Below are 144,179 nucleotides of genomic sequence, written 5' to 3' on the forward strand. Positions count from 1 at the left end.
ATAAGAATGCAGCTACTTGAGAGCTGGCTTCTAGGCATGCTTCCCTGTGAGAGCTGAGGACAGGGCAGAACCCTCCCGCTCCTGCCTGACTGTAGACGTACCTGCTAACCTCCTTATGTTAGTGGCTGGGATAGGTTGTGAGAAAACCATGTGTAAGCATTGGGCCTGAACTCCCGTGTATCTGAATTGAATACAGCGATTTCCAACATCCTTCTTCAATAGGAGTGTAGCTAGGTTCCAACTCCCATGTCCGAGTGGGTAGCAGACATCTGCCTCCCATGCATACACACTTCTGAGAGTTGAGTTTAGGGCCTGTAACCCTACATCCTACCTGCCGCTACCTTTTGCTTCCAAAAGGCCTAGGCTCGCTGCTTGACCCAAGTGTTGGGAGAGGTAACTGGAATCTCCCTGCACACAAGACGAGTGCCTCCAAGCTCAAGCAAGCGATTTCCTAGTAATTCCTGGGGTAGACTGGTGCTACATACTAAGTTCCATACGTGAGTAGGTAGCTGAACGCCTTGTCCAAAAACATCTTACTTCTGAGAGTTGAGCTCACCCTCAGTCCCTCACAGTTCCACACTGCCTGCAGAGTGAGTTTCGCACGTCTTCACCAGAGACGTTTGCCACAGGCTTCTGAGACGCAAGTTAACAATGCAGACCTGGAGGGTATCTCCAGGTGCAGTAGAGTGGTAATCTGGGAACCTCCTGTCTCAGAATACTGCTACCTTCACCCTGCCATAAGAATGCAGCTAGTTGACAGCTGGCTTCAAGGCATGCTTCCCTGTGAGAGCTAAGGACAGGGCACAACCCTCCCGCATCCTGCTTGACTGTAGAAGGAGCTGCTAACGTCCTCATGTTAGTGGCAGGGAAAGGTTGTGAGAAAAGCATGTGGAATCGTTGTGCCTGAACCCACGTGTATCTGAGTTGAATACAGCGATTTCCAAGGTCCTTCTTCATCAGAGTGTAGCTAGGTTCCTACTCGCATGTCCGAGTGGGTAGCAGACATCTGCCTCCCATGCATACCCACTTCTGAGAGTTGAGCTTATGGCCTGTAACCCTACCTCCTGCCTGCAGCTACCTTTCGCTTCCAAAAGGCCTAGGCTCGCTGCTTCACCGAAGTGTTGGGAGAGGTAACTGGAATCTCCCGGCACACAAGACTAGTGCCTCCAAGCTCAATCCAGCGATTTCCCAGTAATTCCTGGGGTAGACTCGTGCTACATACTAAGTTCCATATGTAAGAAGGTAGCTGTACGCCTTGTCCAAAATCATCTTACTGCTGAGAGTTGAGCTCACCCTCAGTCCCTCACAGTTCCACACTGCCTGCAGAGTGAGTTTCACACTTCTTCACCAGAGACGTTTGCCAGAGGCTTCTGAGACGCAAGTTAACAATGCAGACCTGCAGTGTATCTCCAGGTGCAGTAGAGTGGTAATGTGGGAACCTCCTTACTCAGAATACTGCTACCTTCACACTGTCATAAGAATGCAGCTAGTTGAGAGCTGGCTTCTAGGCATGCTTCCCTGTGAGAGCTGAGGACAGGGCAGAACCCTCCCGCATCCTGCCTGAATGTATACTTACCTGCTAACCTCCTTATGTTAGTGGCTGAGATAGGTTGTGGGAAAAGCATGTGTAAGCATTGGGCCTGAACTCCTGTGTATCTGAGTTGAATACAGCGATTTCCAACATCCTTCTTCAATAGGAGTGTAGCTAGGTTCCAACTCCCATGTCCGAGTGGGTAGCAGACATCTGCCTCCCATGCATACCCACTTCTGAGAGTTGCGCTTATGGCGTGTAACCCTACCTCCTGCCTGCAGCTACCTTTCGCTTCCAAAAGGCCTAGGCTCGCTGCTTCACCGAAGTGTTGGGAGAGGTAACTGGAATCTCCCGGCACACAAGACTAGTGCCTCCAAGCTCAATCCAGCGATTTCCCAGTAATTCCTGGGGTAGACTGGTGCTACATACTAAGTTCCATATGTGATAAGGTAGCTGAACGCCTTGTCCAAAATCATCTTACTGCTGAGAGTTGAGCTCACCTTCAGTCCCTCACAGTTCCACACTGCCTGCAGAGTAGGTTTCCCACGTCTTCACCAGAGACTTTTGCCAGAGGCCTCTGAGACGCAAGTTAACAATGCACACCTGGAGGGTATCTGCAGGTGCAGTAGAGTGGTAATCTGGGAACCTCCTGACTCAGAATACTGCTACCTTCACACTGTCATAAGAATGCAGCTAGTTGAGAGCTGGCTTCTAGGCATGCTTCCCTGTGAGAGCTGAGGACAGGGCAGAACCCTTCCGCACCCTGCCTGACTGTAGACGTACCTGCTAACCTCCTTATGTTAGTGGCTGGGATAGGTTGTGGGAAAAGCATGTGTAAGCATTGGGCCTGAACTCCCGTGTATCTGAGTTGAATACAGCGATTTCCAACATCCTTCTTCAATAGGAGTGTAGCTAGGTTCCAACTCCCATGTCCGAGTGGGTAGCAGACATCTGCCTCCCATGCATACACACTTCTGAGAGTTGAGCTTATGGCCTGTACCCTACATCCTGCCTGCCGCTACCTTTCGCTTCCAAAAGGCCTAGGCTCGCTGCTTGACCCAAGTGTTGGGAGAGGTAACTGGAATCTCCCGGCACACAAGACGAGTGCCTCCAAGCTCAATCAAGCGATTTCCTAGTAATTCCTGGGGTAGACTGGTGCTACGTACTAAGTTCCATACGTGAGTAGGTAGTTGAACGCCTTGTCCAAAAACATCTTACTTCTGAGAGTTGAGCTCACCCTCAGTCCCTCACAGTTCCACACTGCCTGCAGAGTGAGTTTCGCACGTCTTCACCAGAGACGTTTGCCAGAGGCTTCTGAGACGCAAGTTAACAATGCAGACCTGGAGGGTATCTCCAGGTGCAGTAGAGTGGTAATCTGGGAACCTCCTGTCTCAGAATACTGCTACCTTCACCCTGCCATAAGAATGCAGCTAGTTGACAGCTGGCTTCAAGGCATGCTTCCCTGTGAGAGCTAAGGACAGGGCACAACCCTCCCGCATCCTGCTTGACTGTAGAAGGAGCTGCTAACGTCCTCATGTTAGTGGCAGGGAAAGGTTGTGAGAAAAGCATGTGGAATCTTTGTGCCTGAACCCACGTGTATCTGAGTTGAATACAGCGATTTCCAAAGTCCTTCTTCATCAGAGTGTAGCTAGGGTCCCACTCGCATGTCCGAGTGGGTAGCAGACATCTGCCCCCCCTGCATACCCACTTCTGAGAGTTGAGCTTATGGCCTGTAACCCTACCTCCTGCCTGCAGCTACCTTTCGCTTCCAAAAGGCCTAGGCTCGCTGCTTCACCGAAGTGTTGGGAGAGGTAACTGGAGTTTCCCGACACACAAGACTAGTGCCTCCAAGCTCAATCCAGCGATTTCCCAGTAATTCCTGGGGTAGACTGGTGCTACATACTAAGTTCCATATGTGAGAAGGTAGCTGAACGCCTTGTCCAAAATCATCTTACTGCTGAGAGTGGAGCTCACCCTCAGTCCCTCACAGTTCCACACTGCCTGCAGAGTAGGTTTCCCACGTCTTCACCAGAGACTTTTGCCAGAGGCTTCTGAGACGCAAGTTAACAATGCACACCTGGAGGGTATCTCCAGGTGCAGTAGAGTGGTCATCTGGGAACCTCCTTACTCAGAATACTGCTACCTTCACACTGTCATAAGAATGCAGCTAGTTGAGAGCTGGCTTCTAGGCATGCTTCCCTGTGAGAGCTGAGGACAGGGCAGAACCCTCCCGCACCCTGCCTGACTGTAGACGTACCTGCTAACCTCCTTATGTTAGTGGCTGGGATAGGTTGTGGGAAAAGCATGTGTAAGCATTGGGCCTGAACTCCCGTGTATCTGAGTTGAATACAGCGATTTCCAACATCCTTCTTCAATAGGAGTGTAGCTAGGTTCCAACTCCCATGTCCGAGTGGGTAGTAGACATCTGCCTCCCATGCATACACACTTCTGAGAGTTGAGCTTATGGCCTGTAACCCTACATCGTGCCTGCCGCTACCTTTCGCTTCCAAAAGGCCTAGGCTCACTGCTTGACGCAAGTGTTGGGAGAGGTAACTGGAATCTCCCGGCACACAAGACGAGTGCCTCCAAGCTCAATCAAGCGATTTCCTAGTAATTCCTGGGGTAGACTGGTGCTACATACTAAGTTCCATACGTGAGTAGGTAGCTGAACGCCTTGTCCAAAAACATCTTACTTCTGAGAGTTGAGCTCACCCTCAGTCCCTTACAGTTCCACACTGCCTGCAGAGTGAGTTTCGCACGTCTTCACCAGAGACGTTTGCCAGAGGCTTCTGAGACGCAAGTTAACAATGCAGACCTGGAGGGTATCTCCAGGTGCAGTAGAGTGGTAATCTGGGAACCTCCTGTCTCAGAATACTGCTACCTTCACCCTTGCATAAGAATGCAGCTAGTTGACAGCTGGCTTCAAGGCATGCTTCCCTGTGAGAGCTAAGGACAGGGCACAACCCTCTCGCATCCTGCTTGACTGTAGAAGGAGCTGCTAACGTCCTCATGTTAGTGGCAGGGAAAGGTTGAGAGAAAAGCATGTGGAATCGTTGTGCCTGAACCCACATATATCTGAGTTGAATACAGCGATTTCCAAAGTCCTTCTTCATCAGAGTGTAGCTAGGTTCCCACTCGCATGTCCGAGTGGGTAGCAGACATCTGCCTCCCATGCATACCCACTTCTGAGAGTTGAGCTTATGGCCTGTTACCCTACCTCCTGCCTGCAGCTACCTTTCGCTTCCAAAAGGCCTAGGCTCGCTGCTTCACCGAAGTGTTGGGAGAGGTAACTGGAATCTCCCGGCACACAAGACTAGTGCCTCCAAGCTCAATCCAGCGATTTCCCAGTAATTCCTGGGGTAGACTGGTGCTACATACTAAGTTCCATATGTGAGAAGGTAGCTGAACGCCTTGTCCAAAATCATCTTACTGCTGAGAGTTTAGCTCACCCTCAGTCCCTCACAGTTCCACACTGCCTGCAGAGTGAGTTTCACACTTCTTCACCAGAGACGTTTGCCAGAGGCTTCTGAGACGCAAGTTAACAATGCAGACCTGCAGTGTATCTCCAGGTGCAGTAGAGTGGTAATGTGGGAACCTCCTTACTCAGAATACTGCTACCTTCACACTGTCATAAGAATGCAGCTAGTTGAGAGCTGGCTTCTAGGCATGCTTCCCTGTGAGAGCTGAGGACAGAGCTGAACCCTCCCGCATCCTGCCTGAATGTATACTTACCTGCTAACCTCCTTATGTTAGTGGCTGAGATAGGTTGTGGGAAAAGCATGTGTAAGCATTGGGCCTGAACTCCTGTGTATCTGAGTTGAATACAGCGATTTCCAACATCCTTCTTCAATAGGAGTGTAGCTAGGTTCCAACTCCCATGTCCGAGTGGGTAGCAGACATCTGCCTCCCATGCATACCCACTTCTGAGAGTTGCGCTTATGGCCTGTAACCCTACCTCCTGCCTGCAGCTACCTTTCGCTTCCAAAAGGCCTAGGCTCGCTGCTTCACCGAAGTGTTGGGAGAGGTAACTGGAATCTCCCGGCACACAAGACTAGTGCCTCCAAGCTCAATCCAGCGATTTCCCAGTAATTCCTGGGGTAGACTGGTGCTACATACTAAGTTCCATATGTGATAAGGTAGCTGAACGCCTTGTCCAAAATCATCTTACTGCTGAGAGTTGAGCTCACCTTCAGTCCCTCACAGTTCCACACTGCCTGCAGAGTAGGTTTCCCACGTCTTCACCAGAGACTTTTGCCAGAGGCCTCTGAGACGCAAGTTAACAATGCACACCTGGAGGGTATCTGCAGGTGCAGTAGAGGGTAATCTGGGAACCTCCTTACTCAGAATACTGCTACCTTCACACTGTCATAAGAATGCAGCTAGTTGAGAGCTGGCTTCTAGGCATGCTTCCCTGTGAGAGCTGAGGACAGGGCAGAACCCTTCCGCACCCTGCCTGACTGTAGACGTACCTGCTAACCTCCTTATGTTAGTGGCTGGGATAGGTTGTGGGAAAAGCATGTGTAAGCATTGGGCCTGAACTCCCGTGTATCTGAGTTGAATACAGCGATTTCCAACATCCTTCTTCAATAGGAGTGTAGCTAGGTTCCAACTCCCATGTCCGAGTGGGTAGCAGACATCTGCCTCCCATGCATACACACTTCTGAGAGTTGAGCTTATGGCCTGTACCCTACATCCTGCCTGCCGCTACCTTTCGCTTCCAAAAGGCCTAGGCTCGCTGCTTGACCCAAGTGTTGGGAGAGGTAACTGGAATCTCCCGGCACACAAGACGAGTGCCTCCAAGCTCAATCAAGCGATTTCCTAGTAATTCCTGGGGTAGACTGGTGCTACGTACTAAGTTCCATACGTGAGTAGGTAGTTGAACGCCTTGTCCAAAAACATCTTACTTCTGAGAGTTGAGCTCACCCGCAGTCCCTCACAGTTCCACACTGCCTGCAGAGTGAGTTTCGCACGTCTTCACCAGAGACGTTTGCCACAGGCTTCTGAGACGCAAGTTAACAATGCAGACCTGGAGGGTATCTCCAGGTGCAGTAGAGTGGTAATCTGGGAACCTCCTGTCTCAGAATACTGCTACCTTCACCCTGCCATAAGAATGCAGCTAGTTGACAGCTGGCTTCAAGGCATGCTTCCCTGTGAGAGCTAAGGACAGGGCACAACCCTCCCGCATCCTGCTTGACTGTAGAAGGAGCTGCTAACGTCCTCATGTTAGTGGCAGGGAAAGGTTGTGAGAAAAGCATGTGGAATCGTTGTGCCTGAACCCACGTGTATCTGAGTTGAATACAGCGATTTCCAAAGTCCTTCTTCATCAGAGTGTAGCTAGGTTCCCACTCGCATGTCCGAGTGGGTAGCAGACATCTGCCCCCCTGCATACCCACTTCTGAGAGTTGAGCTTATGGCCTGTAACCCTACCTCCTGACTGCAGCTACCTTTCGCTTCCAAAAGGCCTAGGCTCGCTGCTTCACCGAAGTGTTGGGAGAGGTAACTGGAATCTCCCGGCACACAAGACTAGTGCCTCCAAGCTCAATCCAGCGATTTCCTAGTAATTCCTGGGGTAGACTGGTGCTACATACTAAGTTCCATATGTGATAAGGTAGCTGAACGCCTTGTCCAAAATCATCTTACTGCTGAGAGTTGAGCTCACCTTCAGGCCCTCACAGTTCCACACTGCCTGCAGAGTAGGTTTCCCACGTCTTCACCAGAGACGTTTGCCAGAGGCTTCTGAGACGCAAGTTAACAATGCAGACCTGGAGGGTATCTCCAGGTGCAGTAGAGTGGTAATCTTGGAACCTCCTTACTCAGAAAACTGCTACCTTCACACTGTCATAAGAATGCAGCTAGTTGAGAGCTGGCTTCTAGGCATGCTTCCCTGTGAGAGCTGAGGACAGGGCAGAACCCTTCCGCACCCTGCCTGACTGTAGACGTACCTGCTAACCTCCTTATGTTAGTGGCTGGGATAGGTTGTGGGAAAAGCATGTGTAAGCATTGGGCCTGAACTCCCGTGTATCTGAGTTGAATACAGCGATTTCCAACATCCTTCTTCAATAGGAGTGTAGCTAGGTTCCAACTCCCATGTCGGAGTGGGTAGCAGACATCTGCCTCCCATGCATACACACTTCTGAGAGTTGAGCTTATGGCCTGTACCCTACATCCTGCCTGCCGCTACCTTTCGCTTCCAAAAGGCCTAGGCTCGCTGCTTGACCCAAGTGTTGGGAGAGGTAACTGGAATCTCCCGGCACACAAGACGAGTGCCTCCAAGCTCAATCAAGCGATTTCCTAGTAATTCCTGGGGTAGACTGGTGCTACGTACTAAGTTCCATACGTGAGTAGGTAGTTGAACGCCTTGTCCAAAAACATCTTACTTCTGAGAGTTGAGCTCACCCTCAGTCCCTCACAGTTCCACACTGCCTGCAGAGTGAGTTTCGCACGTCTTCACCAGAGACGTTTGCCAGAGGCTTCTGAGACGCAAGTTAACAATGCAGACCTGGAGGGTATCTCCAGGTGCAGTAGAGTGGTAATCTGGGAACCTCCTGTCTCAGAATACTGCTACCTTCACCCTGCCATAAGAATGCAGCTAGTTGACAGCTGGCTTCAAGGCATGCTTCCCTGTGAGAGCTAAGGACAGGGCACAACCCTCCCGCATCCTGCTTGACTGTAGAAGGAGCTGCTAACGTCCTCATGTTAGTGGCAGGGAAAGGTTGTGAGAAAAGCATGTGGAATCGTTGTGCCTGAACCCACGTGTATCTGAGTTGAATACAGCGATTTCCAAAGTCCTTCTTCATCAGAGTGTAGCTAGGTTCCCACTCGCATGTCCGAGTGGGTAGCAGACATCTGCCCCCCCTGCATACCCACTTCTGAGAGTTGAGCTTATGGCCTGTAACCCTACCTCCTGCCTGCAGCTACCTTTCGCTTCCAAAAGGCCTAGGCTCGCTGCTTCACCGAAGTGTTGGGAGAGGTAACTGGAGTTTCCCGACACACAAGACTAGTGCCTCCAAGCTCAATCCAGCGATTTCCCAGTAATTCCTGGGGTAGACTGGTGCTACATACTAAGTTCCATATGTGAGAAGGTAGCTGAACGCCTTGTCCAAAATCATCTTACTGCTGAGAGTGGAGCTCACCCTCAGTCCCTCACAGTTCCACACTGCCTGCAGAGTAGGTTTCCCACGTCTTCACCAGAGACTTTTGCCAGAGGCTTCTGAGACGCAAGTTAACAATGCACACCTGGAGGGTATCTCCAGGTGCAGTAGAGTGGTCATCTGGGAACCTCCTTACTCAGAATACTGCTACCTTCACACTGTCATAAGAATGCAGCTAGTTGAGAGCTGGCTTCTAGGCATGCTTCCCTGTGAGAGCTGAGGACAGGGCAGAACCCTCCCGCACCCTGCCTGACTGTAGACGTACCTGCTAACCTCCTTATGTTAGTGGCTGGGATAGGTTGTGGGAAAAGCATGTGTAAGCATTGGGCCTGAACTCCCGTGTATCTGAGTTGAATACAGCGATTTCCAACATCCTTCTTCAATAGGAGTGTAGCTAGGTTCCAACTCCCATGTCCGAGTGGGTAGCAGACATCTGCCTCCCATGCATACACACTTCTGAGAGTTGAGCTTATGGCCTGTACCCTACATCCTGCCTGCCGCTACCTTTCGCTTCCAAAAGGCCTAGGCTCGCTGCTTGACGCAAGTGTTGGGAGAGGTAACTGGAATCTCCCGGCACACAAGACGAGTGCCTCCAAGCTCAATCCAGCGATTTCCTAGTAATTCCTGCTGTAGACTGGTGCTACGTACTAAGTTCCATACGTGAGTGGGTAGTTGAACGCTTGTCCAAAAACATCTTACTTCTGAGAGTTGAGCTCACCCTCAGTCCCTCACAGTTCCACACTGCCTGCAGAGTGAGTTTCGCACGTCTTCACCAGAGACGTTTGCCAGAGGCTTCTGAGACGCAAGTTAACAATGCAGACCTGGAGGGTATCTCCAGGTGCAGTAGAGTGGTAATCTGGGAACCTCCTGTCTCCGAATACTGCTACCTTCACCCTGCCATAAGAATGCAGCTAGTTGACAGCTGGCTTCAAGGCATGCTTCCCTGTGAGAGCTAAGGACAGGGCACAACCCTCCCGCATGCTGCTTGACTGTAGAAGGAGCTGCTAACGTCCTCATGTTAGTGGCTGGGAAAGGTTGTGAGAAAAGCATGTGGAATCGTTGTGCCTGAACCCACGTGTATCTGAGTTGAATACAGCGATTTCCAAAGTCCTTCTTCATCAGAGTGTAGCTAGGTTCCCACTCGCATGTCCGAGTGGGTAGCAGACATCTGCCCCCCCTGCATACCCACTTCTGAGAGTTGAGCTTATGGCCTGTAACCCTACCTCCTGACTGCAGCTACCTTTCGCTTCCAAAAGGCCTAGGCTCGCTGCTTCACCGAAGTGTTGGGAGAGGTAACTGGAATCTCCCGGCACACAAGACTAGTGCCTCCAAGCTCAATCCAGCGATTTCCCAGTAATTCCTGGGGTAGACTGGTGCTACATAAAAGTTCCATATGTGAGAAGGTAGCTGAACGCCTTGTCCAAAATCATCTTACTGCTGAGAGTTGAGCTCACCTTCAGTCCCTCACAGTTCCACACTGCCTGCAGAGTAGGTTTCCCACGTCTTCACCAGAGACGTTTGCCAGAGGCTTCTGAGACGCAAGTTAACAATGCAGACCTGGAGGGTATCTCCAGGTGCAGAAGAGTGGTAATCTTGGAACCTCCTTACTCAGAATACTGCTACCTTCACACTGTCATAAGAATGCAGCTAGTTGAGGGCTGGCTTCTAGGCATGCTTCCCTGTGAGAGCTGAGGACAGGACAGAACCCTCCCGCACCCTGCCTGACTGTAGACGTACCTGCTAACCTCCTTATATTAGTGGCTGGGATAGGTTGTGGGAAAAGCATGTGTAAGCATTGGGCCTGAACTCCCGTGTATCTGAGTTGAATACAGCGATTTCCAACATCCTTCTTCAATAGGAGTGTAGCTAGGTTCCAACTCCCATGTCCGAGTGGGTAGCAGACATCTGCCTCCCATGCATACACACTTCTGAGAGTTGAGCTTATGGCCTGTACCCTACATCCTGCCTGCGCCTACCTTTCGCTTCCAAAAGGCCTAGGCTCGCTGCTTGACGCAAGTGTTGGGAGAGGTAACTGGAAACTCCCGGCACACAAGACGAGTGCCTCCAAGCTCAATCAAGCGATTTCCTAGTAATTCCTGGGGTAGACTGGTGCTACGTACTAAGTTCCATACGTGAGTGGGTAGTTGAACGCCTTGTCCAAAAACATCTTACTTCTGAGAGTTGAGCTCACCCTCAGTCGCTCACAGTTCCACACTGCCTGCAGAGTGAGTTTCGCACGTCTTCACCAGAGACGTTTGCCACAGGCTTCTGAGACGCAAGTTAACAATGCAGACCTGGAGGGTATCTCCAGGTGCAGTAGAGTGGTAATCTGGGAACCTCCTGTCTCAGAATACTGCTACCTTCACCCTGCCATAAGAATGCAGCTAGTTGACAGCTGGCTTCAAGGCATGCCTCCCTGTGAGAGCTAAGGACAGGGCACAACCTCCCGCATCCTGCTTGACTGTAGAAGGAGCTGCTAACGTCCTCATGTTAGTGGCAGGGAAAGGTTGTGAGAAAAGCATGTGGAATCGTTGTGCCTGAACCCACGTGTATCTGAGTTGAATACAGCGATTTCCAAGGTCCTTCTTCATCAGAGTGTAGCTAGGTTCCCACTCGCATGTCCGAGTGGGTAGCAGACATCTGCCTCCCATGCATACCCACTTCTGAGAGTTGAGCTTATAGCCTGTAACCCTACCTCCTGCCTGCAGCTACCTTTCGCTTCCAAAAGGCCTAGGCTCGCTGCTTCACCGAAGTGTTGGGAGAGGTAACTGGAATCTCCCGGCACACAAGACTAGTGCCTCCAAGCTCAATCCAGCGATTTCCCAGTAATTCCTGGGGTAGACTGGTGCTACATACTAAGTTCCATATGTGAGAAGGTAGCTGAACGCCTTGTCCAAAATCATCTTACTGCTTAGAGTTGAGCTCACCCTCAGTCCCTCACAGTTCCACACTGCCTGCAGAGTGAGTTTCCCACGTCTTCACCAGAGACTTTTGCCAGAGGCCTCTGAGACGCAAGTTAACAATGCAGACCTGGACGGTATCTCCAGGTGCAGTAGAGTGGTAATCTGGGAACCTCCTGACTCAGAATACTGCTACCTTCACACTGTCATAAGAACGCAGCTAGTTGAGAGCTGGCTTCTAGGCATGCTTCCCTGTGAGAGCTGAGGACAGGGCAGAACCCTCCCGCATCCTGCCTGACTGTAGACGTACCTGCTAACCTCCTTATGTTAGTGGCTGGGATAGGTTGTGGGAAAAGCATGTGTAAGCATTGGGCCTGAACTCCCGTGTATCTGAGTTGAATACAGCGATTTCCAACATCCTTCTTCAATAGGAGTGTAGCTAGGTTCCAACTCCCATGTCCGAGTGGGTAGCAGACATCTGCCTCCCATGCATACACACTTCTGAGAGTTGAGCTTATGGCCTGTAAGCCTACATCGTGCCTGCCGCTACCTTTCGCTTCCAAAAGGCCCAGGCTCGCTGCTTGACGCAAGTGTTTGGAGAGGTAACTGGAATCTCCCGGCACACAAGACTAGTGCCTCCAAGCTCAATCCAGCGATTTCCCAGTAATTCCTGGGGTAGACTGGTGCTACATACTAAGTTCCATATGTGAGAATTTAGCTGAACGCCTTGTCCAAAATCATCTTACTGCTGAGAGTTGAGCTCACCCTCAGTCCCTCACAGTTCCACACTGCCTGCAGAGTGAGTTTCCCACGTCTTCACCAGAGACTTTTGCCAGAGGCCTCTGAGACGCAAGTTAACAATGCACACCTGGACGGTATCTCCGGGTGCAGTAGAGTGGTAATCTGGGAACCTCCTGTTTCAGAATACTGCTACCTTCACACCGTCATAAGAACGCAGCTAGTTGAGAGCTGGCTTCTAGGCATGCCTCACTGTGAGAGCTGAGGACAGGGCAGAACCCTCCCGCATCCTGCCTGACTGTAGACGTACCTGCTAACCTCCTTATGTTAGTGGCTGGGATATGTTGTGGGAAAAGCATGTGTAAGCATTGGGCCTGAACTGCCATGTATCTGAGTTGAATACAGCGATTTCCAACATCCTTCTTCAATAGGAGTGTAGCTAGGTTCCAACTCCCATGTCCGAGTGGGTAGCAGACATCTGCCTCCCATGCATACACACTTCTGAGAGTTGAGCTTATGGCCTGTAACCCTACATCGTGCCTGCAGCTACCTTTCGCTTCCAAAAGGCCTAGGCTCGCTGCTTGACGCAAGTGTTGCGAGAGGTAACTGGAATCTCCCGGCACACAAGACGAATGCCTCCGAGCTCAATCAAGCGATTTCCTAGTAATTCCTGGGGTAGACTGGTGCTACATACTAAGTTCCATACGTGAGTAGGTAGTTGAACGCCTTGTCCAAAAACATCTTACTTCTGAGAGTTGAGCTCACCCTCAGTCCCTCACAGTTCCACACTGCCTGCAGAGTGAGTTTCGCACGTCTTCACCAGAGACGTTTGCCAGAGGCTTCTGAGACGCAAGTTAACAATGCAGACCTCGAGGGTATCTCCAGGTGCAGGAGAGTGGTAATCTGGGAACCTCCTGTCTCAGAATACTGCTACCTTCACCCTGCCATAAGAATGCAGCTAGTTGACAGCTGGCTTCAAGGCATGCTTCCCTGTGAGAGCTAAGGACAGGGCACAACCCTCCCGCATCCTGCTTGACTGTAGAAGGAGCTGCTAACGTCCTCATGTTAGTGGCAGGGAAAGGTTGTGAGAAAAGCATGTGGAATCGTTGTGCCTGAACTCACGTGTATCTGAGTTGAATACAGCGATTTCCAAGGTCCTTCTTCATCAGAGTGTAGCTAGGTTCCCACTCGCATGTCCGAGTGGGTAGCAGACATCCGCCTCCCATGCATACCCACTTCTGAGAGTTGAGCTTATGGCCTGTCACCCTACCTCCTGCCTGCAGCTACCTTTCGCTTCCAAAAGGCCTAGGCTCGCTGCTTCACCGAAGTGTTGGGAGAGGTAACTGGAATCTCCCGGCACACAAGACTAGTGCCTCCAAGCTCAATCCAGCGATTTCCCAGTAATTCCTGGGGTAGACTGGTGCTACATACTAAGTTCCATATGTGTGAAGGTAGCTGAACGCCTTGTCCAAAATCATCTGACTGCTGAGAGTTGAGCTCACCCTCAGTCCCTCACAGTTCCACACTGCCTGCAGAGTGAGTTTCCCACGTCTTCACCAGAGACTTTTGCCAGAGGCCTCTGAGACGCAAGTTAACAATGCAGACCTGGACGGTATCTCCTGGTGCAGTAGAGTGGTAATCTGGGAACCTCCTTACTCAGAATACTGCTACCTTCACACTGTCATAAGAACGCAGCTAGTTGAGAGCTGGCTTCTAGGCATGCCTCCCTGTGAGAGCTGAGGACAGGGCAGAACCCTCCCGCATCTTGCCTGACTGTAGACTTACCTGCTAACCTCCTTATGTTAGTGGCTGGGATAGGTTGTGGGAAAAGCATGTGTAAGCATTGGGCCTGAACTCCCGTGTATCTGAGTCGAATACAGCGATTTTCAACATCCTTCTTCAATAGGACTGTAGCTAGGTTCCAACTCCCATGTCCGAGTGGGTAGCAGACATCTGCCTCCCATGCATACACACTTCTGAGAGTTGAGCTTATGGCCTGTAAGCCTACATCGTGCCTGCCGCTACCTTTCGCTTCCAAAAGGCCTAGGCTCGCTGCTTGACGCAAGTGTTGGGAGAGGTAACTGGAATCTCCCGGCACACAAGACGAGTGCCTCCGAGCTCAATCAAGCGATTTCCTAGTAATTCCTGGGGTAGACTGGTGCTACATACTAAGTTCCATACGTGAGTAGGTAGTTGAACGCCTTGTCCAAAAACATCTTACTTCTGAGAGTTGAGCTCACCCTCAGTCCCTCACAGTTCCACACTGCCTGCAGAGTGAGTTTCGCACGTCTTCACCAGAGACGTTTGCCACAGGCTTCTGAGACGCAAGTTAACAATGCAGACCTGGAGGGTATCTCCAGGTGCAGTAGAGTGGTAATCTGGGAACCTCCTGTCTCAGAATACTGCTACCTTCACACTGCCATAAGAATGCAGCTAGTTGACAGCTGGCTTCAAGGCATGCTTCCCTGTGAGAGCTAAGGACAGGGCACAACCCTCCCGCATCCTGCTTGACTGTAGGAGGAGCTGCTAACGTCCTCATGTTAGTGGCAGGGAAAGGTTGTGAGAAAAGCATGTGGAATCGTTGTGCCTGAACCCACGTGTATCTGAGTTGAATACAGCGATTTCCAAGGTCCTTCTTCATCAGAGTGTAGCTAGGTTCCCACTCGCATGTCCGAGTGGGTAGCAGACATCTGCCTCCCATGCATACACACTTCTGAGAGTTGAGCTTATGGCCTGTAACCCTACATCGTGCCTGCAGCTACCTTTCGCTTCCAAAAGGCCTAGGCTCGCTGCTTGACGCAAGTGTTGGGAGAGGTAACTGGAATCTCCCGGCACACTAGACGAATGCCTCCGAGCTCAATCAAGCGATTTCCTAGTAATTCCTGGGGTAGACTGGTGCTACATACTAAGTTCCATACGTGAGTAGGTAGTTGAACGCCTTGTCCAAAAACATCTTACTTCTGAGAGTTGAGCTCACCCTCAGTCCCTCACAGTTCCACACTGCCTGCAGAGTGAGTTTCGCACGTCTTCACCAGAGACGTTTGCCACAGGCTTCTGAGACGCAAGTTAACAATGGAGACCTGGAGGGTATCTCCAGGTGCAGGAGAGTGGTAATCTGGGAACCTCCTGTCTCAGAATACTGCTACCTTCACCCTGCCATAAGAATGCAGCTAGTTGACAGCTGGCTTCAAGGCATGCTTCCCTGTGAGAGCTAAGGACAGGGCACAACCCTCCCGCATCCTGCTTGACTATAGAAGGAGCTGCTAACGTCCTCATGTTAGTGGCAGGGAAAGGTTGTGAGAAAAGCATGTGGAATCGTTGTGCCTGAACCCACGTGTATCTGAGTTGAATACAGCGATTTCCAAGGTCCTTCTTCATCAGAGTGTAGCTAGGTTCCCACTCGCATGTCCGAGTGGGTAGCAGACATCTGCCTCCCATGCATACCCACTTCTGAGAGTTGAGCTTATGGCCTGTAACCCTACCTCCTGCCTGCAGCTACCTTTCGCTTCCAAAAGGCCTAGGCTCGCTGCTTCACCGAAGTGTTGGGAGAGGTAACTGGAATCTCCCGGCACACAAGACTAGTGCCTCCAAGCTCAATCCAGCGATTTCCCAGTAATTCCTGGGATAGACTGGTGCTACATACTAAGTTCCATATGTGAGAAGGTAGCTGAACGCCTTGTCCAAAATCATCTTACTGCTGAGAGTTGAGCTCACCCTCAGTCCCTCACAGTTCCACACTGCCTGCAGAGTGAGTTTCCCACGTTTTCACCAGAGACTTTTGCCAGAGGCCTCTGAGACGCAAGTTAACAATGCAGACCTGGACGGTATCTCCAGGTGCAGTAGAGTGGTAATCTGGGAACCTCCTGACTCAGAATACTGCTACCTTCACACTGTCATAAGAATGCAGCTAGTTGAGAGCTGGCTTCTAGGCATGCTTCCCTGTGAGAGCTGAGGACAGGGCAGAACCCTCCCGCATCCTGCCTGACTGTAGACGTACCTGCTAACCTCCTTATGTTAGTGGCTGGGATAGGTTGTGGGAAAAGCATGTGTAAACATTGGGCCTGAGAGCCATGTATCTGAGCTGAATACAGCGATTTCCAACATCCTTCTTCAATAGGAGTGTAGCTAGGTTCCAACTCCCATGTCCGAGTGGGTAGCAGACATCTGCCTCCCATGCATACCCACTTCTGAGAGTTGAGCTTATGGCCTGTAAGCCTACATCGTGACTGCCGCTACCTTTCGCTTCCAAAAGGCCTAGGCTCGCTGCTTGACGCTAGTGTTGGGAGAGGTAACTGGAATCTCCCGGCACACAAGACGAGTGCCTCCGAGCTCAATCAAGCGATTTCCTAGTAATTCCTGGGGTAGACTGGTGCTACATACTAAGTTCCATACGTGAGTAGGTAGTTGAACGCCTTGTCCAAAAACATCTTACTTCTGAGAGTTGAGCTCACCCTCAGTCCCTCACAGTTCCACACTGCCTGCAGAGTGAGTTTCGCACGTCTTCACCAGAGACGTTTGCCACAGGCTTCTGAGACGCAAGTTAACAATGCAGACCTGGAGGGTATCTCCAGGTGCAGTAGAGTGGTAATCTGGGAACCTCCTGTCTCAGAATACTGCTACCTTCACCCTGCCATAAGAATGCAGCTAGTTGACAGCTGGCTTCAAGGCATGCTTCCCTGTGAGAGCTAAGGACAGGGCACAACCCTCCCGCATCCTGCTTGACTGTAGAAGGAGCTGCTAACGTCCTCATGTTAGTGGCAGGGAAAGGTTGTGAGAAAAGCATGTGGAATCGTTGTGCCTGAACCCACGTGTATCTGAGTTGAATACAGCGATTTCCAAGGTCCTTCTTCATCAGAGTGTAGCTAGGTTCCCACTCGCATGTCCGAGTGGGTAGCAGACATCTGCCTCCCATGCATACCCACTTCTGAGAGTTGAGCTTATGGCCTGTAACCCTACCTCCTGCCTGCAGCTACCATTCGCTTCCAAAAGGCCTAGGCTCGCTGCTTCCCCGTAGTGTTGGGAGAGGTAACTGGAATCTCCCGGCACACAAGACTAGTGCCTCCAAGCTCAATCCAGCGATTTCCCAGTAATTCCTGGGGTAGACTGGTGCTACATACTAAGTTCCATATGTGAGAAGGTAGCTGAACGCCTTGTCCAAAATCATCTTACTGCTGAGAGTTGAGCTTACCTTCAGTCCCTCACAGTTCCACACTGCCTGCAGAGAGAGTTTCCCACGTCTTCACCAGAGACTTTTGCCAGAGGCCTCTGAGACGCAAGTTAACAATGCAGACCTGGACGGTATCTCCAGGTGCAGTAGAGTGGTAATCTGGGAACCTCCTGTCTCAGAATACTGCTACCTTCACACTGTCATAAGAACGCAGCTAGTTGAGAGCTGGCTTCTAGGCATGCTTCCCTGTGAGAGCTGAGGACAGGGCAGAACCCTCCCGCATCCTGCCTGACTGTAGACGTACCTGCTAACCTCCTTATGTTAGTGGCTGGGATAGGTTGTGGGAAAAGCATGTGTAAGCATTGGGCCTGAACTCCCGTGTATCTGAGTTGAATACCGCGATTTCCAACATCCTTCTTCAATAGGAGTGTAGCTAGGTTGCAACTCCCATGTCCGAGTGGGTAGCAGACATCTGCCTCCCATGCATACACACTTCTGAGAGTTGAGCTTATGGCCTGTAAGCCTACATCGTGCCTGCCGCTACCTTTCGCTTCCAAAAGGCCTAGGCTCGCTGCTTGACGCAAGTGTTGGGAGAGGTAACTGGAATCTCCCGGCACACAAGACGAGTGCCTCCGAGCTCAATCAAGCGATTTCCTAGTAATTCCTGGGGTAGACTGGTGCTACATACTAAGTTCCATACGTGAGTAGGTAGTTGAACGCCTTGTCCAAAAACATCTTACTTCTGAGAGTTGAGCTCACCCTCAGTCCCTCACAGTTCCACACTGCCTGCAGAGTGAGTTTCGCACGTCTTCACCAGAGACGTTTACCACAGGCTTCTGAGACGCAAGTTAAGAATGCAGACCTGGAGGGTATCTCCAGGTGCAGTAGAGTGGTAATCTGGGAACCTCCTGTCTCAGAATACTGCTACCTTCACCCTGCCATAAGAATGCAGCTAGTTGACAGCTGGCTTCAAGGCATGCTTCCCTGTGAGAGCTAAGGACAGGGCACAACCCTCCCGCATCCTGCTTGACTGTAGAAGGAGCTGCTAACGTCCTCATGTTAGTGGCAGGGAAAGGTTGTGAGAAAAGCATGTGGAATCGTTGTGCCTGAACCCACGTGTATCTGAGTTGAATACAGCGATTTCCAAGGTCCTTCTTCATCAGAGTGTAGCTAGGTTCCCACTCGCATGTCCGAGTGGGTAGCAGACATCTGCCTCCCATGCATACCCACTTCAGAGAGTTGAGCTTATGGCCTGTAACCCTACCTCCTGCCTGCAGCTACCTTTCGCTTCCAAAAGGCATAGGCTCGTTGCTTCACCGAAGTGTTGGGAGAGGTAACTGGAATCTCCCGGCACACAAGACTAGTGCCTCCAAGCTCAATCCAGCGATTTCCCAGTAATTCCTGGGGTAGACTGGTGCTACATACTAAGTTCCATATGTGAGAAGGTAGCTGAACGCCTTGTCCAAAATCATCTGACTGATGAGAGTTGAGCTCACCCTCAGTCCCTCACAGTTCCACACTGCCTGCAGAGTGAGTTTCCCACGTCTTCACCAGAGACTTTTGCCAGAGGCCTCTGAGACGCAAGTTAACAATGCAGACCTGGACGGTATCTCCAGGTGCAGTAGAGTGGTAATCTGGGAACCTCCTTACTCAGAATACTGCTACCTTCAGACTGTCATAAGAACGCAGCTATTTGAGAGCTGGCTTCTAGGCATGCCTCCCTGTGAGTGCTGAGGACAGGGCAGAACCCTCCCGCATCCTGCCTAACTGTAGACGTACCTGCTAACCTCCTTATGTTAGTGGCTGGGATAGGTTGTGGGAAAAGCATGTGTAAGCATTGGGCCTGAACTCCCGTGTATCTGAGTTGAATACAGCGATTTCCAACATCCTTCTTCAATAGGAGTGTAGCCAGGTTCCAACTCCCATGTCCGAGTGGGTAGCAGACATCTGCCTCCCATGCATACACACTTCTGAGAGTTGAGCTTATGGCCTGTAACCCTACATCGTGCCTGCCGCTACCTTTCGCTTCCAAAAGGCCTAGGCTCGCTGCTTGACGCAAGTGTTGGGAGAGGTAACTGGAATCTCCCGGCACACAAGACGAGTGCCTCCGAGCTCAATCAAGCGATTTCCTAGTAATTCCTGGGGTAGACTGGTGCTACATACTAAGTTCCATACGTGAGTAGGTAGTTGAACGCCTTGTCCAAAAACATCTTACTTCTGAGAGTTGAGCTCACCCTCAGTCCCTCACAGTTCCACACTGCCTGCAGAGTGAGTTTCGCACGTCTTCACCAGAGACGTTTGCCACAGGCTTCTGAGACGCAAGTTAACAATGCAGACCTGGAGGGTATCTCCAGGTGCAGTAGAGTGGTAATCTGGGAACCTCCTGTCTCAGAATACTGCTACCTTCACCCTGCCATAAGAATGCAGCTAGTTGACAGCTGGCTTCAAGGCATGCTTCCCTGTGAGAGCTAAGGACAGGGCACAACCCTCCCGCATCCTGCTTGACTGTAGAAGGAGCTGCTAACGTCCTCATGTTAGTGGCAGGGAAAGGTTGTGAGAAAAGCATGTGGAATCGTTGTGCCTGAACCCACGTGTATCTGAGTTGAATACAGCGATTTCCAAGGTCCTTCTTCATCAGAGTGTAGCTAGGTTCCCACTCGCATGTCCGAGTGGGTAGCAGACATCTGCCTCCCATGCATACCCACTTCTGAGAGTTGAGCTTATGGCCTGTAACCCTACCTCCTGCCTGCAGCTACCATTCGCTTCCAAAAGGCCTAGGCTCGCTGCTTCCCCGTAGTGTTGGGAGAGGTAACTGGAATCTCCCGGCACACAAGACTAGTGCCTCCAAGCTCAATCCAGCGATTTCCCAGTAATTCCTGGGGTAGACTGGTGCTACATACTAAGTTCCATATGTGAGAAGGTAGCTGAACGCCTTGTCCAAAATCATCTTACTGCTGAGAGTTGAGCTTACCTTCAGTCCCTCACAGTTCCACACTGCCTGCAGAGAGAGTTTCCCACGTCTTCACCAGAGACTTTTGCCAGAGGCCTCTGAGACGCAAGTTAACAATGCAGACCTGGACGGTATCTCCAGGTGCAGTAGAGTGGTAATCTGGGAACCTCCTGTCTCAGAATACTGCTACCTTCACACTGTCATAAGAACGCAGCTAGTTGAGAGCTGGCTTCTAGGCATGCTTCCCTGTGAGAGCTGAGGACAGGGCAGAACCCTCCCGCATCCTGCCTGACTGTAGACGTACCTGCTAACCTCCTTATGTTAGTGGCTGGGATAGGTTGTGGGAAAAGCATGTGTAAGCATTGGGCCTGAACTCCCGTGTATCTGAGTTGAATACCGCGATTTCCAACATCCTTCTTCAATAGGAGTGTAGCTAGGTTGCAACTCCCATGTCCGAGTGGGTAGCAGACATCTGCCTCCCATGCATACACACTTCTGAGAGTTGAGCTTATGGCCTGTAAGCCTACATCGTGCCTGCCGCTACCTTTCGCTTCCAAAAGGCCTAGGCTCGCTGCTTGACGCAAGTGTTGGGAGAGGTAACTGGAATCTCCCGGCACACAAGACGAGTGCCTCCGAGCTCAATCAAGCGATTTCCTAGTAATTCCTGGGGTAGACTGGTGCTACATACTAAGTTCCATACGTGAGTAGGTAGTTGAACGCCTTGTCCAAAAACATCTTACTTCTGAGAGTTGAGCTCACCCTCAGTCCCTCACAGTTCCACACTGCCTGCAGAGTGAGTTTCGCACGTCTTCACCAGAGACGTTTACCACAGGCTTCTGAGACGCAAGTTAAGAATGCAGACCTGGAGGGTATCTCCAGGTGCAGTAGAGTGGTAATCTGGGAACCTCCTGTCTCAGAATACTGCTACCTTCACCCTGCCATAAGAATGCAGCTAGTTGACAGCTGGCTTCAAGGCATGCTTCCCTGTGAGAGCTAAGGACAGGGCACAACCCTCCCGCATCCTGCTTGACTGTAGAAGGAGCTGCTAACGTCCTCATGTTAGTGGCAGGGAAAGGTTGTGAGAAAAGCATGTGGAATCGTTGTGCCTGAACCCACGTGTATCTGAGTTGAATACAGCGATTTCCAAGGTCCTTCTTCATCAGAGTGTAGCTAGGTTCCCACTCGCATGTCCGAGTGGGTAGCAGACATCTGCCTCCCATGCATACCCACTTCAGAGAGTTGAGCTTATGGCCTGTAACCCTACCTCCTGCCTGCAGCTACCTTTCGCTTCCAAAAGGCCTAGGCTCGTTGCTTTACCGAAGTGTTGGGAGAGGTAACTGGAATCTCCCGGCACACAAGACTAGTGCCTCCAAGCTCAATCCAGCGATTTCCCAGTAATTCCTGGGGTAGACTGGTGCTACATACTAAGTTCCATATGTGAGAAGGTAGCTGAACGCCTTGTCCAAAATCATCTGACTGATGAGAGTTGAGCTCACCCTCAGTCCCTCACAGTTCCACACTGCCTGCAGAGTGAGTTTCCCACGTCTTCACCAGAGACTTTTGCCAGAGGCCTCTGAGACGCAAGTTAACAATGCAGACCTGGACGGTATCTCCAGGTGCAGTAGAGTGGTAATCTGGGAACCTCCTTACTCAGAATACTGCTACCTTCAGACTGTCATAAGAACGCAGCTATTTGAGAGCTGGCTTCTAGGCATGCCTCCCTGTGAGTGCTGAGGACAGGGCAGAACCCTCCCGCATCCTGCCTAACTGTAGACGTACCTGCTAACCTCCTTATGTTAGTGGCTGGGATAGGTTGTGGGAAAAGCATGTGTAAGCATTGGGCCTGAACTCCCGTGTATCTGAGTTGAATACAGCGATTTCCAACATCCTTCTTCAATAGGAGTGTAGCCAGGTTCCAACTCCCATGTCCGAGTGGGTAGCAGACATCTGCCTCCCATGCATACACACTTCTGAGAGTTGAGCTTATGGCCTGTAAGCCTACATCGTGCCTGCCGCTACCTTTCGCTTCCAAAAGGCCTAGGCTCGCTGCTTGACGCAAGTGTTGGGAGAGGTAACTGGAATCTCCCGGCACACAAGACGAGTGCCTCCAAGCTCAATCAAGCGATTTCCTAGTAATTCCTGGGGTAGACTGGTGCTACATACTAAGTTCCATACGTGAGTAGGTAGTTGAACGCCTTGTCCAAAAACATCTTACTTCTGAGAGTTGAGCTCACCCTCAGTCCCTCACAGTTCCACACTGCCTGCAGAGTGAGTTTCGCACGTCTTCACCAGAGACGTTTGCCACAGGCTTCTGAGACGCAAGTTAACAATGCAGACCTGGAGGGTATCTCCAGGTGCAGTAGAGTGGTAATCTGGGAACCTCCTGTCTCAGAATACTGCTACCTTCACCCTGCCATAAGAATGCAGCTAGTTGACAGCTGGCTTCAAGGCATGCTTCCCTGTGAGAGCTAAGGACAGGGCACAACCCTCCCGCATCCTGCTTGACTGTAGAAGGAGCTGCTAACGTCCTCATGTTAGTGGCAGGGAAAGGTTGTGAGAAAAGCATGTGGAATCGTTGTGCCTGAACCCACGTGTATCTGAGTTGAATACAGCGATTTCCAAGGTCCTTCTTCATCAGAGTGTAGCTAGGTTCCCACTCGCATGTCCGAGTGGGTAGCAGACATCTGCCTCCCATGCATACCCACTTCTGAGAGTTGAGCTTATGGCCTGTAACCCTACCTCCTGCCTGCAGCTACCTTGCGCTTCCAAAAGGCCTAGGCTCGCTGCTTCACCGAAGTGTTGGGAGAGGTAACTGGAATCTCCCGGCACACAAGACTAGTGCCTCCAAGCTCAATCCAGCGATTTCCCAGTAATTCCTGGGGTAGACTGGTGCTACATACTAAGTTCCATATGTGAGAAGGTAGCTGAACGCCTTGTCCAAAATCATCTTACTGCTGAGAGTTGAGCTCACCCTCAGTCCCTCACAGTTCCACACTGCCTGCAGAGTGAGTTTCCCACGTCTTCACCAGAGACTTTTGCCAGAGGCCTCTGAGACGCAAGTTAACAATGCAGACCTGGACGGTATCTCCAGGTGCAGTAGAGTGGTAATCTGGGAACCTCCTTACTCAGAATACTGCTACCTTCAGACTGTCATAAGAACGCAGCTAGTTGAGAGCTGGCTTCTAGGCATGCCTCCCTGTGAGAGCTGAAGACAGGGCAGAACCCTCCCGCATCCTGCCTGACTGTAGACGTACCTGCTAACCTCCTTATGTTAGTGGCTGGGATAGGTTGTGGGAAAAGCATGTGTAAGCATTGGGCCTGAACTGCCGTGTATCTGAGTTGATACAGCGATTTCCAACATCCTTCTTCAATAGGAGTGTAGCTAGGTTCCAACTCCCATGTCCGAGTGGGTAGCAGACATCTGCCTCCCATGCATACACAGTTCTGAGAGTTGAGCTTATGGCCTGTAAGCCTACATCGTGCCTGCCGCTACCTTTCGCTTCCAAAAGGCCTAGGCTCGCTGCTTGACGCAAGTGTTGGGAGAGGTAACTGGAATCTCCCGGCACACAAGACGAGTGCCTCCGAGCTCAATCAAGCGATTTCCTAGTAATTCCTGGGGTAGACTGGTGCTACATACTAAGTTCCATACGTGAGTAGGTAGTTGAACGCCTTGTCCAAAAACATCTTACTTCTGAGAGTTGAGCTCACCCTCAGTCCCTCACAGTTCCACACTGCCTGCAGAGTGAGTTTCGCACGTCTTCACCAGAGACGTTTGCCACAGGCTTCTGAGACGCAAGTTAACAATGCAGACCTGGAGGGTATCTCCAGGTGCAGTAGAGTGGTAATCCTGGAACCTCCTGTCTCAGAATACTGCTACCTTCACCCTGCCATAAGAATGCAGCTAGTTGACAGCTGGCTTCAAGGCATGCTTCCCTGTGAGAGCTAAGGACAGGGCACAACCCTCCCGCATCCTGCTTGACTGTAGAAGGAGCTGCTAACGTCCTCATGTTAGTGGCAGGGAAAGGTTGTGAGAAAAGCATGTGGAATCGTTGTGCCTGAACCCACGTGTATCTGAGTTGAATACAGCGATTTCCAAGGTCCTTCTTCATCAGAGTGTAGCTAGGTTCCCACTCGCATGTCCGAGTGGGTAGCAGACATCTGCCTCCCATGCACACCCACTTCTGAGAGTTGAGCTTATGGTCTGTAACCCTACCTCCTGCCTGCAGCTACCTTTCGCTTCCAAAAGGCCTAGGCTCGCTGCTTCACCGAAGTGTTGGGAGAGGTAACTGGAATCTCCCGGCACACAAGACTAGTGCCTCCAAGCTCAATCCAGCGATTTCCCAGTAATTCCTGGGGTAGACTGGTGCTACCTACTAAGTTCCATATGTGAGAAGGTAGCTGAACGCCTTGTCCAAAATCATCTGACTGCTGAGAGTTGAGCTCACCCTCAGTCCCTCACAGTTCCACACTGCCTGCAGAGTGAGTTTCCCACGTCTTCACCAGAGACTTTTGCCAGAGGCCTCTGAGACGCAAGTTAACAATGCAGACCTGGACGGTATCTCCAGGTGCAGTAGAGTGGTAATCTGGGAACCTCCTGACTCAGAATACTGCTACCTTCACACTGTCATAAGAACGCAGCTAGTTGAGAGCTGGCTTCCAGGCATGCTTCCCTGTGAGAGCTGAGGACAGGGCAGAACCCTCCCGCATCCTGCCTGACTGTAGACGTACCTGCTAACCTCCTTATGTTAGTGGCTGGGATAGGTTGTGGAAAAAGCATGTGTAAGCATTGGGCCTGAACTCCCGTGTATCTGAGTTGAATACAGCGATTTCCAACATCCTTCTTCAATAGGAGTGTAGCTAGGTTCCAACTCCCATGTCCGAGTGGGTAGCAGACATCTGCCTCCCATGCATACACACTTCTGAGAGTTGAGCTTATGGCCTGTAAGCCTACATCGTGCCTGCCGCTACCTTTCGCTTCCAAAAGGCCTAGGCTCGCTGCTTGACGCAAGTGTTGGGAGAGGTAACTGGAATCTCCCGGCTCACAAGACGAGTGCCTCCAAGCTCAATCAAGCGATTTCCTAGTAATTCCTGGGGTAGACTGGTGCTACATACTAACTTCCATACGTGAGTAGGTAGTTGAACGCCTTGTCCAAAACATCTTACTTCTGAGAGTTGAGCTCACCCTCAGTCCCTCACAGTTCCACACTGCCTGCAGAGTGAGTTTCGCACGTCTTCACCAGAGACGTTTGCCAGAGGCTTCTGAGACGCAAGTTAACAATGCAGACCTGGAGGGTATCTCCAGGTGCAGTAGAGTGGTAATCTGGGAACCTCCTGTCTCAGAATACTGCTACCTTCACCCTGCCATAAGAATGCAGCTAGTTGACAGCTGACTTCATGGCATGCTTCCCTGTGAGAGCTAAGGACAGGGCACAACCCTCCCGCATCCTGCTTGACTGTAGAAGGAGCTGCTAACGTCCTCATGTTAGTGGCAGGGAAAGGTTGGGAGAAAAGCATGTGGAATCGTTGTGCCTGAACCCACGTGTATCTGAGTTGAATACAGCGATTTCCAACATCCTTCTTCATCAGAGTGTAGCTAGGTTCCCACTCGCATGTCCGAGTGGGGAGCAGACATCTGCCTCCCATGCATACCCACTTCTGAGAGTTGAGCTTATGGCCTGTAACCCTACCTCCTGCCTGCAGCTACCTTTCGCTTCCAAAAGGCCTAGGCTCGCTGCTTCACCGAAGTGTTGGGAGAGGTAACTGGAATCTCCCGGCACAAAAGACTAGTGCCTCCAAGCTCAATCCAGCGATTTCCCAGTAATTCCTGGGGTAGACTGGTGCTACATACTAAGTTCCATATGTGAGAAGGTAGCTGAACGCCTTGTCCAAAATCATCTGACTGCTGAGAGTTGAGCTCACCCTCAGTCCCTCACAGTTCCACACTGCCTGCAGAGTGAGTTTCCCACGTCTTCACCAGAGACTTTTGCCAGAGGCCTCTGAGACGCAAGTTAACAATGCAGACCTGGACGGTATCTCCAGGTGCAGTAGAGTGGTAATCTGGGAACCTCCTGACTCAGAATACTGCTACCTTCACACTGTCATAAGAACGCAGCTAGTTGAGAGCTGGCTTCCAGGCATGCTTCCCTGTGAGAGCTGAGGACAGGGCAGAACCCTCCCGCATCCTGCCTGACTGTAGACGTACCTGCTAACCTCCTTATGTTAGTGGCTGGGATAGGTTGTGGGAAAAGCATGTGTAAGCATTGGGCCTGAACTGCCGTGTATCTGAGTTGAATACAGCGATTTCCAACATCCTTCTTCAATAGGAGTGTAGCTAGGTTCCAACTCCCATGTCCGAGTGGGTAGCAGACATCTGCCTCCCATGCATACACACTTCTGAGAGTTGAGCTTATGGCCTGTAAGCCTACATCGTGCCTGCCGCTACCTTTCGCTTCCAAAAGGCCTAGGCTCGCTGCTTGACGCAAGTGTTGGGAGAGGTAACTGGAATCTCCCGGCACACAAGACGAGTGCCTCCGAGCTCAATCAAGCGATTTCCTAGTAATTCCTGGGGTAGACTGGTGCTACATACTAAGTTCCATACGTGAGTAGGTAGTTGAACGCCTTGTCCAAAAACATCTTACTTCTGAGAGTTGAGCTCACCCTCAGTCCCTCACAGTTCCACACTGCCTGCAGAGTGAGTTTCGCACGTCTTCACCAGAGACGTTTGCCAGAGGCTTCTGAGACGCAAGTTAACAATGCAGACCTGGAGGGTATCTCCAGGTGCAGTAGAGTGGTAATCTGGGAACCTCCAGTCTCAGAATAATGCTACCTTCACCCTGCCATAAGAATGCAGCTAGTTGACAGCTGACTTCATGGCATGCTTCCCTGTGAGAGCTAAGGACAGGGCACAACCCTCCCGCATCCTGCTTGACTGTAGAAGGAGCTGCTAACGTCCTCATGTTAGTGGCAGGGAAAGGTTGGGAGAAAAGCATGTGGAATCGTTGTGCCTGAACCCACGTGTATCTGAGTTGAATACAGCGATTTCCAACATCCTTCTCATCAGAGTGTAGCTAGGTTCCCACTCGCATGTCCGAGTGGGGAGCAGACATCTGCCTCCCATGCATACCCACTTCTGAGAGTTGAGCTTATGGCCTGTAACCCTACCTCCTGCCTGCAGCTACCTTTCGCTTCCAAAAGGCCTAGGCTCGCTGCTTCACCGAAGTGTTGGGAGAGGTAACTGGAATCTCCCGGCACACAAGACTAGTGCCTCCAAACTCAATCCAGCGATTTCCCAGTAATTCCTGGGGTAGACTGGTGCTACATACTAAGTTCCATATGTGAGAAGGTAGCTGAACGCCTTGTCCAAAATCATCTGACTGCTGAGAGTTGAGCTCACCCTCAGTCCCTCACAGTTCCACACTGCCTGCAGAGTGAGTTTCCCACGTCTTCACCAGAGACTTTTGCCAGAGGCCTCTGAGACGCAAGTTACCAATGCAGACCTGGACTGTATCTCCAGGTGCAGTAGAGTGGTAATCTGGGAACCTCCTGACTCAGAATACTGCTACCTTCACACTGTCATAAGAACGCAGCTAGTTGAGAGCTGGCTTCTAGGCATGCTTCCCTGTGAGAGCTGAGGACAGGGCAGAACCCTCCCGCATCCTGCCTGACTGTAGATGTACCTGCTAACCTCCTTATGTTAGTGGCTGGGATAGGTTGTGGGAAAAGCATGTGTAAGCATTGGGCCTGAACTGCCGTGTATCTGAGTTGAATACAGCGATTTCCAACATCCTTCTTCAATAGGAGTGTAGCTAGGTTCCAACTCCCATGTCCGAGTGGGAAGCAGACATCTGCCTCCCATGCATACACACTTCTGAGAGTTGAGCTTATGGCCTGTAAGGCTACATCGTGCCTGCCGCTACCTTTCGCTTCCAAAAGGCCTAGGCTCGCTGCTTGACGCAAGTGTTGGGAGAGGTAACTGGAATCTCCCGGCACACAAGACGAGTGCCTCCGAGCTCAATCAAGCGATTTCCTAGTAATTCCTGGGGTAGACTGGTGCTACATACTAAGTTCCATACGTGAGTAGGTAGTTGAACGCCTTGTCCAAAAACATCTTACTTCTGAGAGTTGAGCTCACCCTCAGTCCCTCACAGTTCCACACTGCCTGCAGAGTGAGTTTCGCACGTCTTCACCAGAGACGTTTGCCAGAGGCTTCTGAGACGCAAGTTAACAATGCAGACCTGGAGGGTATCTCCAGGTGCAGTAGAGTGGTAATCTGGGAACCTCCTGTCTCAGAATACTGCTACCTTCACCCTGCCATAAGAATGCAGCTAGTTGACAGCTGGCTTCAAGGCATGCTTCCCTGTGAGAGCTAAGGACAGGGCACAACCCTCCCGCATCCTGCTTGACTGTAGAAGGAGCTGCTAACGTCCTCATGTTAGTGGCAGGGAAAGGTTGTGAGCAAAGCATGTGGAATCGTTGTGCCTGAACCCACGTGTATCTGAGTTGAATACAGCGATTTCCAAGGTCCTTCTTCATCAGAGTGTAGCTAGGTTCCCACTCGCATGGACGAGTGGGTAGCAGACATCTGCCTCCCATGCGTACCCACTTCTGAGAGTTGAGCTTATGGCCTGTAACCCTACCTCCTGCCTGCAGCTACCTTTCGCTTCCAAAAGGCCTAGGCTCGCTGCTTCACCGAAGTGTTGGGAGAGGTAACTGGAATCTCCCGGCACACAAGACTAGTGCCTCCAAGCTCAATCCCGCGATTTCCCAGTAATTCCTGGGGTAGACTGGTGCTACATACTAAGTTCCATATGTGAGAAGGTAGCTGAACGCCTTGTCCAAAATCATCTGACTGCTGAGAGTTGAGCTCACCCTCAGTCCCTCACAGTTCCACACTGCCTGCAGAGTGAGTTTCCCACGTCTTCACCAGAGACTTTTGCCAGAGGCCTCTGAGACGCAAGTTAACAATGCAGACCTGGACGGTATCTCCAGGTGCAGTAGAGTGGTAATCTGGGAACCTCCTTACTCAGAATACTGCTACCTTCACACTGTCATAAGAACGCAGCTAGGTGAGAGCTGGCTTCTAGGCATGCTTCCCTGTGAGAGCTGAGGACAGGGCAGAACCCTCCCGCATCCTGCCTGACTGTAGACGTACCTGCTAACCTCCTTATGTTAGTGGCTGGGATAGGTTGTGGGAAAAGCATGTGTAAGCATTGGGCCTGAACTGCCGTGTATCTGAGTTGAATACAGCGATTTCCAACATCCTTCTTCAATAGGAGTGTAACTAGTTTCCAACTCCCATGTCCGAGTGGGTAGCAGACATCTGCCTCCCATGCATACACACTTCTGAGAGTTGAGCTTATGGCCTGTAAGCCTACATCGTGCCTGCCGCTACCTTTCGCTTCCAAAAGGCCTAGGCTCGCTGCTTGACGCAAGTGTTGGGAGAGGTAACTGGAATCTCCCGGCACACAAGACGAGTGCCTCCGAGCTCAATCAAGCGATTTCCTAGTAATTCCTGGGGTAGACTTGTGCTACATACTAAGTTCCATACGTGAGTAGGTAGTTGAACGCCTTGTCCAAAAACATCTTACTTCTGAGAGTTGAGCTCACCCTCAGTCCCTCACAGTTCCACACTGCCTGCAGAGTGAGTTTCGCACGTCTTCACCAGAGACGTTTGCCAGAGGCTTCTGAGACTCAAGTTAACAATGCAGACCTGGAGGGTATCTCCAGGTGCAGTAGAGTGGTAATCTGGGAACCTCCTGTCTCAGAATACTGCTACCTTCACCCTGCCATAAGAATGCAGCTAGTTGACAGCTGGCTTCAAGGCATGCTTCCCTGTGAGAGCTAAGGACAGGGCACAACCCTCCCGCATCCTGCTTGACTGTAGAAGGAGCTGCTAACGTCCTCATGTTAGTGGCAGGGAAAGGTTGTGAGAAAAGCATGTGGAATCGTTGTGCCTGAACCCACGTGTATCTGAGTTGAATACAGCGATTTCAAAGGTCCTTCTTCATCAGAGTGTAGCTAGGTTCCCACTCGCAAGTCCGAGTGGGTAGCAGACATCTGCCTCCCATGCGTACCCACTTCTGAGAGTTGAGCTTATGGCCTGTAACCCTACCTCCTGCCTGCAGCTACCTTTCGCTTCCAAAAGGCCTAGGCTCGCTGCTTCACCGAAGTGTTGGGAGAGGTAACTGGAATCTCCCGGCACACAAGACTAGTGCCTCCAAGCTCAATCCAGCGATTTCCCAGTAATTCCTGGGGTAGACTGGTGCTACATACTAAGTTCCATATGTGAGAAGGTAGCTGAACGCCTTGTCCAAAATCATCTGACTGCTGAGAGTTGAGCTCACCCTCAGTCCCTCACAGTTCCACACTGCCTGCAGAGTGAGTTTCCCACGTCTTCACCAGAGACTTTTGCCAGAGGCCTCTGAGACGCAAGTTAACAATGCAGACCTGGACGGTATCTCCAGGTGCAGTAGAGTGGTAATCTGGGAACCTCCTTACTCAGAATACTGCTACCTTCACACTGTCATAAGAACGCAGCTAGGTGAGAACTGGCTTCTAGGCATGCTTCCCTGTGAGAGCTGAGGACAGGGCAGAACCCTCCCGCATCCTGCCTGACTGTAGACGTACCTGCTAACCTCCTTATGTTAGTGGCTGGGATAGGTTGTGGGAAAAGCATGTGTAAGCATTGGGCCTGAACTGCCGTGTATCTGAGTTGAATACAGCGATTTCCAACATCCTTCTTCAATAGGAGTGCAGCTAGGTTCCAACTCCCATGTCCGAGTGGGTAGCAGACAGTTGCCTCCCATGCATACACACTTCTGAGAGTTGAGCTTATGGCCTGTAAGCCTACATCGTGCCTGCCGCTACCTTTCGCTTCCAAAAGGCCCAGGCTCGCTGCTTGACGCAAGTGTTGGGAGAGGTAACTGGAATCTCCCGGCACACAAGACGAGTGCCTCCGAGCTCAATCAAGCGATTTCCTAGTAATTACTGGGGTAGACTGGTGCTACATACTAAGTTCCATACGTGAGTAGGTAGTTGAACGCCTTGTCCAAAAACATCTTACTTCCGAGAGTTGAGCTCACCCTCTGTCCCTCACAGTTCCACACTGCCTGCAGAGTGAGTTTCGCACGTCTTCACCAGAGACGTTTGCCAGAGGCTTCTGAGACGCAAGTTAACAATGCAGACCTGGAGGGTATCTCCAGGTGCAGTAGAGTGGTAATCTGGGAACCTCCTGTCTCAGAATACTGCTACCTTCACCGTGCCATAAGAATGCAGCTAGTTGACAGCTGGCTTCAAGGCATGCTTCCCTGTGAGAGCTAAGGACAGGGCACAACCCTCCCGCATCCTGCTTGACTGTAGAAGGAGCTGCTAACGTCCTCATGTTAGTGGCAGGGAAAGGTTGTGAGAAAAGCATGTGGAATCGTTGTGCCTGAACCCACGTGTATCTGAGTTGAATACAGCGATTTCCAAGGTCCTTCTTCATCAGAGTGTAGCTAGGTTCCCACTCGCATGTCCGAGTGGGTAGCAGACATCTGCCTCCCATGCATACCCACTTCTGAGAGTTGAGCTTATGGCCTGTAACCCTACCTCCTGCCTGCAGCTACCTTTCGCTTCCAAAAGGCCTAGGCTCGCTGCTTCACCGAAGTGTTGGGAGAGGTAACTGGAATCTCCCGGCACACAAGACTAGTGCCTCCAAGCTCAATCCAGCGATTTCCCAGTAATTCCTGGGGTAGACTGGTCGTACATACTAAGTTCCATATGTGAGAAGGTAGCTGAACGCCTTGTCCAAAATCATCTGACTGCTGAGAGTTGAGCTCACCCTCAGTCCCTCACAGTTCCACACTGCCTGCAGAGTGAGTTTCCCACGTCTTCACCAGAGACTTTTGCCAGAGGCCTCTGAGACGCAAGTTAACAATGCAGACCTGGACGGTATCTCCAGGTGCAGTAGAGTGGTAATCTGGGAACCTCCTGACTCAGAATACTGCTACCTTCACACTGTCATAAGAACGCAGCTAGTTGAGAGCTGGCTTCTAGGCATGCTTCCCTGTGAGAGCTGAGGACAGGGCAGAACCCTCCCGCATCCTGCCTGACTGTAGACGTACCTGCTAACCTCCTTATGTTAGTGGCTGGGATAGGTTGTGGGAAAAGCATGTGTAAGCATTGGGCCTGAACTGCCGTGTATCTGAGTTGAATACAGCGATTTCCAACATCCTTCTTCAATATGAGTGTAGCTAGGTTCCAACTCCCATGTCCGAGTGGGTAGCAGACATCTGCCTCCCATGCATACACACTTCTGAGAGTTGAGCTTAGGGCCTGTAACCCTACATCCTGCCTGCCGCTACCTTTCGCTTCCAAAAGGCCTAGGCTCGCTGCTTGACGCAAGTGTTGGGAGAGGTAACCGGAATCTCCCGGCACACAAGACGAGTGCCTCCGAGCTCAATCAAGCGATTTCCTAGTAATTCCTTTTTTTTTTTTTTATAATTTTTTTTTTTATTTATTTATGATAGTCACAGAGAGAGAGAGAGAGAGGCAGAGACTCAGGCAGAGGGAGAAGCAGGCTCCATGCACCGGTAGCCCGATGTGGGATTCGATCCCGGGTCTCCAGGATCGCGCCCTGGGCCAAAGGCAGGCGCCAAACCGCTGCGCCACCCAGGGATCCCGATTTCCTAGTAATTCCTGGGGTAGACTGGTGCTACATACTAAGTTCCATACGTGAGAAGGTAGCTGAACGCCTTGTCCAAAAGCATCTTACTTCTGAGAGTTGAGCTCACCCTCAGTCCCTCACAGTTCCACACTGCCTGCAGAGTGAGTTTCGCACGTCTTCACCAGAGACGTTTGCCACAGGCTTCTGAGACGCAAGTTAACAATGCAGACCTGGAGGGTATCTCCAGGTGCAGTAGAGTGGTAATCTTGGGACCTCCTGACTCAGAATCCTGCTACCTTCACACTGCCATAAGAATGCAGCTAGTTGAGAGCTGGCTTCTAGGCATGCTTCCCTGGGAGTGCTGAGGACAGGGCAGAACCCTCCCACATCCTGCCTGACTGTAGGTGTAGCTTCTAACATCCTAATGTTAGTGGCTGAGAGAGGTTGCGGGAAAAGCATGTGTAAGCATTGGGCCTGAACCCCTGTGTATCTGAGTTGAATACAGCGATTTCCAATGGCCTACTTCAATCAGAGTGTAGCTATGTTCCAACTCCCATGTCAGAGTTGGTAGCAGACATCTGCCTCCCATGCATACACACTTCTGAGAGTTGAGCTGATGGCCTGCACCTCCACATCCAGCCTGCTGGTACCCTTCGCTTCTAAAAGCCCTAGCTCGCTGTTTGACGGAAGTGTTGGGAGAGGTAATTGGAATCTCCCGGCACACAAGACTAGTGCCTCCAAGCTAAATCCAGTGATTTCCTAGTAATTCCTGTGCTAGACTGGTGCTACATACTAAGTTCCATACGTGAGAAGGTATCTGAACGCCTTGTCCAAAAGCATCTTACTTCTGAGAGTTGAGCTCACCCTCAGTCCCTCACAGTTCCACACTGCCTGCAGAGTGAGTTTTGCAGGTCTTCTCCACAGACGTTTGCCAAAGAATTCTGAGACGCAAGTTAACAATGTAGACCTGGAGGGTATCTCCAGGTGCAGTAGAGTGGTAATCTTGGGACCTCGTGACTCAGAATACTGCTACCTTCACACTGCCATAAGAATGCAGCTAGTTGAGAGCTGGCTTCTAGGCATGCTTCCCTGGGAGTGCTGAGGACAGGGCAGAAACCTCCAGCAGCCTGCATGCCTGTAGGCGTAGCTGCTAACATCCTAATGTTAGTGGCTGAGAGAGGTTGTGGGAAAAGCATGTGTAAGCATTGGGCCTGAACTCCTGTGTATCTGAGTTGAATACAGCGATTTCCAATGGCCTACTTCAATCTGAGTGTAGCTAGGTTCCAACTCCCATGTCACAGTGGGTATCAGACATCTGCCTGCCATGCATACACACTTCTGAGAGTTGAGCTGAAAGCCTGTACCTCCACTTCCAGCCTGCTGGTACCCTTAGCTTCTAAAAGGCCTAGGCTCGCTGTTTGACGGAAGTGTTGGGATAGGTAATTGGAATCTCCCGGCACACAAGACTAGTGCCTCCAAGCTCAATCCAGCGATTTCCTAGTAATTCCTGTGGTAGAGTGGTGCTATATACTAAGTTCCATACGTGAGAAGGTAGCTGAACGCCTTGTCCAAAAAAATCTTACTTCTGACAGTTGAGCTCACCCTCAGTCCCTCACAGTTCCACACTGCCTGCAGAGTGAGTTTCGCAGGTCTTCACCACAGACGTTTGCCACAGGCTTCTGAGACGCAAGTTAACAATGCAGACCTGGAGGGTTTCTCCAGGTGCAGTAAAGTGGTAATCTTGGAACCTCCTGACTCAGAATACTGCTACCTTCACACTGCCATAAGAATGCAGCTAGTTGAGAGCTGGCTTCTAGGCATGCTTCCCTGGGAGTGCTGAGGACAGGGCAGAACCCTCCCACATCCTGCCTGACTGTAGGTGTAGCTTCTAACATCCTAATGTTAGTGGCTGAGAGAGGTTGCGGGAAAAGCATGTGTAAGCATTGGGCCTGAACTCCTGTGTATCTGAGTTGAATACAGCGATTTCCAATGGCCTTCTTCAATCAGAGTGTAGCTAGGTTCCAACTCCCATGTCAGAGTGGGTAGCAGACATCTGCCTGCCATGAATACACACTTCTGAGAGTTGAACTTATGGCTTGTACCTCCCCAATCAGCCTGCTGGGACCCTTCCCTTCTAAAAGGCCTAGGCTCGCTCTTTGACGGAAGTGTTATGAGAGGTAATTGGAATCTCCCGGCACACAAGACTAGTGCCTCCAAGCTCAATCCAGCGATTTCCTAATAATTCCTGTGGTAGACTGGTGCTACTTACAAAGTTCCATAAGTGAGAAGGTAGCTGAACGCCTTGTCCAAAAGAATCTTACTTCTGAGAGTTGAGCTCACCCTCAGTCCCTCACAGTTCCACACTGCCTGCAGAGTGAGTTTCGCAGGTCTTCAGCACAGAAGTTTGCAGAGGGTTCTGAGAAGCAAGTTAACAATGTAGACCTGGAGGGTATCTCCAGGTGCAGTAGAGTGGTAATCTTGGGACCTCCTTACTCAGAATACTGCTACCTTCACACTGCCATAAGAATGCAGCTAGTTGAGAGCTGGCTTCTAGGCATGCTTCCCTGGGAGTGCTGAGGACAGGGCAGAACCCTCCCGCATCCTCCCTGACTGTAGGCGTGGCTGCTAACATCATAAAGTTAGTGGCTGAGAGAGGTTGTGGTAAAAGCATGTGTAAGCATTGGGCCTGAACTCCTGTGTATATGAGTTGAATACAGCGATTTCCAATGGCCTACTTCAATCAGAGTGTAGCTAGGTTCCAACTCCGATGTCAGAGTGGGTAGCAGACATCTGCCTCCCATGCATACACACTGCCGCGAGTTGAGCTGAAAGCCTGTACCTCCCCATCCAGCCTGCTGGTACCCTTCCCTTCTAAAAGGCCTAGGCTCGCTGTTTCACGGAAGTGTTGGGAGAGGTAATTGGAATCTCCCGGCACACAAGACTAGTGCCTCCAATCTAAATCCAGCGATTTCTGAGTAATCCCGTTGGTAGACTGGTGCTACATACTAAGTTCCATATGTGAGAAGGTATCTGAACGCCTTGTCCAAAAGCATCTTACTTTTGAGAGTTGAGCTCACCCTCAGTCTCTCACTGTTCCACACGGCCTGCAGAGTGAGTTTCGTACCTCTTAACTAGAGACGTTTGCCAAAGGCTTATGAGACCCAACTTAACAATGCAGACCTGGACGGTATCTCCAGGTGCAGTAGAGTGGTAATCTTGGAACCTCCTGACTCAGAATACTGCTACCTTCTCACTGCCATAAGAACGCAGCTAGGTGAGAGCTGGCTTCTAGGCATGCATCCCTGTGAGAGCTGAGATCAGGGCACAACCCTCCTGCATCCTGCCCGACTGTAGACGTAGCTGCTAACATCCTTGTGTTAGGTGCTGGGAGAAGTTGTAGAATAGCATGTGTAAACATTGAGCCTTAACTCACGTGTATCTGAGTTGAATACAGCGTTTTCCAACGGCCTTCTTCAATCAGAGTGTAGCTAGGTTCCAACTCACATGTACCAGTGGGTAGCAGACAACTGCCTCCCATGCTTACTTCTGAGAGTTGAGCTTACGGCCTGTACCTCCACATCCTGCCGGCAGTTACCCTTCGCTTCCAAAAGACCTAGAACTGTTGCGTGACAGAAGTGTTGGGAGCGGTAATTGGAGTCTCCAGGCCCACAAGACTAGTGCCTCCAAGCTCAATCCAGCGATTTCCTAGTAATTCCTGTGGTAGAATGGTGCTACATACTCAGTTCAATATATGTTAGAATGTAGCTAACGCCTTGTCCAAAAGCATCTTACTTCTGAGAGTTGAGCTCACCCTCAGTCAATCACAGTTCCACACTACCTGCAGAGTGAGTTTCGCACGTCTTCACCATAGACGTTTGCCAAAGGCTTGTGAGACGCCACTTAACAAGGCAGACCTGGATGATATCTCCAGGTACAGTAGAGTGGCAATCTTGGAACCTACTGACTCAGAATACTGCTACATTCTCACTGCCATAAGAACGCAGCTAGGTGAGAGCTGGCTTCTAGGCATGCTTCCCTGTGAGACCTGAGGTCAGGGCACAACCCTCCTGCATCCTGCCTGACTGTAGAGTTAGCTGCTAACATCCTTATGTTAGGTGCGGGGACAGGTTGTGGGAATAGCATGTGTAACCATTGAGCCTGAACTCACGTGTATCTGAGTTGAATACAGCGTTTTCTTATGGCCTTCTACAATCAGAGTGTAGCTAGGTTCCTACTCCCATGTACTAGTGGGTAGCAGACATCTGCCTACCATGCTTACTTCTGAGAGTTGAGCTTCCGGCCTGTACCTGCACAGCCTGCCGGCAGTTACCCTTCGCTTCCAAAAGGCCTAGAACTGTTGCGTGACGGGAGTGTTGGGAGAGGTAATTGGAGTCTCCAGGCACACAAGACTAGTGCCTCCAAGCTCAATCCAGCGATTTCCTAGTAATTCCTCTGGTAGACTGGTGCTACATACTAAGTTCCATATGTGAGAATGTAGCTGAACGCCTTGCCCAAAAGCATCTTACTTCTGAGAGTTGAGCTCACCCTCAGTCTCTCACAGTTCCACACGGCCTGCAGAGTGAGTTTCGCAAGGCTTGACCAGAGACGTTTGCCAAAGTCTTGTGAGTCGAAACTTAACAATGCAGACCTGGACGGTATCTCCAGGTGCAGTAGAGTGGTAACCTTTTAACCTCCTGACTCAGAATACTGCTACCTTCTCACTGCCATAAGAACGCAGCTGGTGAGAGCTGGCTTCTAGGCATGCTTCCCTGTGAGAGCTGAGGTCAGGGCACAACCCTCCTGCATCCTGCCTGACTGTAGAGGTAGCTGCTAACATCCTTATGTTAGGTGCTGGGAGAAGTTGTGGGAATACCATGTGTAACCATTGAGCCTGAACTCACGTGTATCTGAGTTGAATACAGCGTTTTCCAACGGCCTTCTTCAATCAGAGTGTAGCTAGGTTCAAACTCACATGTAACAGTGGGTAGCAGACAACTGCCTCCCATACTTACTTCTGAGAGTTGAGCTTATGGCCTGTACCTCCACATCCTGCCTGCAGGTACACTTCGCTTCTAAAAGGCCTAGACCTGCTGAGTGACGGAAGTGTTGGGGAGGTAATTGGATTCTCCAGGCACACAAGACTAGTGCCTCCAATCTAAATCCAGCCATTTCCGAGTAATCCCGGTGGTAGACTGGTGGTACATACTAAGTTCCTTATGTCAGAAGGTAGCTGAACGCCTTGTCCAAAAGCATCTTTCTTCTGAGAGTTGAGCTCACCCTCAGTCTCTCACAGTTCCACACGGCCGGCAGAGTGAGTTTCGCAACTCTTCACCAGAGACGTTTGCCAAAGGCTTGTGAGTCGAAACTTAACAATGCAAACCTGGACGGTATCTCCAGGTGCAGTAGAGTGGTTATCTTGGAACCTCCTGACTCAGAATACTGCTACATTCTCACTGCCATAAGAACGCAGCTAGGTGAGAGCTGGCTTCTAGGCATGCTTCCCTGTGAGAGCTGAGGTCAGGGCACAACCCTCCTGCATCCTGCCTGACTGTAGAGGTAGCTGCTAACATCCTTATGTTAGGTGATGGGAGAAGTTGTGGGAATAGCATGTAACCATTGAGCCTCAACTCACATGTATCTGAGTTGAATACAGCGTTTTCCTACGGCCTTCTTCAATCAGAGTGTAGCTAGGTTCAAACTCACATGTACCAGTGGGTAGCAGACAACTGCCTCCCATGCTTACTTCTGAGAGTTGAGCTTATAGCCTTTACCTCCACATCCTGCCTGCAGGTACCCTTCGCTTCTAAAAGGCCTAGACCTGCTGAGTGACGGAAGTGTTGGGGAGGTAATTGGAGTCTCCAGGCACACAAGACTAGTGCCTCCAAACTAAATCCAGCGATTTCCGAGTAATCCCGGTGGTAGACTGGAGCTACATACTAAGTTCCATATGTGAGAAGGTAGCTGAACGCCTTGCCCAAAAGCATCTTACTTTTGAGAGTTGAGCTCACCCTCAGTCTCTCATCGTTCCACACAGCCTGCAGAGTGAGTTTCGCACCTCTTAACTAGAGACGTTTGCCAAAGGCTTATGAGACCCAACTTAACAATGCAGACCTGGACGGTATCTCCAGGTCTCAGTCTCTCACAGTTCCACACGGCCTGCAGAGTGAGATTCGCAAGGCTTGATCAGAGACGTTTGCCAAAGGCTTGTGAGTCGAAACTTAACAATGCAGACCTGGACGGTATCTCCAGGTGCAATAGAGTGGTAATCTTGGAACCTTCTGACTCAGAATACTGCTACCTTCTCACTGCCATAAGAACGCAGCTAGGTGAGAGTTGGCTTCTAGGCATGCTTCCCTGTGAGAGCTGAGGTCAGGGCACAACCCTCCTGCATCCTGCCTGACTGTAGAGGTAGCTGCTAACATCCTTGTGTTAGGTGCTGGTAGAAGTTGTGGGAATAGCATGTGTAACCATTGAGCCTGAACTCACGTGTATCTGAGTTGAATACAGCCTTTTCCTACGGCCTTCTTCAATCAGAGTGTAGCTAGGTTTCTACTCCCATGTACTAGTGGGTAGCAGACATCTGCCTCCCATGCTTACTTCTGAGAGTTGAGCTTAGGGCCTGTACTTCCACCTCCTGCCGGCAGTTACCCTTCGCTTCCAAAAGGCCTAGAACTGTTGCGTGACAGAAGTGTTGGGAGAGGTAATTGGAGTCTCCAGGCACACAAGACTAGGGCCTCCAAGCTCAATCCAGCGATTTCCGAGTAATTCCTGTGGTAGACTGGTGCTACATACTCAGTTCAATATATGTGAGAATGTAGCTAACGCCTTGCCCAAAAGCATCTTACTTTTGAGAGTTGAGCTCACCCTCAGTCTCTCACTGTTCCACACGGCCTGCAGAGTGAGTTTCGCACCTCTTAACTAGAGACGTTTGCCAAAGGCTGATGAGACCCAACTTAACAATGCAGACCTGGACCGTATCTCCAGGTGAAGTAGAGTGGTAATCTTGGAACCTCCTGACTCAGAATACTGCTACCTTCTCAATGCCATAAGAACGCAGCTAGGTGAGAGTTGGCTTCTAGGCATGCTACCCTGTGAGAGCTGAGGTCATGGCAGAACCCTCCCGCATCCTGCCTGACTGTAGACATAGCTGCTAACATCTTTATGTTAGGTGCTGGGACAGGTTGGGGGAATAGCATGTGTAACCATTGAGCCTGAACTCACGTGTATCTGAGTTGAATACAGGGTTTTCCAACGGCCTATTCAATCAGAGTGTAGCTAGGTTCCAACTCACATGTACCAGTGGGTAGCAGACATCTGCCTCCCATGCTTACTTCTGAGAGTTGAGCTTCCGGCCTGTACCTCCACATCCTGCCTGCAGGTACCCTTCGCTTCTAAAAGGCCTAGTCCTGCTGAGTGACGGAAGTGTTGGAGAGGTAATTGGAGTCTCCAGGCACACAAGACTAGCGCCTCCAAGCTCAATCCAGCGATTTCCTAGTAATTCCTGTGGTAGACTGGTGCTACATACTCTGTTCCATATGTGAGAAGTTAGCTGAACGCCTTGCCCAAAAGCATCTTACTTCTGAGAGTTGAGCTCACCCTCAGTCAATCACAGTTCCACACGGCCTGCAGAGTAAGTTTCGCACCTCTTAACTAGAGACGTTTGCCAAAAGCTTATGAGACGCAACTTAACAATGCAGACTTGGACGGTATCACCAGGTGCAGTAGAGTGGTAATCTTGGAACCTCCTGACTCAGAATACTGCTACCTTCTCACTGCCATAAGAACGCAGCTAGGTGAGAGCTGGCTTCTAGACATGCTTCCCTGTGAGAGCTGAGGTCACGGCAGAACCCTCCCGCATCCTGCCTGACTGTAGACGTAGCTGCTAACATCTTTATGTTAGGTGCTGGGATAGGTTGGGGGAATAGCATGTGTAACCATTGAGCCTGAACTCACGTGTATCTGAGTTGAATACAGCGTTTTCCAACAGCCTTCTTCAATCAGAGTGTAGCTAGTTTCAAACTCACATGTACCAGTGGGTAGCAGACAACTGCCTCCCATGCTTACTTCTGAGAGTTGAGCTTATGGCCTGTACCTCCACATGCTCCCTGCAGGTACCCTTCACTTCTAAAAGGCCTAGACCTGCTGAGTGACGGAAGTGTTGGGGAGGTAATTGGAGTCTCCAGGCACACAATACTAGTGCATTCAATCTAAATCCAGCGATTTCCGAGTAATCCCGGTGGTAGACTGGTGCTACATACTAAGTTCCATATGTGAGAAGGTAGCTGAACGCCTTGTCCAAAAGCATCTTACTTCTGAGAGTTGACCTCACCCGCAGTCTCTCACAGTTCCACACGGCCTGCAGAGTGAGTTTCGCAAGTCTTCACCAGAGACGTTTGTCAAAGTCTTGTGAGTCGAAACTTAAGAATGCAGACCTGGACGGTATCTCCAGGTGCAGTAGAGTGGTAATCTTGGAACGTCCTGACTCAGAATACTGCTACCTTCTCACTGCCATAAGAACGCAGCTAGGTGAGAGCTGGCTTCTAGGCATGCTTCCCTGTGAGAGCTGAGGTCAGGGCACAACCCTCCTGCATCCTGCCTGACTGTAGAGGTAGCTGCTAACATCCTTATGTTAGGTGCTGGGAGAAGTTGTGGGAATAGCATGTGTAACCATTGAGCCTGAACTCACGTGTATCTGAGTTGAATACAGCGTTTTCCTACGGCCTTCTTCAATCAGAGTGTAGCTAGGTTCCTACTCCCATGTACTAGTGGGTAGCAGACATCTGCCTACCATGCTTACTTCTGAGAGTTGAGCTTATGGCCTGTACCTAAACATCCTGCCTGCCGGTACCGTTCGCTTCTAAAAGGCCTAGGCTGGCTGCGTGACGGAAGTTTTGGGAGAGGTAATTAGATTGTCCCGGCACACAACACTAGTGCCTCTTAACTCAATCCAGTGATTTCCTCGTAATTCCTTTTGTAGACTGGTGCTACTTACTAAGTTCCATACGTGAGAAGGTAGCTGAACGCCTTGTCCAAAAGCATCTGACTTCTGAGAGTTGAGCTCACCCTCAGTCCCTCACAGTTCCACACTGCCTGCAGAGTGAGTTTCGCACGTCTTCACCAGAGATGTTTGCCAGCGTCTTCTGAGTCGCAAGTTAACAATGCAGACCTGGACGGTATATCCAGGTGCAGTAGAGTGGTAATCTTGGAACCTCCTGACTCAGAATACTGCTACCTTCTCACTGCCATAAGAACGCAGCTACTTTAGAGCTCGCTTCTAGGCATGCTTCCCTGTGAGAGCTGAAGTTAGGGCAGAACTCTCCTGCAACCTGCCTGACTGTAGACGTAGCTGCTAACTTCCTCATGTTAGGTCCTGGGAGAGGTTGGGAGAAAAGCACGTGTAAGCATTGGGCCTGAACTCCCGTGTATCTGAGTTGAATACAGCGATTTCCAACGACCTTCTTCAATCAGAGTGTGGCTAGTTTCCAACTCCCGTGTTCGAGTGGGTAGCAGACATCTGCCTCCCATACATAGACACTTCTGAGAGTTGAGCTTAGGGCCTGTACCACACATCCTGCCTACAGGTACCCTTCGCTTCTAAAAGGCCTATGCTCGCTGCGTGACGGAAGTGTTAGGAGAGGTAAGTGGAATGTCCTGGCACACAAGACTTGTGCCTCCAAGCTCAATCCAGCGATTCCCTAGTAATTCCTGTGGTAGACTGTTGCAACATACTAAGTTTCATACGTGAGAAGGTAGCTGAACACCTTGTCCAAAGGTATCTTACTTCTGAGAGTTGAGCTCACCCTCAGTCCCTCACAGTTCCACACTGTCTGTAGAGTGAGTTTCGGACGTCTTCACCAGAGATGTTTGCAAGAGGCTTCTGAGACGCAAGTCAACAATGCAGACCTGGTTGGTAACGCTAGGTGCAGTAGAGTGGTAATCTTGGAACCTCCTGACTCAGAATACTGCTACCTTCTCACTGCCATAAGAACGCAGCTAGTTGAGAGCTGGCTTCTAAGCATGCTTCCCTGTGAGACCTAAGGCCTGGGCAGAACCATCGCGCATCCTGCCTGCCTGTAGACGTAGCTGCTAATATCCTAATGTTAGGTGATCGAGAAGTTGTGAGAAACGCATGTGGAAGCGACAGGCCTGTACTCATGGGTATGTGTGTTGAATATGGCGATGTCCAATGGCCTTCGTTATTTAGTGTCGGTAGGTTCTTTTTTTTTTATTAATTAATTTATTTAGATATTCACACACAGACAAAGAGAGAGAGAGAGAGAGAGAGAGTCAGAGACATAGGAAGAGGAAGAAGCAGGCTCCATTCACCGGGAGCCCGATGTGGGATTCGATCCCGGGTCTCCAGAATTGCGCCCTGGATGAAAGGCAGGCGCTAAACCCCTGCACCACCCAGGGATCCCTGTAGCTAGCTTCTAACTCCCATATATGAGTGGATAGTAGACATCTACCTCTTAGGCATACACACTTCTGAGTGTTGAGCTTATGGCCTGTACCTCACACATCCTGCCTGCAGGTATACTTCGCTCTTAACAAGCCTAGGCTCGATGCGTAACTGAAGAGTTGTGAGAGGTAAGTGCAAGTTGCCGGCCTCAAGACTAGTGCCTCCAATCTCAATCCAGCAATTTCCTAGTAATTCCTGTCTTAGACTGGTGCTACATACTAATTTCCATACGTGAGAAGCTAGCTGAACCCCGTGTCCAAAGGCAACTTACTTTTGAAAGTTGAACTCACACCCAGTCCCACAGTTCCAACTGCCTGCAGAATGAGTTTCGAACATCTTGACCAGAGACGTTTGTCAGAAACTGGAGAGACGCAAGTGGAATAATGCAGGCATGGAAAGTGTCTCCAGGTGCAGTAGAGTGGTAATCTTGGAACCTCTTGACTCAGAATGTGCTACGTTCTCACTGCCATAAGAACGCAGCTAGTTGAAACCTGGCTTCTAGGCATGTTTCGTTATGAGAACTGAGGTCAGGGCATGACCCTCCCGCATCATAACTGCCTGTAGACATAGGTCCTAGCATCCTTATGTTAGGTGTTGGCAGAGGATGTGTGAAAAGCATGTGGAAGTGACAGGCTTGTACTCTCCTGTATCTCATTTCAATACAGCGATTATGAACACGTATAATGCCTCCTCAACCTGAAAAGCGGGAAAGGATAATAAATAGCAAATATCAGATAAAAATACTTCTTTTATATTAGACACCATATTGCAAGTGCATTTAAAATTAGCAATGTATAACATTTATTTCCTTGACATTTGTCTTCCAAAGAGTTCACAGTGTTTCAGTGTCAGTTAAACCTGGGGAGGAAAATCAGGGAACAATCCTTCACATAATAACATGATCATTGGTAATAATGTGTCTCAGTTCTTTCCAAATCCATACAGATGCATTTCTTGATGAGTGACTGAGGTGTGAGAAAGAGATGAGAAACCCTCATCCCTCAGAATTACTTGTGTCAGAATATTTTAACCATAGTAGTACGGATAGTAAATTATCCTTATTAACAGGAAATACGTCTCACATTGGAATCTGAGCAATCAGATGGGCAGAGAAAAACTGCTTTGACCTGCTCTTCATCTTTTAAAAACAAAGGAGAGCTTTTCTATGTACAAAGTCAGTTTTCAAGATAGCCTTAGGGAATAAGAGTCTGCAGCATGGAATCCCACTGCACAGCCACCCAGGAGGCCCGCGCTCCAGGTCTTCTTGATCCCAAATCCCTGGGCCTGTCCCCCAACACGTGCTAGCACCAGAGGTCATTTGCAATTGCTCTTTAGGAGCTCTGGGGAAGGGGGAAGGAGCTAGATAGGATGGGACATGTAGAAGCCAAGAAAATTAACGCCATTCCACTTTATGTTCAGCATTAGCACATGTCCAGCCATCCCAGGTCCCTGTGAATAAGAGCTGAAATTTACATTACTTCAGTTACAGGAAAAAAAACAAAAGTTTACAGCTTAATGTCCTAGAAAGCCCCACATTACAATAAAAACTGAGCCCAAGCCAAGGGCAGGAAGCCCCTATTAGAATAAGAACAGAGCTCAATGCCCTCCAAGCCCCCATATCAAAATTTAAACAGAACTTGAGGAATTGCTCCAGCCCTTCTGAAGGTCCTTGATACCAGCCCTTAAAACTAAGCTAAAAACAAAAAACAAAAAACAAAACTAAGGTAAAACCCACTCGGGGTCTAAGTCCCTGTCCGCCCTGTTGGGTATACTTGGACTCAAGCACGAGTTGGTAAATCCACCCTCCTGTGTTTGAATCGGTGTCAGCTCCTTAGTGGTTTCTCGGATTCACAATCCTGAGCACAACACCCCCATGTCCCCTCCCCACCTGGGCTGACCCCCTGTCCCCTCCCACCCAGGCTGACCCTCAGTCACCTCCCCGCCCACAACAGCTGGGCACAGGCCCTTACAGAGGTCCCATGGGCATGGTGCGCACTGCCGCCATCCCCGGCCTCCCAGGGGAAGGAAGGAGGTTTTGGCAGGACACACTCCCATGGTGGCCCCAGGGCTCCCTGCCCAGGACGGCACCTGGTGACAGGTCGGGGTCTGTGTCCCTGATGCCGGCTCCTCCTCCCCGGTTTTCCCGCAGGAAATGAAGGAGGAGGCCCTGGTCTCCTCCAGGGACATCACGCAGATAGGCCTGGACGTCAACAGGACGTTCGGCAGCCACACCATGTTTTGGGACCGCTACGGGGTCGGGTGAGGCTCCTGGGCCGGGGGGGGGTTCGGGGCCCCAGGGGAGGCCCGGGGGCTTCTGGGTAGGAAACACGGGGCTTCTGAGGCCAGGGGTAGCAACAGCAGCCAACAACACACCGCCGCATGGTAAGGTGCTGGGGATGACCCCCGTGCCCCCACACCCGGAGTTCGGGGATGAGGAGGCCACTAGGATGGGGCCTCCAGGGGTTGCCATGTGAGCTGAACTCCAAAGGGTTGAGGGTCAGCCGCCTGAAAGGCAAGGGGCTGGGGTGGGGGCCGTGGGGGGCAGTAAGGGGACCTGGGGGCCAGGCGGCATGGCCGTGGCTGGAACAGGGCACACATCGATCCGATGAGGGCCGGACGGCTCAGGGTGACACCCACCCTCGATGCTTTATATATTTCTAAAGTCTATGCATTTTATTTGAGACAATTTGCAATTTGTAAACATACATAGTATGATGACCCCCAGATAATGCCCCCGGTCCAGCCAGGGCCCTGCACTGACCACGCAGGGCCCGAGGGGCAGGTGTCACAGCAAACCCTAGACTGGGGCCTCCTTTATCTGTACACGTCTGCGTGAGCATCTTAGAGAAAGGGGGTGCCCTGTGTCCGCAGGCCCCCCATGCCATCCCCCTTATTCCCCACCTCCACACCATCCCCCCACATCAACATCACCCATGGCATCGCCCCCATACCATCCCCCCTACACCATCCCCCTCACACCCCCACACAATCCCCACCCACACCATCCCCCCTACACCATCCCCTACACTCCACCACCATCATACCTCTGCCCCCACACCATCGGCTCCCAGCAAGGACCCAGTGCAACTGCCCCCTGTGGGACATGTTCAGCCTCCCCGGGGTTCTCTGGACAGCCTACTCCCATCAGAGCCCTGGTGTCCCATAGAGTACCCAGGGGTTGCAGGGAAGAGGGAATGCTGGGAGCCCCCGACAGGGTGGGTGCAGGTGGATGGAACACAGGATGCACTGTGCCCTGCCTCCTCCCACTATCCCTCCTAAAGTTTGGCACACCCTGCACAGGACACCAGCCCCTAACCCAGAGGGACCTGGGCTGGCCTGGCCCCGGGCTCTGTGGGGGCTGAAGTGAATTGAGTTCCCCCCAGGCCCAACACAAAGACTAATGGGATCCAGCCCCCCATGGCCCTGGCCGGGCATGGATTCTGGCTCTGGGCTGAGGGAGCCCTCTCACAGCTGGATGTGGCCTCCTGGGACCTGGGCATGCCCCACAGATCCACGTCGCTGACCTAGGGCAGCCCTGGGGATCCCGGGACACCCAAGGGTGGGGAGAACAGGGGTAGGCTGGTGGGCCCCACCAACACCCACAGCAGGAGGCAGACTCCTCCAGGTGCTGGGGCCCCAGGGGGCCCGAGGCCGGGGTCCAGCTGCCCTGTGGGGACCCAGCGCAGGAGCCCATGAGCTGCAGGTCCAGGTCAGCTCTGCTGTCCTCAGAACCGTCTCTCAGGCTGAAAATTCAGGACACACGCCCCCACACGGAGTCCACACATGCTCCCAGGTGGGGGACTCCAGCCCCCGCCCCCCCACCCCGTGTGATTCTTGCCCTCCCCTAAAGGACAGAAAGGTCTCCCTGCCCAGGGGAAGGCGCACACCCTCGGCTCTGAGCCCGTTTGCTGTAGCAAGTCAAGAAAGTGTTGTGGTGCGAAAATGCACAGCCAGCCCATTTCTGTGTCTCCAGGAACTCTGTGCACGGGGCGTGGAGAGACCCCCAGAGAGGAGGAGGGGGCACCACCCAGTCCCCAACCAGCCCCTGCAGGGGCGCCGCCAGGCACACACACAGCTGACGTCCCCATGAGCCTACCAGGGGCGGCCAGACACCAGGGTCAGGACTCCACGGACTTTACTGGGACTCAGCCTGTGCCCCGCGGGCCAGGAGGGGCTGGGACAGAGTGACAGAGTCAGGGAGCCTCAGGTCACCAGGGTCTGTGCAAAGCGACCTAGGAGGTCTGTGCTCCCTCTGTCTTGGGGGCCTGGGCTGGCCGGGTTCCTGGGCACTTCCTCCCCTCCCCGCATCCAGGTGCCTGTGTGCCTCGGGCACATAGGGCCTGTGGGGCGGTCAGTGTGGCCCTGGAAGGGAGGTCAGGGCAGCAGGCCCTCGTCTTGTGCCCAAGATTGCACATACGAGAAACCACCAAGGAGCCGACACCGATGCAAACACATGAGGGTTTATTTACAAGCTCTAGCATGGGTCCAAATATACCCGACACTGCGGAGCAGGGACTTGGACCCCGAGACTAAGAGGCGACGTAGCAGCTTTATAGGGGCCAGTGGCCCATGGGATACACAGAAAGGTGCACAGTCATGTCGGTCCACACGCAGGTGGCTGATTGAATTACATCTTACCCTATAGTATCCATTTGAGCTGGCCTATTACTTTGGTCAGAATTGGCGTGCAGTTTTGGCGGGCACAAAGCAGGGTTACATTGTTCTGAGCCGATTTCCGATTAGGGTGTGCCCAGTGGCTCGACTAGGGTGGGGCAGCGCCTTAAGCAATACACAGGTTATGTGGGGGTCATACAGGAGGTGGCAGGTGTAGCTCAAAATGGAATCAGTCCTCCTCTGCTTGTCCAGGGGCAGGGGATTTTTGTTAAATTTCCTGGGTCACGCATTCCCTCCATTTTCAGAGGATCCTATGCAGGATCCAATCAAGGGTCCAGGTTGCTCTTAGAGTGAGCCAGGTGGAATGATTAAACCAGGATTTTAACCAACCTTGTTGCTGTTCTCGCTGCCATTTATATTCCAGCGAAGAAGCCGCATTCTACGTTTAAAGCAGCACATAACCCCCCCCACACACACACACACCCTTTGTTGTAAGAAGACTAAGTCTAATCCCTTTCTATTTTGAAGGACAACCTCAGACTAGGGAGTCTTGGAGGTGCGAAATTAGTGAGGACGGTGCACTCTTAGCTTTAGGGGATTGTCCTTTTCCGGGTGGCTTTTCCATTCTGGAACAAAGTTCTTGAGAACGGTGTGTGGGTCAGCTGGCTGGACGTGGGTGTAGTGGACCAGGGAGTAATCCCGTCGACCTTGAGAGCATTGGGAGTGGTCAGGATCAGGGTGTAGGTTCCTTGCAGCGAGGTTGAAGTGTCCGGGGTTGGTATCTCCACACGTACACACGTACACCCAGTCACCTGGCCGATATCGATGGGGATCCGGGGGTGGCCCAGTCTCATAGAGGGCCCTCAGCTTAGGCCACACCTGCTCATGGGTTCATGACATTTGGAGGGAGAAAAGAAGTTGGTGATCATCAAATTCAGCAAGCACCTCAAGTTTTAAAATGGGGATAACAGGTGGAGGAAGACCGAACATGATCTCGTAGGGAGTCCGTCCCATCTTATATGGGGAGTTCCTCACCCTATATAGGGCGAAGGGGAGGAGAGTCACCCAGTCCCCGCCAGTCTCCAGGGCTAATTTAGTTAAGGTCTCCTTTAATGTTCTGTTCATCCTCTCTACCTGTCCTGAGCTCTGGGGCCTATATGCACAATCTAATTTCCAATCTGCCCCAAGTACTAGTGCCACTCCCTGTGTTACCTTAGAGAAGAATCCTGGGCCCTTGTCTGACCCAATCTTAACAGGAAAACCATACCTCGGTAAGATGTCTTCCAGCAGTTTCTTGGTCACGGTCTGTGCCGTTTCAGGTTTGGTGGGAAATGCCTCTGTGCATCCTGAAAAAGTATCTACAAACACTAATAAATACCTGTATCCATATTTTCCAGGTTTTACCTCAGTGAAGTCCACTTCCCAGTAGGCTCCTGGGCGGTCCCCCCGGAGCCAGGTGCCTGGGTTAGATCCATGGGCGGTGGCATTAGTTAACTGGCATGAGTGGCAGCTTGCCACGATCTGCTCGATCTTTGCTCGAGAGTCTTTAATAGTGATCTTTGCATGTCGTATGAGGTCTTCCATCTTCCTTGTTCCCGTGTGAGTACTCCGATGCGTTTTGGATAGGACTCGCCATCCCAGTTCCTCTGGCAAGATGATGCTGGAGTCTGTGGCCCTCCACCAGCCACACAATCACTGGGTCATAGGCAAGTGTTTGATCCAGTGTAAGTCAGCATCACTATAGTTGGGGGTGTCCGGCAGGGTCCGTTCCCCCGGATCAGGTAGCATGGTTGCTAAGACCTGGGTCACCAAAAGGGACACCTCCTTTGCTTTTAAATCAGCTAGCCAGTTTCCCCTGGCTACTGGTGTGTCTGCCTTTTGGTGCCCCGGACAGTGGATGATGGCTAGGGCCTTGGGCAGCCAGAGCGTCCTCAGGAGTTCAAGAATCTCCGTTTTGTTTTTAACAGTCTTTGTCTCTGCTGTCAGAAGCTCTCTCTCTCTCTGTAAAGGGCTCCGTGAATGTGAGCGGTAGCAAAGGCGTACCTGCTGTCGGTGTAGATGTTTATTCGTTTACCTTCCTCCATGGTCAGCGCCTTGGCCAGTGGGATCAGTTCTGCCCATTGAGCCAACATTTAGGCTGTCAATGGCTCCACCCAGACGGTCCTTACAGATGAGGACCCCCGTCCTCCATACAGACGAGGACCCCCGTCCTCCTTACGGATGAGGACCCTGTCCTCCATACGGATGAGGACCCCCAGACCTCCTTATGGATGAGGACCCCTGTCGTCATTACGGATGAGGACCACATCCTCCTTATGGATGAGGACCCTGGTCCTCCTTACGGATGAGGACCCCATCACCATACGGATGAGGACCCCCGTCCTCCTTGCAGATGAGGACCCCCGTCCTCCATACAGAGGACCCCCGTCCTCCATACAGATGAGGACCCCATCCTCCTTACATATGAGGACCCCCGTCCTCCATACAGATGAGGACCTCTGTCCTCCTTACAGATAGGATCTCCATCCTCCAGGCAGGGGCAAGGGACGTCTCCTCAAGACCCCCGGTTGATGGCCCACCAGCGCGTCCGCCTAAGCCAATGCCAACCTAATACAGATTGGAATTCCTACAGGTTGGAGCTCTCAGAGAATATACATGCAAAAGGTGGAAAAAGTTGAGTGCACTCACCACGTGTGAAATCCTCCGGATAAGGCCCTGGAGGTCTCTCAGATCCCGGACGAGCCCCCAAATGTTGTGGCCAAGATTGTGAATCCTAGAAACCACCGAGAAGCCAACACCAATGCAAACACAAGAGGGTTTATTTACAAGCTGGAGCGTGGTCTAAGTATACCTGACACAGCGGAGCAGGGACTTGGACCCCGAGACTAAGAGGCGACGTAGCAGCTTTATAGGGACCAGTGGCCCATGGGATACACAGAAAGTCGCTCAGACATGTCGGTCCACACGCAGGTGGTCGATTGAATTACATCTTACCCTATAGTATCCATTTGAGCTGGCCTATTACTTTGGTCAGAATTGGCGCACAGTTTTGGCGGGCACAAAGCAGGGTTACATTGTTCTGGGCCGATTTCTGAGTAGCGTGTGCCCAAAAGCTTGACTAGGGTGGGGCAGCACCTTAAGCAATAAGCAGTTTATGTAGGGGTCATACAGGGGGTGACAGGTGTAGCACAAAATGGCATCAGTCCTGCTCTGCTTGTCCAGGAGTAGGGGATTTTTGTTAAATTTCCTGGGTCCTGGGATCCGTGGGTGGCGCAGCGGTTTAGCGCCGGCCTTTGGCCAAGGGCGCGATCCTGGAGACCCGGGATTGAATCCCATGTCGGGCTCCCGGTGCATGGAGCCTGCTTCTCCCTCTGCCTATGTCTCTGCCTCTCTATATCTCTCTTGCTGTGTGACTATCATAAATAAATAAGAAGAAATTTCCTGGGTCCCACACTGACTGCATGTACACTTCGCTTCTAACAGGCCTAGGTTCGTTGCATGACAGAAGTGGTGTGAGGCAATTGGAAGGTGCAGGCCAGGAGACAAGTGTCTTGAAGCTCAATCCAGCGACTACTGAGGAATTCCTCTCATACATTGGCACTACATACTAACTTCTATACAAGAGAAGCTAGTTGAAAGCAGTGTCCAGGGGAACTTGATTCTGAGAGGTGAGACCCCACGCAGTCCCTCACAATTCCACACTGACTGCAGATAGAGTTTCGAACATCCTCACTAGAGATGTATGCCAGAAGCTCATGGTACGCAGGGGGCAAGTCGAAGGCTTCAATGGTTGTGTCTCCAGGTGCAGTAGAGCAGTATTCATTGAACCTCCTGAACTACAGCTTTGAGCCATGCTTCCTTTTGAGACCTGAGCTCAAGACAGGACCCTCCTGCATCCTGCCTGCCTGTAGATGTAGCTGCTAACATCCTAATGTTAGGTGCTGGGAGCGGTTTTGAGAAAAGCATGTGGAAGCGACAGGCCTGTACTCACGTGTAATTGCGTTGAATACGGTGATGTCCAATGGCCTTCTTCAATCAGAGTGTAGCTAGGTTCTTTTTTTTAAATTTATTTATTTATGATAGTCACACACACACACACAGAGAGAGAGAGAGAGAGGCAGACATAGGCAGAGGGAGAAGCAGGCTCCATGCACTGGGAGCCCGAAGTGGGATTCGATCCCGGGTCTCCAGGATCCCACCCTGGGCCAAGGCAGGCGCTAAACCACTGCGCCACCCAGGGATCCCTGTAGCTAGGTTCTAACTCCCATGTATGAGTGGGAAGCAGACATCTGCCTCCCAGGCATACACACTTATGAGAGTTGGGCTTATGGCCTGTACCTCCCACATCCTGCCTGCAGGTACACTTCGCTCTTTACAAGCCTAGGCTCGATGCATGACTGAAGTGTTGTGAGAGGTAAGTGGAAGGTGCCGGCCCACAAGACTAGTGCCTCCAAGCTCAATCCAGAGATTTCCTAGTAATTCCTGTCTTAGACTGGTGCTACATACTAAGTTCCATACATGAGAAGCTATCTGAACCCCGTGTCCAAAGGCAACTTACTTCTGAGAGTTAAGCTCACACCCAGTCCCACAGTTCCACACTGCCTGCAGAATAAGTTTCGAACATCTTGACCAGAGACGTTTGTCAGAAGCTGGTGAGACGCAAGTGGAATAATGCAGGCCTGAAAGTGTCTCCAGGTGCAGTAGAGTGGTATTCTTGGAACCTCCTGACTCAGAATGCTGCTATGTTCTCACTGCCATAAGAACGCAGCTAGTTGTAACCTGGCTTCTAGACATGCTTCGTTGTGAGAGCTGAGGTCAGGGCATGACCCTCCCGCATCATAACTGCCTGTAGACATAGGTCCAGGCATCCTTATGTTAGGTGCTGGCAGAGGTTGTGTGAAAAGCATGTGGAAGTGACAGGCTTGTACTCTCGTGTATCTCAGTTCAATACAGCGATTGCCAACGTCCTTGTTCAATTAGAGTGTAGCTCGGCTTCTAGCTCCCATCAATAAGTGTCTAGCAGACATCTGCCTGCAAAGCATACACACTTCGGAGAGTTGAACTTATGCCCTGTACCTCCCACATGCTGACTGCAGATACACTTCGCTCCTATTATGCCTAGCCTCGATGCGTGACAGAAGGGTTGTGAGAGGTTAGTGGAAGGTGCCGGCCCACACGCCTAGTGTCTCATATCCCAATCCAGAGATATTTGAGGAACTGCTCTCTTAGTTTGGTGCTACATACTAAGTTCCTTACATGAGAAGCTAGTTGAACGCAGTGTCCAATGGGTACTTGCTTCTGAGACTTGAGCTCACCCCCAGTCCCTACAGTTCCACACAGCCTTCAGATGGAATTTCGAACCTCCTCACTAGACAAGTTTGTCAGAAGCTCATAGGACACAAGGGCCTAGCTGCAGGCTTCAAGGCTTGTGTCTCCAGGTGCAGTAGAGCGGTGTACATGGAACCTCCTGACTTACAATGCTGCTACGTTCTCATGGCCATAAAAACGCAGCTAGTAGAAAGCTGGCTTCGAGGCATGCTTCCTTTTGAGAGCTGAGCTCAGGGCAGGACCCACCCGCATCCTGCCTGCCTGTAGACTTAGCTGCTAACATCCTGATGGTAGGTGCTGCGAGAGGTTGTGAGAAAAGCATGTGGAAGCGTCAGGCCTATACTCCCGTGTATCTGACTTGAATACAGCGATTTCCAACGGCCTTCTTCAATTAGAGTGTAGCTAGGTTCTAACTCCCATGTAGGAGTGGGTAGCAGACATCTGCCTCCCAAGACTGATAAATCATGTTGATAGTATCTATCCCCTATATGATATAATAAAAATGGCAGTATATCTCTGTATATGATTCACAATCACAGTTGAATCATGAGATAAACAGACATGTCCCAACTGAGGGAAATTTTACAAAATACTCTACTTCTCAAAGTGTTCCAGTTCAACAACAATAAGGAAAGGCTGAAAAACTGTCACAATCCAGAGGAGCCTAAGAAAACTGAGGACAAGTGTAATGTGATGTGAGGGATGGTCACTTAGCAAAAACTAAGGACATCTGAATAAAGTATGGTCTTTGGTTAATACGAATATTTTATTATTGATTCATTAGCTAATATTTGTACCATACTAATATAAGATATTGATAATTGGAGAAACTGAGTGTGAGTCCATGAGAATTCTCTGTACTATCTTCTCAATTTCCCTATAAATTTTTGTGTTTTTTTTTCTAATAAATAAGATTTATTTTGAAAATTGACTTAAATGAATCAGGCTCCAAGTGTGAAAACATTTTTAGAATAGTTTAATTTTTGCCTTATTCTTAAAGAGTTCCTTAGATGAGAACAAAGTAAGAATTTTATATCAGAAGGAAAGAAAAACACTTATGAACACGTATATTGCCTCCTCAACCTGAAAAGCAGGAAAGGATAATAAATAGCAAAAATCAGATAAAAATACTTTTTTTATATTAGACACCATATTGCAAGTGCATTTAAAATTAGCAATGCATAACATTTATTTTCTTGACATTTGTCTTCCAAAGAGTTCACAGTGCTTCAGTGTCAGTTAAGAAATGATTCATGTGAAATTTTTATTAAACCAAATTTACTGGGAAATTACTGCCCAGATAATACTTTATTTTGATTTTATTGAGTTCCTTCCTAATCACTGAGTCTTTTCGTTAGAGCTTTCAACTATAGCAAATGCCTTAGAAGGCCAATTTTTAAGTTGCTATTATAATACCCTAATGGAATCACGTATCGTTTTCCTTCACTCAGATATGGCACACAGTAGGCACCTGATAAAATACTGAATGAGTGAATGGATAAAATTGCTTTTTATCCTTTCATTCAGCAATTTCATTCTTATCTTTGTCCATTTCATGTTCTAATGTTTATCAACATCAACTCAAGAAGGTTAGGGATCCATTAATTTATTAAGTATTTGGTGCATAGCTACTATGTGCAAGGTGCTAGGAATACCAAGTTAACCAGACATAGATGCAGTCCCTAGCTCCCTCCAGGCCATGCTGGTGGGAGAGACGGATACTAACCAAAAAGTGACCGAAAGACAACTAAACAAGATTATAGTAGCCAATATAAAGGTAAATATACAGCTTACTACAAGTACATATATAAGAAGGCTTAGTCTAACTGGGGCCTCAGAGAAGATGACCAGAAGAAGCAACATTTATATTAAGACTTAGAGAAAGGAGAAGGTAAGTGGTGGAAGGAGAATATTATGAGAAAAGGAAGGTTTCTGCCTCTGAATTGTAGGGCTCTGGGCAAGTCCCTTGAGCTTAGGCTCTGAACCTACTTCTTTCTCTGCAAAACTGTGACAGTAATAATGCCTGTGCCATAGAGCTCTAATGAGTAAAGAGTTGGACTTTATTTGTACAATACCTAGGACGTTAGTAAGTACTTAATAAATATTTTCTGGTGGCCATAACGGCCTGGAGCCAGGCTTCCTGAGTTCGAATCCTTTAGTTGGCCCATCAAGATAACAGTATCTGCCCATAGGGTTGTTGGAGGATCCCATGAGTTCTTTTATGTGAAACATGACACAATTCTTGGCACATAATATGTGCCATATGAATGTTAACTTATATTAGCAATAAAGAAATCCTACAACAGTCCAATGAGGTGTTTAGAAATTATTCTATAGCTTTTAAGGGAATTGAAATTCAAAAAGAACCTAAGTGCCTGTCCGTGTTTACGTAGCTAACCAGTTCATTATCTGAAACCCAAACTCACAATTTCTGATTTTAACCTCACTCCAAGAGGCCTCCTCAAGCCCGAGGAAAAATTGCCTTCTTGGGATCTCAGGGAAGAATCCTTAATCTAATAATATGACCATTGGTAATAATGTCTCTCGGTTCTTTCCAAATCCATAAAGATGCATTTCCTGATGAGTGATTGAGCTGTGAAGAAAGAGATGAGAAACCCTCATCCCTCTGAACTACTTGTGTCAGAATATTTTAACCATAGTACTATGGATAGTAAATTATCCTTATTAACAGGAAATATGTCTCAGTTTGGAATCTGAGCAATCAGATGGGCAGAGAAAAACTGCTTTGACTTGCTCTTCATCTTTTAAAGACAAAGGAGAGCTTTTCTATGTACAAAGTCAGTTGTCAAGATAGCCTTAGGGAATAAGAGTCTGCAGCATCGAATCTGGCTGCACAGCCTGGATGCCTGAGCTCCAGGTCTTCCTGATCCCAAATCCCTGGGCCTGTCCCCCAACACAGGCTGCCACCAGAGGTCATTTGCAATTGCTCTCTTAGGAGCTCCAGGGAAGGGGGAAGGAGCTAGATAGGAAGACGGGATGCGTGGAGGCCGAGAAAATTAAGGCCATTCCACTTTAAGTCCAGTGTTAGCACACGTCCAGCCATCCCACGCCCCTGCAAAGAAGAGCTGAAATTTCCATTACTTCAGTTACAGCAAAAAACCAAAAGTTTACAGCTTAATGTCTTTGAAAGCCCCACATTAGCATAAGAACTGAGCCCAGGCCTAGGGCAGGAAGCCCCTATTAGAATGAGAACAGAGTTTATCTTTGTGTATGGTGAAAGAGAGTGGTCTAGTTTCATTCTTCTGCATGTGGATGTCCAATTTTCCCAGCACCATTTATTGAAGAGACTGTCTTTCTTCCAATGGATAGTCTTTCCTCCTTTATCGAATATTAGTTGCCCATAAAGTTCAGGGTCCACTTCTGGATTCTCTATTCTGTTCCACTGATCTATGTGTCTGTTTTTGTGCCAGTACCACACTGTCTTGATGACCACAGCTTTGTAGTACAACCTGAAATCTGGCATTGTGATGCCCCCAGATATGGTTTTCTTTTTTAAAATTCCCCTGGCTATTCGGGGTCTTTTTTGATTCCACACAAATCTTAAAATAATTTGTTCTAACTCTCTGAAGAAAGTCCATGGTATTTTGATAGGGATTGCATTAAACGTGTATATTGCCCTGGGTAACATTGACATTTTCACAATATTAATTCTGCCAATCCATGAGCATGGAATATTTTTCCATCTCTTTGTGTCTTCCTCAATTTCTTTCAGAAGTGTTCTATAGTTTTGAGGGTATAGATCCTTTACATCTTTGGTGAGGTTTATTCCTAGGTATCTTATGCTTTTGGGTGCAATTGTAAATGGGATTGACTCCTTAATTTCTCTTTCTTCAGTCTCATTGTTAGTGTATAGAAATGCCACTGACTTCTGGGCATTGATTTTGTATCCTGCCACGCTACCGAATTGCTGTATGAGTTCTAGCAATCTTGGGGTGGAGACTTTTGGGTTTTCTATGTAGAGTATCATGTCATCGGCGAAGAGGGAGAGTTTGACTTCTAGACCACTCTCTTTCACCATACACAAAGATAAACTCAAAATGGATGAAAGATCTAAATGTGAGACAAGATTCCATCAAAATCCTAGAGAAGAACACAGGCAACACCCTTTTTGAACTCGGCCATAGTAACTTCTTGCAAGATACATCCACGAAGGCAAAAGAAACAAAAGCAAAAATGAACTATTGGGACTTCATCAAGATAAGAAGCTTTTGCACAGCAAAGGATACAGTCAACAAAACTCAAAGACAACCTACAGAATGGGAGAAGATATTTGCAAATGACATATCAGATAAAGGGCTAGTTTCCAAGATCTATAAAGAACTTATTAAACTCAACACCAAAGAAACAAACAATCCAATCATGAAATGGGCAAAAGACATGAACAGAAATCTCACAGAAGAAGACATAGACATGGCCAACATGCACATGAGAAAATGCTCTGCATCACTTGCCATCAGGGAAATACAAATCAAAACCACAATGAGATACCACCTCACACCAGTGAGAATGGGAAAAATTAACAAGGCAGGAAACAACAAATGTTGGAGAGGATGTGGAGAAAAGGGAACCCTCTTACACTGTTGGTGGGAATGTGAACTGGTGCAGCCACTGTGGAAAACTGTGTGGAGGTTCCTCAAACAGTTAAAAATATACCTGCCCTACGACCCAGCAATTGCACTGTTGGGGATTTACCCCAAAGATACAAATGCAATGAAACGCTGGGACACCTGCACCCCGATGTTTCTAGCAGCAATGGCCACGATAGCCAAACTGTGGAAGGAGCCTCGGTGTCCAACGAAAGATGAATGGATAAAGAAGATGTGGTTTATGTATACAATGGAATATTACTCAGCTATTAGAAATGACAAATACCCACCATTTGCTTCAACGTGGATGGAACTGGAGGGTATTATGCTGAGTGAAGTAAGTCAGTCGGAGAAGGACAAACATTATATGTTCTCATTCATTTGGGGAATATAAATAATAGTGAAAGGGAAAATAAGGGAAGGGAGAAGAAATGTGTGGGAAATATCAGAAAGGGAGACAGAACATAAAGACTGCTAACTCTGGGAAACGAACTAGGGGTGGTAGAAGGGGAGGAGGGCGGGGGGTGGGAGTGAATGGGTGACGGGCACTGGGGGTTATTCTGTATGTTAGTAAATTGAACACCAATAAAAAAGAAAAAAGAAAAAAAAAAAAAAAAAAAAAAAAAGAACAGAGCTCAATGCCCTTGAAGGCCCCATATCAAAATGTAAACAGAACTTGAGGAATTGCTCCAGCCCTTCTGGAGGTCCCCGAGACCAGCCCTTAAAACTCAGCTAAAACCCACTTCGGGGTCCAAGTCCCTGCTCCGTTGTGTCGGGTGTACTTGGACGCAAGCTTGAGCTTGTAAATAAACCCTGGTGCGTTTGCAGCGGTGTCGGCTTCTCAGTGGTTTCTCGGATTCGCAATCTTGGGCACAACAGTCTGAGATAAAAAAACAAAACCAAAAGAAGCTCGGACGCAGGCAGAGTGAACGTAGGGTTCTGAGAGAAGCGGCAGAGACCCGGGGGCTTGGGGGTTCTTCTGTGGAGGCCCCTGCAGACTGGGGGAGCGGGATGCTCAGCCCCAGAGCCAGAGAACCCAGCGTCCCCACTCGCATCCCGCCCATCAGCGCCGAGTCTCAGGGAGCAGCACAGCGCCACCCGCTGGAGGACAGAGGCGCTGACTCCCACCCCGCCTCTGACCCCGCAGATGTGCACCTGAGAATCAGCGCCAAGGCCCATCCCCAGACCCCGCACAGACCACTCGCTGCCACCAAGTTGTCGGACCACAGAAGCTGCAGAGCTTCAGCTCTGCCTGGAAAGTAGGGTTTAGCTTCCTTTGTACTTTGTGCTTTATTTTCATTTATTTACTTTGATTCTTTTTTATTAATTGCTTTATTTTAATTTTTATGTATGTACCTTATATATTTCTTATTTTTACTTTCATGGTACTTTAATTGTGTTTCTTATTTTGGGATTTAGAATCTTTTTTTTTTAATTTTTTTTATTTACTTATGATAGTCACAGAGAGAGAAAGAGAGAGAGGCAGAGACACAGGCAGAGGGAGAAGCAGGCTCCATGCACCGGAAGCCCGATGTGGGATTCGATCCCGGGTCTCCAGGATCGCGCCCTGGGCCAAAGGCAGGCGCCAAACCGCTGTGCCACCCAGGGATCCCGGGATTTAGAATCTTTTAACAACCAGGCCAAAATAATCTGGTGTTTTTTTGGGGAGGGCAGTTGTTATTGTTTTTCTTGGTTTTTCTTTTTCTTCCTTCTTTCTTTTCTGGAAAAAATAATGAGATGGAGAAATTCACCTCCATAAAATAACATGAGGTAGTACTCACAGCCAGGAAGTTCATCAATACACATATATGATGTCTAACTACAGTTTAAAACAATGATTAGAAAGATAGCAGCTAGGGATCCCTGGGTGGTGCAGCTGTTTGGTGCCTGCCCTTGGCCCAGGGCGCGATCCTGGAGACCCGGGATCGAATCCCACATCGGGCTTCCGGTGCATGGAGCCTGCTTCTCCCTCTGCCTGTGTCTCTGCCTCTCTCTTTCTCTCTCTGTGACTATCATAAATAAATAAAAATTAAAAAAAAAAAAAGAAAAAAGAAAGATAGCAGCTGGGCTGGAAAAAGAGCATAGAAGAAAACTAGAGAATCCCTTACTGTAGAACTAAAAGAACTAAAATCTAGTCAGGCCAACGTTAAAAATGCTATAACTGAGATGCAGTCCCAAGTGGAAGCCTTAAAAACAAGAAAGGTTATGGACCACAGAGGCAGACTGAGGGAACTCAGCCACTTATTAAAACAATAATATTCATATCATAGGAGACTCAGAAGATGAAGAGAGAGAAAAGGGGGTAGAAGTTTTATTTGAATGAATTATGTAAACTTCTATAACCTGAGGAAGGACACAGACACTGAAATCGAGAGACAGAGAACTCCCAATACATTCAACAGAAGCTGACCATCACCCAGGCACCTCAGAGTCAAAGTCACAAAATACACAGACAAGAAAAGAATCCTGAAAGCAGTGGAGGTGGGGCTTGGGGGAGGTAGTCCTTAACCTACAAGGGAAGATGAATCACTTTGCAGCAGATCTGTCCACAAACTTGGCAAGCCAGAAGGAAGTGGAAGGAAATATTCAATATGTTGAATGGGAAAAGTATGCAGCCAAGAATTCTTTCTTTTGTTTTTTTTTTAAGAATAATCATCAAAATTTATTTAATCTCCCTAGGAAGAAATTAAAAATTTCTGAACATAAAATGCAATTTTCCTCAATCATAATAGCAAAAATTTATTTTATGTTTTTAATTTTTTTTAAATTGGAGTTCAATTTGTAAGAATTCTTTCTTCAGCAAGGCTGTCATTCAGCATAGAAGGAGAGATAAAGAGTTTCTCAGACAGGCAAAAAATAAAGGAGTTCATGACCACTAAACCAGTCCAGTAAGGAATTTTAAGAGGGACTCTTCTAGTGGGGGAAAAAAAGAGACCAAAAGCAAAAAACTAGAAAGGACCAGAGAACATCACCAGCAACACCAACTCTACAGGTAACACAAAGGCACTAAGTTCATATCTTTCAATAATCACTCTGAATGCTGATAGACTAAATGCTCCAATCAAAAGATATAGGGTACCAGAGTGGCTTAAAAAACATGATCCAGGATGCCTGGGTGGCTCAGGGGTTGAGCCTCTGCCTTTGACTCAGGGTGTGATCCTGGAGTCTGGGATTGAGTCCCATATTGGGCTCCTGGTGGGGAGCCTGCTTCTCTCTCTGCCTAATTGTCTGCCTCTCTCTCTCTCTCTCTCTCTCTTAAATAAAATCTTTATTAAAAAAACAAGATCCATCTGTATGCTGCCTACAAGATGCTCACCTTAGACCTATAGACACCAGCAGATTGAAAGCCAGGGGATGGAAAATCATCTATCACGTTAATGGACAGCAAAAGAAAGCTGGAGGACCCGTACTTATATCAGACAAACTAGATTTGAAACCAAACCCTGGGGGACACCTGGTGGCTCAGTGGTTGAGCATCTGCCTTCGGCTCAGGGTGTGATCCTGGGATCCCAGGATCGAGTCCCACATTGCCCTCCCTTTGGGGAGCCTGCCTCTACCCCTAACCCTAACTGCAAACCTAAGCCCAACCCTAACTCTAACCATAACCCTAACCCCAACTCCTAACCTCCTGCCCTAATCCCTAAAGCCTAAACCCTAACCCTAACTCTAAATCCTGTCCCTAACCCTAACCCCTTTCCCTAATCCCTAACCCCCATCCTAACTCCTAACCACTGACCCTTACACTTATCCCTCACCCTAACCTCTAATCTGTAACCATAGCCTAATCACTAACCCCTAACATCTAACTTAACCCTAACCACTAACTGCCTCCCTTCCCCTGACCCTACCATTCATTCTACCCATTCACTTACGCTGTGGTTCTGAGTAGTCCCTTCTGATGTGGACGTGGCCCCCAACGGCACCTCCAGAGTCCTCCAGGGGGTCCTGAGGAAGCCGGGCTCCTGTGAGTATGGACGCGGCCCCATGTGTTCCTGAGTCATAGTCAGCGGGTCCTGAGGACGCTGGGTCTCCTGTCACTGTGGACTATGCCTCACATCCTCTGGAAGCCTCACAGCAGGTCCTCAGGAGGCCGGGGGCTCCTATCACCCTGGACATGGCCCCACGTCCCCCCGAAAACTCACTGCGAGTCCTGAGGAGGCTGTGGGCTCCTGGCAGCATAGACGCAGCCCCATATGTCCCGAAGCCAAGTGCATGTCCTGAGGAGGACGGGGGTCCTGTCAGTGTTGACGTGGCCCCACATTTTCTTCAAGCCTCACCATAAGACCTGAGGAGGTTGGGGGCTCCTGTCAGCATGGACGTGGCCCCAAAGCTTCCCAAAACTTCAGAGGGGGTCCTGAGGAGGCCAGAGACCTGTCAGTGTGGATGCGGTCCCCACATCTTTCTTAGGCCTCACCACGGGCCCTGACAAGGCTGGGGTCTTCTGTCCGCATGGACACATCCCCATATTTCCCGAAGTCTACACCGGCGGTCCTGAGGAGGTCAGCGTCCTGTCAGTGTGGACGTGGCCCCACATCCTCCCGAAGCCTCACCGTGGGTTCTGAGGAGGCCGGGGCTCCTGTCAACATGGATGTGGCCCCCATCTTCCAGAAGCCTCAACTTGGGTCCTGAGGAGCCCGGGAGCTCCTGCCAGAGTGGACGCGGCGCCACATCTTCCTGAAGCCTCCCCGCGGGTCCTGAGGAGGCCCAGGGGCTCATGTCAGCGTGGATGCGGGCCCACATCTTCCTGAAGCCTTACCGCGGGTCCTGAGGAGACCGGGACTCCTGACAGCATGAACGCGGTCCAATGTCCTACTGAAGCCTCACCGCTGGTCCTGAGGAGGCTGGGGCTCATCAGCGTGGATGCGACCCCACGTCCTCCTCAGGCCTCACAAGCACAGGCGGGCTCCTGTTAGTGCAGGCGGAGGAGGCTTACTGCGCATGCACGCTCCTTGGGCGGGGCCTGGAGTCGGGCGCCATCTGCGGGACACTTACGCACTGCAGGAGGCCATGCAGGAGGTGGCCTCCCCGTCCCTAGGGCCGCACCTGCCTCCTTCCGGGCTCCAGCTGAGGCCTGTGAGCTTCGGAAACGTCTCACTGAAATGGAGCCCAACACCCGGACAGAGTCACCAGGTTCGGGTGAGGACCAGGCAAGGATCAGATTCACCAGGTCCAAGTGAAGTCCACGTGAGGACCTAAGTCACCAGGTATGGGTGAGGCTCCGGTGGAGACCAGAATCACCAGGTCCAGGTGAGGTGCAGGTGGCAACCACACTCACCAGGTCCCAGTGAGGCCCAGGTGGGGACCAGAAGCACCAGGTACAGGGGAGGCCCTTGAAAGAACCAGAGTCAACAGTTCGAGGTGAGACACAGGTGGCAACCAGAGTCAGCAGGTCCAAGTCAGGCCAAAGTGGGGTTCACAGTCACCAGGTCAGGGTGAGACCCAGAGGGGAACCACAGTCACCTGGTCCAGGTGAGGTCCAGTTGTGGAACACAGTCACCGGGTCCCAATTATGCCCAGTTGAAGACCATGGTCAACAGGGCCAGGTGAGGCCCAGATGGGGATCAGAGTCACCAGGTTCAAGTGAGGCCCAGGTGGGGACCACAGTCACCAGATCCAGGGTAGTCTCAGGTGCCGACCAGAATCACCAGGTCCAGGTGAAGCCCAGGTAAGGACCAGAGTTACCGGGTCGAGGTGAGTCCCAGGTGGGGAACACAATAACCATGTCTCAATGATATCCACCTCAGGACCAGAGTCACCAGGTCCTCTTGAGGACCAAGTGGGGACCAGATTCACCAGGTCCAGGTGAGGCCCAGGTGGAGACCAGAGTTACCAGTTAAAGGTGAGTCTAAAAGGACAGCACGGTCACCAGGTCTAGGTGTGGTCCATGTGAGAACCAGATCACCAGGTACAGGTGAGGCGCAGGTGGGAACCAGAGTCAGCAGGTCTGGGTGAGGCCAAGGTGGGGACCACAGTCACCAGGTCCAGATGAAACCAAGCTGAGGACCAGAGTCACCAAATCCAGGTGAGGCCCGGGGGGAGTGGGACTGGAGTCACCAGGTACAGGTGAGGCTAGAAGAACAGCAGAGACACCAGGTCCAGGTGAGGTTCATGTGGGAAACAGAGTCACCAGGTCCAGGTGAGGCCCAGGTGAGGACCAAAGTTAAATGTTCCAGAGTCTCACTTGGGAAACAGACTAAACATATCCTGAGATGCCGAGGTGGGTACAAGGGTCACCAGGTCCAGGTGGGGCGCATGTGAGGACCAGAGTCACCAGGTCCTGGTGATACCCAGGAAGGGACCAGATTCACCAGGTCCAGGTAAGACCCAGGTGGAACTCAGTCACCTGGTCTGGGTGAGGCCCAGGTGGGGAAAAAAGTCATAAGACCAGTTGAGGCCCAGGTGGGAACACAGTCACCAGGTCCAGGTGAGGCCAAACTAAGTACCAGAGGCACCAGGTCCAGCTGAGGCCCAGTTGGGGACTGGAGTGACCAAGTATAGATTAGGTTAGAAGGACACCACAGTCATAAAAACGCAGCTAGTTGAAACCTGGCTTCTAGGGATGCTTTCTTGTGAGAGCTGAGCTCAGGGCAGGACCCTCCCGCATCCTGACTGCCTGTAGACATAGCTCCTATCATCCTTAAGTGAGGTGCTGGAAGAGGTTGCGTGAAAAGCATGTGGAAGTGTCAGGCCTGTACTCACGTGTATCTGAGTTCAATACAGGGATTTCCAACAGCCTTGTTCAATTAGCGTCATGCTACGTTTTAACTCCCATGAACGAGTGGCAAGCAGACATCTGCCTGCAAGGCATACACATTTCTGAGAGTTGAGCTTATGGCCTGTACCTCCCCCATCCTGACTGCCTGTACGGTCTACTTCCACAGCATTTCGTTGTATGCGGGACAGTAGTGAAGTGAGAACCAACTGTCTGCCTTATCAATTTCGCGCTAGGGGACAGCTGCCTCCAAGGCATGCACACTCATTTGGATTGAGCTTATGGCTTGTACCTCCCACATGCTGAACGCCTGTATGCTTCGCTTCCAAAGGATTTTGTTCGATACGGGACGCAAGTTTTGTGAGAGGCAAGTGTCTCTTACCTCAATCCAGCGACTTAGGAGGAATTCCTCCCTCAGAAGGGAGCTACATACTAACTTCCAAACCTGAGTACCTAGTTGAAAGCTGTCACTCTGGGGAACTTCCTTCTGCGAGGTGAGCTGACACGCGGTCTTTCCCAGTTCCACACTGCCTGCACATGGAGTTACGAACATCCTCACTAGACAGGTTTGTCAGAAGCTCATGGGACGCAAGGGGCAAGCTGCAGGCTTCAATGGTTGCGTCTCCAGGTGCGGTAGAGCGGTATTGACGGAACGTCCTGACTTACTTTGCTGCTACATTCTCATGGCCATAACAACGCAGCTAGTGGAAAGCTGGCTTCGAGGCATGCTTCCTTGTGAGAGCTGAGGTCAGGACAGGACCCTCCCGCATCCTGACTGCCTGTAGACATAGGTCCTAGCATCCTTATGTCAGGTGCTGGGAGAGGTTGTGAGAAAAGCATGTGGAAGCGTCGGACCTGAACTCACGTGTATCTGAGTTGAATACAGTGATTTTCAATGGCCTTCTTCAGAGTGTAGGTAAGTTTTAACTACCATGTACGAGTGGGTAGCAGACATCTGCCTCCCAGGCATACACACTTCTGAGAGTTGAGCTTATGGCCTGTACCTCCCACATCCTGCCTGCAGGTACACGTCGCTTCTAAAAGGCCTAGGCTCGATGCGTGACTGAAATGGTGTGAGAGGTAAGTGGAATGTCCCGGCACAGAAGAGTAGTGCCTCCAAGCTCAATCCAGCGATTTCCTAGTAATTCCTGTCTTAGACTGGTGCTACATACTAAGTTCCATAGGTGAGAAGCTAGCTGAACGCCTTGTCCAAAAGCAACTTACTTCTGAGAGTTGAGCTCACCCTCAGTCCCTCACAGTTGTACACTGCCTGCAGAGTGAGTTTCAAACGTCTTCACCAGAGACATTTGTCAGAGGATTCTGAGACGCAAGTGGAACAATGCCGACCTGGAAGGTGTCCCCAGGTGCAGTAGAGTGGTAATCTTGGAACCTCCTGACTCAGAATACTGCTACATTCTCACTGCCATAAGAACGCAGCTAGTTGAAACCTGGCTTCTAGACATGCTTCGTTGTGAAAGCTGAGGTCAGGGCAGGACCCTCCCACATCCTTACTGCCTGTAGACATAGATCCAGGCATCCTTATGTTAGGTGCTGACAGAGGTTGTGTGAAAAGCATGTGGAAGTGACAGGCTTGTACTCTCGTGTATCTCAGTTCAATACAGCGATTGCCAACGTCCTTGTTCAATTAGAGTGTAGCTCGGCTTCTAGCTCCCATCAATAAGTGTCTAGCAGACATCTGCCTGCAAAGCATACACACTTCGGAGAGTTGAACTTATGCCCTGTACCTCCCACATGCTGACTGCAGATACACTTCGCTCCTATCAGGCCTAGCCTCGATGCGTGACAGAAGGGTTGTGAGAGGTTAGTGGAAGGTGCCGGCCCACACGCCTAGTGTCTCATATCCCAATCCAGAGATATTTGAGGAACTGCTCTCTTAGTTTGGTGCTACATACTAAGTTCCTTACATGAGAAGCTAGTTGAACGCAGTGTCCAATGGGTACTTGCTTCTGAGACTTGAGCTCACCCCCAGTCCCTACAGTTCCACACAGCCTTCAGATGGAATTTCGAACCTCCTCACTAGACAAGTTTGTCAGAAGCTCATAGGACACAAGGGCCTAGCTGCAGGCTTCAAGGCTTGTGTCTCCAGGTGCAGTAGAGCGGTGTACATGGAACCTCCTGACTTACAATGCTGCTACGTTCTCATGGCCATAAAAACGCAGCTAGTAGAAAGCTGGCTTCGAGGCATGCTTCCTTTTGAGAGCTGAGCTCAGGGCAGGACCCACCCGCATCCTGCCTGCCTGTAGACTTAGCTGCTAACATCCTGATGGTAGGTGCTGCGAGAGGTTGTGAGAAAAGCATGTGGAAGCGTCAGGCCTATACTCCCGTGTATCTGACTTGAATACAGCGATTTCCAACGGCCTTCTTCAATTAGAGTGTAGTTAGGTTCTAACTCCCATGTAGGAGTGGGTAGCAGACATCTGCCTCCCAAGACTGATAAATCATGTTGATAGTATCTATCCCCTATATGATATAATAAAAATGGCAGTATATCTCTGTATATGATTCACAATCACAGTTGAATCATGAGATAAACAGACATGTCCCAACTGAGGGAAATTTTACAAAATACTCTACTCAAAGTGTTCCAGTTCAACAACAAGAAGAAAAGGCTGAAAAACTGTCAAAATCCAGAGGAGCCTAAGAAAACAGGAACACAAATGGAATGTGATATGAGGGATGGTAACTTAGCAAAAAAAAAAAGGAAATCTGAATAAAGTACGGTCTTTGGTTAATGCGAATATTTTAATATTGATTCATTCGCTAATATTTGTACCGTACTAATATAAGATATCGATAATTGGAGAAATTGAGTGCGAGTGCATGAGAATTCTCTGTACTATCTTCTCAATTTCCCTATAAATCTTTGTTTTTTTTTTCTAATCAATAAGATTTATTTTGAAAATTGACATAAATGAATCAGGCTCCAAGTGTGAAGACATTTTAGAATAGTTTAATTAATTTTTGCCTTATTCTTAAAGAGTTCCTTCAATGGGAACAAAGTAAGAATTTTATATCAGCAGGAAAGAAAAACACTTATGAGCACGTATAATGCCTCCTCAACCTGAAAAGCAGGAAAGGATAATAAATAGCAAATATCAGATAAAAATACTTCTTTTATATTAGACACCATATTGCAAGTGCATTTAAAATTAGCAATGCATAACATTTATTTCCTTGACATTTGTCTTCCAAAGAGTTCACAGTGTTTCAGTGTCAGTTAAAACAGGGGAAGAATCTCAGGGAAGAATCCTTCACATAATAATAGGACCATTGGTAATAATGTCTCTCAGTTCTTTCCAAATCCATAAAGATGCATTTCCTGATGAGTGACTGAACTGTGAAGAGATGAGAAACCCTCATCCCTCTGAACTACTTGTGTCAGAATATTTTAACCATAGTACTACGGATAGTAAATTATCCTTATTAACAGGAAATACATCTCACATTGGAATCTGAGCAATCAGATGGGCAGAGAAAAAATGCTTTGACTGGCTCTTCATCTTTTAAAGACAAAGGAGAGGTTTTCTATGTACAAAGTCAGTTGTCAAGATAGCCTTAGGGAATAAGAGTCTGCAGCATGGAATCCCACTGCACAGCCACCCAGGAGGCCCGCGCTCCAGGTCTTCTTGATCCCAAATCCCTGGGCCTGTCCCCCAACACATGCTAGCACCAGAGGTCATTTGCAATTGCTCTCTTAGGAGCTCTGGGGAAGGGGGAAGGAGCTAGATAGGATGGGACATGTGGAGGCCAAGAAAATTAAGGCCATTCCACTTTATGTTCAGCGTTAACACATGTCCAGCCATCCCAGGTCCCTGTGAATAAGAGCTGAAATTTACATTACTTCAGTTACAGGGAAAAAAAAACAAAAGTTTACAGCTTAATGTCCTAGAAAGCCCCACATTACAATAAAAACTGAGCCCAAGCCAAGGGCAGGAAGCCCCTATTAGAATAAGAACAGAGCTCAATGCCCTCCAAGCCCCCATATCAAAATGTAAACAGAACTTGAGGAATTGCTCCAGCCCTACTGGAGATCCCTGAGACCAGCCCTTAAAACTAAGCTAAAAAAAAAACCAAAACAAAAAAAAAAAAACAAAACTAAGCTAAAACCCACCTAGGGGTCTAAGTCCCTGCTCCGCCCTGTCGGGTATACTTGGACTCAAGCTCGAGTTGGTAAATCCACCCTCCTGTGTTTGAATCGGTGTCGGCTCCTTAGTGGTTTCTCGGATTCACAATCTTGAGCACAACACCCTCATGTCCCCTCCCCACCTGGGCTGACCCCCTGTCCCCTCCCACCCAGGCTGACCCTCAGTCACCTCCCCGCCCACAACAGCTGGGCACAAGCCCTCACAGAGGTCCCATGGGCATGGTGCGCACTGCCGCCATCCCCGGCCTCCCAGGGGAAGGAAGGAGGTTTTGGCAGGACACACTCCCATGGTGGCCCCAGGGCTCCCTGCCCAGGACGGCACCTGGTGACAGGTCGGGGTCTGTGTCCCTGATGCCGGCTCCTCCTCCCCGGTTTTCCCGCAGGAAATGAAGGAGGAGGCCCTGGTCTCCTCCAGGGACATCACGCAGATAGGCCTGGACGTCAACAGGACGTTCGGCAGCCACACCATGTTTTGGGACCGCTACGGGGTCGGGTGAGGCTCCTGGGCCGGGGGGGTTCGGGGCCCCAGGGGAGGCCTGGGGGCTTCTGGGTAGGAAACACGGGGCTTCTGAGGCCGGGGGTAGCAACAGCAGCCAACAACACACCGCCGCATGGTAAGGTGCTGGGGATGACCCCCGTGCCCCCACACCCGGAGTTCGGGGATGAGGAGGCCACTAGGATGGGGCCTCCAGGGGTTGCCATGTGAGCTGAACTCCAAAGGGTTGAGGGTCAGCCGCCTGAAAGGCAAGGGGCTGGGGTGGGGGCCGTGGGGGGCAGTAAGGGGACCTGGGGGCCAGGCGGCATGGCCGTGGCTGGAACAGGACACACATCGATCCGATGAGGGCCGGACGGCTCAGGGTGACACCCACCCTCGATGCTTTATATATTTCTAAAGTCTATGCATTTTATTTGAGACAATTTGCAATTTGTAAACATACATAGTATGATGACCCCCAGATAATGCCCCCGGTCCAGCCAGGGCCCTGCACTGACCATACGGGGCCCCTGGGGCAGGTGTCACAGCAAACCCCAGACTGGGGTCGCCATTATCTGTAGATGTCTCCGTGTGCATCTTAGAGAAAGAGGATGCCCTGTGTCTGCAGGCACCCTGAGCCATCCTGCTCATTCCCCACCCACACACCATCCCCCTACATCATCATCCCCCATGGCATCGTCCCCATACCATCCCCCCTACACCATCCCCCTCACACCCCCACACAATCTCCACCCACACTATACCCCCACACCATCCCCCCTACACCATCCCCCACAGTCCACAACCATCATACCTCTGCCCCAACACCATCGGCCCCCAGCAAGGACCTGGTGCAGCTGCCCCCTGTGGGACATGCTCAGCCTCCCCAGGGTTCTCTGGACAGCCTACTCCCATCAGAGCCCTGGTGTCCCATAGAGTACCCAGGGGTTGCAGGGAAGAGGGAAGGCCGGGAGCCCCCGACAGGGTGGGTGCAGGTGGGTGGAACACAGGATGCACTGTGCCCTGCCTCCTCCCACTGTCCATCCTGGAGGGCGGCACACCCTGCACAGGACACCAGCCCCTAACCCAGAGGGACCTGGGCTGGCCTGGCCCTGACCTCTGTGGGGGCTGGGGTGATTTGAGCCCTCCCCAGGCCCAACACAAAGACTAATGGGATCCAGCCCCCCATGGCCCTGGCCGGGCATGGATTCTGGCTCTGGGCTGAGGGAGCCCTCTCACAGCTGGATGTGGCCTCCTGGGACCTGGGCATGCCCCACAGATCCAGGTAGCTGACCTAGGGCAGCCCTGGGGATCCTGGGACACCCCAGGGTGGGGAGAACAGGGGTAGGCTGGTGGGCCCCACCAACACCCACAGCAGGAGGCAGACTCCTCCAGGTGCTGGGGCCCCAGGGGGCCCGAGGCCGGGGTCCAGCTGCCCTGCGGGGACCCAGCGCAGGAGCCCATGAGCTGCAGGTCCAGGTCAGCTCTGCTGTCCTCAGAACCGTCTCTCAGGCTGAAACCTCAGGACACACGCCCCCACACGGAGTCCACACATGCTCCCAGGTGGGGGACTCCAGCCCCCGCCCCCCCACCCCGTGTGATTCTTGCCTTCCCCTAAAGGACAGAAAGGTCTCCCTCCCCAGGGGAAGGTGCGCACCCTCGGCTCTGAGCCTGTTTGCTGTAGCAAGTCAAGAAAGTGTTGTGGTGCGAAAATGCACAGCCAGCCCATTTATGTGTCTCCAGGAACTCTGTGCACGGGGCGTGGAGAGACCCCCAGAGAGGAGGAGGGGGCACCACCCAGTCCCCAACCAGCCCCTGCAGGGGCGCCGCCAGGCACACACACAGCTGACGTCCCCATGAGCCTACCAGGGGCGGCCAGACACCAGGGTCAGGACTCCACGGACTTTACTGGGACTCAGCCTGTGCCCCGCGGGCCAGGAGGGGCTGGGACAGAGTGACAGTCAGGGAGCCTCAGGTCACCAGGGTCTGTGCAAAGCGACCTAGGAGGTCTGTGCTCCCTCTGTCCTGGGGGCCTGGGCTGGCCGGGTTCTGGGGCACTTCCTCCCCTCCCCGCATCCCCTTGCCTGTGTGCCTCGGGCACAGAGGGCCTGTGGGGCGGTCAGTGTGGCCCTGGAAGGGAGGTCAAGGCAGCAGGCCCTGCTCCTGTGCCCAAGACTGCAAATACGAGAAACCACCAAGGAGCCGACACTGATGCAAACACACGAGGGTTTATTTACAAGCTCCAGCATGGGTCCAAATATACCCGACACTGCGGAGCAGGGACTTGGACCCCGAGACTAAGAGGCGACGTAGCAGCTTTATAGGGGCCAGTGGCCCATGGGATACACAGAAAGGTGCACAGTCATGTCGGTCCACACGCAGGTGGCCGATTGAATTACATCTTACCCTATAGTATCCATTTGAGCTGGCCTATTACTTTGGTCAGAATTGGCGCGCAGTTTTGGCGGGCACAAAGCAGGGTTACATTGTTCTGAGCCGATTTCCGATTAGGGTGTGCCCAGTGGCTCGACTAGGGTGGGGCAGCGCCTTAAGCAATAAGCAGGTTATGTGGGGGTCATACAGGAGGTGGCAGGTGTAGCTCAAAATGGAATCAGTCCTCCTCTGCTTGTCCAGGGGCAGGGGATTTTTGTTAAATTTCCTGGGTCACGCATTCCCCCCATTTTCAGAGGATCCTATGCAGGATCCAATCAAGGGTCCAGGTTGCTCTTAGAGTGAGCCAGGTGGAATGATTAAACCAGGATTTTAACCAACCTTGTTGCTGTTCTCGCTGCCATTTATATTCCAGCGAAGAAGCAGCATTCTACGTTTAAGGCAGCACAGAACTCCCCCCCCCCCCCACACACACCCTTTGTTGTAAGAAGACTAAGTCTAATCCCTTTCTATTTTGAAGGACAACCTCAGACTAGGGAGTCTTGGAGGTGCGAAATTAGTGAGAACGGTGCACTCTTAGCTTTAGGGGATTGTCCTTTTCCGGGTGGCTTTTCCATTCTGGAACAAAGTTCTTGAGAACGGTGTGTGGGTCAGCTGGCTGGACGTGGGTGTAGTGGACCAGGGAGTAATCCCGTCGACCTTGAGAGCATTGGGAGTGGTCAGGATCAGGGTGTAGGTTCCTTGCAGCGAGGTTGAAGTGTCCGGGGTTGGTATCTCCACACGTACACACGTACACCCAGTCACCTGGCCGATATCGATGGGGATCCGGGGGTGGCCCAGTCTCATAGAGGGCCCTCAGCTTAGGCCACACCTGCTCATGGGTTCATGACATTTGGAGGGAGAAAAGAAGTTGGTGATCATCAAATTCAGCAAGCACCTCAAGTTTTAAAATGGGGATAACAGGTGGAGGAAGACCGAACATGATCTCGTAGGGAGTCCGTCCCATCTTATATGGGGAGTTCCTCACCCTATATAGGGCGAAGGGGAGGAGAGTCACCCAGTCCCCGCCAGTCTCCAGGGCTAATTTAGTTAAGGTCTCCTTTAATGTTCTGTTCATCCTCTCTACCTGTCCTGAGCTCTGGGGCCTATATGCACAATCTAATTTCCAATCTGCCCCAAGTATTAGTGCCACTCCCTGTGTTACCTTAGAGAAGAATCCTGGGCCCTTGTCTGACCCAATCTTAACAGGAAAACCATACCTCGGTAAGATGTCTTCCAGCAGTTTCTTGGTCACGGTCTGTGCCGTTTCAGGTTTGGTGGGAAATGCCTCTGTGCATCCTGAAAAAGTATCTACAAACACTAATAAATACCTGTATCCATTTTTCCAGGTTTTACCTCAGTGAAGTCCACTTCCCAGTAGGCTCCTGGGCGGTCCCCCCGGAGCCAGGTGCCTGGGTTAGATCCATGGGCGGTGGCATTAGTTAACTGGCATGAGTGGCAGCTTGCCACGATCTGCTCGATCTTTGCTCGAGAGTCTTTAATAGTGATCTTTGCATGTCGTATGAGGTCTTCCATCTTCCTTGTTCCCGTGTGAGTACTCCGATGCGTTTTGGATAGGACTCGCCATCCCAGTTCCTCTGGCAAGATGATGCTGGAGTCTGTGGCCCTCCACCAGCCACACAATCACTGGGTCATAGGCAAGTGTTTGATCCAGTGTAAGTCAGCATCACTATAGTTGGGGGTGTCCGGCAGGGTCCGTTCCCCCGGATCAGGTAGCGTGGTTGCTAAGACCTGGGTCACCAAAAGGGACGCCTCCTTTGCTTTTATTTTTTATTTTTTTATTTTTTTCTCCTTTGCTTTTAAATCGGCTAGCCGGTTTCCCCTGGCTACTGGTGTGTCTGCCTTTTGGTGCCCCGGACAGTGGATGATGGCTAGGGCCTTGGGCAGCCAGAGGGTCCTCAGGAGTTCAAGAATCTCCATTTTGTTTTTAACAGTCTTTGCCTCTGTTGTCAGAAGCTCTCTCTCTCTCTGTAAAGGGCTCCGTGGATATGAGCGGTGGCAAAGGCGTACCTGCTGTCGGTGTAGATGTTTATTCGTTTACCTTCCCCCATGGTCAGCGCCTTGGCCAGTGGGATCAGTTCTGCCCATTGAGCCAACATTCAGGCTGTCAATGGCTCCGCCCAGACGGTCTCCGTCTCCGTGGTTATGGTATGGCTGCCCCCGCAAATCGGACTCCTTCTCGGACAAAACTGCTGCCGTCCGTGTACCAGGTGGCATCGGCGTTCGGCAGTGGCTGGTCCTGGAGATCAGCTCTGATTCCGTACACCTGTGCCAAAATTTCTTGACAGTCATGCAGAAGGGGGTCCCAGTCTGGGTTAGGGAGTAGCGTTGCCAGATTCAATGTTGGTGGCTTAAATAAAATTCTGGTGGGGTTTAGCAGTAGGCTCTGATAATGGGTCAAATGGGCATTGCTGATCCAGCTGTCTGGGGGCTGTTTGAGTACCCCTTTAATAGCGTGTGGGGTGGTACCATGCATTTCTTCCGGACTTTTTCTATTATAGACTCGTTCTGCTATTATCACTAAGTCCTGCAAGCTCTTCTCTCCCAGTCTGTCTACTCTTTGCAATTTCTTTTTAATGTTCAGAACGGCCTGGTTAACAAAAGCCATGATAATTGCGGCCTTTGTTTCTGGGGCTTCTGGGTTCATAGGGGTGTACTGCCTAAAAGCCTCTATTGCTCCCTCTAAGAAGGCTGCTGGACTCTCATCCTTACCCTGTCTCACATCATAGACCTTGGCCAGATTGGTAGTCTTGCACGCGGTAGCCTGGAGACCTGCCATTAGAGTCTGGCAGTGGACCCGGAGTCTCTCCTTACCTTCAGGCGAGTTGTGTGCTTTGGGGAGTAAAAACGGGTTTTAGCCAAGGAGGGGAATTCTCGATCATGTCCTGACAGGCCAGGATGTTGGGCATCTGGTCAGGGTGGCCATCTGGTTTGTTCCTGAAGTTCACGGCCTTAACCTGTAAGATAATAGGTCGGTGAAAATTTCCTTCTTGGGGCCATCCCACGTCAAAGTTGGCCATTCTGATATGCAATAAATTTGGAATCTCTCTCTCTCTGTATGTCTATGCTCAGAATAAGAGTGCTTCCCTAACATCCGAGAAGTGGGAGAGCATAAGAGACAAGGGTATGGTTTGCATCTGCCCCATTATGTCCCCGGTCCACACCAAGGCACAGATAGTTATGACAGTTCACAAATAACACAGTCAAACACACAGTTAACAAGAACACAGTAACACAGAGCAGCACACAAAAAGGTAACACAGACCAGCACACAAACAGGTAACAAGAACACAGTAACAGACAAACGTTCTAGTGCGGCTGCGGAGACAAGACAGAAAGTAATCCGAAGGGCTGGCAGCCAGCCCTCCTTACAGATGAGGACCCCGTCCTCCTTACGGATGAGGACACCGTCCTCCATACGGATGAGGACCCCCATCCTCCTTACAGATGAGGACCCCCGTCATCCATACAGATGAGGACCCCATCCTCCTTACATATGAGGACGCTCATCCTCCATACAGATGAGGACCTCCATCCTCCTTACAGATAGGACCTCCATCCTCCAGGCAGGGGCAAGGGACGTCTCCTCAAGACCCCCGGTTGATGGCCCACCAGGGCGTCCGCCTAAGCCAATGCCGACCTAATACAGATTGGAATTCCTACAGGTTAGAGCTCTCAGAGAATATACATGCAAAAGGTGGAAAAAGTTGAGTGCACTCACCATGCGTGAAATCCTCCAGATAAGGTCCTGGAGGTCTCTCAGATCCCGGACGAGCCCCCAAATGTTGTGGCCAAGATTGTGAATCCTAGAAACCACCGAGAAGCCGACACCGATGCAAACACAAGAGGGTTTATTCACAAGCTGGAGCATGGGTCTAAGTATATCCGACACAGCGGAGCAGGGACTTGGACCCCGAGACTAAGAGGCATAGCAGCTTTATAGGGGCCGGTGGCCCATGGGATACACAGAAAGTTGCTCAGACATGTCGGTCCACACGCAGGTTGCCGATTGAATTACATCTTACCCTATAGTATCCATTTGAGCTGGCCTATTACTTTGGTCAGAATTGGCGCGCAGTTTTGGCGGGCACAAAGCAGGGTTACATTGTTCTGGGCCGATTTCTGAGTAGCGTGTGCCCAAAAGCTTGACTAGGGTGGGGCAGCATCTTAAGCAATAAGCAGGTTATGTAGGGGTCATACAGGAGGTGACAGGTATAGCACAAAATGAAATCAGTCCTGCTCTGCTTGTCCAGGAGTAGGGGATTTTTGTTAAATTTCCTGGGTCCCGGGATCCGTGGGTGGCGCAGTGGTTTAGTGCCTGCCTTTGCCAGGGGCGCGATCCTGGAGACCCGGGATCGAATCCCACGTCGGGCTACCGGTGCATGGAGCCTGCTTCTCCCTCTGCCTATGTCTCTGCCTCTCTATCTCTCTCTCACTGTGTGACTATCATAAATAAATAAAAAGAAATTTCCTGAGTCCCACACTGACTGCATGTACACTTCGCTTCTAACAGGCCTAGGTTTGTTGTGGGACAGAAGTTGTGTGAGAGGCAATTGGAAGGTGCAGGCCAGGAGACAAGTGTCTTGAAACTCAATCCAGCGACTACCGAGGAATTCCTCTCATACATTGCTACTACTTCCATACAAGAGAAGCTAGTTTAACGCAGTGTCCAGGGGAACTTGATTCTGAGAGGTGAGACCCCACGCAGTCCCTCACAGTTCCACACTGCCTGCAGATAGAGTTTCGAACATCCTCACTAGAGATGTATGCCAGAAGCTCATGGGACGCAGGGGGCAAGTCGAAGGCTTCAATGGTTCTGTCTCCAGGTGCAGTAGAGCGGTATTCATTGAACCTCCTGACTTTCGGCTTCGAGGCATGCTTCCTTTTGAGAGCTGAATTCAAGACAGGACCCTCCCGCATCCTGCCGGCCTGTAGACATAGCTGCTAACATCCTTATATTAGGTGCTGGGAGAGGTTGTGAGAAATGCATGTGGAAGCATGAGGCCTGTACTCACGTGTATCTGAGTTCAATACAATTACCAACGTCCTTGTTCAAAGTTCTTTTTTTTTTAATTTTTTTATTTATTTATGATAGGCACACAGTGAGAGAGAGAGAGGCAGAGACACAGGCAGAGGGAGAAGCAGGCTCCATGCATCGGGAGCCTGACGTGGGATTCGATTCCAGATCTCCAGGATCGCGCCCTGGGCCAAAGGCAGGCGCTAAACCGCTGTGCCACCCAGGGATCCCCAACGTCCTTGTTCAATTAGAGTGTAGCTCGGGTATACCTCGCCTCGATAACTGTCTAGCAGACATCGGCCTGCAAAGCATACACACTTCTGAGAGTTGAGCTTTTGGCCTGTACTTCCCACATCCTGTCTGCAGGTTCACTTCGCTGCTAACAGGCCTAGGCTCGATGCGTGACTGAAGTGTTGTGAGAGGTAAGTGGAAAGTCCCAGCACACAAGACTAGTGCCTCCAAGCTCAATCCAGCGATTTCCTAGTAATTCCTGTGGTAGACTGGTGCTACATACTAAGTTCCATACGTGAGAAGGTAGCTGAACCCTGCGTCCAAAAGCATCTCTCTCCCGAGAGTTGAGCTCACACCCAGTCCCTCACAGTTCCACACTGCCTGTAGAATGAGTTTTGAACATCTTCACCAGAGACGTTTGTCAGAAGCTTGTGAGACACAAGTGGAATCATGCAGGCCTGAAAGGTGTCTCCAGGTGCAGTAGAGTGGTATTCTTCGAACCTCCTGAGTTAGAAGACTGCTATGGTCTCACGGCCATTAGAACGCAGCTAGTTGAAAGCTGGCTTCTAGGCATGGTCTCTTGTGAGAGCTGAGCTCAGGGCAGGACCCTCCCGCATCCTGCCTGCCCATTGTCATAGCTGCTAACATCCTTAAGTGAGGTGCTGGGAGATGTTGGAGAAATGCGAGTGGAAGTGTCAGGACTGTACTCACGTGTATCCGAGTTCAATATAGCGATTGCGAACGTCCTTGTTCAATTAGAGTGTAGCTCGGGTATACCTCGCCTCGATAAGTGTCTAGCAACGTCAACCTGCAAAGCATACACACTTCTGAGATTTGAGCTTATGACCTGTACCTTCCCCATCTGACTGCCTGTGCGTTCCGCTTCCACAGCATTTCGTTGTATGCGGGAGAGTAGCGGAGTGAGAACCAAGTGTCTGCCTTGTCAATTTGGCTCCCAGCGGACAGCTGCCTGCAAGGCATGCACACACCTTTGGATTGAGCTTAGGACTTGAACTTCCCACATGCTGACCACCTTTACGCTTAGCTTCCAAAGGATTTTGTTCGATACGGGACGCAAGTTTTGCGAGAGGCAAATGTGTGTTAGTTCAATCCAGCAACTTCTGAGGAATTCCTCCCTCAGATGGGAGCTACCTACTAACTTCCAAACCTGAGTAGCTAGCTGAAAGCTGATTCTCTGGGGAACTTCCCTCTCAGAGTTGAGCTGAAACGTGGTCCTTCCCAGTTCCACACTGCCTGCAGATACAGTTACGAACATCCTCACTAGACATGTTTGTCAGAAGCTCATGGGACACAAGGGGCAAGCTGCAGGCTTCAAGGTTGTGTCTCCAGGTGCAGTAAAGCAGTATTCATGGAACATCCTGAATTACAAAGCTGCCACATTCTTTTTTTTTTTTTATGATAGTCACAGAGAGAGAGAGAGAGGCAGAGACACAGGCAGAGGGAGAAGCAGGCTCCATGCACCGGGAGCCCGATGTGGGATTCGATCCCGGGTCTCCAGGATCGCGCCCTAGGCCAAAGGCAGGCGCCAAACCGCTGCGCCACCCAGGGATCCCATGCTGCCACGTTCTGATGGCCATCAGAACGCAGTAAGTAGAAAGCTGGCTTCGAGGCAGGTCTCCTTTTGAAAGCTGAGCTCAGGGCAGGACCCTCCTGCATCCTGCCTGCCCATAGTCGTAGCTGCTAACGTCCTTATCTTAGGTGCTGGGAGAGGTTGGAGAAATGCAAGTGGAAGTGTCAGGATGGTACTCACATGTATCTGAGTTCAATACAGTGATTGCCAACGTCCTTGTTCAATTAGAGTGTAGCTAGTTTCTAACTCCCATGTACGAGTGGGTAGCAGACATTTGCCTCCCAGGCATACACACTTTTGAGAGTTGAGCTTATGGCCTGTACTTCCCACATCCTGCCTGCAGGTACACTTCGCTGCTAACAGGCCTAGGCTCGATGCGTGACTGAAGTGTTGTGAGAGGTAAGTGGAAAATCCCGGCATACAAGACTAGTGTCTCCAAGCTCAATCCAGCGATTTCCTAGTAATTCCTGTCTTAGACAGGTGCTACATACTAAGTTCCATACGTGAGAAGCTAGCTGAACTCTGAGTCCAAAAGCATCTCTCTCCCGAGAGTTGAGCTCACACCTAGTCCCTCACAGTTCCACACTGCCTGCAGAATGAGTTTTGAACATCTTCACCAGAGAAGTTTGTCAGAAGCTTATGAGAAGCAAGTGGAATAGTGCAGGCCTGGAAGGTGTTTCCAGGTACAGTAGAGTGGTATTCTTCAAACCTCCTGAGTTAGAAGACTGCTATGGTCTCACGGCCATTAGAACGCAGCTAGTTGAAAGCGGGCTTCTAGGCATGGTCTCTTGTGAGAGCTGAGCTCAGGGCAGGACCCTCCTGCATCCTGTCTACCCATAGTCATAGCTGCTAACTTCCTTACATTAGGTGCTCAAAGAGGTTGGAGAAATGCGAGTGGAAGTGTCAGGACTGTACACGTGTATCTGAGTTCAATATAGTGATTGCCAACGTCCTTGTTCAATTAGAGTGTCGCTCGGGTATACCTCATCTCGATAAGTGTCTAGCAGTCATCGGCTTGCAAAGCATACACACTTCTGAGAGTTGAGCTTATGGCCTGTACCTCCCCCATCCTGACTGCCTGTACGTTCCGCTTCCACAGCATTTAATTGTATGCGCGAGTGTGGCGGAGTGAGAACCAAGTGTCTGCCTTGTCAATTTCGCTCCTAGCGGACAGCTGCCTCCAAGGCATGCACACTCCTTTGGTTTGAGCTTAGGACTTGAACATCCCACATGCAGACCTTCTGTAAGCTTCGCTTCAAAGGATTTCGTTCGATAGGGGCGCAAGTTTTGCGAGAGGCAAATGTGTCTCCAGGCCTCCCCTCCGGGCCTCTGTGGTCTGACAACTTGGTGGCAGCGAGTGGTCTGTGTGGTGTCTGGGGATGGGATGTGGCGCTGATTGTCAGGTGCACATCTGCCTGGGAAATGCACCTGTGGGGATCAGTGACGGGGTGGGCGTCAGCACCTCTGGCCTCCAGCGGTCAGTGCTGTGCTGCTCCCTGAGACTCGGGTCGGATGGGGGGGAGGCGGGTGGGGACGCTGGTCCTCTAGCTCTAGGACTGAGGATTCCCTCCCCCAGTCTGCAGGCCCACCACAGAAGAGCCGCCAAGCCCCCGGTTCCCTGCCGCTCCTCTCAGAACCCTGCTTTCACTCTGCCCGCGTCTAAGTTTCTTTTGGTTTTGTTTTTTATCTCAGACTGTTGTGCCCAAGATTGCGAATATGAGAAACCACCAAGAAGCCGATTCCGATGCAAACACACGAGGGATTATTTACAAGCTCGATCTTGTGTCCAAGTATACCCGACATTGCAGATCAGGGACTTGGACCCGAGGTAGGTTTTAGCTTAGTTTTAAGGGCTGGTCTTGGGGACCTCAAGAAGGGCTGGAGCAATCCATCAAGTTCTGTTTACATTTTGATATGGGGCCTTCAAGGGCATTGAGCCCTGTTCTCATTCTAATAGGGGCTTCCTGCCCTTGGCCTGGGCTCAGTTTTGATTCAATTGTGGGGCTTTCTAGGACATTAAACTGTAAACAGCAAAGGTTCCACACCTGGAAGGGGGACGTCACACTGTCCCTATTTGCTGAAGACGCGGTACTAGAAACAGGACCCCAAGAGCCTCCACCAAAACCTGTTAGAACTAAGGAGTGAGTTCAGTAAAGTAACGGGACACAAACTGACCCTACAAAGCAGAGTAGCCTTGCTGTGTCCTGACACTGAGCACTCAGGAAGGAAAGGAAGGACATGAAGGCCTTCTTAGGAGCATCAAGGAGAATAAATAATGAGACTGAACCAAAGGAACACAAGTCTTGTGCACTGAGCCATACCAGGCTCTGGGAGGCCGTCCTGGGCTCGTGGGGTGGGAGCCTCATCTTGTGAAAATGTCCGCAGTTCCTGAAGCCACCCTCAGTTTCATGTCATTCCTATCAAAATCATGGTGGCAGATCTTAGAAATAGGAAAAAAAAACAAAACCCATAACATCCAACCCCCACAACAAATGACCCCGGAGAGCAAATCAGTATTGGAGAAGCATGACAGAGTGGGACCCAGCACTTTCCTATTTCAAAAGATGTCACAGAGACACAGGATAAAGCAGTGTGGTTCTCGGGCTCCCGGCTGGCTCTGTCGGTTAAGCATCCAACTCCTGACCTCACCTCCGGTCCTGATCTCAGGGGTTGTGAGTTCTAGGCCTGTGTTGGGCCATGGACGAGGTGTGGAGCCTACTTAGACAAACCACACCCACGGGGGGTGGTCCCGGCATAAGCTGAATGAGCAAAACAGAGAGTCCAGAAGGAAATGTGCTCTGATAGAACTGATTTTTTTAACTTAATTTAAATCCAATTAATTAACGTATAGCGTATTATACTTTCAGAGGAAGAATTCAGGGATTCACCAGTTGGAGATAACAGCAGTGCTCGTGACATCACGGGACCTCCTTCATGCCGGTACCCTGTTATCCGCCCCCTCCAGCGACCCTCAGTTTGTTTCCTATCATTAAGAGTCTGTATTTCCTGCATCTGTTTTCATCTTATTTGTTTTTCCTTCCCTTTACAGTTGTTCATCTGCTTTGCTTCTTTAATTCCACCTATGAATGAAACCACACGTCATTCTCTTTTCTGAGTGAGTTACTTCACTTAACATGATCCCTTTAGTTCTATCCACATCATTGCAAATGGCAAGATTTCCTTCTCTTTGATAGCTAAGTTCCACTCCTCTCTCTATGACCATCATCTATCTCCCATCCTCTTTATCCATCATCTGGCAGAGGACACCGAGGCTCCTCCCACAGTGTGGCTACTGTGGACCCGGCTGCTGTGGACATTGGGATGCAGGTGTCCCAAGTCTCATTGTATCTGTATCTTCGGAGTGAGCTCCAGGCCGTTCACCTGCTGGTCGCAGGGCGGCTCTATTTGTAACTTCCTGAGGGGCCTCCACACTGTTTCCAGGGCGGCTGCACCAACCTGCGACCTGCCCACAGTGGAAGAGGGTTGAGTGAGTTTTGCAGGACGTGGTAAAAGTCTGGTCCACATTTCATTTCGCGTCCTGTGGGCTCCAATTCCTTGTCCTTAAGTATTTCTGGGGAAGCCGGGTGTTGGGCTCCTTTTCAGTGAGATGTTTCCAAAGCTAACAGACCCCAGATGAAGCCTGAAAGGAGGCAGGTGCAGCCAAGAGAGCACCCGCTGCCTCCTGCACAGTCTCCTGTAGTGCCTGAGCATCCCGCAGGGGGCGCCTGAGCCCAGGCCCCTCCCATGGGGCACGCATGTGCAGTAGGCCTCCTCTGCCTGCACTAACAGGAGCCAGCCTGTGCTGGGGAGGCCTGCGGAAGACATGGGGACGCGTCTATGCTGATGAGCTGCAGCCTCCTCAGGACCCGCGGGGAGTCTTCAGGGGGAAATTGGGCCACATTCATGCTGACAGGAACCCCGGTCTCCTCAGGACCCGCGATGAGGCTTTAGGAATATGGGCCCACATCCACCCTGACAGGAGCCCCTGGGCTGCCTCAGGACCCACAGGGAGGCTGCTAGAAGATGTGGGCCCACATTCACACTGACAGGAGCCCTGAGCACCTCAGGACCTGCAGGGAGGTTTCAGGAAATTGTGGGCCCGCATCCACGCTGAGAGGCGCCCCTGAGCAGCCTCACGACCCGCGGGGAGGCTTCAGGAAGATATGGGCCTGCATCCACACTGACAGGAGTCCCTGAGCTGCCTCAGGACCTGTGGGGAGGCTTCAGGAAGATGTGGCAACGCGTTCACTCTGGCAGGAGCTCCCGGGTCCCTCAGGACATAAGTTGAGGCTTCTGGAAGCTGGGGGCCTCATTCATGGTTACAGGAGCCCCAGCCTCCTCAGAACCCTCAGCGACACTTCGGGAGGATTTGGGGCAACATGGACACAGCAGGACGCTGACTTCCTCAGGACCCCTGGTGTAGACTTGGGGAAATATGTGGATGCGTCCATGTGGACAGAAGACCCCAGCTTTGTCAGGGCCTGTGGTGAGGCCTAAGAAAAATGTGGGTGGCGCATCCACAGTGACAGGAGTCTCCAGCCTCCTCAGGACCCACTGTGAAGTTTTGGGAAGATTTGGGGCCACATCCATGCTGACAGGAGCCCCCAGCCTCCTCAGGTCTTATGGTGAGGCTTGAGGAAAATGTGGGGCCACGTCAATGCTGACAGGTACCCTGTCTTCCTCAGGACCTGCACTTTGGCTTCGGGACATAAGGGGCTGCGTGTATGCTGAGAGGAGCCCACAGCCTCCTCAGGACCCGCGGTGAGTTTTCTGGGGTTGTGGGCCATGTCCAGGGTGACAGGAGCCCCCGGCCTCCTGAGGACCTGCTGTGAGGCTTCCAGAGGATGTGAGGCATAGTCCACAGTGACAGGAGACCCAGCGTCCTCAGGGCCCGCTGACTATGACTCAGGAACACGTGGGGCCACGTCGCACTCACAGGAGCCTGGCTTCCTCAGGACCCCTTGGAGGAATCTGGAGGAACTGTTGGGGGCCACTTCCACATCAGAAGGGACTCCTCAGAACCACAGGGTAAGTGAAAGTGTAGAATGAATGGTAGGGTGAGGGGAAGGGAGGAAGTTGGTGGTTAGCCTTAGGTTAGATGTTAGGGGTTAGTGATTATGCTTATGGTTATGAATTAGAGGTTAGGTGAGGCATAAGGGTATTTGTGAGTGTTAAGAGTTAGGATGGGCGTTAGGGTAAGGGACAGGATTTAGTGTTAGGGTTAGGGTTTAGGCTCTAGGGATTAGGGCAGGAGGTTAGAGGTTGGGGTTAGGGTTATGGTTAGACTTAGGGTTGGGCTTAGGTTTGCAGTTAGGGTTAGGGGTAAGGGTGTGAGTTATGGTTAGAGGTTAGAGTTAGGGGTTAGAGTTAAGGGTTACAGTTAAACTTAGGGCTAGGTTTAGGGTTAGAGCGAGGGTTAGGATTAGGATAGGGGTTAGGGCTAGGGTTAGGGTTAGTGTTTGGTTACAGGTTAGGGTTAGGGTCAGGTCAGGGTCAGGGTACGGTTTTGGAAAAGGGTAAGATATAGGGTTAGGGAGTGGGTTAGGGGTTGGTTTTAGGGTACGGGTTAGGGTACAGTTTGGGGTATGAGATAGGATTAGTATTAGAGGGTTAGGGTTAGGGTACAGGTTAAGGTTAGGAATAGGATTTGAATACCTTATTTTAAGGTTAGGGTTAGAGGTTAGGGTTCGGGTTAGATTTAAGGTAGGGGTCAGGGTTAAGGAAACCTAAGTTTAGGTGAACCTACATTTAGGAGTTAGGGTGAGGGTTGGCAGAAAGGTTCAGTGAATGTGTTTTGGTCTTGAGGTTTGTGTTTGGTTTTCGATTAGTGATGGGTCTTGTTTAAGGGCTAGGTTAACATTAGGATTAAGTGTAGGTTTAGGGTTATGTCTGTGTATGGTTAGAGTTTGGGTCTGGCATGTGCCTGCACTGGGACTCCTAGCATCTTGGGCCGTTTAGTTTTATGCACTCTATTTAGGTTTTGGGTTCAAAGATAGCCTGACTCCACCAAGTCAGTGGCCTCCCCAGAGAATCAAAATCCAGCCTTCTGATGGGGTCAGAATAGACATAGCAGGCTTCTCCCGAGCTGAGCTAAGGAGGGGATTTGTGGCTCTAAAGACTCTTTATTTGGATTTTCAGTTGCCTTTCTGATTTTATCTCTAGTGCGTACATGTGTCATCAATAGTACCTATTATTATTTTAAAGTTTTACTTGAATTCCTGTTTGTATACACAGAATGATATAGTTTCAGGTTTACCACATAGTGATTCAACCCTTGGATACAACGCCTGGTACTGGCCACAGGTGCCCTCCACTATCCCCATCCCCTGATTCCCCATCCCCCTCACCTTCCTCTGGTATTTATTAGTTTATACTCTGTGGTTAAGAAAGCGTTTTTTTGTTTGCTTCTCTCATCCCCCCTGTGCCCCTTTGCCAGTTTGTCTGGTTTCTTAAAATTCACATGTGAATGCAATTGTATGGTATTTGGTATCTTTCTCTGACTGACTGAGTTCCTTGAGCATAAGTGCTTTCCACTTCTCCCACGTCATTGTAAATGGCTTCATTTCATCTCTTCTGATGACCCGGTGATGTCGCAGTTGGTATATTTACCACATCGTCTCTGCCCATTCATCACTTGATGGACATCTGGGCTGTATCCACAGTTTGGCTGTTGTTGATAACGCTGCTACAAACACTGGGCTGCGTGTCCCACTTGGAATCTACTAAACGACTTTTGTATCCTTGGGGTAAATACCTAGCTCTGCAATTTTGGAATCGTAGGGTAGCTCTATGTTTAAGTTCTTTTTTAAAATTTTTTTATGATAGTCACAGAGAGAGAGGCAGAGACACAGGCAGAGGGAGAAGCAGGCTCCGTGCACTGTGAGTCCAACGTGGGATTCGATCCCGGGTCACCAGGATCCCGACATGGGCCAAAGGCAGGTGCCAAACCGCTGTACCACCCAGGGATCCCCTATTTTTAACGTCTCTATGACCCCCCACAGTGTTTCCACAGTGGCTGCACCTGTTCGCATGTCCACCAGGAGTGTAAGGGGGCTCCCTCTTCTCTATAGCCTCAACAACACCTGTTGTTTCTTCTGTTGTTAATTTTAGCCATTCTGACGGCTGTCAGGTGACATCTTATTGTGGTTTTCATTTGCATTTCCCTGATGATGGGTGACGCGGAGTGTCTTTCGGTGTCTGGTGGCCATCTGGATGTCTTGTCAGAGACAAAGTCCATTCATGTCTTCTGCCCATCTGCAGTTGGATAATTTGTGTTTAGGATGCTGAGATTTATATTTGCTTTACGTATTTTGCATACTAACTCTTTATTGGATGTGTTGTTTACAAATATCTCCTTTCGTTTTGTATGTTGCCTTTTAGCGTTGGTTGTTTCTTTCACTTTGCAGAAGGTTTTGAATTTGAAGAAGTCCCAATAGTATTTTTGCTTTTGTTTCCCTCAACTCAGAGGCATATCTAGAAAGAAGATCCAATGGCCAACGTCAAAGACGTTGCTGCCTATCTTTTCTTCTTTGTATGGTTTCAGGTCTCACATTTAGGTCTTTCATGCATTTTGAATTTATTTTTTATATATATGGTGTAAGAAAGTGGTCCCGTTTCATTCTTCTGCATGTGGCTGCCTGGTTTTCCCAACACCATTTGTTCTTATCCTGGGGTCAGGGTTAGGGTTTTTTGAAGAGACTGTCTTTGTGCCATTGGATATTCCTTCCTGCCTTGTTGTCGATTAATGGATCATAGAGTTACAGGTTTGTATCTTGTTTCGGCATTCCATTCCGTTCTATTCTATTGATCTAAGTGTCTCCTGTTGGGAGATTCTTGATTGCTGATTCATTTTCGTTGCTGGTTATCTGTCTGTTCAAGTTTCTTATTTCTTCCTTTTTCATTTTTGCTATGTTATATATTTCCAGGAATTGATCTATTTCTTCCAGGTTCTTGGTTGCTGGCATATAATTTTTCATAATGTTCTCTTATAAATGTTTGTATTTCTCTAGTGTTGGTTGTTATTTTTCTTATCTCATTTGTGATTTTATTTGGGTCCTTTCTCATCATTTATCTTTTTTCTTTTTTAAAGATTTAATTATGTATTCATGCGAGACACAGAGAGGCAGAGGTATAGGCAGGGGGAAAATGAGGCTCCATGCAGGGAGCCTGATGTGGGACATGATTCCCCAGGACCCCGGGATCATGACCTGAGGCAAAGCAGATGCTCAACCACTGAGGCACCCAGGTGCCTTGCTGATTAAATTCCTTTGCTAGTTATGGGTGTGTTCACATTTTCTATTCTTCCTATTTCAGTTTTGCTCGTTTATACATTTCTAGGGATTTGTCCATTTATTCCACGTCTCCCAGTTTGTTAGTGTATAATCTTTCATAGTATTCCCTTATAATTGTCTTATTTTTCTGGTGTTGATTGTGATCTCTCTTCTCTCATTTGTGATTTTCTTTATTTAGTTCTTTTCTGTTTTCTTGTTGATAAGGCTGGCTAGGGCTTGATCCATTTTCTTAGTTATTTTGAAGAACCAGTTCTTAGTTTCATTATTCCATTCTACTGTTTTGTTGTTTCTGTATTGTTTATTTCTGCTCTCATCTTTATTTTTCCCTTCTTCTGTAGGCTTTAGGCTTTGTTTCCTATTCCTTTCCAGATCCTTTAGGTGTAGTGTTGGGTTGTGTATTGGAGACTTCTTGTTTCTTGAGGTAGGACTGTATTGCTATCTACTTCCCTCTAAGGACTGTCTTTGCTACATCCTAGAGGTTTGAAGAAACATGTTTTCATTTTCATTTGTTTTAAATTTCCTCTTTAATTTCCTGGTTGCTCCATTCATTCTCTAGTAGGATGATCATAATCTCCACGAATTTTTGGTCTGTCCAAATTTTTTCTTATTGTCGACCTCGAGTTTCATAGCGTCGTGGTCCGAAAATGTACATGGTGGATAACATCCTTCTTGTACCTGTTGTACCTGTTGAGGGCTGATTTGTGGTCCATGATATAATCTATTCTGGAGAATGTCCCCTGTGCACTTGAAAAGAATGTGTATTCTGCTTTAGGAAGAAATGTTCAGACTATATCTGTTGAGTCTCTTTGGTCCAGTGTGTCAAGGCTATTGTTTCCCTGTTGATTTTCTGCATAGACGATCGGTCCATTGCCATAAGTGGGTGCTAAAATCCCCTGTCATTGTATTATTATCAGTGTGTTCCTGTACGTTTGTTGTTAATTGGTTTCTATATTTCGGTACTCCCATGTTGGCAACATAAATATGTAATTGTTTGATCTTTTTTTAAAAATAAATTTATTTTTTATTGGTGTTCAATTGACCACCATAAAGAATAACACGCAGTGCTCATCCCGTCAAGTGTCCCCCTCAGTGCCCGTCACCCATTCACCCCCACCCCCTGCCCTCCTCCCCTTCCAGCACACCTAGTTCTTTTCCCAAGTTAGGAGTCTTTATGATCTCTCTCCCTTTCTGATATTTCCCAAACGTTTCTTCTCCATTCCCGTATGTTCTCTTTCACTATTATTTATATTCCCTGAAGGAATGAGAACATACACTGTTTGTCCTTCTCCGATTGACTTACTTCACTCAGCATAATACCCTCCAGTTTCATCCACGTTGAAGCAAATGGTGGGTATTTGTCATTTCTAATGGCTGAGTAATATTCCATTGTATACATAAACCACATCTTCTTTATCTATTCATCTTCAATGGACACCGAGGCTCCTGCCACAGTTTGGCTATTGTGGACATTCTGCTATAAACATCGAGGTGCAGGTGTCCCGGCGTTTCATTGCATCTGAATCTTTGGGGTAAATCCCCAATAGTGCAATTGCTGAGTCGTCGGGCATGTCTATTTTTAACTCTTTGAGGAACCTCCACTCAGTTTTCCAGAGTGACTGCACCAGTTCACATTCCCACCAGCAGTGTAAGAGGGTTCCCTTTTCTCTGCATCCTCTCCAACATTTGTTGTTTCCTGCCTTGTTAATTTTCCCCATTCTCACTGGTGTGACATGGTATCTCATTGTGGTTTTGATTTGTATATCCCTAAGGGCAAGTGATGCAGAGCATGTTTTCATGTGCATGTTGGCCATGTCAATGTCTTCCTCGGTGAGATTTCTCTTCATGTCTTTTGCCCATTTCATGATTGGATTGTTTGTCTCTTTGGTGTTGAGTTTAATAAGTTCTTTATAGATTTGGAAACTAGCCCTTTATCTGATATGTCTTTTGCTAATAACTTCTCCCATTCTGTAGGTTGTCTTTGAGTTTTGTTGACTGTATCCTTTGCTGTGCAAAAAGCTTCTTATCTTGATGAAGTCCCAATAGTTCATTTTTGCTTTTGTTTCTTTTGCCTTCGTGGATGTACCTTGCAAGAAGTTGCTGTGGCCAAGTTTAAAACGGGTGTTGCCTGTGTTCTCTATGATTTTGATAGACTTTTGTCTCACATTTAGATTTTTCATCCATTTTGAGTTTATCTTTGTTTATGGTGAAAGAGAGTGGTCTAGTTTCATGCTTCTGACTGTGGATGTCCAATTTTCCCAGCACCATCTTTGAAGAGACTGTCTTTCTTCCAATGGATAGTCTTTCCTCCTTTATCGAATATTAGTTGACCATAAAGTTCAAGGTCCACTTCTGGGTTCTATTCTGTTCCATTGATCTATGTGTCTGTTTTTGTGCCAGTACCACACTGTCTTGGTGACCACAGCTTTGTAGTACAAGCTGAAATCTGGCATGTGGTGCCCCCAGATATAGTTTTCTTTTTTAAAATTCCCCTGGCTGGGGATCCCTGGGTGGCGCAGTGGTTTGGCACCTGCCTTTGGCCCAGGGCACGATCCTAGAGACCCGGGATGGAGTCCCACGTCGGGCTCCCGGTGCATGGAGCCTGCTTCTCTCTCTGCCTGTGTCTCTGCCTCTCTCTCTCTCTGTGTCACTATCATAAATAAATAAAAAATAAAATAAAATAAAATAAAATAAAATTCCCCTGGCTTTTCGGGGTCTTTTCTGATTCCACACAAATCTTAAAATAATTTGTTCTAACTCTCTGAAGAAAGTCCATGGTATTTTGATAGGGATTGCATTAAACGTGTACATTGCCTGGGTAACATTGACATTTTCACAATATTAATTCTGCCAATCCATGAGCATGGAATATTTTTCCATCTCTTTGTGTCTTCCTCAATTTCTTTCAGAAGTTTTCTATAGTTTTTAGGGTATAGATCATTTACCTCCTTGGTTAGGTTTATTCCTAGGTATCGTATGATTTGGGTGCAATTGTTAATGAGACTGACTATTAATTTCTCTTTCTTCAGTCTCATTGTTAGTGTATAGAAATGCCATTGATTTCTGGGCATTGATTTTGTATCCTGCAACGCTACCAAATTGCTGTATGAGTTCTAGCAATCTTGGGGGGGGAGGGTTTTGGGTTTTCTAGGTAGAGTATAATGTAATCAGCAAAGAGGGAGAGTTTGACTTCTTATTTGCCAATTTGAATGCCTTTAATGTCTTTTGTTGTCTGATTGCTGAGGCTAGGATTTCCAATACTATGATGAATAGCAGTGGTGAGAGTGGATATCCATGTCTTGTTCCTGATCTTAGGGGAAAGGCTCCCAGTGCTGCCCCATTGAGAATGATATTTGCTGTGGGCTTTTCGTAGATTGCTTTTAAGATGTCGAGGAATGTTCCTTCTATCCCTACGCTCTGAACTGTTTTGATCAGGAATAGATGCTCTATTTTGTCAATTGCTTTCTCTGCTTCTAATGAGAGGATCATATGGTTCTTGGTTTTTCTCTTGCTGATATGATGAATCACATCGATTGTTTTACGAGTGTTGAACCATCCTTGTGTCCCAGGGATAAATCCTACTTTGTCATGGTGAATAATATTCTTAATGTATTGTTGGATCCTATTGGCTAGTATCTTGTTGAGAATTTTTGCATCTATGTTGATCAAGGATATTGGTCTCTATTCTCCTCTTTGGTGGGGTCTTTGTCTGGTTTTGGAATTAAGGTGATGCTGGCCTCATAGAACGATTTTGGAAGTACTCCATCTCTTTCTATCTTTCCAAACAGCTTTAGAAGGATAGGTATGGTTTCTTTAAACGTTTGATAGATTTCCCCTGGGAAGCCATCTGGCCCTGGACTTTTGTGACTTGGGAGGCTTTGGATGACTGCTTCAATTGCCTCCCTGGTTATTGGCCTGTTTAGGTTTTCTATTTCTTCCTGTTCCAGTTTTGGTAGTTTGTGGCTCCAGGAATGCGTCCATTTCTTCTAGATTGCCTAATTTATTTCCGTATAGCTGTTCATAATATGTTTTTAAAATCGTTTGTATTTCCTTGTGTTGGTAGTGATCTCTCCTTTCTCATTCATGATTTTATTAATTTGAGTCTTCTCTCTCTTCTTTTTTAATAAGACTGGCTAATGGTTTATGTATGTTATTAATTCTTTTAAAAAACCAACTCCTGGTTTTGTTGATCTGTTCCACATTTATTGTGGTCTCAATTTCCTTGAGGTCTGCTCAAATTTTAATGAAATCTCTTATTCTTTTGGGTGTAGGATCTAGCTGCTGTTTTTTTCTCTAGCTCCTTTATGAGTAAGGTTAGCTTTTGTATTTGAGTTCTTTCCAGTTTTTGATGGATGCTTGTATTGTGATGTATTTCCCCCTTAGGACTGCTTTTGCTGCATGCCAAAGATTTTGAACATTTGTATCTTCATTCTCATTAGATTCCATGAATCTTTTTAATTCTTCCTCAATTTCCTGGTTGACCCTTTCATCTTTTAGCAGGATGGTCCTTAACCTCCACGTGTTTGAAGTCCTTCCAAACTTCTTGTTGTGATTTAGTTCTAATTTCAAGGCATTATGGTCTGAGAATATGCAGGGGACGATCTGAATCTTTTGGTATCGGTTCAGACGCGATTTGTGATCCAGTATGTGGTCTATTCTGGAGAAAGTTCCATTGTGCACTTGAGAAGAATGTTTATTTAGTTCAGTTTGGATGTAAAGTTCTGTAGATATCTGTGAAATCTATCTGCTCCAGTGTATCATTTAAAGCTCTCCTTTCTTTGGAGATGTTGTGCTTAGAAGACCTATCGAGGGTAGAAAGACCTAGATTGAAGTCACCAGTATAAGATAATTATTATCTAAGTATTTCTTCACTTTCGTTATTAATTGGTTTAAATATTTGGCAGCTCCGATATTCGGGGAATATATATTGAGGATTGTTAAGTCCTCTTTTTGGATAGATCCTTTAAGTATGATTTAGTGTCCATCTTCATCTCTCACTATAGTCTTTGGGGTAAATTTTAGTTTATCTGATATAAGGATGGCTACTCCTGCTTTCTTTTGAGGACCATTTGAATGGTAAATGGTTCTCCAACCCATTATTTTCAGATTGTAGGTGTCCTTCTGTCTAATATGAGTCTCTTGTAGACAGCAAATAGTTGGGTCCTGCTTTTTTATCCAGTCTGAAACCCTGCGCCTTTGAAGGGGTCATTAAGCCCATTCACGTTCAGAGTTACTATCCACAGATATGAGTTTAGTGTCATCATGACATCTATTCAGTCCTTGTTTTTGTGGATTGTTCCACTGAACTTCTTCTTTTTTTTATTTATTTTTTATTGGTGTTCAATTTACTAACATACAGAATAACCCCCAGTGCCCGTCACCCATTCACTCACACACCCCGCCCTTCTCCCCTTCTACCACCCCTAGTTCGTTTCCCAGAGTTAGCAGTCTTTACGTTCTGTCTCCCTTTCTGATATTTCCCACACATTTCTTCTCCCTTCCCTTATATTCCCTTTCACTATTACTTATATTCCCCAAAAGAATGAGAACATATAATGTTTGTCCTTCTCCGACTGACTTACTTCACTCAGCATAATACCCTCCAGTTCCATCCACGTTGAAGCAAATGGTGGGTATTTGTCATTTCTAATAGCTGAGTAATATTCCATTGTATACATAAACCACATCTTCTTTAACCATTCATCTTTCGTTGGACACCGAGGCTCCTTCCACAGTTTGGCTATCGTGGCCATTGCTGCTAGAAACATCGGGGTGCAGGTGTCCCGGCATTTCATTGCATTTGTATCTTTGAGGTAAATCCCCAACAGTGCAATTGCTGGGTCGTAAGGCAGGTATATTTTTAACTGTTTGAGGAACCTCCACACAGTTTTCCAGAGTGGCTGCACCAGTTCACATTCCCACCAACAGTGTAAGAGGGTTCCCTTTTCTCCGCATCCTCTCCAACATTTGTTGTTTCCTGCCTTGTTAATTTTCCCCATTCTCACTGGTGTGACATGGTATCTCATTGTGGTTTTGATTTGTATTTCCCTGATGGCAAGTGATGCAGAGCATTTTCTCATATGCATGTTGGCCATGTCTGTGTCTTCCTCTGTGAGATTTCTGTTCATGTCTTTTGCCCATTTCATGATTGGATTGTTTGTTTCTTTGGTGTTGAGTTTAATAAGTTCTTTATAGATCTTGGAAACTAGCCCTTTATCTGATATGTCATTTGCAAATATCTTCTCCCATTCTGTAGGTTGTCTTTGAGTTTTGTTGACTGTATCCTTTGCTGTGCAAAAGCTTATCTTGATGAAGTCCCAATAGTTCATTTTTGCTTTTGTTTCTTTTGCCTTCGTGGATGTATCTTGCAAGAAGTTACTATGGCCGAGTTCAAAAAGGGTGTTGCCTGTGTTCTTCTCTAGGATTTTGATGGAATCTTGTCTCATATTTAGATCTTTCATCCATTTTGAGTTTATCTTTGTGTATGGTGAAAGAGAGTGGTCTAGTTTCATTCTTCTGCATGTGGATGTCCAATTTTCCCAGCACCATTTATTGAAGAGACTGTCTTTCTTCCAATGGATAGTCTTTCCTCCTTTATTGAATATTAGTTGACCATAAAGTTCAGGGTCCGCTTCTGGATTCTCTATTCTGTTCCACTGATCTATGTGTCTGTTTTTGTGCCAGTACCACACTGTCTTGATGACCACAGCTTTGTAGTACAACCTGAAATCTGACATTATGATGCCCCCAGCTATGGTTTTCTTTTTTAAAATTCCCCTGGCTATTCGGGGTCTTTTCTGATTCCACACAAATCTTAAAATAATTTGTTCTAACTCTCTGAAGAAAGTCCATGGTATTTTGATAGGGATTGCATTAAACGTGTATATTGCCCTGGGTAACATTGACATTTTCACAATATTAATTCTGCCTATCCATGAGCATGGAATATTTTTCCATCTCTTTGTGTCTTCCTCAATTTCTTTCAGAAGTGTTCTATAGTTTTGAGGGTATAGATCCTTTACATCTTTGGTTAGGTTTATTCCTAGGTATCTTATGCTTTTGGGTGCAATTGTAAATGGGATTGACTCCTTAATTTCTCTTTCTTCAGTCTCATTGTTAGTGTATAGAAATGCCATTGATTTCTGGGCATTGATTTTGTATCCTGCCACGCTACCGAATTGCTGTATGAATTCTAGCAATCTTCGGGTGGAGACTTTTGGGTTTTCTATGTAGAGTATCATGTCATCGGTGAAGAGGGAGAGTTTGACTTCTTCTTTGCCAATTTGAATGTGTTTAATGTCTTTTTGTTGTCTGATTGCTGAGGCTAGGACTTCCAGTACTATGTTGAACAGCAGTGGTGAGAGTGGACATCCCTGTCTTTTTCCTGATCTTAGGGGAAAGGCTCCCAGTGCTTCCCCATTGAGAATGATATTTGCTGTGGGCTTTTCATAGATGGCTTTTAAGATGTCGAGGAATGTTCCCTCTATCCCTACACTCTGAAGAGTTTTGATCAGAAATGGATGCTGTATTTTGTCAAATGGTTTCTCTGCATCTAATGAGAGGATCATATGGTTCTTGGTTTTTCTCTTGCTGATATGATGAATCACATTGATTGTTTTACGGGTGTTGAACCAGCCTTGTGTCCCAGGGATAAATCCTACTTGATCATGGTGAATAATTTTCTTAATGTATTGTTGGATCCTATTGGCTAGTATCTTGTTGAGAATTTTTGCATCCATGTTCATCAGGGCTATTGGTCTGTAATTCTCCTTTTTGGTGGGGTCTTTGTCTGGTTTTGGAATTAAGGTGATGCTGGCCTCATAGAACGAATTTGGAAGTACTCCATCTCTTTCTATCTTTCCAAACAGCTTTAGGAGAATAGGTATGGTTTCTTCTTTAAACGTTTGATAAAATTCCCTTGGGAAGCCATCTGGCCCTGGACTCTTGTGTCTTGGGAGGTTTTGGATGACTGCTTCAATTGCCTCCCTGGTTATTGGCCTGTTTAGGTTTTCTATTTCTTCCTGTTCCAGTTTTGGTAGTTTGTGGCTTTCCAGGAATGCGTCCATTTCTCCTAGATTGCCTAATTTATTGGCGTATAGCTGTTCATAATATGTTTTTAAAATTGTTTGTATTTCCTTGTGTTGGTAGTGATCTCTCCTTTCTCATTCATGATTTTATTAATTTGTCTTCTCTCTCTTCTTTTTAATAAGGCTGGCTAATGGTTTATCTATCTTATTAATTCTTTCAAAGAACCAAGTCCTGGTTCTGTTGATCTGTTCCACAGTTCTTCTGTTCTCGATTTCGTTGAGTTCTGCACGAATCTTTATTAACTCCCTTCTTCTCTTGGTTGTAGGATCTATTTGCTGTTTTTTCTCTACCTCCTTTATGTGTAAGGTTAGCTTTTGTATTTGAGTTCTTTCCAGTTTTTTTTTTTTTATTTATGATAGTCACAGAGAGAGAGAGAGGCAGAGACACAGGCAGAGGGAGAAGCAGGCTCCATGCACCGGGAGCCCGATGTGGGAATCGATCCCGGGTCTCCAGGATCGCGCCCTGGGCCAAAGGCAGGCGCCAAACCGCTGTGCCACCCAGGGATCCCTCTTTCCAGTTTTTGAATGGATTCTTGTATTGCGATGTATTTCCCCCTTAGGACTGCTTTTGCTGCATCCCAAAGATTTTGGATGGTTGTATCTTCATTCTCATTAGTTTCCATGAATGTTTTTAATTCTTCCTTAATTTCCTGGTTGACCCTTTCATCTTTTAGCAGGATGGTCCTTAACCTCCACGTGTTTGAGGTCCTTCCAAACTTCTTGTTGTGATTTAGTTCTAATTTCAAGGCATTATGGTCTGAGAATATGCAGGGGACGATCCCAATCTTTTGGTATTGGTTCAGACCCGATTTGTGACCCAATATGTGGTCTATTCTGGAGAAAGTTTCATGTGCACTTGAGAAGAATGTGTATTCAGTTGAGTTTGGATGTAAAGTTCTGTAGATATGTGTGAAATCCATCTGGTCCAGTGTATCATTTAAAGCTCTCGTTTCTTTGGAGATGTTGTGCTTAGAAGGCCTATCGAGTATAGAAAGAGCTAGATTGAAGTCACCAAGTATAAGTGTATTATTATCTAAGTATTTCTTCACTTTGGTTATTAATTGATTTATATATTTGGCAGCTCCCACATTCGGGGCATATATATTGAGGATTGTTAAGTCCTCTTGTTGAATAGATCCTTGAAGTATGATATAGTGTCCCTCTTCATCTCTCACTACAGTCTTTGGGGTAAATTTTAGTTTATCTGATATAAGGATGGCTACCCCTGCTTTCTTTTGAGGACCATTTGAATGGTAAACGGTTCTCCAACCTTTTATTTTCAGGCTGTAGGTGTCCTTCTGTCTAAAATGAGTCTCTTGTAGACAGCAAATAGATGGGTCCTGCTTTTTTATCCAGTCTGAAACCCTGTGCCTTTTGATGGGGTCATTAAGCCCGTTCACATTCAGAGTTACTATTGAGAGATATGAATTTAGGGTCATCATGATAACTATTCAGTCCTTGTTTTTGTGGAATGTTCCACTGAACTTCTTCTTAAAGGGGAATTTTAAGAGTCCCCATTAAAATTTCTTGCAGAGTTGGTTTGGAGGTCACATATTGTTTTAGTTGCTGCCTGTCTTGGAAGCTCTTTATCTCTCCTTCCATTTTGAATGAGAGCCTTGTTGGATAAAGTATTCTTGGTTGCATGTTCTTCTCATTGAGGACCCTGAATATATCCTGCCAGCCCTTTCTGGCCTGCCAGGTCGCTGTGGAGAGAGGTCTGCTGTTACCCTAATGCTCCTCCCCATAAAGGTCAGGGATTTCTTGTCTCTCGCTGCTTTAAGGATCTTCTCTTTATCTTTGTAATTTGCAAGCTTTACTATTAAATGTTGACGTGTTGGACGGTTTTTATTGATTTTAGGGGGAGATCTCTCTGTTTCCTGGATCTGAATGCCTGTTTCCCTTCCCAGATTAGGATTGTTTTCAGCTAGGATTTGTTCATATACGTATTCTGGCCCTCTGTCCCTGTGGGCGCCCTCAGGAACCCCAATTACAAGTAGGTTTTTCTTCCTCAGGCTGTTGTTTATTTCCCTTAATCTGTCTTCCTGGTCTTTTAATTGTCTGTCTCTTTTTTCCTGAGTTTCCTTCTTTGCCATCAACTTGTCTTCTATGTCACTCACTCGTTCTTCCACCTCGTTAACCCTCGTCGTTATGACTTCTAGTTTGGATTGCATCTCATTCAATTGATTTTTAATTTCTGCCTGATTGTATCTAAATTTTGCAGTCATGAAGTCTCTTGAGTCCTTTATGCTTTTTTCTAGAGTCACCCGTAGCTGTATAATAGTGCTTCTGAATTGGCTTTCTGACATTGAATTGTAATCCAGATTTTGTAACTCTTAGGAGAGAGGACTGTTTCTGATTCTTTCTTTTGAGTTGAGGTTTTCCTTCTATTCATTTTGCTCAGTGCAGAGTGGCCAAAAAAAATTGTATTGGGAAAAGGAGAAAAAGAGTAGAGAGAAAGAAGGAAAGAAAATAGAAAAAGAGAAAAGGAAGAAAAAAAAGAAAAAAGAAGAAAAAGAGAAAGAAAAAGAAAGCAAGGAATAAAGGGTGTGGGATGCAACAAATCAAAAAGAAAGAAGAAAAGAAAAGAAAAGAAGAGAAGAGAAAAGAAAAAAGAAAGAAAAAACCACGGGAGAGTATCTTTTGATTCTCTATACTTTAAGTCCGTTGACTTCCCCTGGAACTTGTCCATCTAGCTCGTCTTCTGGGGGACGGGCCTGTTGTGCTGATTTTCAGGTGTTAGCTCTTGAGGGAGCTGCTCTGCCCTCTGCCTGGTGCAGGGCTCAGTGGGGGTTGTTTAACCCGTGAGGCCCCAGGAGGAACCATCCCAGTGACGCCGGCAGCTCTGAAGCCCTGGATTCAGCTCCGACAGTAACTATGGAGCTCTCCCTCTGCAGGACCTGGAGGTGCCAATGCGGGGACGCTGATCTGCTCAGCTCTGGGCAGAAGCGTCCTAGCTGTCATGGGCCTTCCCGGGCTCTGCCTGTCCCAGGGGGAGGCCAAATGCTGGGCTGTATCCTGGCACCCTGTGCTCCAGTGCCTGCGCTGTTGGATTCCCCCTCCCGGCCACACAGCCGCCTCCGCGGCGCTGCCGCCCGAGCCCCTCTGAGCTGGTCCCAGAGCCCCGCAGCTGTCTCTGCAGGGATCCTCTTCCTCTGCCAGAGCCCCCTCCGAGCTGCTCCTGGCCTTGCAGCCCCCTCCATGCGGAGCCGCCACCCGAGCCCCTCCGAGCTGCTCTGGGTCCAGCCGTGGGCCGTGCAGTCTTTTAGGGAGCTCGGCCGCGGGGTATGGTGCAGTCTCGTGGGTGCGCAGGTGTCTGTTAGTGTTCCAGGGAGCCCGAGGGCATCCCTGCCATCCTGGCGTCCTGCTCCATCTCCCTGCGGGTGCCTTTCCACCCAGGAAGATTGGTGAAGCTCCTGCTTCTCCGGGACAGAGCTTTCCTGTCCTGGGGGCACTCGCCCCGGCCTTAACCTGGCACCTCGTGGGGCCCCTCCCCCTTGGATGCCTTTTGTTTCTTTATTTCTTTTCCCCCCTCTTCCTACCTTGATAGAAGTGTGAACTCTTCTCACTGTAGCATTCCAGCTGGTCTCTCTTTAAATCTCAGGCCGAATTCATAGATTTTCAGGATGATGAAGATTATCTAGGTAATTTGGTGGGGACAGGTGATTTGGGGACACTACTCTTCCGTCATCTTGCCCCTCCCTCCACTTTCCTATTTCAAACAATGTCACAGAGACACAGGATAAAGCAGTGTGGTTCTCGGGCCCCGGCTGGCTCTGTCGGTTAAGCATCCGACTCCTGACTTCACCCTTGGTCTTGATCTCGGGGTCATGAATTCTAGCCCTGTGCTGAACTGTGGACGAGGCATGGAGCCTACTTAAACAAACCAAACCCACAGGGGTGTGGTTCTGGCATAAGCTGAAGGAGCAGAATAGAGAGCCTGGAAGAAAATGCACTCCAATACCGTCAACTGATTTTTTAAACTTAATTTAATTTAAACCCAATTAATTAAGAGTATAGTGTATTATACTTTCAGAGGTAGAATTCAGGGATTCACCAGTTGGAGATAACACCAGGGCTCATGACATCAATTGCTCTCCTTCATGCCATCTACCAGTTACCCTGTCCCTCCACTCCCCTCCCCTCCAGCGACCATCAGTTTGTTTCCTGTGATTGAGTCTTTTTTTCCTCCATATCTGTTTTCTTCTTATTTGTTTTTCCTTCCCTTCACAGATGCCCATCTGCTTTGCTTCTTTAATTTCACCTATGAATGCAACCATACGGTAATTTTCTTTCCTGACTGACTTATTTCACTTAACATGATCCCTCTAGTTCTATCCACATCATTGCAAATGGCAATATTTTCTTCTCTTTGATAGCTGACTACCATTCCTATCATCTAACTATCTATCATCTATGACCATCATCTATCTTCCATCCTCTTTATCCATCATCTGCCTGAGGGCACCAAGGCTCCTCCCACAAGGTGGCTACTGTGGACCCGGCTGCTGTGGACATTGGGGTGCAGGTGTCCCCGAGTCTCATGCATCTGTATCTTCAGGCTGAGCTAAGGCTGTGCACCTGCTGGTCCCAGGGCGGCTCTATTTGTAACTTCCTGAGGGGCCTCCACACTGTTTCCAGGGCGACTGCACCAGCCTGCGGTCCCGCCCACAGAGGAGGAGGGTTGAGTGAGTTTTGCAGGGCGTGGTTAAAGTCTGGTACACATTTCATTTTGTGTCCTGTGGGCTCTAATCATTGTCCTTAAGTATTTCTGGGGAAGCCGGGTATTGGGCTCCATTTCAGTGAGTCATTTCCGAAGCTCATAGGCCTCAGCTGGAGCCTGGAAGGAGGCAGTTGTGGCCCCGTGTACGGGGACGCTGCCTCCTGCATGGCCTCCTGCAGTGCCTGAGCGTCCCGCAGGAGGCGCCCGAGCCCAGGCACTGCCCAAGGGCCGCGAGGGTCAGTAGGCCTCATCCACCTGCACTAACAGGAGCCCACCTGTGCTGGGGAGGCCTGAGGAGGACATGGGGACGCATCCACGCTGATGAGCCCCGGTCTCCTCAGGAACTGCGGTGAGGCTTCAGGAAGATGTGGGCCCGCATCCACCCTGACAGGAACACCTGGGCTGCTTCAGGACCTGCAGGGAGGCTTCAGGAAGCTGTGGTGCCGCGTCCACTCTGACAGGAGCTCCCGGGCTGCTCAGGACATAAGTTGAGGCTTCTGGAAGGTGGGGGCCGCATCCACGGTGTCAGGAGCCCTGGCCTCCTCAGAACCCGCAGTGATGTTATGGGAGGACGTGGGGCCACGCCCACACAACAGGACGCTGATGTCCTCAGAACCCCCGGTGTAGACTTCGGGAAATATGGGGATGCTTCCATGCAGACAGAAGACCCCAGCCTTGTCAGCGCCTGAGGTGAGGCGTAAGAAAGATGTGGGTGCCGAATCCACACTGACAGGAGTCTCTGGCCTCCTCAGGACCTGCCCTTTGGCTTCGGGATATATGGGGCTGTGTCTATGCTTACAGGAGCCGACAGCCCCCTCAGGACCCGCAGTGAGTTTTCTGGGGTCCATGGGGCCATGTCCAGGCATACAGGAGCCCTCGGCCTCCTGAGGACCTGCTGTGAGGCTTCCAGAGGATGTGAGGCATAGTCCACAGTGACAGGAGACCCGGCGTCCTCAGGACCCGCTATGACTCAGGAACACGTGGGGCCATGTCCACACGCACAGGATCCTGGCTTCCACAGGACCCCCTGGAGGACTCTGGAGGCGCCATTGGGGGCCACGTCCACATCAGAAGGGACTCCTCAGAACCACAGGGTAAGTGAATGGGTAGAATGAATGGTAGGGTCAGGGGAGGGGAGGCAGTTGGTGGTTACATTAGGTTAGATGTTAGGGTTTAGTGATTATGCTTATGGTTACGGATTAGAGGATAGCGTGAGGGATAAGGGTAAGGGTGAGTGGTTAGGAGTTGGATGGGGGTTAGGGATTAGGGAAAGGGGTTAGGGTTAATGTTAGGGACAGGATTTAGAGTTAGGGTTAGGGTTTAGGCTTAGGGATTAGGGCAGGATGTTAGGAGTTGGATTTAGGGTTATGGTTAGTGTTAGGGTTGTGATTAGGTTTGCAGTTAGGGTTAGGGGTTAGGGAGTGAGTTAGGGTTAATTGTTAGGGTTAGGGGTTAGGGTTAAAGTTAGTGCTAGGTTTAGAGTTAGGGTGAGTGGTAGGGTTAGGATAGGGGTTAGGATTAGGGTTAGTGTTTGGTTAGGGGTAATGGTCAGGTCAGGGTCAGGGTAGGGTCAGTATACAGTTTTGGAAAAGGGTAAGAGATAGGGTTAGGCAGTAGGTTAGGGTTTAGTTTTAGGGTACGGGTTAGGGTACAGTTTGGGGTATGAGATAGGGTTAGTATTAGAGGGTTAGGATTAGGGTACAGGATAAGGTTAAGAATAGGATTTGAATACATTAAGGTTCGGGTTAGAGGTTAGGGTTAGGGTTAGATTTAAGGTAGGGGTCAGGGTTAAGGAAACCTAAGAATAGGTTTAGGAGTTAGGGTGAAGCTTGGCCTGTAGGTTCAGTGAATGTGTTTCGGTCTTGGGGTTTGTGTTTGGTTTTTGATTAGTGATAGGTCTTGTTTAAGGTTTAGGTTAACATTAGGCTTAAGTGTAGGGTTAGGGATATGTCTGTGTATGGTTAGAGTTTGGGTCTTGGCCTGTGCGTGCACTGGGACTCCTAGTATCTTGGGCAGTTTAGTTTTATGCACACTATTTAGGTTTTGGGTTCAAAGATAGCTTGACTCCAACAAGTCAGTGGCCTCCCCAGAGAATCAAAATCCAGGCTTCTGCTGCGGTCAGAATAGACATGGCAGGCTTCTCCCGAGCTGAGCTAAGGAGGGTATCTGTGGCTCCAAATACTCTTTATTTGGATTTTCAGTTGCCTTTCTGATTTTATCTCTTGTGCACACATGTTTCATCAATACTAACAATTATTATTTTAAACTTTTATTGAATTCCTGTTTGTAAACATAGTATGATATAGTTTCAGGTTTACCACATACTGATTCAACCCTTGGATGCAACGCCTGGTACTGGTCACAGGTGTCCTCCACTATCTCCATCGCCTGATTCCCCATCCCCCCCCACCTTCCTCTGGTATCTATTAGTTTATTCTCTGTGGTTAAGAGTGAGTTTCTTGGTTTGCTTCTCTCATCCCACCCCATCGATCCCCTTGTCAGTTTGTTTGGTTTCTTAAAATTCACATGTGAATGCAATTGTATGGTATTTGGTATCTGTCTTTCTCTGACTGAGTTCATTGAGCATAAGTCCTTTCCACTTCTCCCACGTCATAGTAAATGGCTTCATTTCATCCCTTGTGATGACCGAGTGATGTCGCAGTGTGTATATTTACCACATCGTCTCTGCCCATTCATCTGTTGATGGACATCTGGGCTGTATCCACAGATTGGCTATTGTTGATAACGTCACTACAAACACTAGGCTCTGTGTCCCTCTTTGAATCTAAGAGACTACTTTTATATCCTCGGGATAAATACCTAGCTGTGCAATTTTGGAATCATAGGGCACTTCTACTTTTAACTTCTTGAGGACCCTCCACACTGTTTTCCATAGTAGCTGCACCTGTTCACATGACCACGAGGAGTGTAAGGGGGTTCCCTCTTCTCCATAGCCTCACCAACACCTGTTGTTTCTTGTGTTGTTAATTTTAGCCATTCTGTCGGCTGTCAGGTGACATCTCATTGTGGTTTTGGTTTGCATTTCCCTGATGATGGGTGACGCTGAGTTTCTGTCCGTGTGTCTGGTGGCCATCTGAATGTCTTGACAGAGACAAAGTCCATTCATGTCTTCTGCCCATCTGCAGTTGGATAATTTGTGTTTAGGATGCTGAGATTTATATTTGCTTTACGTATTTTGCATACTAACTCTTTATTGGATGTGTTGTTTACAAATATCTCCTCTCATTTTGTATGTTGCATTTTAGCGTTGCTTGTTTCCTTCACTTTGCAGAAGCTTTTCAATTTGATGAACTCCCAATAGGATTTTTGCTTTTGTTTCGCTCACCTCAGAGGCATATTTGGAAAGAAGATCCAATGGCCAATGTCAAAGATGTTGCTGCCTATCTTTTCTTCTTTGTATGGTATCAGGTCTCACATTTAGGTCTTTCATCCATTTTGAATTTATTTTTTATATATATGGTGTAAGAAAGTGGTCCAGTTTCATTCTTCTGCATGTGGCTGCCTGGTTTTCCCAACACCATTTGTTCTTATCCTGGGGTCAGGGTTAGGGTTTGTTGAAGAGACTGTCTTTGTGCTATTGGATATTCCTTCCTGCCTTGTTGTCAATTAATGGACCATAGAGTTACAGGTTTGTATCTTCTTTCGGCTTTCCATTCTATTCTATTGATATAAGCGTCTCCTGTTGGGAGATTCTTGATTGCTGATTCAATTTCTCTGCTGGTTATCTGTGTGTTCAAGTTTCTTATTTCTTCATCATTTTTGCTATGTTATATATTTCCAGGAATTGATCTATTTCTTCCAGGTTCGGGGTTGCTGGCATATAATTTTTCATAATGTTCTCTTATAAACGTTTGTATTTCTAGTGTTGGTTGTTATTTCTCTTTTCTCGTTTGTGATTTTATTTGGGTCCTTTCTTATCTTTATATCTTTTTCTTTTTTAAAGATTTTATTTATGTATTCATGGGAGACGCAGAGAGGCAGAGGTATAGGCAGAGGGAAAATGGAGCTCCATGTGGGGAGCCTGATGTGGGACTTGATGCCCCAGGATCCTGGGATCGTGACCTTAGCCAAAGCAGGTGCTCAACCACTGAGGCACCCAGGTGCCTTGCTGATTCAATTCCTTTGCTACTTATGGGTCTGTTCACATTTCTATTTCTTCCTATTTCAGTTTTGATTGTTTGCACATTTCTAGGGATCTCTCCAATTCTTCCTGGTCTCCCAGTTTGTTAGCGTATAATCTTTCATAGTATTCCCTTATAATTGTCTTATTTTTCTGGTATTGATTGCGATCTCTCTTCTCTCATTTGTGACTTTATTTATATAGGTCTTTTCTCTTTTCTCATTGATAAGACTGGCTAGGGCTTTGTCTATTTTATTAATTATTTTGAAGAACCAGATCTTAGTTTCGTTATTCCATTCTACTGTTTTGTTGTTTCTGCATGTTTATTTCTGCTCTCATCTTTATTTTTTCCCTTCTTCTGTAGGCTTCAGGCTGTGTTTGCTATTCCTTTTCCAGCTCATTTAGGTGTAGAGTTAGGTTGTGTATTGGAGACTTCTTCTTTCTTGAGGTAGGCCTGTATTGCTATGTACTTCCCTCTTAGGACTGCCTTTGCTACATCCCAGATGTTTTGAGAAACATGTTTTCATTTTCATTTGTTTTAAATTTCCTATTTAATTTCTTGGTTGCTCCATTCATTCTCTAGTAGGATGTTCATAATCTCCACGTATTTTTGGTCTGTCCAATTTTTTTTTTCTTACTGTCGACTTCAAGTTTCATAGCGTCGTGGTACAAAAAGGTACAGGGTGTGATATCAACCTTCTTGTACCTGTTGTACCTGTTGAGGGCTGATTTGTGGGCCATGATATGATCTGTTCTGTAGAATGTCCCATGTGCAGTTGAAAGGAATGTGTAGGGATCCCTGGGTGGTGCAGCAGTTTAGCGCCTGCCTTTGGCCCATGTCGCGATCCTGGAGACCCGGGATCGAATCCCACATCGGCCTCCAGGTGAATGGAGCCTGCTTCTCCCTCTGCCAATGTCTCTGCCCCTCTCTCACTCTCTCTCTCTCTGTGACTATCATAAATAATAAAAAATGAAAGGAATGTGTATTCTGCTTTAGGATGAAATCTTCAGACTATATCTGTTGAGTCCCTGTGGTCCAGTGTGTCAAGGCTATTGTTCCCCTGTTGATTTTCTGTATAGACGATCGGTCCATTGCCATAAGTGGGTGTTAAAATCCCCTGTCACTGTATTATTATCAGTGTGTTCCTGTACATTTGCTGTTAATTGGTTTCTATATTTAGGTACTCCCATGTTGGCAGCATAAATATTTAGTTGTTTGGTCTTGATAGAGAGTCTTTTTAATTATGAAATTATGCCCTTCTTCATCTCTTCTTATACTATTTGTTCTTTCTTTTTTGAAATTTAAATATTTTATTTATTTATTCATGGGAGATACACAGAGAAGCAGAGGCAAAACATAGGCAGAGGGAAAGACAGGCTCCGCAAAGGGAGGCCGATGTGAGACTTGATCCTGGGATCCCAGGATCACACCCTGAGCCGAAGGCAGATGCTCAACCACTGAGTCAAGAGGTGTCCCCCAGGGTTAGGGTTCAAATTTCGTTTGTCTGATATAAGTATGGGTCCTCCAGTTTCTTTTGATATCCATTAGCGTGATAGATGATTTTCCATCCCCTGACTTTCAATCTCCTGGTGTCTATAAGTCTAATGTGAGCATCTTGTAGGCAGCATACAGGTGGATCTTGTTTTTTAAATAATGATTTTATTTATGAGAGAGAGAGAGAGAGGCAGAAAATTAGGCAGAAGAGAAGCAGGCTCCCCACCAGGAGCCCAATATGGGACTCAATCCCAGACTCCAGGATCACACCCTGAGTCAAAGGCAGAGGCTCAACCCCTGAGCCACCCAGGCATCCTTGATCCTGTTTTTTAAGCCACTCTGATACTCTATATCTTTTGATTGGAGGATTTAGTCTATCAGCATTCAGAGTGATTATTCAAAGATATGAACTTTGTGCCTTTGTGTTTCCGGAAGAGTTGGTGTTTCTGGTGATGTTCTCTGGGCCTTTCTAGTCTTTGTTTCTTTTGGTTTTTTTTTCCCCCCACTAGAAGAGTCCCTCTTAAAATTCCTTACTGGACTGGTTAAGTGGTCATGAACTCTTTTGTATGTTGCCTGTCTAGGAAAATCTTTATCTCTCCTTCTCTCCTGAATGACACCCTTGCTGAAGAAAGAATTCATACAAATTGGACTCCAATAAAAATAAATTTAAAAACATAAAATAAATTCTTTCTTATATGATTGAGATAAATGACATGTAGGAGGAAAACCAGAAGCAGAAAGAGAAGAGGAGAGATTTTACCCTCTGTAGCCTTCACAGGGACCTGGTGTCCTTTCCTAGGAGGTGCCCCCTGTCCATAGGATGCTTCCTTCCCCTCTGTGCTCCTTGTTGGAACCCAGCAGGCACATCTCCGTGCCTCCAGCACGTCTGCAGTCATGGTTTATAGCGTCTTCCATGTATCCTATTGGGGATCACAGCGTCTTGTATGTAACCATCCGGCTGCTGTTTGACAATACTGGGGGGATTACGACTTTTGTTGGTTTTGGGGTGTGTGTTTCTCTATGACATGCAGCTATCACGTGCAGCTATTGGATCCTATGGCTGGGTAACCCAAAATCCCTAAATGGTTGGCAAAACCTCATTTCTGGTGCTGGTGCTGGGTGGCTAGCTGGGCTCTCCTGTCCACCCCAGGGCTTGCTCATGCAGTGACTTTCCGCTGGAGGGTCAGCTGAGCTGGAAGATCTGACTCGGCCACATTCCCATGTCTGGCAGTGGGTCCTGCCAAGCTTGGCTGCTTCTCTTCTCCCCAAAGCCTCTCCAGCAGGGAGCCAGACATTTGGGCCACCCTTGGGGGGAGCTCCTGAGGAGCCGGCTGTCCATGGCGGGGAGCCATGGGGCTGCCTGTATGTGGGAGTCAGGGTGCGGATGGGGCTGGGATTGTTGGTCCCCTGTCCTGACTGGCCTTCAGGCCGAGCCCCATGCTCACCCACCCCCTACTCACTCGGGCAAGGAGGGTGCCCTCCACACGTTGGTGTGAGAGATCCAGCACCACAAGGTGTGCACACTGAGTCCACCTGGTGAGGGTGGCCCAGGTGCATGAGCTGTAAGTGTGGGACCCAGGAAATTTAACAAAAATCCCGTACCCCTAACAAACAGAGCAGGACTCATTCCATTTTGTGCTACACCCACCACCTCCCCTATGACCCCCAAATGACCTACTTATAGCTTAAGGTGCTGCCCCACCCTAGTCAGGCCGCTGGGCACACCCTAATTGGAAATCAGCTCATAACAATGTAACCCTGCTTTGTGCCCGCCAAAATCGTGCACCAATTCTGACCAAAGTAATAGACCAGCTCAAGTGGATACTATAGGGTAAGGTGTAATTCAGTCGGCCAACGACATGTGAACCGACATGACTGTGCAACTTTCTGCGTATCCCATGGTTCACTGGCCCCTATAAAGCTGCCTTGCCTCTTAGTCTCGGGGTCCAAGTCCCTGCTCCAATGTGTCTGGTGCACTTGGACCCAAGCTCCAGCTTGTAAAGAGACCCTCAGGAGTTTCATCAGTGTCGGCTCCTTGGTGGTTTCTTGGATTCGCAATCTTGGGCACAACACAAGGGCCTGCTGTCCTGATATCACTTCCACGGCCATGCTGACCGCCCCGCAGGCCCTCTGTGCCCAAGGCACCCAGGCCCGGGGATGCGGGGAGTGGAGGAAGTGCCCCGGAATCCTGCCAGGCCCGGCCCCCTGGACAGAGGGAGCAGTGACCTCTCAGGTCACTTTGCACAGACCCTGGCGACCTGAGGCTCCCTGACTGTCACTCTGTCCCGCCCATTCTGGCCCACAGGGCACAGGCTGAGTCCCAGTAAAGTCTGTGAGGCCTGACCCTGGCGTCCGGCCACCCCTGGATGGCACGTGGGGACGTCAGCTGTGTGTGCCTAGCAGCGCCCCTGCATGGGCTGGTTGGGGCCTCGGTGGTGCCCCCTCCTCCTCTCTGGGGGTCTCTCCAAGCCCCGTGCACAGTGTTCTGGGAGACACAGAAACGGGCTGGCTGTGCATTTTCGCACCACAACACTTTATTTAATTTGTACAGGAAATGGGCTCAGAGCAGAGGTTGTGTGCCTTCCCCTGGGGAAGGAGACCTTTTTGTCTTTAGGGGAGGGCAAGAATCACACAGGATGGGGGGGTGAGTGCTGGAGTCCCCCACCTGGGAGCATGTGTGGACTCTGGTTGGGGCGTGTGTCCTGAGGTTTCAGCTTGAGTGACGGTTCTGAGGACAGCAGAGCTGACCTGGAACTGCAGCTCATGGGCTCCTGTGCTGGGTCCCTGCAGGGCAGCTGGACCCCGGCCTCGGGACCCCTGGGGCCCCAACACCTGTAGGAGCCTGCCTCTTGGTGTGGGTGTGGGTGGGGCCCACCGGCCTACCCCTGCTCTCCCCACCCTGGGGTGTCCCGGGATTCCCTGGTCTGCCCTCGGTCAGTGACCTGGATCTGTGGGGCACGCCCAGTGCCCAGGAGGCCACATTCAACTGTGAGAAGGCTCGCTCAGCCCGGGGCCAGAATCCAGGGCTGGCTAGGGCCATGGGGGGCTGGATCCCATTAGTCATTGTGTTGGGCCTGTTGGGGGCTCAAATCAACCCAGCTCCCCAGAGCCTGGTGCCCAGTCAGCCCAGGTCCCTCTAGGTTACAGGCTGGTGTCCTGTGCAGGGTGTGCCGTGCTCCAGGAGAGACAGTGGGCAGAGGCAGGGCACAGTGGGTCCTCTGCACCACTCACCTGCACACACCGTGTCTGGGGCTCCCTGTCTTCCCTCCTCCATGCAACCCCTGGGTACTCTATGGGACACCAGGGCTTCTGATGGGAGCAGGGTATCCAGAGAACCCCGGGGAGGCTGAGCATGTCCCACAGGGGGCAGCTGCACCGGGTCCTTGTTCAGGGCCGATGGTATGAGGGTGGATGGTGTGGGGGCATGGGTATGATGGTGGTGGAGTTGGGGGCTGGTGTAGGGGGGATAGTGTTGAGGTATAGTGTGGGTGGGGATTGTGTGGGGCTTTGTGTGTGTGAGGGGGATGGTGTAGGGGCAATGTCATGGGGGATGATGATGTAGGGGGATGATGTGTTTCTGGGAAATGGGGGGATGGGGTGGGGGGCTGGTAGACACACGGCAAACCCTTTCTCTAAGATGCATGGGGAGACGTCTACAGATAAAGGCGACCCCAGTCTGGGGTTTGCTGTGACACCTGCCCCTGGGGCCCCGTGTGGTCAGTGCAGGGCCTTGGCTGGACTGGGGGCAATATCTCGGGTCATCATACTATGTATGTTTACAAATTGCAAATTGTCTCAAATTGAATGCATAAAATTTAGAAATATATAAAGCACTGAGAAGGGGGGGGCACCCTGACCCGTCCGACCCTCATCGGATCGATGTGTGTCCTCCTCCAGTCACAGCCATACACCCAGCCCCCAGGTCCCCTTACTGCCCCCCACGGCCCGCAACCCCGCCCCCTGCTTTTCAGAGGGCCGTCCCTCACACCTTTGGGGTTCAGCTCACATGGCAACCCCTGGAGGCCCCATCCTAGTGGCCTCCTCATCCCTGAGACCACGGGGGAGGGGGCACAGGGTTCATCCCCAGCACCTTATCATGCAGCTCTGTGTTGCTGGCTGCTGTTCTTCTCCCGGCCTCGGAAGCCCTGTGTTCCCGACCCAGAAGCCCCTGGTCCTCCCCCGGAGCCCGATCCGCCCTGGCCCCTCAGCCTCACCCTACCCTGTAGTAGTACCAAAACATGATGTGACTGCTGAATGTCCTGTTGACGTCCAGGTCTACATGCGTGATGTCCTAGGAGGAGACCAGGGCCTCCTCCTTCATTTCCTGTGGGAAAACCGGGGAAGAGGAGCAGGCATCAGGGATACAGACCCTGACCTGTCACGAGCTGCTGTGCTGGGCTGGGAGCCCTGGGGCAACCATGGGAGTGTGTCCTGCAGAAACCTCCTTCCTTCCTCTGGGAGGCCGGGAATGGTGGGAGTGCCCACCGAGCCCATGGAACTGTGTGAGGGCCTGTGCCCACCTGTTGTGGGCGGGGAGGTGACTGAGGGTCAGCCTGGGTGGGAGGGCATAGGGGTTCAGCCCAGGTGGGAGGGGACATGGGGTGTTGTGCCCAAGATTGCGAATCTGAGAAACCACTACGGAGTTGACACCTATGCAAACACATGAGGGTTGATTTCCAAACTCGAGCTTGCGTTCAAGTACCCCCGAACCCAACACAGTGGAGCAGGGACCTGGACCCCGAGTTGGGTTTTAGCTTAGTTTTAAGGGCTTGTCTCATGGCCCTCCAGAAGGGCTGGAACAATTCCTCAAGTTCTGTTTACATTTTGATATGGGGCCTTCATTGGCATTGAGCTCTGTTCTCATTCTAATAGGCGCTTCCAGCCCTTGGCGTGGGCTCAGTTCTTATTCTATTGTGGGGCTTTCCAGGGCAATAAGCTGTAAACTTTTGTTTTTTTCCTGTAACTGAAGTAATGTAAATTTCAGCTCTTCTTCACAGGGGCCTGGGATGGCTTGACGTGTTCGAACGCTGAACTTAAAGTGGAAAGGCCTTCATTTTCTCGGCCTCCTTGCATCCATTCCCATCCTATCTAGCTCCTTCCCCCTTCCCCAGAGCTCCTAAGAGAGCAATTGCAAATGACCTCAGCCTGGCAGCGAGTGTTGTGGGACAGGCCCAGGGATTTGTATTCAGGAAGACCTGGCTCCTGGGCGTCCCAGCTGTGTAGTGGGATTGGATGCTGCAGACTCTTACTCCCTGAGGCTATCTTGACAACCGACTTTGTACATAGAAAAGCTGTCCTTTCTCTTTATAAGATGAAGAGCGAGTCAAAGTGTTTTTTTCTCTGCACTTCTGATTGCTCAGATTCCAATCTGAGACGTATTTCCTGGTAATAAGGATAATTTACTATCCGTAGTACTATGGTTAAAATATTCTGACACAAGTAAATCAGAGGGATGAGGGAATGTCTTCTCTTTCTTCACAGCTCAGTCACTCATCATCTTTATGGATTTGGAAAGAACTGAGAGACATTATTACCAATGGTCCTATTATTATGTGAAGGATTCTTCCCTGAGATTCTTCCCCTTTTTCAACTGACACTGAAACACTGTGAACTCTTTGGAAGACAAATGTCAGGGAAATAAATCTTATGCATTGCTAATTTTAAATGCACTAGCAATATGGTGTCTATTATACTAGAATTATTTTTATCTGATTTTTGCTATTTATTATCCGTTCCTGCTTTTCAGGTTGAGGAGGCATTATACGTGTTCATAAGTGTTTTTCTTTCCTGCTGATATAAAATTCTTACTTTGTTCCCATTGAAGGAACTCTTTAAGAATAAGGCAAAAGTTAATTCAACGATTCTTAAAATGTCTTCACACTTGGAGCCTGATTCATTTAAGTCAATTTTCAAAATAAATCTTATTTATTAGGAAAAAAACAAAGATTTATAGGGAAATTGAGAAGATAGTACAGAGCATTAGCATGCACTTGCACTCAATTTCTCCAATTATTGATATCTTATATTAGTACGGTACAAATATGAGCTAATGAATCAATATTAAAATATTCGCATTCACCAAAGACCATACTTTATTCAGATTTCCTTAGTTTTTGCTAAGTTACCACCCCTCATATGACATTCTATTTGTCTTCCTGTTTTCTTAGGCTCCTCTGGATTGTGACAGTCTTTCAGCCTTTCCTTATTTTTGTTGAACTGGAACACTTTGAGAAGTAGAGTATTTTGTAAAATTTCCCTCAGTTGGGACATGTCTGTTGTTTATCTCATGATTGAACTGTTTTTGTAGATTATATACAAAGATATACTGCCATTTTCATTATATCATATAAAGAATAGATACTGTCTACATGATTTATCAGTCTTGGCATCGTTCTGATCATCTTGCTGAAGTAGGGTTTGTCAGCTTTCTCTGTAGTAAACTGATTATTATTATTATTATTATTATTATTTTATCATTATTATTTTAAGTTTCTCATAATATATTTTGTAGAAGGAAGTAACTATGTGTATTGCACACATAAGAGTGGGAAAATATGCTCATGAACTTGGCGGTGGAATGTCTGCACAAATTGTTTGAAATTCTTCTACATGGGAGATTTCTCTTCCCTCTAGGTTTGTTTGATTGTTTTTATTCAAAGATGTTATTTATTTATTTGAGAGAGAGAGGAGAGAAAAAGCATGAGCGAGCGGGACAGAGGGAGAGGGAGAAGCAGGTTCCCAGCTGAACAGGGAGCCTGCCCTGGGACCTGGATCATGATCCGAGCCTAAGACAGAAGCTTAACTGACTGAGCAACCCAGGTGCCACTCTTTGTTTCTTTCTTTTTTTTTAATAATAAATTTACTTTTTATTAGTGTTCTATTTGCCAGCATACAGAATAGCACCCAGTTCACATCCCGTCAAGTGGCCCCCTCAGTGCCCGTCACCCATTCACCCCCACCCACTGCCCACTTCCCCTTCAATCACCCCTAGTTCTTTCCCAGAGTTAGGAGTCTTTATGTTCTGTCCTCCTTTCTGATATTTCCCACTCATTTCTTCTCCCTTCCCTTATATTCCCTTTCAGTATTATCTATATTCCCCAAATGAAGGAGAACATACAATTTTTGTCCTTCTCCGATTGACTTACGTCACTCAGGATAATACCTTCCAGTTCCATCCATGTTGAAGCAAATGGTGGGTATTTGTCGTTTCTAATGGCTGAGCAAGGCCCACCTGTTCTCTCTCTTCATCTTCTGAGTCTCCTAAGATATGAATGTTATTGTTTTATTTTTTTTAATTTTTTAAATTTATTTATGATAGGCACACAGTGAGAGAGAGAGAGGCAGAGACACAGGCAGAGGGAGAAACAGGCTCCATGCACCGGGAGCCCGACGTGGGATTCGATATCGGGTCTCCAGGATCGCGCCCTGGGCCAAAGGCAGGCGCCAAACTACTGCACCACCCAGGGATCCCCTGAATGTTATTGTTTTAATAAGTGGCTGAGTTCCCAAAATCTGCCTCTATGGTCTATAACGTTTCTTGTTTTTAAGGCTTCCACTTGGGACTGCATCAGAGTTATAGCATTTTTAACGTTGGCCTGACTAGATTTTAGTTCTTTTATTTCTGCAGTAAGGGATTCTCTAGTTTTCTTCTGTGCTCTTTTTCCAGCCCAGCTGCTATCTTTAATATCATTGTTTTAAACTGTAATTAGACATCATATATGTGTATTGATGAACTTCCTGGCTGTGAGTACTACCTCATGTTATTTTATGGAGGAGAATTTCTCCATCTCATAGTTATTCCAGAAAAGAAAGAAGGAAGAAAAAGAAAAACCAAGAAAAACAGTAACAACTGTCCCCCCCCCAAAAAAAAAACCAGATTATTTTGGCCTGCTCATTAAAAGATTCTAAATCCCAAAATATGAAACACAATTAAAGTACCATGAAAGTAAAAATAAGAAATATATAAGGTACATACATAAAAGTTAAAATAAGGCAATTAATAAAATAGAATCAAAGAAAATAAATGAAAAAAGAGCACAAACTACAAAGGAATCTAGACTCTACTTTCGAGGCAGAGCTGAAGATCTGCAGCCTCTCTGGTTTGACAACTTGGTGCAGCGAATGGTCTGTGTGGGGTCTGGGCATGGGCCTTGGCCCTGATTGTCAGGTGCACATCTGCCTGGGAGTTGCACATGTGGGGGTCAGAGGCGGGGTGGGCGTCATCGCCTCTGGGCTCCAGCAGGCGGTGCTGTGTTGCTCCCTGAGACCTGGCCCTGATGGGCGTGATGCCGGTGGGGTGTCTGGGTCCTCTGGCTCTGGGGCTGAGCATCCTGCCCCCCAGTCTGCTGGGGCCTCCACAGAAGAGCTCCCAAGCCCCCGGGTCTCTGCTACTTCTCTCAGAACCCTGCGTTCACTCTACCTGCTTCCGAGCTTCTTTTGGTTTTGTTTTTTTATCTCAGACTGTTGTGCCCAAGATTGCGAATCCGAGAAACCACCGAGAAGCTGACACTGATGCAAACACATGAGGGTTTATTTACATGCTTGAGCTTGTGTCCATGTATACCCGACACAGTGGAGCAGGGACTTGGACCCCGAGGTGGGTTTTAGCTTCGTTTTAAGAGCTGGTCTTGGGGAACTCCCGAAGGGCTGGAGCAATTCCTCAAGTTCTGTTTACATTTTGATATGGGGCCTTCAAGGGCATTGAGATCTGTTCTAATAGGGGCTTCCTGCATTTGGCCTGTGCTCAGTTTTTATTCTATTGTGGGGCTTGCTGTGTCCTGACAATGAGCACTCAGGAAGGAAATGACAGATGTGACTCCCTTCTCAGGAGCATCACAGAGAATAAATAATGAGACTGAACCAAAGGAGCACAAGACTTGTGCACTGAGCCATACCAGGCTCTGGGAGGCCATCTTGGGCTCGTGGTTGGGGAGCCTCATCTTGTGAAAATGTCCGCAGTTCCTGAAGCCACCCTCTCTTTCAATGTCATTCCTGTCAAATCATGGTGGCAGATCCTATAAATAGGAAAAAAACCCCATAACATCCATCCGCCCCCACAAATGAACCCGGAGAGCAAATCAGTATTGGAGAAGCAGGACAGAGTGGGACGCAGCACTTTCCTATTTCAAACGATGTCACAGAGACACAGGATAAAGCAGTGTTGTCCTCGGGACCCCGCCTGTCTCCGTCGGTTAAGCATCTGACTCCTGACCTCAACATCGGTCCTGATCTCGGAGTCGTGAGTTCTAGCCCTGGGCTGGTCCATGGACGAGGCCTGACATCTACTTAAACAAACCAGACCCATAAGGGTTGGTCCCAGCCTAAGCTGAAGGAGCAGAACAGAGAGTCCAGAAGGAAACGTGCTCTGATACAACTGGTTTTTTAACTTAATTTAATTTAAACCCAATTAATTAACGTATAGTGTATTATACTTTCAGAGGAAGAATTCAGAAATTCACCAGTTGGAGAAAACCGCAGTGCTCATGACATCACGTGCCTTCCTTCATGCCAGTCCCCTATTATCCTCTACCCTGTCCCCTCCCTTGCAGCGACACTCAGTTTGTTTCCTATAATTAAGAGTCTGTATTTCCTGCATCTGTTTTCATCTTATTTGTTTTTCCTTCCCTTCACAGATGTTCATCTGCTTTGCTTCTTTAATTCCACCTATGAATGACACCACACGGTCATTCTCTTTTCCCACTGACCTATTTCACTTAAGATGATCCCTCTACTTCTACCCACATCATTGCAAATGGCAAGAATTCCTGCTCTTTGATAGCTGAGTACCATTCCGCTCTCTATGGCCATCATCTATCTCCCATCCTCTTTATCCATCACCTGCCAGAGGGCACCGAGGGTCCTCCCACATTGTGGCTACTGTGGACCCGGTTGCTGTGGACATTGGGGTGCAGTTGTCCCACGTCTCACTGCATCTGTATCTTCGGAGTGAGCTCCAGGCTTTACACATGCTGGTCGCAGGTCGGCTCTATTTGTAACTTCCGGAGGAGCCTCCACACTGTTTCCATGGTGTCTGCACCAGCCCGCGGTCCCGCCCACAGTGGAAGAGGGTTGAGTGAGATTACAGGATGTGGTAAAAGTCTGGTCCACATTTCATTTCGCGTCCTTTGCGCACCAATTCCTTCTCCTTAAGTATTTTTGGGGAAGCTGTGTGTTGGGCTCCTTTTCAGTCAGACATTTCCGAAGCTAACAGGCCATAGCTGGAGCCTGGAAGGAGGCAGAAGTGGGCCCCGGGACGGGCATGGCCTCCTGCACAGCCTCCTGTAGTGCCTGAGGATCCCACAGGGGGCGCCCAAGCCCAGGCACCGCCCGAGGGGCACGCATGTGCAGTAGGCCTCATCTGCCTGCACTAACAGGAGCCAGCCTGTGCTGGGGAGGCCTGAGGAAGACATGGGGACATGTCCACGCTGATGAGCCACAGCCTCCTCAGAACCTGTGGGGAGTCTTCAGGGGGATATTGGGCAGTGTTCACGCTGACAGGAGCCCCGGTCTCCTCAGGACACACAGTGAGGCTTCAGGAAGATGTGGGCCCACATCCACCCTGACAGGAGCCCTTGGGCCGCTTCAGGACCTGCGGGGAGGCTTCAGGAAATTGTGGGTCCGCACCCACCCTGACAGGAGCCCCTGGGCTGCCTCAGGACCCGCGGGGAGGCTTCAGTAAGATGTGGGCCCCCATCCACACTGACAGGAGCCCCTGGGCCGCCTCAGAACATGTGGGGCAGCTTCTGAAAGATGGGGCGCCGCGTCCACTCTGGCAGGAGCTAACTGGCCCCTCAGGACATAAGTTGAGTCTTCTGGAAGCTGGGGGCCGCATCCACAGTGACAGGAGCCTCGGCCACCTCAGAACCTGTAGTGATGCTTCGGGAGGACGTGGGGCCACGTCCACACAACTGGACGCTGATGTCCTCAGGACCCCCGGTGTAGACCCGGGGCTCGCTCCTGTAGTGAATTTCAGCTGGAGGGTCAGCTGAGGTGGAAGGTCTGGCTCAGCCACATTCCCATGTCCGGCAGTGGGTCTCCCAGAGCGCCGCCTGCTTCTCCTCTCCCGATGCCTCTCCAGCAGGGAGCGGGACCTCGGGGCCACCCTGGGGGGATCTCCAGAGGCGCCGGGTGACTATTACGGGGAGCCATGGGGCAGCCTGTGTGTGGGAGTAGGGGTGATGATGGGGCTGGGGTTCCTCGGTCCCCTGTGCTGCCTGGCCTTCAAGCCGAGCCCCATGCTCACCCAGCCCTTACTCACTAGGGCGAGGAGGGTGCCCTCTACACGCTGGTGTGAGAGATCCAGCACCTCAAGGTGTGCACACTGAGTCCACCTGGTGAGGGTGGCCCAGGTGCGTGATCTGCAAGTGTGGGACCCAGGAAAGTTAACAAAAATCCCCTACCCCTGGACAAGCAGAGCAGGACTAATTCCATTTTGTGCTACAACCGCCACCTCCCCTATGACCCCCACATGACCTACTTATGTCTTAAGGTGCTGCCCCAACCCAGTCAAGCCGCTGGGCATACCCTAATCGGAAATTGGCTCATAACAATGTAACCCTGCTTTGTGCCCGCCAAAACTGCATGCCGATTCTGACCAAAGTAATAGGCCAGGTCAAGTGGATCCTATAGGGTAAGGTGTAATTCAATCGGCCACCTGCATGTGGACCGACACGACTGTGTAACTTTCTGTGTATCCCATGGGCCACTGGCCCCTATAAAGCTGCTACACCTCTTAGTCTCAGGGTCCAAATCCCTGCTCCGCTGTGTCGGGTGCACTTGGACTCAAGCTTCAGCTTGTAAAGAAATCCTCGGGAGTTTGCATCAGTGTGGGCTCATCGGTGGTTTCTTGGATTTGCAATCCTGGGCACAACACAAGGGCCTGCACTCCTGACATCCCTTCCAGGGTCACGCTGACAGGCCCACAGGCCCTCTGTTCCCCAGGCACACGGGCACAGAGATGTGGGGAGGGGAGGAAGTACCCCAGAAACCAGCCAGCCCCGGCCCCCTTGACAGAGGGAGCACAGACATCCAAGGTCACTTTACAGAGACCCTGGTGACCTGAGGCTCCCTGGCCATCACTCTGTCCCAGGCCCTCCTGGCCCGTGGGACACAGGCTCAGTCCCAGGATAGTTTGTGGGGTCCTGACCCTGGCATCTGACCGCCCCTGGAAGGAATGTGGGGACGTCAGCTGTGTGTGCCTTGCAGTGCCCATGCAGGGGCTGTTTGGGGACTGGGTGGTGCCCCCTCCTCCTCTCTGTGGGTCTATCCACGCCCCGTGCACAGAGTTCTGGGAGACACAGAAACGGTCTGGCTGTGCATTTTCGCACCACAACACTTTATTAACATTCTACAGCAAACGGGCTCAGAGTGGAGGGTGTGCGCCTTCCCCTGTGGAGGGAATGTCTGTCCTTTAGGGGAGGGCAAGAATCACATGGGTGGGGTGCGAGTGCTGGAGTCCCCCACCTGGGAGCACGTGTGGACCTCGGGTGGGGGCATGTGTCCTGAGGTTTCAGCCTGAGAGACGGTTCTGAGGACAGCAGAGCTGACCTTGACCTGCAGCTCATGGGTTCCTAGCTGGGTCTCCGCAGGGCAGCTGAACCCCAGCCACGGGGCCCCTGGGGCCCCAGCACCTGGAGGAGCCTGCCTCCTGGTGTGGGTGTGGGTGGGGCCCACCGGCCCACCTCTGCTCTCCTCAACCTTGGGTGTCCCGGGATCCCCAGGGCTGCCCTAGGTCAGCGACCTGGATCTATGGGGTACGCCCAGAGCCCAGGAGGCCACATCCAGCTGTGAGAGGGCTCACTCAGCATGGCGCCATAATCCAGGGCTGGAGAGGGCCATGGGGGGCTGGATCCCATTAGTCTTTTTATTGGGCCTGGGGCGGTGGCTCAAATCACCCCCACCCTCACAGAGCCCAGGGCCAGGCCAGCCCAGATCCCCCTGTGTTAGGGGCTGGTGTCCTGTGCAGTGTGTGCCGCATCCAGGAGGGACAGTGGGCGGAGACAGGGCACAGTGCGTCCTTTGCATCACTCACCTGCACACACCCTGTTGGGGGCTCCCTGTCTTCCCTCCTCCCTGCAAACCCTGGGTACTCTATGGGACACCCGGGCTTCTGATGGGAGCAGGGTATCCAGAGAACCCCGGGGAGGCTGAGCATGTCCCACAGGGGGCACCTGTACTGTGTCCTTGCTGGGTGCCGTTGGTGTGGGGGTGGATGGTGTGGGGGCAGGCGTATGATAGTGTTGGATTGTGGGGGATGGTGTAGGGGGGATGGTGTTGGGGTATAGTGTGGGTGGGGATTGTGTGGGGCTGTGTGGGTTTGAGGGGGATGGTGTAGGTGGGATGCCATGGGGAATGATGATGTAGGGGGATGGAGTGGGTGTGGGGAATGAGTGGGATGTCGTGGTGGGCCTGCGGACACAGGGCATCCCCTTCCTCTAAGATGCACAAGGAGACGTCTACACTTAAAGGCGATTCCAGGCTGGGGTTTGCTGTGACACCTGCCCCTGGGGCATGGTGTCGTCAGCGCAGGACCCTGGCTGGACCGGGGACATTATCTGAGGTTCATCATACTATGTATGTTTACAAATTGCAAATTGTCTCAAATTAAATGCATAGAATTTAGAAACATGTAAAGCACCGAGAGTGGGTGTCACTCTGACCCGTCCGACCCTCATGGGATAGAAGTGTGGTCTGCTCCAGCCGCACCCATTCCGCCTGGCACCCAGGTCCGATTCCTGCCCCCCACGCCACCAACCCATCCCCTGCTACTCAGGGGGTTGTCCCTTTCCCCTTTGGGGTTCAGCTCCCATGGCAAGTCCTGGAGTCCCCATCCTAGTGGCCTACTCATCCCCGAGGCCCCGGGGGTGGGGGCACAGAGGTCATCCCCAACACCCTACCATGGAGCGGTGTGTTGTTGGCTGCTGTTCTGCCCCCAGCCTCAGAAGCCCCGTTTTCCCTACCCAGAATCCCCCAGTCCTCTCCTGGGTCCTGATCCCCCCTGGCCCCTCAACTTCACCCTATCCTGTAGTAGTCCCAAAATATGATATGACTGCTGAGCGTCCTGTTGATGTCCAGGTCCACCTGCGTGATGTCCCTGGAGGAGACCAGGACCTCCTCCTTCATTTCCTGTGGGAAAACCGGGGAGAAGGAGCTGGTGTCAGGGACACAGTCCCCGACCTGTCACCAGGTGCTCTCCTGGGCAGGGAGCCCTGGGGCCACCATGGGAGTGTGTCCTGCCGAAACCTCCTTCCTTCCCCTGGGAGGCTGGGGACAGCTGGAGTGCCCACCGTGCCAGTGGAACTGTGTGAGGGCCTGTGCCAAGCTGTTGTGGGCGGAGAGGTGAGTGAGGGTCAGCTTGGGTGGGAGGGGACAGGAGGTCAGTCCAGGTGGGGAGGGGTCATGGGGGTGTTGTGCCCAAGATGGCGAATCGGAGAAACCACTAAGGAGCCGACATGAATGCAAACACCCGAGGGTTGTTTTACAAACTCGAGCATGGGTTCAAGTGTACGCCACACAGTGGAACAGGGACTTGGACCCCGAGGAGGGTTTTAGCTTACTTTTAAGGGCTGGTCTCAGGGACCTCCAGAAGGGCTGGAGCAATTCCTCAAGTTCTGTTTACATTTTGATATGGGGCCTTCAAGGACATTGGGCTCTCAAGTTCTGTTTACATTTTGATATGGGGCCTTCAAGGACATTGGGCTCTCTTCTCATTCTAATTGTGGTTTCCAGCCTTTTGCTTAGGCTCAGTTTTTATTCTATTGTGGGGCTTTCTAAGACATTAAGCTGTAAACTTTTGTTTTTTTCCAGTAAGTGAAGTAATGCAAATTTCAGTTCTTCTTCACAGGGGCCTGGGATTGCTGGACCTGTGCTAATTCTACTTAAGGTAGAATGGCCATAATGTTCTCAGCCTCCAAGCATCCCGTCCCATCCTATTGACTCATGCCCCCCTCCCTGGAGCTCCTAAGAGAGAAATTGCAAATGACCTCAGCGTGGCAGCCTGTGTTGGGGGAACAGGCCCAGGGATTTGAGATCAGTAAGACCTGGGGCACGGGGCTCCCGGCAGTGCAGCAGGATTCGATGCTGCAGACTCTTATTCCCTAAGGCTATCTTGACAACTGACTTTGTATATAGAAAAGTTCTCCTTTGTCTTTAAAAGTGCAGGAGCAAGTTAAAGCATTTTTTCTCTGCCCATCTGATTGCTCAGATTCCAATCTGAGACCTATTTCCTGTTTATAAGGATAATTTACTATCCATAATACTATGGTTAAAATATTCTGACACAAGTAATTCAAAGGGATGAGGGTTTCTCATCTCTTTTTCACAGCTCAGTAACTCCTCAGGAAATGCATCTTTATGGATTTGGAAATAATTGAGAGACATTAGACCCAATGGTCCTATTATTATGTGAAGGATTCTTCCCCTGTTCAACTGACACTGAAACACTGTGAACTCTTTGGAAGACAAATGTCAAGGAAATAAATGTTATACATTGCTAATTTTAAATGCACTTGCAATATGGTGTCTATTATACTAGAAGTATTTTTATCTGATTTTTGCTATTTATAATCCTTTACTGCTTTTCAGGTTGAAGAGGCATTATACGTGTTCCTAAGTGTTTTTATTTCCTTCTGATATAAAATTCTTGGGATCCCTGGGTGGCGCAGCGGTTTAGCGCCTGCCTTTGGCCCAGGGCGCGATCCTGGAGACCCGGGATCGAATCCCACGTCGGTCTCCCGGTGCATGGAGCCTGCTTCTCCCTCTGCCTATGTCTCTGCCTCTCTCTCTCTCTGTGTGACTATCATAAATAAATAAATAAAAAAAATTAAAAAAATAAATAAATAAATAAATAAAATTCTTACTTTGTTCCCATCGAAGGAACTTTTTAAATATAAGGCAAAAGATAATTCAACGATTCTTAAAATCTTTTCACACTGGAGCCTGATTCATTTAAGTCAATTTTCAAATTAAATCTTATTTCTTAGAAAGAAAACAAAGATTTATAGGGAAATTGAGAAGATAGTACAGAGAATTCTCATGCACTTGCACTCAATGTCTCCAATTATTGATATCTTATATCTGTACGGTACAAATATTAGCTAATGAATCAATATTAAAATTTTTGCAATAACCAAAGACCATACTTTGTTCAGATTTCCCTAGTTTTTGCTAAATCACCATCCCTCATATCACACTCCATTTGTCCTCATGTTTTCTTAGGCTCCTCTGGATTGTGACAGTCTTTCAGCCTTTCCTTGTTGTTGTTGAACTGGAACACTTTGAGAAGTAGAGTATTTTGTAAAATTTCCCTCAGTTGGGACATGTCTGTTGTTTATCTCATGATTGAACTGTTTTTGTGGATTATATACAGAGATATACTGCTATTTTCATTATATCATATAAAGGATAGATACTATCAACATGATTTATCAGTCTTGGTATCGATCTGATCATCTTGCTGAGGTAGTGTTTGTCAGGTTTCTCCGTAGTAAAGTGATTCTTTATTATTATTGTTATTATTATTATCATTATTATTTTAAGTTTTTCATAATATATTTTGTAGAAGGAAGTTACTACGTGTATTGCACACCTAAGAGTGGGAAGCTATGCTCAGGAACTTGAGGGTGGAATGTCTGCACAAATTGTTTGAAAATCTTCTACATGGGAGATTTCTCTTCCCTCTGGGTTTGTTTCTTTTTCAAAGATGCTATTTATTTATTTCAGAGAGAGAGGAGTGAAAAACATGTGCTAGAGGGGCAGAGGGGGAGGGAGAAGCTGGTTACCTGCTGAACAGGGAGCCTTCCTTGGGACCTGGATCATGATCTGACCTTAAGGCAGAAGCTTAACAGACTGAGCCACACAGGTGCCACTCTTTCTTTCTTTCTTTCTTTCTTTCTTTCTTTCTTTCTTTCTTTCTTTCTTTCCTTCCTTCCTTCCTTCCTTCCTTCCTTCCTTCCTTCCTTCATAATAAATTTACTTTTTATTGGTGTTCAATTTGCCAACATACAGAATAACAACCAGTGCTCATCGCGTCAAGTGCCCCCCTCAGTGCCCGTCACACATTCACCCCCACCCCCGCCCTCCTCCCCTTACATCACCCCTAGTTCATTTCCCTGAGTTAGGAGTCTTTATGTTCTGTCTCCCTTTCTGATATTTCTCACACATTTCTTCTCCCTTCCCTTATATTCCCTTTCACTATTATCTATATTCCCCAAGTGAATGAGAACATACAATATTTGTCTTTCTCTGATTGACTTAATTCACTCAGCATAATACCTTCCAGTTCCATCCACGTTGAAGGAAATGGTGGGTATTTGTCGTTTCTAATGGCTGAGCAAGCCCACCTTTTCTCTGTCTTCATCTTCTGAGTCTCCCATGATATGAATGTTATTGTTTTAATAAGTGGCTGAGTTCCGAAGTCTTCCTTTGTGGTCCATAACCTTCCTTGTTTTTAATGCTTCCACTTGGTACTGCATCTGAGTTATAGCATTTTTAACGTTGGCCTGACTAGATTTTACTTCTTTATTTCTACAGTAAGGGATTCTCTAGTTTTCTTCTGTGCTCTTTTCCAGCCCAGATGCTATCTTTATAATCATTTTTTTAAACTGTAGTTAGACATCATATATTTGTATTGATGGACTTCCTATCTGTGAGTACTACCTCATATTATTTTATGGAGGTGAATTTCTCCATCTCATTATTTTTTGCCAGAAAAGAAAGAAGGAAGAAAAAGAAAAACCAAGAAAAAGAATAACAACTGCCCTCCCAAAAAAAAACTACCAGATTATTTTTGCCTGGTTGTTAAAAGATTCTAAATCCCAAAATAAGAAACACAATTAAAGTACCATGAAACTAAAAATGAGAAATATATAAGGTACATACATAAAAATTAAAATAAGGCAATTTATAAAATAGAATCAAAGAAAATAAATGAAAATAAAGCCCAAAGTACAAAAGAAGCTAGAGCTACTTTCCAAGCAGAGCTGAAGCTCTGCAGCCTCTGTGGTCCGACACCTTGGTGGCAGTGAGTCGTTTGTGCGGGTTCTGGGGTTGGCCATGGCGCTGATTGTCAGGTGCACATCTGCCTGGGAGCTGCATCTGCGGGGTCAAGGCGGGGTGGGCGTCAGCGCGTCTGGCCTCCAGTGGGCGGCGCTGTGCTGCTCCCTCAGACCCGGCCCAGATGGGCGGGAATGCGGGTGACTCTCTGGGTCCTTTGGCTCTGGGGCTGAATATCCTGCCCCCCAGTCTGCAGGGACCTCCACAGAAGAGCCCCCAAGCCCCCAGGTCTCCGCCGCTTCTCTCCAAATCCTGCGTTCACTCTACCTGCGTCCGAGCTTCTTTTGGTTTGTATTTTTATCTCAGACTGTTGTGCCCAAGATTGCGAATCCGAGAAACCTCTGAGAAGCCAACAGTGATGCAAACACACGAGGGTTTATTTACCACCTCGAGCTTGTGTCCAAGTATACCTGACAGAGCGGAGCAGGGACTTGGACCCTGAGGTGGGTTTTAGCTTAGTTTTAAGGGCTGGTCTCGGGGACCTCCAGAAGGGCTGGAGCAATTCCTCAAGTTCTGTTTACATTTTGATATGGGGCCTTCAAGGGCATTGAACTCTGTTCTCATTCTAATAGGGGCTTCCTGCCCTTGGCTTGGGCTCAGTTTTGATTCAATAGTGGGGCTTTCTAGGACATTAAGCTGTAAACAGCAAAGGTTCCACACCTGGAAGGGGGACGTCACACTGTCCTTATATGCTGAAGATGCGGAACTAGAAACAGGAAACCCCAGAGCCTCCACCAAAACCTGTTAGAACTAAGGAGTGAGTTCAGTAAGGTCACGGGACACAAACTGACCCTACAGAGCAGAGTAGCCTTGCTGTGTCTTGACAATGAGCACTCAGGAAGGAAAGGAAGGACGTGAAGGCCTTCTCAGGAGCATCAAGGAGAATAAATAATGAGACTGAACCAAAGGAGCACAAGACTTGTGCACTGAGCCATACCAGGCTCTGGGAGGCTGTCCTGGGCTCGTGAGGTGGGAGCCTCATCTTGTGAAACTGTCCGCAGTTTCTGAAGCCACCCTCAGTTTCAATGTCATTCCTATCAAAATCATGGTGGCAGACCTTAGAAATAGGAAAAAAGAAACCCATAATATCCATCCCCCTCCACAAATAACCCCGGACAGCTGGTCAGTATTGGAAAGCAGGACAGAGGGGGGCGCAACACTTTCCTATTTCCCCTGTTATGCCCCCACCCATCCAGCGACCCTCAGTTCGTTTCCTATCATTAAGAGTCTGTATTTCCTGCATCTGTTTTGATCATTTGTTTTTCCTTCCCTTCACAGTAGTTCATCTGCTTTGCTTCTTTAATTCCACCTATGAATGACACCACACCGTCATTCTCTTTCCCTACTGACTTACTTTACTTAACATGATCCCTTTAGTTCTATTCACATCATTGCAAATGGCAAGTTTTCCTGCTCTTTGTAGCTGAGTACCATTCCTCTCTCTATGACCATCATCTATCTCCCATCCTCTTTATCCATTATCTGCCACAGGGCACCGAGGCTCCTCCCACAGTGTGGCTACTGTGGAAACGGCTGCTGTGGACATTGGGGTGCAGTTGTCCCACGTCTCACTGCATTTGTATCTTCGGAGTGAGCTTCAGGCTGTTCACCTGCTGGTCGCAGGGCCGCTCTATTTGTAACTTGATGAGGGGCCTCCACACTGTTTCCAGGGAGGCTGCACCAACCCGCGGTCCCGCCCACAGTGGAAGAGGGTTGAGTGAGTTTTGCAGGACGTGGTAAAAGTCTGGTCCACATTTCATTTCGCGTCCTGTGGGCTCCAATTCCTTGTCCTTAAGTATTTCTGGGGAAGCCAGGTTTGGGCTCCTTTTCAGTGAGATGTTTCTGAAGCTAACAGGCCCCAGCTGGAGCCTGAAAGGAGGCAGGTGCAGACAATGGAGCACCCGCTGCCTCCTGCACAGCCACCTGCAGCGCCTGAGTGTCCCGCAGGGGGCGCCGGAGCCCAGGCCCCGCCCATGGGGCACGCATGGGCAGTAGGCCTCCTCTGCCTGCACTATCAGGAGCCAGCCTGTGCTGGGGTGGCCTGAGGGGGAAGTGGGGAGGCGTCTATGCTGATGAGCTGCAGCCTCCACAGGACCCGCGGGGAGTCTTCGGGGGAAATTGGGTCGCGTTCATGCTGACAGGAGCCCCAGTCTCCTCAGGACCCGCGGTGAGGCTTTAGGAAGATGTGGGCCCGCATCCACCCTGACAGGAGCCCCTGGACCGCCTCAGGGCCCGTGGGGAGTCTTCAGGAAGATGTGGGCCCACATCCACACTGACAGGAGCCCTGAGCCACCTCAGGACCCGCGGAGAGGTTTCAGGAAATTGTGGGCCTGCATCCACGCTGACAGGAACCCCTGAGCAGCCTCAGGACCTGGGGGGAGACTTCAGGAAGATGTCGTGCCACGTCCACTCTGTCAGGAGCCCCGGGCCCCTCAGGACATAAGTTGAGGCTTCTGGAAGCTGGGGGCCGCATTCATGGTTACAGGAGCCCCAGCCTCCTCAGAACCCTCGGTGACGCTTCGGGAGGACTTGAGGCCACATGGACACAACAGGACGCTGACTTCCTCATGACCCCTGGTGTAGACTTGGGGAAATATGGGGATGCGTCCATGCGGACAGAAGACACCAGCCTTGTCAGGGCCTGTGGTGAGGCCTAAGAAAAATGTGGGTGCCTCATGCACACTGACAGGAATCTCCAGCCTCCTCAGGACACACTGTGAAGGTTTGGGAAGATTTGGGGCCAGGTCCAGGCTGACAGGAGCCCCCAGCCTCCTCAGGTCTTATGGTGAGGCTGAGGAAAATGAGGGGCCACGTCAACCCTGACAGGAACCCCGTCCTCCTCAGGACCAGCACTTTGGCTTCAGGACGTATGGGGCTGCGTCTATGCTGACAGGAGCCCACAGCCCCCTCAGGACCCGCGGTGAGTTTTCTGGGGGACGTGGGGCCATGTCCAGGCTGACAGGAGCCCCCAGCTTCCTGAGCAACTGCTGTGAGGCTTCCAGAGGATGTGAGACATAGTCCACAGTGACAGGAGACCAGGCGTCCTCAGGACCTGCTGACTATGACTCAGGAACACGTTGGGCTATGTCTACACTCACAGGAGCCCGGCTCGCTTGGACCCCCTGGAGGACTCTGGAGGAGCCGTTGGGGGCCACGTCTACATCAGAAGGGACTCCTCAGAACCACAGGGTAAGTGAAAGTGTAGAATGAATGGTAGGGTTAGGGGAGGGGAGGCAGTTGGTGGTTAGCGTCAGGTTAGATGTTAGGTGTTAGTGATTATGCTTATGGTTACGGATTAGAGGTTAGGTGAGGCATAAGGGTAATGGTCAGTAGTTAAGAGTTAGGATGGGGGTTAGAGTAAGGGACAGGATTTAGTGTTAGGCTTAGGGTTTAGGCTCTAGGGATTAGGGCAGGAGGTTAGGAGTTGGGGTTAGGGTTATGGTTAGAGTTAGGGTTGGGCTTAGGTTTGCAGTTAGGGTTAGGGGTTAGGGTGTGAGTTAGTGTTATGGTTTAGTTTGAGGGGTTAGGTTTATAGGTAGGGCTAGGTTTAGGGTTAGGGTGAGGGTTAGAATTAGGATAGTGAGTAGGGCTAGGGTTAGGGTTATTGTTTGGTTAGGGGTTAGGGTTAGGGACAGGTCAGGGTCAGGGTACGGTTTAGAAGAGGGTAAGATACGTTTAGGGAGTGGGTTAGGGGTTAGTTTTAGGGTACGGGTTAGGGTACAGTTTGGGGTATGAGATAGGATTAGTATTAGAGGGTTAGGGTTAGGGTACAGGTTAAGGTGTGGAATAGGATTTGAGTACATTAAGATAAGGTTAGGGTTAGAGGTTAGGGTTAGGGTTAGATTTAAGGTAAGGTTCAGGGTTAAGGGTTTAGAATAGGTTTAGGAGTTAGGGTGAGGGTTGGCAGGAAGGTTTAGTGCATGTGTTTCTGTCTTGGGGTTTGTGTTGGGTTTTCGATTAGTGATAGGTCTTGTTTAAGGGTTAGGTTAACATTAGGCTTAAGTGTAGGGTTAGGGTTATGTCTGTGTATGGTTAGAGTTTGGGTCTTAGTATGTGCCTGCCCTGGGACTCCTAGTATCTTGGGCAGTTTAGTTTTATGCACTCTATTTAGGTTTTGGGTTCAAAGATAGCCTGACTCCACCAAGTCAGTGGCCTCCCCAGAGAATCAAAATCCAGGCTTCTGCTGGGGTGAGAATAGACATGGCAGGATTCTCCCGAGCTGAGCTAAGGAGGGGTTTTGTGACTCTAAAGACTCTTTATTTGGATTTTCAGTTGCCTTTCTGATTTTATCTCTAGTGCGCACATGTTTCATCAATACTACCAATTATTATTTTAAAGTTTACTTGAATTCCTGTTTGTAAACACAGTATGATATAGTTTCAGGTTTACCACATAGTGATTCGACCCTTGGATACAACGCCTGGTACTGGTCACAGGTGCCCTCCACTATCCCCATCGCCTTGTTCCCCATCCCCCCCCACCTTCCTCTGGTATTTATTACTTTATTCTCTGTGGTTAAGAGTGTGTTTATTTATTTGCCTCTCTCATCCCCCCTCCGCCCCTTTGCCAATTTGTTTGGTTTCTTAAAATTCACATGTGAATGCAATTGTATGGTATTTGTTACCTGTCTTTCTCTGACTGAGTTCATTTAGCATAAGTCCTTTCCACTTCTCCCATGTCATTGTAAATGGCTTCATTTTATCCCTTCTGATGAACGAGTCATGTCGCAGTGTGTATATTTACCACATCGTCTCTGCCCAATTGTCTGTCAATAGACATCTGGGCTGTATCCACAGTTTGGCTCTTTTTGATAATGCTGCTACAAACACTGGGCTGCGTGTCCCTCTTCGAATCTACTAAACAACTTCTGTATCCTTGGGGTAAATACCTAGCTGTGCAATTTTGGAATCGTAGTGTAGCTCTATTTTTAACTTCTTTTTTTTTAAATTTTTTTTATGATAGTCACAGAGAGAGAGGCAGAGACACAGGCAGAGGGAGAAGCAGGCTCCATACACCGGGAGCCCAAAGTGGGATTTGATCCCGGGTCTCCAGGATCGCTCCCTGGGCCAAAGACAGGCACCAAACCACTGCAACACCCAAGGATCCCCTTTTTTTAACTTCTGGAGGACCTTCCACACTGTTTTCCACAGTGGCTACATCTGTTCGCATGCCCACCAGGAGTTTAAGGGGGCTACCCTTTCTCCATTGCCTCACCAACACCTGCTGTTTCTTGTGTTGTTAGTTTTAGCCATTATGATGGCTGTCAGGTGACATGTCATTGTGCTTTTGGTTTGCATTTACCTGATGATGGGTGATGCTTTGTGTCCTTCCGTGTGTCTGGTGGCCATCTGGCTGTCTTGTCAGAGACAAAGTTCATTCATTTTTCTGCCCATCTCCAGTTGCATAATTTGTTTTTAGGATCTTGAGATTTATATTTCCTTTTGTGTTTTGCATACTAATTCTTTATTGGATGTGTTGTTTACCAATATCTTTCATTTTGTATGTTGCCTTTTAGGTTTGGTTGTTTCCTTCACTTTGCAGAAGCTTTTCATTTTGATGAAGTCCCAATAGCATTTTTGCTTTTGTTCCCTCACCTCAGAGGCATATCTAGAAAGAAAATCCAGTGGCCAATGTCAAAGACGTTGCTGCCTATCTTTTCTTCTTTGATTGGTTTCAGGTCTCACATTTAGGTCTTTCATCCATTTTGAATTTATTTTTTATATATATGGTGTAAGAAAATGGTCCAGTTTCATTCTTCTGCATGTGGCTGCCTGGTTTTCCCAACACCATTTGTTCTTATCCTGGGGTCAGGGTTAGGGTTTGTTGAAGAGACTGTCTTTGTGCCATTGGATATTCCTTGCTGCCTTGTTGTCGATTAATGGATCATAGAGTTACAGGTTTGTATCTTGTTTTGGCTTTCCATTCTATTCTATTGATCTAAGCGTCTCCTGTTGGGAGATTCTTGATTGCTGATTCAATTTCATTGCTGGTTATCTGTCTGTTCAAGTTTCTTATTTCTTCCTTTATCATTTTTGCTATGTTATATATTTCCAGAATTGATCTATTTCTTCCAGGTTTTAGGTTGCTGGCATATAATTTTTCATAATGTTCTCATAATCGTTTGTATTTCTCTAGTGTTGGTTGTTATTTCTCTTTTTTCATTTGTGATTTTATTTGGGTCCTTTCACATCTTTGTATCTGTTTTCTTTTTTAAAGTTTTTATTTATATATTCATGTGACACACAGAGAGGCAGAGGTATAGGCAGAGGGAAAATGAGGCTCCATGCGGGGAGCCTGATGTGGGACTTGATCCTCCAGGACCCCGGGATCATGACCTGAGCCAAAGAAGATGCTCAACCACTGAGGCACCCAGGTGCCTTAGTGATTTAATTCCTTTGCTAGTTATGGGTCTGTTCACATTTTCTATTTCTTCCTATTTCAGTTTTGCTCATTTGCACATTTCTGGGGATTTGTCCATTTCTTCCAGGTCTCCCAGTTTGTTAGCATATAATCTTTCATAGTATTCCCTTATACTTGTCTAATGTTTCTGGTGTTGATTGTGATCTCTCTTCTCTCATTTGTGATTTTATTTATTTAGGTCTTTTCTCTTTTCTCGTTGGTAAGGCTGGCTAGGGCTTGATCCATTTTATTGATTATTTTAAAGAACCACCTCTTAGTTTTGTTATTCCATTCTACTGTTTTTTTGTTTCTGTATTTTTTATTTCTGCTCTCATCTTAATTTTTTCCCTTCTTTTGTAGGCATAGGCTTTGTTTGCTATTCCTTTTTTAGCTCCATCAGGTGTAGGTTTAGGTTGTGTATTGGAGACTTCTTGTTTCTTGAGGTAGGCCTGTATTGCTATGTACTTCCCTCATAGGACTGCCTTTGCTACATCCTAGAGGTTTGGAGAAACATGTTTTCATTTTCATTTGTTTTAAATTTCCTCTTTAATTTTCTGGTTGCTCCATTCATTCTCTAGTAGGATGATCATAAACTCCACGTATTTTTGGTCTGTCCAATTTTTTTCTTACTGTCAACTTCCAGTTTCATAGCGCCGTGGTCCGAAAATGTACATGGTGTGATATCAACTTTCTTGTACCTGTTGTGCCTGTTGAGGGCTGATTTGTGGGCCCTGATATGATCTGTTCTGGATAATGTCCCATATGCAATTGAACGGAATTTGTATTCTGCTTTTGGATCTAATATTCTAACTGTATCTGTTGAGTCCCTGTGGTCCAGTGTGTCAAGGCTATTGTTCCCTTGTTGATTTTCTGCATAGATGATCAGTCCATGGCCATAAGTGGGTGTTGAAATCCTCTGTCAGTGTATTATTACCAGTGAGTTCCTGTACGTTTGTTGTTAATTGGTTTCTATATTTAGGTACTCCCATGTTGGCAGCATAAATATTTAGTTGTTTGATCTTGATAGTCTTTTTAATTATGAAATAATGTTCTTCTTCATCTCTTCTTACAGTATTTGTTCTTTCTTTTTGAGATTTAAATATTTTATTTATTTATTCATGAGAGATACACAGAGAAGCAGAGGCAGAAACAAAGGCAGAGGGAGAGGCAGGCTCCCCAAAGGGAGGCCGATGTGGGACTCGATCCTGGGATCCCAGGATCACACCCTGAGCTGACTGCAGATGCTCAACCACTGAGCCACCAGGTTTCCCCCAGGGTTTGGTTTCAAATCTCGTTTGTCTGATATAAGTATGGGTCCTCTAGCTTTCTTTTGATATCCATTAGCATGGTAGATGATTTTCCCTCCCCTATCAATCTGCTGGTGTCTATAGGTCTAAGGTGAGCATCTTGTAGGCAGCGTACAGATGGATGTTGGTTTTTAATAATATTATTTACGATAGTGAGAGAGAGAGGCAGAAATTTAGGCAGAGAGAGAAGCAGACTCCCCACCAGGAGCCCAATATGGGACTTGATCCCAGACTCCAGGATCACAACCTGAGTCAAAGGGAGATGCTCAACTCCTTGATACACTCAGGCATCCCGGATCCTGTGTTTTAAGCCACTCTGATACCCTCTATCTTTTGATTGGAACATTTAGTCTATCAGCATTCAGAGTGATTATTCAAACATATGAACTTTGTGCCTTTGTGTTACCGGAAGAGTTGGTGTTTCTGGTGACGTTCTCTGGTCCTTTCTAGTCTTTGTTGCTTTTGGTCTCTTTTTTTCCCCCACTAGAGGAGTCCCTTTTAAAATTCCTTACTGGGGAACCCTAGGTGGTGCAGCGGTTTACTGCCTGGCTTTGGCCCAGGGCGCGATCCTGGAGACCTGGGATCGAGTCCCACATCAGGCTCCCAGTGCATGGAGCCTGCTTCTCCCTCTGCCTATGTCTCTGCCTCTCTCTCTCTCTCTGACTATCATAAATAAATAAATATTTAAAAAAAATAAAATTCCTTACTGGACTGGTTAAGTGGTCATGAACTCCTTTATATGTTGCCTGTCTGGAAAATCTTTCTCTCTCCTTCTCTCTTGAATGACACCCTTGATGAAGCAAGATTTCATACAAACTGGACTCCAATAAAAAGAAATTTAAAAACATAAAATAAATTTTTGGTCTTATGATTGAGGAAAATGGCATTTAGGAGGAAAACCAGAAGCTAAAAGAGAGGAGGACAGATTTCACCATCCTTAGCCTTCACAGGGACATGATGTCCTTTCCACGGAGGGGCCTCCCCTCCGTAGGATGCTTCCTGCCCCTCTGTGCTCCTGGTTTGAAACCAGCAGGCACATCTCTGTGCCTCTAGCACCTCTGCAGTCATGGTTTATTGTGTCTTCCATGTATCCTATTGGGGACAACAGCATCGTGTATGTAACCATCTGGCTGCTGTTAGACAACATTGGGGGGATTCAGACTTTTGTTGGTTTTGGGGTGTGTGTGTGTCTATCACATGTAGCTATCACGTGCAGCTATCGGATCCTCTGACTGGGTCACCCAAATGCCGAAATGGTTGGCACAACATCATTTCTGGTGCCGACACTGGGTGGCTATCTAGGCTCTCCTGGCAGACCCAGAGCTCGCTCTTGCAGTGACTTTCCGCTGGAGGGTCAGCTGAGCTGGAAGGTCCGCCTTGGCCATATTCCCATGTGGGGCAGTGGGTCCTGCCATGCGCTGGCTGCTTATCTTCTCCCCAATGCCTCTCCAGCAGGGAGCCAGACCTCAGGGCCGCCCTGGTGGGAGCTCCTGAGGAGCCAGCTGCCCACGGAAGGGGAGCCCTGGTGCTGCCTGTATTTGGGAGTCTGGGTGGGGATGGGGCTGGTGTTCCTCGGTCCCCTGTGCTGCCTGGCCTTCAGGCCGAGCCCCATGCTCACCCAGCCCCTACTCACTAGGACGAGGAGGGTGCCCTCCGCACCCTGGTGTGAGAGATCTAGCACCACAAGGTGTGCACGCTGAGTACACCTTGTGACGGTGGCCCACCTGCGTGAGCTGAAGTGTGGGACGCAGGAAATTAACAAAAATCCCTTACCCCTGAACAAGCAGAGCAGGACTGATTCCATTTTGTGCTCAACCTGCCATCTCCTCTATGACCCCACATGACTTGCTTTTGGCTTAAGGTGCTGCCCCACCCGACTCAAGCCGCTGGGCACTCCCTAATCCGAAATCGGCTCATAACAATGTAACCCTGCTTTGTGCCCCACAAAACTGCGTGCCAATTCTGACCAAAGTAATAGGCCAGTTCAAGTCGATACTATAGAGTAAAGTGTAATTCAATTGGCCACCTGCGTGTAGACCGACATGACTACGCATCTTTCAGCATTCCCATGGGCCATTGGCTCCTATAAAGCTGCTACGCCTCTTAGTCTTGGGGTCCAAGTCCCTACTCCTCTGTGTCGGGTGCACTTGAACCCAAGTTCCAGCTTGTAAAGAAACCCTCGGGAGTTTGCATCGGTGTGGGCTCCTTGGTGGTTTCTCAGATTCGCAACCTTGGGCACAACACAAGCTACCGCCCCGCAGGCCCTCTGTGCCCCAGGCACACAGACACAGGGATGCAGGGAGGGGAGGAAGTGCCCTGGAACCCGGCCAGCCCCGGCTCCCTGGACAGAGGGAGCACAGACCTCCCAGGTTGCTTTCCACAGACCCTGGTGACCTGAGGCTCCCTGGCTGTCACTCTGTTCCAGCCACTCCTGGCCTGCGGGGCACAGGCTGTGTCCCAGTAAAGTCTGTGGGGCCTGACCCTGGCGTCTGGCTGCCCTGGAATGCACATGTGGACGTCAGCTGGGTGTGCCTGGCAGCGTCTCTGCAGGGGCTGTTTGGGGCGTGGATGTACCCCCTCCTCCTCTCTCGGGGTCTCTCCACACCCTCTACACAGAGTTCTGGGAGACACAGAAACGGGCTGCCTGTGCATTTTCGCACCACAACACTTTATTGACTTTCTACAGCAAACGGGCTCAGAGCCAAGGGTGCATGCCTTCCCCTGGGGAAGGAGACCTTTCTGTCCTTTAGGGGAGGGCAAGAATCACATGTGGGGCGTGGGCTGGTGCTGGAGTCCCCCACCTGGGAGCATGTTTGCACTCAGGGTGGGGACGTGTCCTGAGGTTTCAGCATGAGAGACAGTTCTGATGACAGCAGAGCTGACCTGGACCTGCAGCTCATGGACTCCTGCGCTGGGTCCCCGCAGGGAAGCTGGACCCTGGACTTGGGCCCCCTGGGGCTCCAGAAACTGGTGGAGCCTCTCTCCTCGTGTTGGTGTGGGTGGGGCCCATCAGCCTACCCCTCCACTACCCTACCTGGGGTGTCCCGGGATCCCCAGGCCTGCCCTATGTCAGCGACCTAGGCACGTGTTGGGCACACCCAGGAGGGCTACATCCAGCTGTGGGAGGGCTCTCTCAGCCTGGGGCCAGAATCCAGGGCTGGCCAGGGCCATGGGGGGCTGGATCCCATTAGTCTTTGTGTTGGGCCTGGGGGTACTCAAATCCCCCCAGTCCCCACAGAGCCCGGGGCCAAGCCAGCCCATGTCCCTCTGGGTTAGGAGCTGGTGTCCTATGCAGGGTGTGCCACTCTCCAGGAGGACAGTGGGTTGAGGCAGGGCACAGTGGGTCTTCTGCACCACTCACCTGCACCCACCCTGTAGGGGGCTCCCTGCCTTCCCTCCTTCCTGCAACCCCTGGGTACTCTATGGGAAACCCGGTCTTCTGATGGGAGCAGGGTATCCAGAGAACCCTGGTGAGGCTGAGTATGTCCCACAGGTGGCAGCTGCACTGGGTCCTTGCTGGGGGCAGATGGTGTGGGGGTGGATGTTGTGGGGGCAGGGGCATGATGGTGGTGGAGTGTGGGGAATGGTGTAGGGGGGATGGTGGGTGGTATAGTGTGGGTGGGGATTGTGTGGGGCTGTGTGGGTGTGAGGGGGGTGGTATAGGTAGGATGCCATTGGGGATGATGATGAAGGGGGATGGTGTGAGGGTGGGGAATGAGGGGGATGGCGTGGGGGGCCTGCCGATACAGGATATCCACATTCTCTCAGACGCACATGGATACATCTACAGATAAAGGTGACCCCAGTCTGGGGTTTGCTGTGACACCTTCCCCTGGGGCCCCGTGTGGTCAGTGCAGGGGGCTGGCTGGACCGGGGGCATTATCTGGGGGTCATCATACTATGTATGTTTACAAATTGTAAATTGTCTCAAATTAAATGCATAGAATTTAGATATATATAAAACACCGAGTGTGGGTGTCACCCTGACCTGTCTGACCCTCATCGGATCGATATGTGTCCTGCTGCAGCCATGGCCATGACGCCTGTCCCCAGGTCTGGTTACTGCCCTCCACGGGCCCCACTGCAGCCCCCTGCTTTTCAAGGGGCCGTCCCTCACCCCTTTGGAGTTCAGCTCCCATGGAAACCCCTAGAGGCACCAATGTAGTGACCTCCTCATCCCCGAAGCCCTGGGGATTGGGGCACAGGGGTCATCCCCGGCACCCTACCATACAGTGGTGTGTTGCTGGCTGCTGTTGCTTCCCCCGGCCTCTTAAGCCCTGTGTTCCCTACCCAGAAGCCCCTGGGCCTCCCCCAGGGCCCTGAAGCCCCCTGACTCAGCAGCCTCACCCCACCCCCTAGCAGTCCCAAAACATGATTTGGCTGCCGACATCCTGTTGATGTCCAGGTCTATCTGCGTGATGTCCCTGTAGGAGACGAGGCCTTCTCCTTCATTTCCTGCAGGAAAACCGGGGAGGAGGAGCCGGCATCAGGGACACAGACCATGGCCTGTCACCAGCTGCCATCCTGGGCAGGGAGCCCTGGGGCCACCATGGGAGTGTGTCCTACCGAAGCCTCCTATCTTCTCCTGGGAGGCCGGGGACGGCCAGAGTGCCCACCGTGGCCGTGGGACCTCTCTGAGGGCCTGTGCCAAGCTGCTGTGGGCGGGAGGTGACTGAGGGTCAGCCCAGGTGGGGAGGGGACTTGGGGGTATTGTGCCCAAGATTGCGAATCAGAGAAACAACTAAGGAGCTGACACCGATGCAAACACACGAGGGTTGATTTACAAACTCGAGCTTGGGTCCAAGTATACCCCACACAGTGGAGCAGGGACTTGGACCCCAAGGTGGGTTTTAGCTTAGGTTTAAGGGCTGGTCTCAGGGACCTCCAGAAGGGCTGGAGGAATTCCTCAAGTTCTGTTTACGTTTTGACATGAGGCCTTCAAGGGCATTGAGCTCTATTCTCATTCTAATATGGGGCTTTCTGGGACCTTAAGCTGTAAGCTGTTTTTTTCTTTTTTTCCTGTAACTGAAGTAATGTAAATTTTAGCTCTTATTCACAGGGTCCTGGGATGGCAGTTCTTGTGCTAACAGTGAACTTAAAGTGGAACGGCCTCAATTTTCTCAGCCTCCACACAGAGAAGTGACTGAATTTTAAAACTCCAAATTTTAGGGGCTGCCCTGGTGGAGCCCTGTGCTCTTCCTTCCCAGGAGGGTTTCCTCACACTCCTGGCCTTTGCTGGCCTGTCCCAGGAACTGGGCCCCGTGACTGCACAGGGGTTTCAGCTTATGGCCACACAGGGCAGACAGCTGGCCCGAGTCCTGCTGCTTTCAGCCAGGTTCCTGCTCCTGTGCCTGGGAACAGTTGGCGCCACTGTCCTTGGGACCCCTAGGATCCTGAGCCCACCCTGTCGCTCCAGGGATTGCCCCCCACTTCTCCACCTGAACACCTTAAGGCTGGTGTGTCCCCCACTCTAGGAGACTTCTGAAAGTTCAGATTTTGTGCACTGCTGCTTATAATATTGTGCGTAGACCCGTCAGTTGGCTCTCTGCCCTTGTGGGATCCGGGGCTGTGTCTCCCCAAGATCAACTGATTGATTTTTTTAAGATTTTATTTTTCTGTAATCTCTACAGCCAACATGGGGCTAGAACTTGCTACCCCAAGAACAAGAGTCCCATGTTCTTACGAACCACACCAAGCCAGTCAGGCTCTCTTTGATTGATTGATACATGTTAATTGAAGCAGGGGTCTTGCATGTGTCAGGGCAGAAACTGAGCCCACGCTTTGAGGTGTGGTGGAGTCATTTGGATCTGATCAATGTGAAAGAAACCATAGCTTCCCTGGGAGCCCAGGGAGCAGGGCCCACACACGTGAAAAGTTGATAATTTCCTTTACTGTAGTAGTTATTTTACTGACTATTTACTTAAAGTGCTATTCAATGGTAAATGTCAATCTAGGATTGGGATACAGTGAGAACGTTCTAGGATTTGGAGGTAACTAAAGCTTCCCGTCCAGGACTCAATGTTCCAGTTCGATGCAGAGATAGGCAAGGAAGCAAAGAGTTATGAAACATGGCACTGGGGTGCCTGGCTGGCCTGGTTGGGGGATCTTGATCTCAGGGTTGTGAGTTTGAACTCCATGTTGGGTATAGAGAGGACATGAAACGAAATTATTTAACAAATAATACATGGATGAACAAATAAATCATGACATCAAAGGTAAGTGTTTGCTTATGTCTCACCTGCGAACTATTCTTGATCACCCCGCTTGTACTACTTGGCCCAGATGACGTCCTCCACAAGGGATAGTCCCGCCTGATGGGAAGTGGGCGTCTTTCATTGTAAGACCTGTGGTTCCCCTCGTTCTGTAGGGAGAGAAGAGCCACGAAGCCACAAGTTCGGGGGATCAGCATACACCTAGGCAATGACCATTTCTGAACCCGGTAGCCAGAGCTCAGCCTCCTTTTAGGACGCAATGTCATAACGAAGCCTCTTTGGTCATTGTCTTGGATGCAGGGTGGAGGCTAAACTAGAATTAGGAAGAACAAAAGAAGAGGAAAACCAGAAGCTGAAAGAGAGGAGGACAGATTTCACCATCTGTAACCTTCACAGGGACATGGTGTCCTTTCCTAGGAGGGGCAACCCCTCTGTAGGATGATTCCTGCCTCTCTGTGCTCCTTTTTGAAACCCAGCAGGCACATCTCCGTGCCTCCAGTACCTCTGCAGTCATGGTTTATAGCGTCTACCATGTATCCTATTGGGGACCACAGCGTGGTGTATGTAACCATCCCGCTGCTGTTTGACAACATTGGGGGAATTCAGACTTTTGTTGGTTTTGGGTTGTGTGTGTGTCTATCACATGCAGATATCACGTGCAGCTATCTGATCCTCTGGCTGGGTCACCCAAATGCTGAAATGGTTGGCACAACATCATTTCTGGTGCAGGCGCTGGGCAGATAGCTGGGCTCTCCTTGCCGACTCGGGCCTCGCTCCTGCAGTGACTTTCAGCTAGAGGGTCAGCTGAGCTGGAAGTTCCGTCTCGGCCAAATTCCCATGTCTGGCAGGGGGTCCCGCTGAGCGCCAGCTGTTTCTCTTCTCCCTGATGCCTCTCCAGCAGTGAGTCAGACCTCAGCACCACCCTGGGGGGAGATCCTGAGGAGCTGGCTGCCCATGATGGGGAACCCTGTTCCTGCCTGTGTGTGGGAGTCGAGTTGGGGTCAGGGCTGGGGTTCTCGGTCCCCTGTGCTGCCTGACCTTCTGGCAAGTCCCATGCTCACCCAGCCCCTACTCACTAGGGCGAGGACGGTGCCCTCCACACACTGGTATGAGAGATCCAGAACCACAAGGTGTGCACACTGAGTCCACCTGGTGAGGGTGACCCAGGTTCGTGAGCTGTAAGTGTGGGACCCAGGAAAGTTAACAAAAATCCCCTACCCCTGGACAAGCAGAGCAGGACTGATTCCATTTTGTGCTACACCTGCCACCTCCCCTATGACCTCCACATGAGCTGCTTATTGCTTAAGGCGCTGCCCCACCCTAGTCAGGCCGCTGGGCACACCCTATTCGGAAATCGGCTCATAACAATGTAACCCTGCTTTGTGCCCCCCAAAACTGTGCGACGATTCTGACCAAATTAATAGGCCAGCTCAAGTGGATACTATAGGGTAAGGTGTAATTCAATCGGCTACCTGCGTGTGGACCGGCATGACTGTGCAACTTTCTGCATATCCCATGGGCCACTGGCCTCTATAAAGCTGCTATGCCTCTTAGTCTCAGGATCCACGTCCCTGCTCCGCTGTGTTGGGTGCAATTACACCCAAGCTCCAGCTTGTAAAGAAACCCTCGGGAGTTTCCATCGGTGAGGGCTCCTTGGTGGTTTCCCTGATTTACAATCTTGGGCACAACACCAGGGCCTGGTGTCCTGACATCCCTTCCAGGGCCACACTGAACGCCCCGCAGGCCCTCTGTGCCCCAGGCACACAGGCACGGGGATGCGGGGAGGGGAGGAAGTGCCCCGGAACTCGGCCATCCTCGGCCCTCAGGACAAAGGGAGCACAGACCTCCCAGGTCGCTGTGCACAGACCCTGGTGACCTGAAGCCTCCTGGCTGTCACTCTGTCCCATCCCCTCCTGGCCCGGGGAACACAGCCTGAGTCCAAGTAAAGTCTGTGGGGTCCTGACCCTGGCATCTGGCTACCCCTGGAAGGCACGTGGGGATGTCAGCTCTGTGTACCTGGCGGCGCCCCTGCAGGGGCTGTTTGGGGCCTGGATGGTGCCCCATCCTCCTCTCTGGGTGTCTCTCCACACTCCATGCATAGAGTTCTGGGAGACACAGAAACGGGCTGGCTGTGCATTTTCGCACAACACTTTATTGACTTTCTACAGCAAAGGGGCTCAGAGCCTAATATGCGCCTTCCCCTGGGGAGGGAGACCTTTCTGTCCTTTAGGGGAGGGCAAGAATCACACGGTGTTGGGGGGGCGGGTACTAGAGTCCACATCGTGGGAGCATGTGTGGACTCCGGGTGGGGGCGTGTGCCCTGAGATTTCAGCCTGAGTGACTGTTCTAAGGACAGCAGAGATGACCTGGACCTGCAGCTTATGGGCTCCTGCACTGGGCCCCCGCAGGGCAGCTGGACCTCTGCCTTGGGCCCTCTGGGGCCCCAATACCTGGAAGAGCCTGCCTCCTGGTGTGGGGTCGGGTGGGGCCAACTGGCCTATCCATCCTCTCCCCACCCTGGGGTGTCCCGGGATCCCCAGGCCTGCCCTAGGTTAGCAACCTGGATCTGTGGGGTTGCCCAGGGCCCAGGAGGCCACATCCAGCTGTGAGAGGGCTCGCTCAGCTTGGGGCCAGAATCCAGGGCTGGCCAGGACCTTGGGGGCCTGGATCCCATTAGTCTTTGTGTTGGGCCTGGGAGGAGCTCAAATCAACCTAGCCCCCACAGAGCGCAGAGCCAGGTCAGCCCAGGTCACTCTGGGTTAGTACCTGGTGTCCTGTGCAGGGTGTGCAGCCCTCTAGGAGGGACAGTGGGTGGAGGCAGGGCCCAATGTGTCCTCTGCACCACTCACCTACACCCAGCCTTTCGGGGATCGCTGCCTTCTCTCCTCCCTGCAATCTCTGGGTTCTCTATGGGACAATTGGGCTTCTGATGGGAGCAGGGTATCCAGAGAACCCCGGGGAGGCTGAGCATGTCCCACAGGGGGCAGCTGCACTGGGTCCTTGCTGGGGGCTGATGGTGTGGGGGTGGATGTTGTGGGATAGGGATATGATGGTGGTGGTATATTAGGAAGGTACAAATATTAGCCTTGAATCAATATTAAAATATTCTCATTAACCAAAGACAATACTTTATTCAGATTTCCTTAGTTTTTGCTAAGTTACCATCCCTCATATCACATTCCATTTGTACTCCTGTTTTCTTAGGCTCCTCTGGATTGTGAAGTCTTTCAGCCTTTCCTTGTTGTCGTTGAACTGGAACACTTTGAGAAGTAGAGTATTTTGTAAAATTTACCTCAGTTGGGAAATGTCTGTTGTTTATCTCATGATTGAACTCTTTTTGCGGATTATATACAGATATATAATGCCATTTTTAGTATATCATATAAAGGATAGATATTATCAACATGATTTATCAGTCTTGGTATCGATCTGATCATCTTGCTGAGGTAGTGTTTGTCAGCTTTCTCCGTAGTAAAGTGATTCCTATTATTATTATTATTATATTATCATTTTTATATAAAAATTTTCATATTATATTTTGTAGAAGGAAGTTACTATGTGTATTCCATACATAAGATTGGGAGGCTATGCTAATCAACTTGAGGGTGGAATGTCTGCACTTCTTTGAAATTCTTCTACATGGGAGATTTCTCTTCCTTCTGAGTTTGTTTGTTTCTTTTAAAAGATGTCATTTATTTATTTGAAAGAGAGAGGAGAGATAAACCATGAGCGAGAGAGGCAGATGGAGAGGGAGAATCAGGTTCCCTGCTGAACAGGGAACCTGCCTTGGGACCTGGATCATGATCTGAGCCTAAGGCAGAAGCTTAACTGACTGAGCCACACAGATGCCACTTTTTCTTTCTTTTTTTTTAATAATAAATTTACTTTTTATTGGTGTTCAATTTGCCCACATACAGAATAACACCCAGTGCTCAGCCCGTCAGTACCCATCATGGATTCACCCCACCCCTGCCCTCCTCCCCTTCCATCACCCCTAGTTCATTTCCCAGAGTTAGGAGTCTTTATGTTCTGTCTCCCTTTCTGATATTTCCCACTCATTTCTTCTCCGTTCCCTTATATTCCCTTTCACTCTTATTTATATTCCCCAAGTGAATGAGAACATGCAATGTTTGTTCTTCTCCGATTGACTTACTTCATTCAGCATAATACCTTCCAGTTCCATCCACTTTGAAGCAAATGGTGAGTATTTGTCGTTTCTAATGTCTGAGCAAGGCTCACCTTTTCTCTCTCTTCATCTTCTGAGTCTCCTATGATATGAATGTTATTGATTTATAAGTGGCTGACTTCCCTACGTCTGTCTCTGTGGTCCATAACCTTTCTTGTTTTGAAGGCTTCCACTTGGGACTGCATCTCAGTTATAGCATTTTTAACATTGGCCTGACTAGATTTTAGTTCTTTTATTTCTACAGTAAGGGATTCTCTAGTTTTGTTCTGTGCTCTTTTTCCAGCCCAGCTGCTATCTTTATAATCATTGTTTTAAACTGTAGTTAGACATCATATATGAGTATTGATGAACTTCCTGGCTGTGAGTAGAACCTCATGTTATTTTATGGAGGTGAATTTCTCCATCTCATTATTTTTTCCAGAAAAGAAAGAAGGAAGAAAAAGAAAAAACAAGAAAAACAATAGCAACTGCCCCCCCCCCCAGAAAAAAACCCACCAGATTATTTTGACCTGCTTGTTAAAGATTCTAAATCCCAAAGTAAGAAAAACAATTAAAGTACCATGAAAGTAAATATAAGAAATATATAAGGTACATACATAAACATTAAAATAAGTCAATTTATAAAATAGAATAAAAGAAAATACATGAAAATAAAGCACAAAGTACAAAGGAAGCTAGACCCTGCTTTCCAGGCAGAGCTGAAGCTCTGCAGCCTCTGTGGTCTGACAACTTGGTGGCAGCGAATGGTCTGTGCAGGGTCTCGGGATGGGTCTTGGTGCTGATTCTCAGGTGCACATCTGCGTGGTAGATGCACCTGCGGGGTCAGAGGCAGGGTGGGCGTCAGCGCCTCTGGCCTCCAGTGGGAGGCGCTGTGCTGCTCCCTGAGTCTCCCTGCTGATGGGCGGGATGCGGGTGGGGATGCTGGGTCCTCAGGCGCTGGGGCTGAGCATCCCACCCCCCCATCTGCAGGGGCCTCAACAGAAGAGCCACCAACCCCCCGGGTCTCTGCTGCTTCTCTCAGAACCCTGCTTTTACTCTGCCTGTGTCCGAGCTTCTTTTGGTTTTGTTTTTTTATCTCAGACTGTTGTGCCCAAGATTGCGAATCTGAGAAACCACCGAGAAGCCGACACCAATGCAAACACACGAGGGTTTATTTACAAGCTCGAGCTTGTGTCCAAGTACACCCGACATAGCGGAGCAGGGACTTGGACCCCGACGTGGGTTTTAGCTTAGTTTTAAGGGCTTGTCTCGGGGACCTCCAGGAGGGCTGGAGCAATTCCTCAAGTTCTGTTTACATTTTGATATGGGGCCTTCTAGGGCATTGAGCTCTGTTCTCATTCTAATAGGGGCTTCCTGCCCTTGGCCTGAACTCAGTTTTGATTCTATTGTGGGGCTTTCTAGGACATTAAGATGTAAACAGTAAAGGTTCCACAACTGGAAGGGGAACTCACACTGTCCCTATATGCTGAAGACGTGGTACTATAAACAGGAAACCTGAGAGCCTCCACCAAAACCTGTTAGAAATAAGGAGTAAGTTCAGTAAAGTCAGGGGACACAAACTGACCCTACAGAGCAGAGTAGCCTTGCTGTGTCCCGACACTGAGCACTCGGGAAGGAAATGAAGGACGTGACTCACTTCTCAGGAGCATCACAGAGAATAAATAATGAGACAGAACCAAAGGAGCACAAGACTTGTGCACTGAGCCATACCAGGCTCTGGGAGGCCGTCCTGGGCTCGTGGGATGGGAGCCTCATCTTGTGAAAATGTCCACAGTTCCTGAAGCGACCCTCAGTTTCAATGTCATTCGTATCAAAATCATGGTGGCAGGTCTTAGAAATAGGAAAAAAAATCCAATAACATCTATCCGCCCCCACAAATGACCCTGGACAGCAAATCAGTATTGGAGAAGCAGGACAGAGCGGGACACAGCACTTTCCTATTTCAAACGATGTCACAGAGACACAGGATATAGCAGTGTTGTTCTGGGGCCCCTGGCTGGCTCTGTTGGTTAAGCATTCGACACCTGACCTCACCTCCAGTCCTGATCTCGGGGTCGTGAGTTCTAGCCCTGGGCTGGGCCATGGACGAGGTGTGGAGCCTACTTAAACAAACCAGACCCAGGGGGGTGGTCCCGGCATAAGCTGAAGGAGCAGAACAGAGAGTCCGGAAGGAATTGTGCTCTGATACCACTGATTTTTTTAACTTAATTTAATTTAAACCCAATAATTAACGTATAGTGTATTATACTTTCAGAGGAAGAATTCAGGGATTCACCAGTTGGAGATAACAGCAGTGCATGTGACATCACGTGCCCTTCTTCATGCCAGTCCCCTGTTATCCCCTCGCCCGCCCCCTACCATCCAGCGACCCTCAGTTTGTTCCCTATAATTAAGACTCTTATTTCCTGCATCTGTTTTCATCTTATTTGTTTTTCCTTCCCTTCACAGATGTTCATCTGCTTTGCTTCTTTAATTCCACCTATGAATGACACCACACGGTCATTCTCATTCCCGACTGACTTATTTCACTTAACATGATTTCTCTAGTTCTATCCACGTCATT

Source organism: Canis aureus, chromosome 19 (genome assembly GCF_053574225.1).
Source record: "Canis aureus isolate CA01 chromosome 19, VMU_Caureus_v.1.0, whole genome shotgun sequence".
In the NCBI taxonomy this organism is placed as follows: Eukaryota; Metazoa; Chordata; class Mammalia; order Carnivora; family Canidae; genus Canis; species Canis aureus.